At 47.8% G+C, this 143,105-nt stretch overlaps 1 protein-coding gene across 13 annotated transcripts; it reads left to right on the forward strand.

The window, feature by feature from the left end:
• Nucleotides 1-52,814: 52,814 nt before the first annotated feature.
• MVB12B (multivesicular body subunit 12B) lies at nucleotides 52,815-118,815 on the forward strand. 13 transcript variants are annotated; one of them, XM_080630792.1, is made up of 11 exons: nucleotides 52,866-52,919; nucleotides 58,375-58,492; nucleotides 59,544-59,666; nucleotides 64,720-64,827; nucleotides 67,570-67,666; nucleotides 70,636-70,765; nucleotides 71,083-71,205; nucleotides 84,202-84,299; nucleotides 105,304-105,359; nucleotides 106,332-106,391; nucleotides 115,181-115,321. In XM_080630792.1, exons 3-11 carry the CDS (start codon nucleotides 59,556-59,558, stop codon nucleotides 115,274-115,276), a joined length of 879 nt encoding a protein of 292 aa, XP_080486918.1. In that variant the 5' UTR covers nucleotides 52,866-52,919; nucleotides 58,375-58,492; nucleotides 59,544-59,555; the 3' UTR covers nucleotides 115,277-115,321. The 13 variants fall into 13 exon arrangements, 11 of the variants coding, with proteins under 11 accessions (XP_080486912.1, XP_080486918.1, XP_080486910.1 ...); XM_080630784.1 differs by having other exon boundaries at nucleotides 52,903-52,919; nucleotides 58,407-58,492; XR_013958146.1 differs by lacking the exons at nucleotides 52,866-52,919; nucleotides 58,375-58,492 and adding exons at nucleotides 53,209-53,316; nucleotides 110,386-111,634 and having other exon boundaries at nucleotides 115,181-115,298.
• The last annotated feature ends 24,290 nt before the right edge of the window (nucleotides 118,816-143,105 follow it).

Consider the following 143,105-nt stretch of genomic DNA (forward strand, 5'->3'; position numbering starts at 1 on the left):
TCCTTATCTGTAGTTTTTGCTTTCTTAGACTCCTTTAAATGTATTTTTATACAGCAGTGTTGACCTTTTCCGCCAGCCCCTGTGGAGCGAGGTTGTATCTTGTGTAAAAGTCATATCAAATGGGCCACAAAAAATCACTCTTGCCTGATTAAAATGAATAGTCTAGACGATGTGTGCATTTTCCTTCTGTGTCATTAGCTTTGTGAGAGAGCTTGCAGCAATCAGGGCTTTTATGGGAGAAATACAGCTACAGGTACTGTGAGCTGCCTTAACGGATACTAATTACAATCCTTGTAAGGATTGATTTGCAAAGAAAATTTCTATTGCCTCAAGGACAAACGTTTGTGCAAATCATATTATTGTGTATGGAGAAATTGGTAACACTTTATGAAATGGTTCATTTCTAAATACTTTACTATTTATTAAATTAAATGGTGGTATAACAATCCTTTTGCTATGTTAAAATACACCAAGTGTTCTGTTTCTGCATTATTTCTGTGCTATAAAGCAGACTGTTTAGATCTTGGTTGCTGTTACCTGTTAAGACTATTGTCGGTGTGTTTTGTAACGTGCTTATTAGACACCTGAGGCACCCATGCCATGCTGAAGGATATTGGAAAGGTTTCTCATTGCAGCACCTTCTTTCTTCATCTGGACCTGGAATTCTCGAATAAGATGGTTTTGAAGTTGCCTGTTTCCTGAAGCGCGGGGTTTGGCTGTGGCAAATAACATAAACCTTGTCTGTGGGTAAGTTGGGCTGCTTAACTGAAGGTGGTACATGCCCAAGCCCCATAGGGAGTGGGGTTGAATGCTTTGGGGACCAGGTTCAGCTGCTTTTGAAATGCACAGAGCGAGAATTCCCCAGCCAGGAGTGTGCATGCCTGTGGGAAGCGTGTTTGGATTTATCTTGGTGAGCTGCAGCACGGCGATGTGTGTGCTGAAGTGATCCTTGTGGTCCCTTGGCTCAGCCAGCACAGCTCAGATAACATGGGGGATGCCCAGCCCTCACTGGTGGGACCAGCAGGTCTCTAACCCACATGGCAGGAGCAAGGTGAAGGAGGAGGAGGCTATTTCTGGCTTGGTACTTCCTTCATCCCTGGATCTGACCCTCTCCAGAGAGGAGCTGGGACAGGCCTGCAGGTGGGAAGCATCTTGTATGGTCTCCTAACCATTGGGCTGGTTTGGGTGTTGTTGCTGTGTACAAGCCAAGCATACTCAAAGGTAGGGGGGTTTTCAATGTGCTCCTGACTCAGGTCTTCAAGAGCTGCTTTCCCATTTTCCTGTGGGACCACTATTTGTATTCCCATGGTGACTGGTTCTGTATAGAGACTCCCTACTGTCCACCTGACCATGCTCCCAACATGGAAATCACAAGGTTGTTCCATTCTTATTGTGGATTCTACCTGGAGAAACTAGAAGAGGAAGAAGCGGCACCTTGTGTACAAGGTGTGCGAGGTGGCTGTGCCTGCCCTGTGATATCTCCTGCAGTCCAGATGGTCACATCTGTCAGTAATCAAACATGTTAATGTTAACGGTGCTGTGTCAACGCTCCCAGGCTGACCGGTTCCATTCCTACTTTGAGAAGTTGACCTTGCCTTCTAAAGTTCTTGCCTGCTCTGGAAACCAAGTGGACAAGACATCTTTACCGAGCCAGAAATGTCTTTTGAATGTACCCTCTTTAATTTATGCTCCCTCTCACTTCACTGCCTGCAGCAGAACCCATTAATGGTGCAGTTTGTGACACAACTGAAGGCTTCTCTAATGGGCAGCTCTCCCGCAATCCCACTGTGCTCTGGCTTCAGAGGAATTTGCTTGGCGTTGTGGTGCTCAGCTTCTCCCCCTCCATTTCCCAGGCTCCAGAGACTAATCCTTCCTTCGGCTGGCTTTGCTGCTGCTATGGCAATATTTTCTCCCCCATAGTGGTAATCATGCAATGGTCTCTGAGAACAGCAGGAGAAGCGGTGCCTGTTAGATGCATAAAAGGTAAGATGAACTACATGTCATAAAACTTTTTAAAGTTCCTTTTTTGTGTTTGTGCGGGGGTTATTTTATATGGCTTTTGATATGAAGCTAAAATTGCACATCAAAAAGGATAATGCATCTTTAAGCTGTTACAATGACTTCTAAATTTTTCATTTAATGTCAGTGAGGAAAAAGCCCCCTCAGTTGGCTGAGTTACGTTGGTGAGATGGCTGTTTCATTCCATAAAGTGTCTGCAGTGGATTTGAACAGTAGGAAATCCAAGGGTGATAAATAGCTATTTCTAAGTAAATTTCATGCAATTGCCCTTTGGTTAAAGTCTTTCCTCTCAGCACTTTCCTGTGCACATAGCCCAACTAATAATATTCAGGAGCAAGTGCTTTCCAGTGTGACAACTGATTGCACTTTGAAGCAGTAAATGGCTGATTTCATAATTGGTATAATTTTTCACAAGTACCTGAATGTCATATACAGAAAGAATAAGCAACCTGGACTTAATACGGGAGCTTTTTCAATTCTCCTAAAAATCAATAATGTATTAAACCCCTCTAACTGATTAAAATAATGTGAACCCTGAGTAGGTTTTGTGAGGAAGGCAGGTTTCTTCAAGGGTGGCAGATTTATGGCAAAAGGGTTAATACATGGGGAGAATGGGGATATGTTACAGATGGAGACCGTTTTCCTAATTAAACTTTTATCAAGATTTTCCTGGTTTGAATTGTTTCACTTAGCGCAATGGAAAAGAGCGTTTCCTTTAGTGCTCAGGGCAGCACTGGTGTGCAAAGCTGAGAGCACTGTCCTGGCAGGAAAGATTTGGATTATAAATACAGCATCCATTGGGAAAGTGAATAAAATCCATGGAATTCAATGGAAAAATCCATGGAAAAATTCCAATGGATATCCATTGGAAATGCATTCTCCATTCCAAAACTCACATGCAGGCTCCAGAGGATCCCTCTGCCCTGTGACACAGGGTGATTCTCCAGTGGGTCTCTATACGGACCCTTGCTCTATACAAACCCGCCTCAGGAGAAGGCTGCTGCAGGATTTATCCCGGTGTGTGGGGCTAGCTTTTGTACAGGGGCCTCTTCGCATGGAAAAGTTCAATTAGTGTCACAGTGACATGGGTGTTGTTAACAGGGTTACAAAAAGTCTCTCTGCAGGGGGATGAGCAGAAGGTTACTATTTTCTCCTCCAGGATTTTAAGTTTCTTGATTCTTTAAGACTATTGAGGAAAAATGTTTGAAAACCCTTTATAAAGGTAAATTTGTATCAAAATGTTTGAAAACCCTTTATAAAGGTAAAGCAAAGATGCAGTTTGATGGATGTGCAGGTGGGGAGGAAGGGGCAGAGGGAAGGTGAGGGCTGCAGGTGCACAGCACCCAGGTTGTTTTATCACAGGTATAGCAGCACCCACTGACCATTGCTGTCAGTGCCATGTGGGGTCTATATTTGAAGGGTCAGAGCAGTGGGGTGCACATAAGAGGTGGGAAGATGAATTAAAGAGATCACTCGTGTTAAAGCCTGGGCAAGCTGCTAAAGCTGATGGTACTGTGTCAGTCCCCAGTGGGACAGGCATCCTGATGAGGAGGCACTGTGTCCCTCTCACTGAGAGACATGTTCCAGGTTGCCACTGTACTGGGCAGCCAGGTGAGAGCATATATCACTGCCAGACCTGACACAGCATCCCTGGCCCTCCTCAGGAAGAGCACTTTCCTTCCTAGGGTGGTCACATGCAGGTGAATTGAGGAATCTATTTAAACTTCACTTCTCAAGATCAAGATCAGACATCTTAAGCTCTGTATTACTCACTTTGTCTATTGTTTCTAACTCGTTTCCTATTTTCCAGCTGAGGGACTCTGCCAGAAGCACTCTTTGCCAGAGATTAAAACAATTTAGGAAGCAGACACCCAATTCCTTTCTTTGGATAGTAGGCAAATTGGGTATTTGTGAGAAGCAAGCAAATTTTATTACCAACAGATAGGTTGCTATTTAACTATCCTTAAGAATCGCCAGCATTTACAGACTTTTACTTGCAGTCCTGAGCCAAAAGAAAAACATGATGCACACTTTACAGAGGTCCTCTGACTGCTGCTGTATTCAGTCCTGTGTTTGCTGCCTGGAACCTCTGCGGGACCAAGGGCATCATGAGGAGTTGTATGGAATGGGAATAAAGATGCTGGGAAACGGATGCGGGAGGAAGAGTCCGAGGTTCTCCCATGCAGGGGCACAGTGCTCCACATTATGGGGGACCAGCCCTGGTGAGCTCCACATGGATGCTAATGGTGTAAGTGCTCGTGCTGGGGCTCAGCCTCTGTTGGTGTTGATGTGGTACCCTGCCCGCGCAGAGTTGGGGATGGTTTGGGTCACATAGTCACACGTGCTGGTGTCATGTTCATTTTGCAGCTAGCATTGCCATTACCAAACACCAAGTATTAAAATGTGAGCAGGATTGGGAAGAAAGAGGAGGGAAGAACTCAAATACCACAGGTCAGAGAGCGGCTGTGAAGCTTTTGAAGTAGCTCTGTTCTGTTTAAGTCTGGTTTCATCCCACCAGGAAAACTTTTTTGCTTTGAGTCTGCTGGTGCCATTGCACTGCTACACTGCAGTTTGGGCTGTGTGTGTATCCTCCAGTGTTTGCAATGAGGCCAAGGGACATGTGAAATAGCATTTATGTTATTAGCTGTGGCTCTCATTGATTTGTATCAAAATAGCTGTTTTAAATGTAATTACCACTAATTTGTGAAAGTGTGCCATTAGATATGTAAATTCATTGGCTAATGGATGCACGTGGCAGATTACAGTGCCTGGAATGATGAGAGATAAAGGCACTGGAACCATTTCTCACCTTGCTAAGCAGGTTCCTAGGGGATGGGTTTTGGTACCTGGGGGTCTCCCAAGTGCCTTTCCTTCACACAGGGTGTAGGCCACATGGGACCTGGAGACTTCTTCCCAAGCAAAGGTGCACATCTTGCATTTGTGTGCATTAATGATGGTGTGGGAAATTCTGCGGGCCAGGAAGACAAAGGGGGATGGCTTTTAAAGTTATACAAGGATCAGAAAAAAATCATGGAATCGTTCATCAGGATTGCTGTAGTTCTTGACCACATAGTCAATGATTTATTTAATCTTAATATATTCCACAAAGAGTCCCCATATTTCCATAAATATGTCATATCTACCTAATACATAGTAATGAACCTGCTCCAAGGGTAAATAAATAAGATCTAAGCTCAGCAAGCCAATGTTTATCAAAGGCAGATATACAGATATTGAGTCCTTTAAAGTACCATTCTTCACAGCAATCACAGCCAAGTTAGGCAATTTATAACATGTCAAGTCAATTAGAAATCCCAGTGGGCTCAATGTGAGCCCAGGCACGGAGGGGGATGGTTCTGAAGAAGTGGGTATGGCCATGTGTGTGCAAGCGGGTATGAGCATGCTGGTGCAGCACAGATGTGATGCATCACCTCAAACCCTGTGGGACAAACACAGCTCTTTCACAGACACTTTCCAGTTAGGTCAGAAAAGAGCTTTAAGATTGAATCCAATCATTAACCTGACACTGCCAAGTCCACCACTAATCCACATTCTTAAGTGTCACATCTACAGGTCTTTTAAATGCCTCCAGGGATGGTGGTTCCATCACTCCCCTGGGCATCCTGTTCCAGTGCCTTTCTGGGAAGAAATGATTCCTAATATCCAATCTAAACCTCCCTTGGCACAACATGAGGCCGCTTCCTTCTGTTATTTGGAAGAAGAGACCAATCCCACCTTCCAGGTACTGTATGGTAGTGTATGTACAGGTAGTGTATGGCAAGGTCCCCCTAAGAGGAGAGGCTGAATACTCCCATTCCATCAGCCACTCCTCACAGGGCTTGTGCTTCGGAGCCTTTGCCAGCTTCATTGCTCTTTGGGCACATGAAGTTTTGTTTCTGTGGCTGTTTTCATGTAGGTGTTTCATAGGGGGAACTTTCAGGTTTCATATATAGGAGGATTTGCTAATTTTGTGTTGAGAATTGTGTATTATGAAAAACTGAAATAGTTTCAAACAGGTAATTTTACTTGGACTCAATTTTTCTTACTCCATTATTTCATATGTAACAGTTCATAACGTGATGTAATACACTAGTCTAAAGGTTTTTATACAAATACATTGAAAATGTGGTTGCAAGGGGAAAGAGCTGACTTTTTTTATGGTTTGCACCTTTTTAATCTTATTTTCCAGAGCAAAGTGTTTCCTGTCTGTGTTGTAATTAGTTTGACAAAGTCAATAATAATAGAATATTCTGATTATGTCAATATGACATGTAATATTATGCACTTCTACTACTATTATGCATATTATGACATGACTTGACATGATATGACAGGTCACATTATGCGCTACTACTGATGTCATAAAATAATGTGAAATAATGAAAACAAATTTTGAAATGAAAAATTTTGGAATGAATTAATGACTTTCCCAGAGAGAAATTCCCAAGCAAATCCTTTTCGTTTCCATTTTTCAAAGTTTGTTTCACTTTTACCTGGAAGGCAAATGGCTTCTGAAGAGTTAGTGCTTCCCGTGAGGATGGAGCCCTGGGTTTCCATCAGGTTGTGAACACACAGAACACACAGCTCATCCCTCAGCATCCCTTGTGATCTCTGCATCCGTGAGCCTGGCATGTGGTGGCATGCCTGCTGCTGCATATGCACCATGTTTGTGTGCGATGCTTTAGGCTCCCATGAGCAGGGGGGTGTGTGATGGTTGCTGCTGCATTTGTGCTGTGGGATGGCAACCACAGCAGGTCATTTAGAGCAGGAAAATGTCAGTCCTGCTGGTCCCAATGTAGCAGATGTGAAAGATCAAATATTCACCGAGTGTTAAAAACACAAGGAAAGAAAATATGGGTTTTGCTTTATAAATTAAAGAATCTGGTCCTTGCAGTCACAGCGGTTGGGGCGTTAAAGGAGAAGTGAGTGCATGGTCCCCATCTCTGGGGTGCAGTGCTCTCCTGTTAGGGGGCATCTGCCTGGTGCCTTATCGGCTCTGCTGCTGCCTGCTCCAGGCATTCATGAAGGAGGTGGGTTACTCCACTTTTCCCCCCACATAAAGTATTTTATCCCTTATTTCAGGCTTTGCTGCCTGCTTGTGGCTTTGCTGACCCACAATAGGCAGCTTTTGTGTTGGATTTTAAAACTTCTCAGAGGAGCATCTAGAAAATGATGGAGAACAGGGATGCATCCTGGCGAAAGAGGTGATGCGGGTGATGAAGACACTGGCTGACACAAGACTGGCACATGTTTCAGTTGTGAGCTTCTCATGGGAGCTATACAGCATGCTGATCCTAATTTATATTCATTTTTACAGGGATAACAGTTTGGAAAACCTAACAGGCTGCTGGAGAGCTGGATGCCTGACTCTGTCCTCTGCTTGAGTCTGATATAACTGCAAAGGTGCAGATTCCCTGTGAGAATCACTGGGGAAACGTGGCACTTGCTGGCAGGTAGGAGTTCCAGTATCCTGGAGACTAAAGCAGGTATCAAACATGGGCACTGGCAACCGTAGGCTGTGCTCGCTGCTCTGCTGCCTGTGCACCAGTCAGATAACACAACGGCTGGGATCCAGATTCATTTTTAATGAAATACTTTTTGCAACAATCCTACAGCAGCCCCAAATGGTGGCAGATAAGAGGACTGCCAGGTGGAAGAGCTCCTCCTGCCTCGGCTGCTTCATGAACCCCCGCTGTAAGGGGAGCCCCCCAGCCTTGGCTATGAGGTGCAATAGTGATAGGGGCAGTGGGGAGGGATGCTGTGGGATGGGGTGAGGGCTGGTGGTGGCTACAGAGCAGCAGTGTCAGTGCTGGTGAGCAACATAAAGCTGAGGAAGGGAGAGTGGGGGTGCTGTGAGGACCCCACAAAAGCCAGAGGACAGGGCTGTTCCATGCTTCTCGCCCTATGCCTACTGTGGTCCTGCACCCAGGCTGGCACCCATGGGTCAGGGCAGAGGCTAAGAGGGTGCTTTGAGCACACTGCCTTCAAGAAGGGGCATCTCTGCCCTGGGTTTGTTTGCCTTCCCCAGTGCCATGCAGGACCCTGCCTTGACGGCCTGGAGGATGCTTGGATCCCAGGAGCTGGCCTGCAGGGACATTCCTCACCTGGCTGCAGTCGTGTTGGAGCCCTGCAGAGCCTGTCCTCCCTGTGCTGGGGTCTCTGCCCTTAGCCCATGGGATGGACAATGCTGCTGACAACTCTTCCCAGGAGCGAGGGACCCTGGTGATATAAGAAAGGTCATTCAGGGACCTCAACAGTGTCATCCTCAAATGGAAGTGTCATTTTTTATTATTCAGTGCTGATAGAGAGCTCAGAATAAAGGCAGCTGATGGCTGGGAGAGCTTCAGCCTTGTTGAAGCCATGCACCTTTGCTGCCTGTTCCTCCTGCCTCCTTGCCTGCACCATACCCTGCTCTGGGCATGGAAATGCAGTCTCAGAGTGGAAGTTATCTCACGTTGCAGACTTGTGCTGGAGCGTTGCTTCCATCTCCATGAAAGCAAATGAAAGGGGTGTGATCCAAATTGCATTTCCTCTCGCAGCCTGGAGTATGACGGCACATTAAAGCCGGTAATATTCCGCTGCTGCTCTTTTGCATGATTTTTTAATTAAAAAACTATGGAGTAAACAAACATTCTGCTCCGGAGTAGCCCTGCAGAGACCCATCGGTGAGCACATTTCCATCCCTGCACTTCTTCAACAAAGTTTATCTCTTAACCCCACCAAGCAAAACCATCCTCACCTCACCCACCCCAACAGTTAGTATTGGGTAAAAGTTTGAAGTGAAAGGCAGCTGGCAACCTTCTCCAGCCCGTGAAATGATATTAACATTTTATTATTCTAAGGTGAGCTTTTTGAAAGGGAATTTTAAATGTTACCCTGCTGTTCCTGAGCACAAAAACCTTTAATTTTATGCAAATGAACAGCGAGGAGCTGAGTGCTTAATGTAAACGAACACTTTCTTTGTAGGAGAGGTTGGAAGAGGGAAGAAGCGGGGAAAAAAATAATTCCCAGGGATTCTTTAATTGCTGTCTGAAATTATGTAAATCCCAGCGCTAGGCAGAACGCAATTATCCCGTGCCCCTCTCTGCCAGCGCTGCTAATGTCTAACAAAATATCGGTGGGTGACATTTAGTTGAGGTAATGCAAATGAGAATTAATTCTTTTTCCAAGACAAAGGGCAGCTAAAAGATCACCTCGTTCCTACACGGCAAAGGGGGGGCAGAGCCAGAGGGTTCTGCTGGTGAGGTGGCACCCGAGGGCACCCAAAATTTGGGCTTGTGGCACATAGGGACAGTGGGACCCAGGCCACAGCTTGAAATAGCTTCTGTGTCTGTGGAAGGAATTGAACCCTTCCTTTGGGGGAGGGGGGGCAGGTTGTTTGTTTGTTTTTCCTTTTAATTCATGGTCATTCTGACACAGGGGGCAGGGTGGGAACCGTGATTGAAGCCCCCTAATGGCTCTGCCCGCTGTTGGGTAAAGGCGGCCTGTGATTTATCGCCTACTTGTGCTGATAACTAGCAATAATTCTATTAAATATTCAGAGTGAGGCTTTCGCAACACAATTATCAAACAGGATTTGTTCGTGCAGAAATGCTTCACGAGCACAAAAAGGTGCTGCGGGGAAGGGGCTGCTTTGTAAAGGGGTTTCCCTTGCTGCCGCTTCAGTCGAGGTTGGGGTCGCCTCCACATGTGGAAGGTGTGGGAATGGTTCCCATTTTTGTAGCGTAAATCAAAGGAATCACACAGAAATTTTCCTTCTTTTCTCTTTGTTTTCCTTCCTGTTTCTTATTTTTGCCTTTTGCATTTCCCTTTGCTTCCAAGGCCACATCTGAGTCCTTGTGACTCTGCTCGCCTTTCAATAGGGAAAAGGAAACACCAGTGGGAGCTGGTGCAAGGCAGGGGCAGACCTGTGTGAAGAGTGATGAACTATACGGATGCGCAGAAGGCTCCGGATCAGGGTAAGAACTGCTCATGGAATTATGCTTTGAAATGTACACTCTCTGCAGGGATGCCCCGGGGATCATCCTTGCTGCAGGAGATGGGCTGAGTTGCACCATCTGCTTGGGATTTAGGACAGGCAGAGCTGTGAAAATATGAATTAAAAATACAGAGTAGCAGGAAGTAGCTTCCTCTTGCCCTGTCCCTTTGCAATTACACCAAGTAAAGCTGGATGGCTGGTGCCACCTGCATGCTGCATTGTTCCCTGTGATGGGGTAAGCAAGGACCCCCGGACCCCAAGACCTGCACCGCAGGCTCTGCTGCCCATCACCAGCGCGGATGCTCTGACAAGGTTCAGACATCCCCATTTTCTGTACTTGGCTCTTCCTGCACCAGCTTCTCAAGGTCTTGCTAAGGCAGAAGAGGGGCTGATGCCCATAAGGAGCCCCCGGATCTGCAGGTTTCCCTGTGCAAGCGTTGCCAGCAGCCTGTGACTCACTCCATGGTGCTGTTGATGAGTGTAGGAGCTCCGGTGCCGAAAGAGGAACGGATGTATCATCTGTTTCTCATTGCATTCTCTTCTTTTGAATTGCTGGAGCTAGTGCATTTCCCCTGATGCCCATACCATGACCACTGGCCTGCCCAGATCCTCCCCAAGCCATGCTTGGCACCCACTGGGGCTGCACACCAGTACACTCCTTTCGTGCTGATACCAACCAACAGGACTAAGGTGAGGTGGTGCAACTGCAGGCAGAAGCTCACCCCTTGACTGCAGGATAAGCTGCACAGACATAGGCTGTCCTTGTCCTCCCAAAATTTATAATCTTTATAATCTAAGATTTAGACTCTTCAAAGCTTTATGCCTGTCTTTAACCTGTAGCACATGCATAGTCTCAGTGGGATTTCTCATCTGCTAAGAGTTAAGCATGTACATAAATCTTTGCAGGCTGGGGGCCTCAGGCATTCCCACGCACACATGCACACACATTCCTGTGCACACGCGTAATGGAACAAGCACCCTGTGCGGGGCTGTCTGTGTCAGTGCATGGAGGCATGCCGAGCCCTCGATGCTTGCATCGGCCTCCTGAGTGTTTCTCTCCCAAGCGTTTTGGATGCCATGGGGGTGTTGAACTTCTGACATCACCTTTAGCAAATTCCCTCTCTGTGTCTGTGTCTCTGGGAAGCAGAGGGAGGATGTCAGCAAGCAGTGATTGTGCCGGAGGTGGGTGTGAGCAGGGAGCAGTCATGCACAGTGCAGGCAGCGTTTGGGTCAGAGCAGGAACAGAAGATAGCTCAGGAAAGCACTGGTGTGTCAGGTACCTGGCATGCAAAGGAAAGCATGGTGAAGGCTGACTGTGCAGCAAGTCTTCCCCTTGTCTCCTTGCCCCTGGACTGCTTCCTCACAGACATGGCCAGTGCAGCCCAGCCCAACTGGTCTAGTACAGCACAAATGCTGTTGTGAACATTTGCTACCAGGTTCCATCACATCAGTTTCCTTTTCCTGAGTGCAAGCTGGTCCAATGTGATCCAGAATTACAGTAATGTAAGAAACCAGGGCAGATTTCTCATGGACTAGTAGAACTGATAAAACAGCATGACAGCCACAGCAACAAATGTGTTTGTGGGGTGTTTTTGTATTTAGCAGTACAGTATTTGCAGGGGTCTGGTCTGTGAGACTTCACTGCTTTAATTTCCATGCAGTGGTTTTTGCCATCAAACAACAAAAAAGGACTACGCTTCACATTTAGAATCATCCTTGTGAAACCCTTTTTTGCACTCCTGTAATGTTGCTTTAAGTCAGATGATACAACCTTACGTGAAGCTCTTTCCACTTCAGATTTGGTGTTTGCGAAGTGAATGGATAAAGCCTCTTTAATTTGGGAGTACAAACTCCAAGCAAAGTCATCAGGTGAGAAGCACCATTTTGTAGGTGTCTTGTGTTCTGCAGCGTTCACTTTATTAAGGAGAAAACTGCATTCTGTTCCCTAAACCATCATCTGCCCGCTGCAGGAAGGGACGGTGTTAAGTAGCAGGCACGGTGAAGCTGGCAATGTGCTGCGGGGCCGCGCTTGCCCAGCGCCGTGCGGCTGCCTGCGCCCGCAGTGGCTCGGGTCAAGTGCTATTTGTCAAAGGCAGCCGTGGCCGCGGCCGCAGGCAAAGTGCTGATCACAGCACAGCACCCTCTGAACTGACCCGGGCTTTTAGCCTTTTCTGAGAAATATTTACAGAAAGGTCAGCAAATGCTTTGTGACAAGATGCCAGCGCATCCCTAACCCGCTCCCTGCCTCGCCCCGCGTGCCAGGATCAGAGCAAACCAGGACCTCAGGTCCCTCGTGCTGACGTTTCTTCCTTTACATCATGCAAACGCTGCTACAAGGCCTTGCACAGGCAGGGACCCGTTTCTGTCCGTAGCCACATCTGCTTCCAGAGGATGCTTTTGCATCAGTCAAATTATTTTCCTTGTGCCCCCACAGCATTGGGCTTGTGCTGCATGAAGAAAAGCCCTTCTTGCCATGCTCTGCTTGTCCTGACCGCAGCCTCTGCTGCCCTAGTCCCTCCCTGCTACACCACCACCTCTGAGAGTCAAGAGTTGGGAGCTGTGGTTGAAAAGGAACAGGACCTGTTAACTGCAAACTGCTGGTGAGGAGGAGGATGCTGCAGCGGGGTTACAAGCAGGATGGCTTCGTGCACTGCACCGTGGCAGCACCAGCTGCCTTTTCCTGATGGCACCAGGTACCCAGGGCTCCAGAGCTGACTGCATTTGCCCATCCTATTGCCAGTGATTTATTCCATCAAAGATGCTTTTTCTGTGCTCACTACAACCGTGTCCCGTCAACCTTAGCTACTGGGCACTTGCTGACCTGTCTGCTGGCTCTGTCTTTGCCTCCCCATCTCGGAGCCAGCAGAGTGAGCTGCTCATCCTGGCAGCACCCCATTGCTGCCCATTGTGAGGCAGGCAGACAGAGCAGCAGCAGGAACCAATCACTCTGAACAGATTTACCAGCTAGAAAGTTCCTTGCAAGAAAAATAGAGCAGTGAGGGGCACGTGGTCCTGAGGAAGAAACAGGCTTAACTCCCCTGAGCCCTCCCTGCCCTGACATGGCCTGGGTTTTTAAGCAGATCAGAGCAAAAACCTCCTGTAGCTGGGTAATTCCGCCTCTTTCCGATAAGCCGGTAACCCCATTAATAGAGAGTCTGGCATAGAGGGAGCTGTGCTGGGAAAGCGCTGCACCTCACCCTACACAGCAGATTAAAAAGGACTTAATCACAGAGCAGCCACAAAGTGCACTCCATGGCATTATTCCTCTGAAATAAAATTTTATATACAGCCTATCTGAGAGTGGCACAAAATAAATACTTTTAAAATCTATGCTTACTGCAGGGTTGGGGTTTCTTTAATTTTATATTGGTGGCTGAGTTCTGCTCTTGCTCCAAAGGATTAGAGGGATAATTCCATTACAATTTAGTAACAAGATTAAAAGAGCCAGTTATCCATTTATGGGGGTCTATGGAAACGAGCAGTGGCTTCTGGAGGTCTTGGGCTCTGGGTAGGTGTATCACTCACATCACAGACACATCCAAATCAGGTTAAGGCATAGGCAGGACGTGCCTGAGGTGAAAAGGTCTCTGGGGCCACCTATCCTGGCTTTACCATGAGAAGTATTGGGGATTCATAGGGTGAAAGGGTGCAGATGGGGCAACAGACCGGAGGAGAAAGGAAGGAGGAGCAATAAGGAGGGCTCTAGAAATAGGACTGTTCAAGCAGCTTCCCCAGGGCCGAAGCACTAGTGCTGCGAATGTCAGTGCCAAGGACCCGCTTCACATAACCACTGGCACTAGGGTCCCAAAGGCAGATGGAGATGCAGCACTGACCCGTGGGGTAGTTTCTCTCAGGGCCAGAGTGCATCCCCAAGAGGAAAAGGGCAGTGGGATGCTGGATTGGCTGTGATGGAGGTTGCTGGATCCCTTCAGCTCTGCAGAGCATGTGGGAAGCACATATCAGCCAGAGTCCTGGGGAGCGCCGAGATCTGGTACGCCAGGATCTTGGCATCTTTCCTATCTCCACAGCTGGAAGAGGAATTTGTGACAGCTTTCACGGCAAATTTAGTTTCTTCCTATTTAGAAGCAAATCCCTAAATTCTTGAACATATTTTTTCTCTCTGTGATGTTCTGCACTGATAAAGCCTTGGCTCTACAGGGCAGGAAAGCTTGAGGTCAGCAGTGGGAATTCCTGACTGGTGTTGAGTTATGCAGGATGCATGGTTTGTTTCTCATTCCTCCTATCTCATGTAGGTAGCAACAAGGAGACAGCATAGTAATTATACATCTGAGTGTCAGCTTTATACTGATGATCTCTTATGCAGTTATGGGGATATTTGAGCATTTAAGTTTAAAAAGTGCTTTTCAGGAGCATTACTAAATTTCTCTTGTGAGGATATTGGCTGAAAATGACCATGGCAGAAGATGCACACACAGGGGGTGTGGAGGAAGGGAGTTATTGAGCTGTTCTAATGAGCACGTGTGGGGAAGCATTTGCTCTGCAGACTGGAAATCCGACTGCCTGAAAGTCCATCCCCAAAAAATAATGTACCTGTCAGCTACATGCGTGGAACTAGCATGAAACATTCAGTGTTAGAAGCTAGCCATCACCAGCGTTGTTCTGTGTATCCTCTATACTGATTAACTGATTAATTGATATTTAATTGATTGCACTGTCAGAGCAGGACTTTAGCATGTGCTGATTGTCTTGCTGACTGTTCCTAACAAGTCTGAAGAGCGTTTAGTATAAATCCACAGGAACTGTGCGTGCAAAAAGGTACAGAAACTGCTTTGGTGGCAACAAAGGCCTGAGTTCATGGAGCACGGTCAGTGAGCAATGCAATCATTCACACACAGCGAGGTCCTTCTCCTTGCTTTTAAAGTAATTGTTATGGGGAATCTAAATGTAGCTGCTTAGGTGGGGTAAGAAGCGTCCTCGGCTCCATTGCCCCAGCAAGGTGCTGTGCTCTGCTCTATGCTCAGGAAGTACTCTCAAGTGTTCATGCCCTGATTTGTACCTGGAATATGCATTGTCCAAGTGCTGTCACTGTCAGAGGGACTGGTGCAGACCCAGGGTCAAACCCCACGGCCTCAGGGAGAGGGGACAGGTTTGGATGCAGGGATGGGGAGAGCCAGACGAGCAGTTCTGTGTGTGTGCATCACTTCTTTTGCTGTTTGTCAAGAGCTTCTTTAAAGGCCTCTCTTTCACTCTGCAGTTACAGCCTGTAGCAATCTGTCCTTTTCTCCTCAAACAAACCCTTTATAGCTTGTTCTTGGGAAATTTATTGGTTGTTGGGTGAAACATTAGGAAACATTACATCAAAAATGTAGAATGCTTTTCCCAGCCCGAATCAAGATCTGTGGCGAACACTGGCTGCTGAGATATGGCTCTGACAAGCCTTTTCTTCACAGAAACCAGGGATCCCAAGTGGTAACAGCCAGCACTGGGATGGGAACTGGCTCCCCTGCATCCCCCTTTAGCCAGCACCAGGGTGAGGAACTGGATTACCCCATTGGAACTGTAAAAGTACAGAATAAATACAACATGGACCAGGCTGGGGTTTAGCAGATGTAGGCTTTTGTGTGCTGGTGCGTGCCCCGGGGGAACAAAGCTGCCACGAGGGCAGCTCTAAACGAAGTACGAGGATGTGAAAGAACCCACTGGTTTGCCGAAGAGCCACCAGACGCTTGTAGCAGCGTTGTCTGGCTGGATTAGTTTAATGCCCACTTGAATCACTGACCTCCAGGTCTGAGCAGGACCCAGTCTGGAAACAGATGATTTTTCCCATGCGACGCGACAGCGGGGCCGTGGTCTCTTCCCGATGCGATTGTCCGCTCGCGGCTGGAAACGCACCGCTCCGGGCCGCTCCCAGGAGGGGCAGCCCAGCCCTGGGCGCTGCCGGAGCCGCCGCAGCCGCGGCAGGAGCGCAGCGCCGAACCAATGCTACCCCCTGGTGACCGCAGCCGCCGCGCTGCTCCGCGCCGCTTTGCCCCGCACCGCCCCGCGCTGCTCCGCGGGCTCACACCCGGTTTGTGACATGGCGCTCGGCGCAGAACTCGGAAGCGAGCAGCCTTCGCTGTGCCCTGCCGCTCAAATCACACACCCCAGGCTCTGCAGGTAACACGAGGAACTTCTGAATGAACTCTATAGTCACAGACAAGCCCTTCATTCGACAGGGCTTTTCCATCGAGGAGGTTTACATGGCGTGAACAAGGGTGTCAAAGCAGCTTCTGCAACCAGAGTTTGAGTTTGTTTTTGGTTTAATCTCTTACACACGAGAAGATGGATTGGAACTGGATGAGCTTGAAGGTCCCTTTCAACCCAAACCATTCTCTTATTCTGTGGTGGATTTTGAGGATAGAGATTACAGGTGAGCAGGTGTAATAAATGCTATACAGGAAGCATTTCCTTTTCAGTTGTGACATTTCATAGAATCGTGGAGTGGTTTGAGTTGGAAGGGACCTTAAAGCCCATCCAGTTCCAACCCCTGCCACAGGCAGGGACACCTTCCACTAGAGCAGCTTGCTCCAAGCCCCTGTGTCCAACCTGGCCTTGAACACTGCCAGGGATGGGGCAGCCACAGCTTCTCTGGGCACCCTGTGCCAGCGCCTCAGCACCCTCACAGGGAAGAGCTTCTGCCTAAGAGCTCATCTCAGTCTCCCGTCTTTCAGTTTACAGCCATTTCCCCTTGTTCTATCCCTACAGGCCCTTGTCAAAAGCCCCTCTCCAGGTTTCCTGCTGGCCCCTTTAGGCACTGAAAGCTGCTCCAGCATCTCCCCTGAGATGTGCGGGTACACATGCAGAGTAACACCAAGCAATGTTCCCATGGGCTTTTCCTTGCCATGACCAATGGATTCACTGGAAGAACCAGTGTCCCACCAGCCCCCAGAGCAGCTGCAGTGTCTGTCCTTGTGCTTCGTCCTCTGATGGGGCAAAGGGAGAGACCGAGCTGGAATCCCTGTGGCTGCAGTGGGCAGCAGCAGAAGCACCCACCAGGGACTGGCCAGGGGCACCTTTGGGTGCAGCAAGAGTGGGGCACAAGCCCCTGTACACACAGTGATTGGTGCTGGGGTACATCCAAGGCTGTGTCCAGAGAGAGGAGCTCCACCAGTCCCCTGCAGCAGGACCCATCTGAGGAACTTCTTAGGAGAGTTAATGGGACTTCACCCAAGTCTTCTCCACAGCAATCCCGCAGCCGGGTCCTGGTGCGCCGTGCAGCCTGGATCTCACATCTCTCTGCGTTATACTGCTCACTCTTTGCATCTTGTTAATGAAAAGCATGGATGTAATTTCAATTAAAGATAATTACATATTTAAACTTAACATTAAATTCTGCACTAAAACAAAATTACATGAAATCTCAGTGTGCAGCCGTGCTGCAAGGCGGCATGCGAGGCGAGCAGAGGAAGGAAATGCTATTATGCAAAGCGAGCTGATCCTTTCCACATGTATCTGCTGCCTGTGTGATGCTTCCCTGTCCAGCAAGTTAAATCTAATCTGTTCACACGTGCCACCTTCCAAGGTGATTCCTCTCACTGGGTTTTGCTGGGCAGCCATAACCATTGCTGTATTGTACCATAAGGACAGAAAAATCAAATACCCCATGAGCAAGAATACCCATCTAGAATGGGGATGGGGTCAGATTTGCCATTCCCAGGAGCAGTTGCCACCTCAGCCAAGCAGCCAGGTCCTGGTAGCCTCTGGCTCCCATGGGAGGAAGCTGAGAGATGCTGCAGTTGGATAAACTCTAGTGTTAACCCAGGCCCAGGGTCCTGAGTAAAGCTGGGAGAGTGTTTTGAATTAGTGATTAAGCGCACAGTTCTGGGACTAGTGCATTTTTCTGTGGAATGCAACAAATTTGTTGGCCTCAAAAGCGGTCTTCTGAAAATGGAAAACTTTTTTGATTATTCTTTGCATTTCCCCCCAAAATCCCAAACACGAAATTCCATTCTTCCAAAAAGAAATGCTTTTATTTTCTATCCCCAAACACACTGAAAATTGCCAGTTTGAGGTGGCATAAACTGCTTTTCACTCCCTTTACTCCCTGTTCAACCACCAAATTAAAAATGACACAATTATTTGCCCAGGTCAGTGGCTGGGCTCAAGCACCAACCTGGCACAGCTCAGGACCAGGGAAAGTCACTACCAGCCACCCATCTATGCTCTTTATCCCCCTGTCCCACAGCCACCGGCTGTGAGACCTTCACAAGGAGGAGCTGGCACTCACATGTTGGTGGCTCAGCTTGGAGGCCATATAGGGATACTTGTATTCCAAGCTTTATATATTTCCTAAGAATAGATGGCCAGAGGATGAGTGGGTTAAAGCTGTGCTAATTCTGGCCGGGTTAAAGCCATGCTGAGACCTGCATTGCACTTGCCCCTGTCCCTCCAGAGCAGTCTTGTGTTCAGGTCTGTCATGATTCCCTGCTGCAGCAAACCCAAGACACTGCGGCACCGTCAAATCTCTCCAGAGAGAGGCTTTTGTTTAATAAAACATGAAAATTATTCATTGTGTGATTTAATTTGATAGGAAATTCATGCTGCTCCTGTAATAATTATTATCGTTATTGATTATTGCAGTGTAGCTGAGCAGCTGCAGCCAAGGGCCAGAGCCCCACTGTGCATGTTATGCCAGGGGACAGACTTCACCCTCACAGACACACTTCTTACACTTCTTAATCTCAGCTGGTGTTGAAATCATGGGTTTGTGCTGTGTGATGGTCAGGGCTGCCAGCAGGCTTCATAATCAGGCAGTGCAGTCTGAGGGTGAGGAAATCAAGACATCAACTGAGCAGACGTGGTGCATTGAGGAACAGTGAGCTGTGTCACACTGGTGTTGCTGTCAATAAGCTTCAATGTGAATGTCACCTGCTCCTTTGCTCCTCTCCTCTGGCCATGGTTGTTTTCCAGCCCTAGAAGATGCCTGTTCCTCAGTGCGCACCAGGAATGGGGATGCTGCTGGGATGGATGGATTGGCAGGATGGACACAGCAAGCAGCAGCGCAGAGAGGCAGCACCGCACGCACCATGCACGGCACAGCCGCTTCATTCCAGCACTGGGGTTTCTCCTCCTCCATTAAATGATTGCAGTTATCAAGTGCTGACAAGTGGCATTAAAATTTATTAGCCAGCATAAAGTTTTATTTAAGGGATGGCTAGAGATTTAGTGGGCTCTGCGAGTCCTCACTTCGGCTGGCTGTGTCACCTTTAATAACTGCCTGCCTGCAGGATGTGCAAGGATGGGGATGGCCCTGGGTGCCCCAGCTCCTGCTTCCCATCCCATCCATTGCCCCCCATGGCACAGGCACCCCTGTGGCTCATATCCCACTGCCACCAGCCTGGAAATGAAGGCCCTGCCGCTGGTATGTGTCCGGCATTGGCGAGAGAGCTCCAGCAACACTTCCATTAATCAGTTTGGCACTCTTGAAATACACTACATGCGTGCTGGAGTTTAAATCCCGGACTCACTAATGGTTTACTACCCACTAAATCCCCCTTCATGTTATTTAACTTTTAAACCCAAGGAATATTCCAAATCAAAGAGGCTCTGTGTCATGCTTAGTCCATCTCAAAGAGCTTGGAATTAACATCCCTTCATGGCTCGACAGTGCCTGCCACACCGAGCCACTGCTTGGTCCTTATTAATATTTATGGAGCGGAGAGAAAGTTGCATAAATCTTGGTTGATACTTAATTAAACCCCACTTCTTTTGATTTCTTGTCTTTCAGCTTCACTTAGTGCAGACTGCACAGCCATTAGATGCTCATCCCACAAAGAGCAGCCTGGCATGCACAGTGGCACCCATGGGGCTAAATGGGATGTAGCGGCTGTGTCCTCACAATTCATCATCCCCGCATGCCCTTGTGCCACCAGCTGCCCTTTGCTGCTCTGGCCTGGCCGGCGTGGGTGCAGGTTGCAGACTGCAGAGACCCCATAGGCCACCACAAGCTTTGGCTGGCAAAGCACAACTCATCTCCAGCCCCTTTGCTTTGGTTTATCTGCGCCTCGTGTCTGATCTCGAGCGTGATTCATAAGAAAACAGTTAACACGCGGCTGACATATCTTTGATACGACGATCATACCGAGGAAGCAGCTTGACCCCCGAAGGCTCCCGCGAACGGCGGGATTGACACTTCACATTGACTTTGCTTCAGGCTTATCAACAAATCTCAGCCGGTTTTATTAAAGAGCTGCGTGTGGTGTGTGGGACGCGCCAGGCGCAGACAACTTCATCTAGCGGTGGCTCGCGAAGCAGCCAAGGGCTGGGCTCGCTCCTGTGTTCACTTTGCTGGTGAATTCAGCTTTACAGAAGCTCCTCGTGGGTCTTGGCGAAGGCTGGGAAGTGGTAGGAGCCCATAGCTCCTGCTGCTCAGCTCTCCAAACTGGTTTACTTGGTTTAGGATCTACTTTTTAGCTCAGTTTAATGTGTTTGTCGTGTATTTAGGGTTGGGCAGAGCTCCCCAGAATGAGAATCAGGGCAGCAAACAGCCAGCAGGATGCACTGCTCTGAGGCGTCATTTGGTAATTATGTCTCTTTTTTACTCATGCAAATTTGATCAATATTATTTATACATTCAAAGCCATTTATAAATAATATATACATTTATGCTAAGGTAATTGCCTCAACTAGATTATTTGTCCCAGTTTTTATTGTCTATCCAGATGCTGAATATTAAAAGTATGTTTTCTTGTATGCATTAGTAGCTCAGAGCTGGCTGTCTCATCCCAAGAACAGCACTTCTGTGGGTTTGGTGGGAGGGGGAAAAGAAGGAGGATGGCTTTGATAAGGACAGGGAGAAAGGAAAGATGATGGGAAGGAGGGAGGGAGATTGGAGCCAGTGTCCATGCCAATATGCCAGACCCATGATGACACTTTGACTGGGTTCTGTAGCCACCCCAAGGCCCTTCCTCATGGGTGGGCTCCTGACAGAAGGGACAAGGCTTCAGGAGTGACTCCGGGAAGTGGTCCCGGTATCACACATCCCATCTCACCTCCCACCTCTTCACTTACCAAAACTTGACATTGCAATGAAAAAAGATTAGGAGCATTGACAGGCCTGCAAAGGTGACAGCTACAAAGAAATATGGAGCAATCACATTGTCAGAGTGCCTATTAGGAACCTAAAAAACCTCAGCTCTCCTGCACAAGCAAAAGTGATTTATTGCACAGTACAGTTCATGAACTCATCAGTGGTTTTGCATGGAGAAGAGATGGATTTTCTTTCAGATGTTTATGGTGTGAGTAGACTTTCCTAAAAGTTATTGTTTGATTTTATAAATCAGCAGTGCTTGCGAGGCTGAGCTGGCTCTGCAGCCAAAACACAGCCAAAGCTCATCCCGAAGCCTCAGGAAGTGCCATGTATATCTAGGGTGGTGTTTCTTGGGAATTCCCAGCACAGCCTCAATGATCATTCATTCTGCCAGTGGTGCCAGCAACGACAACAAGGGTGCTGCTCATATCTCCCCCAAAACCAAACCCTGCATCCTTTTCTGACCTGCTTCCAGATCATGGTTCAGTCTCCCCATGCTCTGCCAGCCAGCACAGTGGAGCAGCGGCTGCCCGGTGCTGGGTGCTTGGTGCTGGGTGCTGTGACCAGCACTGGCTCTTGACCTACCTGGTGCAAGAAGGGGTTTTAAAGATGTGGATGCAAGCTCAGCTTTCTGACAGCCCTGTTCTTGTGTTAAGCATGTAAATGTTTCCTCTCCCACGCGGGATTACGCCTCGGATGCCCTGGGAACAGCTGTGGTTTATGTAGATTTTAAGGGTGAACTTTCATGCTCAGTGAAATTTTAAAAGCAGCTGATTTACACAGGAATCTATTTCTCGTGAGTGTCTATGTAGCTGTTTCTCTTCCTTAATGGTTTGTGACTGAAGAGCTGGGCTGTAAACAAGCAGCTCCAGTGCGGAGCAGCGCTGCTGGACCACCTGCGGGCAGAGAGGACATCAGGGTACCAGGGCTGGCTGATTCCTGCGTGCACCCATGCCGGGACAGGGCTGGTGTCAGGACACACTGATTAAGGTGAGGGCTGCTGGGCCATCGGCACTGTCTCAATAGCAAAAGGCACTTCTTCATCCTCAGTGGTCTGTAAGGGGCTGTATTAGCTGGGATACCCTGCTCTCCCGCTGGCAGAGGGGACGTCCCAGCATCCCATATGCATCACCCCAGTGACTTGCACAGCGCCTGGAATAAGGGACCTATGGGCTGACACTGTGATTTAATACTCTTTATAGCAAAGAGTTCATAAAACCTCGTGTCTGCAGTCAAGCTGCTCTGCTCCTCTATACACTCCTTCCAGGGGATGTGCCTCCCGCCTTTGGGGGCTGCAGGAGGTGACCTCAGGCACATGTCCCCTCACTGAGGACCCTGGCCACACATCCTGCTACAGCTCTGCCTTGATCCCATGGCCAGTGAGTCCCAACATGTCAAAGTGTGGGCAGCAATGTGTATCTATGTGCCCTGCTCACAAACCTCCGCATGCTCCAGCCCTGCTCCAGGGCCCTGGAGACCTGGTGAGGTTTGGCTGGCTGACCCAGACCCCGTGCCAGCAGCCTGCTCATGCAGTACTGCCAGCTCACCCCATTCACTGGCCCCAGCAATGCCATTTAAACCCAAGCACAGTGCACGGGTCCCCAGGCCCTCTCCAGCCCTGACCCTTTAAAGACATTCTCTCTTTTTCCTTTAAAAACACAAACTTTAAATGGCTCTGAATAAAATAAAGGAGAATAACTGAACTGTGAAGGGTGATGATTGTATTTCTTTCACTTGTAAGAGAGACCTTTATAACTCTCTTGGGAGGAAAAAAACAATAATGGTCCTTCATGGATGAAGTGCTCTAAATATGGTGTATATTTTTTAAAATACCAGTTCTACAGTTATTGAAACAAATTATTGTTAAATGCATTTACAGCATAATAACTGTGCTAATTTGCTGATAAAAAGCATCCAGCGTTAAACCCCCCATACATTATTTTGTCATTAGCATTTGTTAGCTCCTCGTAGGTATTTTCAGACAGAAGGCTTTGTTCTGTATTTAGCACACAGGCCCCGCGCTCCTCGCTCTCCCCTCCCGGTGGGAATTGCTTGTGCGCAGAACTGCAGCTTTTTTTTTTTGATAAAACTTCATGTTTAAAAACGGAAAATTTATTTCATTTCATTAATGGGCGAGAGAGGGAGGGAGGAAGAGGAGGGAGGAGGGTGCGAGATTCAGTGAGCAGTGCATCACGTGCCGTGTCAGCACCGGCAACAGCTGGACCCAGGGGTGAGCACAGCCACTGAGGCAGGAGTGGGGCACAAACCCCATGGGGACAGCCTGGCCCATGCTGTCCTGCAGTTTGGCACTGCCACCATCCACATGCAGGAGCATCGTGCTGTGGTGGGATCAGGGGTCCTGGCCAGCTCCCATCTGCCAAGGCAAAGGATAACCAGGGCTGACCCGGTGGACACCCTGCCTGCAGTGTCTGTGGGGTGGGTGACACAGTGACACGGATGCTCTGGGGATGGGGAATGGCCATGCCCTGACAACAGGCCGGGGGACAGGAGCAGGGTAGAGCTGCGTGTCCCAGAGCAGCCGGGCAGCATCCTGGGGCTTGGTTCCAGAGCCCATTCCATGAGCCTAGGGTGGTGAGTATGGGCCAGGGTGGTGAGCAAGGGATGGGGCAGTGGTGCAGGCTGGGCTGGTAGGTGTGACATGGGGCAGTGCCCAGAGGATAGAGCAGCAGGCAGGGGGTGGGTGGGATAGGCAGGGGATGGGCAGGGGATGTTGGTGTGGGCAGGGGATTACGGGATGGGCACATCCCGGCCTGGGAGCACCCGGCAGCCGCCGCCATCGGTCGGGGGTTTCTAGAGCCACCGTTGCCATAGCAACCCCGCTCCGATCATATCATCGCCAGGAAAAAAGCAGCTTTATTATCAACACAGATCTTCCCAAATTAACCCTCGCACGCCCGCTGGCTCCAGCCCCGCTGCTTGCCCAGGCCGGTGCCATGGGGCTCATGCCAGGCTCTAGGGGCTGGGATCTCTATGGGCAGAGCACTGGGACTACTGCACTTCCGAAAGGTGCCTTCTCCCATCACCCCGGGAGATGGTAGCGCCACGAGGCTCCTTCCCCAGCACAAGTATTCATTGCTGTCCATGTGGGCATCAAAACTTTAAGCCATCCGTTTCACTGGCATCAACACAAGCGCCAGCAGCATGAGGTGCATGTCACCTCGTGTGCATGGTGCAGGGGCAGCCATAGGGTGACAGATGGACCAGGTGGAGGGAGGATCAGGATGCTCAGGCTCAGCTCCCAGCCCACTTTCCCCTCCTTGCTCTGTTTAAAGCAGGAGATATATATTTCCCCCCTGAAATATTACTGCTAATTCTCCATACGGATGTTCCGTGACCCTTCCCGTGGCCTCCAGATACAGCTGTAACAGATAAATAATGATAATGAGCAGCAGGGATGGAGTCAGAGCATCAATGCCCGGCAGGGACCACTGGAGGAATGTGATGGAGGCGTTTGGAAGGGGCTTGGGGCTGGCGCTCTCCTGCACCCGCTTCACATCACCCCACTCTGCTTGCACAGGCAGCCCCGGATAACTGATGGGCTGCAGATTGAAGGCCTTAGACAAATCAATTAAGACAGCTACTGTATATTGATTAATACCTGTAGCCATAAAAATATAATTGATTACCTGAAGAAGAGCAGAGGTAATGTACAGAACAGGCAGAAAACCTGTCTGAAGAGTGATCAATACTTACATTCAGGAAACTCACCCAGGAGTATAATTGGACAAAGCAGAATTTGGGCCAAACCGAGCACTGGGAAAATAATTTTGCTAACAACAAGCCATCAGGAAGCTCGCAGGACCGGCACCATCCATCCCAGGTGAGTTTACAGCCACGCTCGCTGCAGCAATGGTTTTATTGTCATTCCCCTTGGTGAAGGATCTGCATCTTTGGGTTTGTGACCAGATTGAACACTCTGGCTGGACGGAGCATCCTTCCATTCAGGACAGCTCCAGGACTCCTCATGCCAGTTCCAGGGACATTTCCCAGCTGCTTCGGAGTCCTGGCAACGTTTCTGACTCCCAGGGATTCTGTGACCCCGACCGAGATGTTTGTTCCTCGCTCATCCATGTGGGAAGTGCACTCTGAGACCAAGCCCAGTCTGCAGAGGAGCAGCCGCCCACCATAGCCGGAGCCCATGCATGGACTGAACACTGCGCTCACAGCCTGAGCAGTGGGGTCTGTGCTGTAGGGCAGCTGTGGGGCACCCCCAGCGCTGCCTGAGCCTACAGGTAAGGCAGGTCCTGCAGCCACAGCGCTGGCCCAGCCGAGTGACCAAAGCCAGGAGCATCGCAGCAGTACAGGGAAAGCCTGTGCTGGAAAAATCCTTGCTGTGTGGGAAAGAGGGAGCACCCTCTGGAAGCACCATTTGGGGGGTGTTTGCTGTCCAGCCCTGGTGCCAGGCACACTCTGGCCAAACAGAGGACAGGACAATTAGCAAGACATGCAGTGAGATTACAAAATGCAATGAAATACTTAAAATCTGCCCTCTAGACTAAAGTAAATCAGACATGACTTTGACAAGGTGAAACCAAAGTGATGAAACCAATCCATTGTGCTTGGGGAATCGATCTCTCCTGCAGGGAGTAGAGAGGCCATCGATTCACAGCCTCAGCAGTCAGGAATGTCAAGCTGCCTGATCTAAATTTCTATATGCATCACTCCAGATTAAATGATGGAGGAGCCGCCGTGTACAGGCATCCACCTGCCTGGCCTCACTGACTGCCACTGGCATGAGCCTGATGGGTGCAGGAAACCTCAAGAGGTGACATGCAAGGCAGTGGTGGTGGCAATGGCAATGATTATGCTGGTGGCAGTGCCTCCCCTAGCAGCAACAGGCACATGCTCAGCTCTTCTTGGACCTCCACACTGCAGACCCCAAACACACCGCACTGAGTGGTGTGGGGATGCTGTGATGAGTGCAGGGAACCCAACTGCATGCCCAAGCATGGGGAGGATGCTGTGTTACAGACTTGCTGTGAAACCTGGTGTAGTAATTAAGATTTAATTCTTTAAAATTAAATATTTATCTGGAAACATGATCTTTAGCTGTGAGAAGCCTGGGCCTGAATCAGCACAAGAGGGACTTGGGCAGAGAGACATCCGCAGGCCAGGACAGGGGTCCAGCCCCATCACATGTGACACCACACTGGTGGGGCCAATGCCATCGGCCGCTTTGTCACTGTCGGACCCGGTGAGGCCATTAGTTTTGTCAGTGTGAGAATAAAGAGCTGTCCCTGGGGAGAGATGGAAAAACTCGATCCGGCTCCCAGCAGCCCTGAGGGGGTTGTGTTTTACCATTTCTTTATGACTTACCAGCTGGAACACGAGCAGGCTTAGCCGTTGCGAGTGGCAGCAGCATTTCTGCTTCCAGCTCCCACTGGGAGCCTGTGACAGAACATCAGGGACCGGCGCGGGAAGCTGAGAAGCCAGGGAACAGATTGAGGGAGGGAGGGAGGGAAGGTGGTGGCTTTCTGTCATGCCAAGTCCAAAACACTTCTGGTGCATGCCTGGCCAGTCCCACACCTCCCTCCCTTGCACTGGGCAAGGCTGTGCTGTGTATCCCAGGGTGTGCTGGATGGGCAGTGAAGGAAAAGGAAGGCATATTGGGAAAGCTCATCATTTTGGCAGCACCCTGCAGCAACATGGCTGTGCTCAGAGGGGTGTAACCAGTCCAGGGTTGAATCTCTTGAACTGCTCTTGGACTATCCCAATAAGGGATGTCAAACTGCTCCCAGTATCCAGTTGGAATGGCTGCTTTCATGTAACGGATGTGAACCTGTAGGCAAATAAATCCTGGTCTCTGGACTCCTAAAACCCCCAGAATTCCTCAGATTAAATATGGTTTTTCCTCAACTTATTTTTCATCCACCAAAAGACTAAATTGCTCTTTTTCAACAGTTATGTCCCATGACGTATTTAACCATTTCAGTATAATAACTCAACAGTAATAGAGATGATGAGCTAATACCCGAAGCGGCTGTGACCTCTGTCCCTGCTGATAGCAGAGCTGCAGTCATCGCTAGACCTCCTCCACGTCACCAAACATCCTGTGCTTTATTTCTGCCACTTCTGCTGCTCTGACACGCAGGTATGACACATCTCTGAGAACATCTGCCTGTGAAGAGTTGCTCAGCCCCATCCGGTCTCTGTGTCCTGGGATGGTGCCACACCAGATCAGGGATAGTCTGATGGCTTTCCCTGGGGCTAAGCAGGGGTATGGGATGCTGTGGGGCTGAGCATCAGTGGGGTCCCATGGGCTCAGCCCCTCAGGGCTCTGCAGAAGTGGCTGGAGTTGGGCTGGAAGGGACCTTAAAGCTCATCCAGTTCCACCCTCTTGCTGTGGGCAGGGACAGCTTCCTCTAGAGCAGATTACTCCAAGCCCCTGTGTCCAACCTGGCCTTGAGCACTGCCAGGGACGGGGCAGCCACAGCTTCTCTGGGCACCCTGTGCCAGCGCCTCAGCACCCTTATAGTAAAGAAGGGAACATCCTTTTTTTTCCCTTTTCCTGCAAAAAGCCAGGGTGGGATGGGGCAGTGGGAAGCCTGCAGGCAGCAGCCTGTAAGGAGGCTGTAAAGCCATTCACAGAGCCTGCAGCTCTTGGAGAGGAAGCCACGTGTGATGGACGGGGAAAGCAGGCTGGTATCAGTCAAATAATCCCTCTCATTAGTCTTGTGTAAAGCAGGAGATAAGGCAGTGAAAGGGACAGCTGCTCCTTGGGCTGTGCGGTGGGTGGGGGTTTCCTGCAGCAGATTTGTCAGTGCCAGAGGACTTTCCCATGGGAAGGGTGCTGGCAGCAGGCACAGGTACAGCTCCATTGGCAGCAGTGAGAGCCCAGGGCTCCCACCACTCATCCATCTGCACCAGGGCACCCAGAACACTGTGTTCGGCCCAAGGGAGCCCCAGGGAGAGACTCGGGGTGCCAGCGGGTGCTTGGAGTCCAGCCCCATGGGACTGTGCTGGCTCCTGCCTCTGATGCCCAGCAGCTCAAATACCCGTGAGCTGAGAGCTGCTCCTGCCCAGCATCTCTATGCCAACACCTGGCACTGCCTGGTGAGCATTAAAGACCCCACAAGCGACCCTGCCACCACTGGGCAAGGGTGAGCTGCAGTTGGAGGCTGCACTTGTTTGATGTAGGTATTTTATGTGTTCTTCCCATCTTTCTTAAAAGTGCTTTGAAAGAGACACCACCAAGCGAGGGTCGATGCTTACAGCACCTTCAGATGCAGATGCACTACCCCATGGTGATGCAGGCACATGGGCAGGTCCTTACATGTCCTGGCCACTTGCAAAATGGCATCCTTGAAGATGTTCATGGTTTGTTTTCACCGTCCTTTAGAAGTTGTTCACAGCAGTGTCTGCAGCAGGGCACAAAAGGAAGCCACCAGTGCAGCATGAAACCCAAGCAAACAGCATTAATACAGCCCTATTACAAATGTAAGGCTTATGTAGTTCAAGTTACCAGTTTGATAACAGCCTCTACATTATTCGCTTCTTTTAACATCACAAAATCCATTTGCAGCTGTTTATAGCAATTCTAAGCAAAACATACACTGACAAACACACCTGATATAAGCAATAGCCTTGGTACGTGGTAATTGTTTATGCAAAATAAACTGTCACTGACGCTGTTTGGCATTAGTCTACATCTATGTCGACAGTATTTTAGTAATGTTCCATTTTCTGTATGAATTACTATATTTGCAATTACGAGCTTCAAAATACCACCCAGCACCCACAGCAACTTCAGCTTCCCACTCCCTCCCATCACAAGATTTCTGTACTACATGAAAGCCAGTTTCCAAATTTCATGTTTGCAGTTACAGATTAAATAATATTTAACAGTATTGCACTTGAAAGATTTGCTTCCATGTCGCAAATAGATTCCCCATATTATTCTTTGCTGTAAGTAGTTGTTGTTATATCTTATTCATCTGGAAAATAATTTCAAACAGCCATGAAAATAGCGGATTTCTCTCTGTTAAAATGATAGTCAGAGCCTGGGCTGCTGACATATAGTAACATGATTCACTTGGACAGTTACTGACTGCACATCCAATTCATTTCTTCTCTAGAGCACCAAGTTATTATCTGAAATGCACAAGGTGTCTGGGGGTAACATATGATCAGCCAGGGACGCTTTTGACGGCTTGAAGAGCAATCAATAAAAATTGTCTCCAGCAGTTTTGTAGAGTATGGAAGTTGGTGGTGAAATGAAGTGATGGAGATTAACTAGTGGAAGTCAATGCCCTGGTGCTGTGAACCCTGATTTTTAATTAAAGATCCAAAGCCGCTTTTCACTTGAATACGGGTTTTTCCCCCCCCCCCCCCCATTCCAAATTCGGAGCTGAAGGATAACTTCCCTCCACGCCGCGTGTGCACCATGAAATAGCTGCTGCTGCCCCTGCAGCCCGGCAGGGCTGTTGTCATCAGATGCTGACGGTGGCGTTGCTCAGCCCTGAGCATTCCCATTCCCTGCAGTGAGGGTGATGCTTTGCCGTGGTGGATGGTCACAGTTGCTCACTCTTTGGAAAAGCATTTTAAGGATAATCTTGACAGTGATATTGACTAAATTAATATTGCTGCTCCCAGCTCTGCAACCCAGCTACACCTTTTATTGACAGTTGCTAGCTCATCCACAGCAAAAAGGACCTGTAAACTACTAGTCTTAGATGACAATCATTTAATTTAGGTCTTGTGTTTATGAGTCTGCCTGTGCTTTCACTGAGGTTAATGCAAGTTTTTCAATTAATATAAATAGTGTGGGACTGGGCTCTGTTCTCCCTGCAAAGAATGACATTTGGTTTGTGAATAAGCATCTTGTGCAAAGGCTGCTGGTTCCTTACTGCTTGTGTGCACAGCAAGGGGGATGTTGTATCACTGGCAATGTCAGCAGAGGCACCCCTCTGCTCCCAGGGACAACCCCAACCTGCCAGCCCCTGGGAAATCCATTTGCCACTTTAGTATTTCTTAGTGGAGTGGGCTTTAAAGCGCTCTGTTAATTTTGTTCCATTAAACACAGCACAAAGCTATATGGTTTTGATAGTGACGTAGTAATAAACACGTAAGGACTTGTTTACAAAGAAATAGTTATTGTTTGCTAAATAGTTGTAATGGAAAACAGGGAAGCTCCCTGCTGGGGTTTGGTACAGTGCTGCTGTGGATGCAGGGTGGGCAGCCCCAAAGCAGCATGCTCTTTGCTCCTCATGTACCAATTACTTAGGCACAAAAAAGGTTTTTGTAACAGCTCCAGTGCCCAAATACCAGATGATTGCATGCTTTAAAGCAAATCCTTCCTCCCGCCTATTCAAGTGTCTTTCCTATCAGTGCCATGTATAATGTTTGGATTTCTGTGGATGGCATCTTTCAAGCTCGCCTGGTGAGGCTGTGCTTCTGCAAACAATACATATCCATGTCAGCTCCTGCAACAGATGACACTTTCAATGATCCCTTCCCAGCAGGGAGAGGACTAAACCATCTCCAGGAGAAGGCCCAAGCTCCAGCCCCTGCGAGCTGTGCCTGGTCCAGCAAAGATGTTTACAGATGCTGTATAAAGTAGGCAGCAGCAGAGAAAAGGGGAATTGTGGTTTGAAGGTAGCAGCTTATGGAGACACCAGGCAGACGGGGTCCATGTGCCACTCCTCTTGTGCCCAAGCCCTAATGGAGATGGACAAGTCATCAAGAAACTCTGCTTAAGGAAATCTCTACTGGTTTCAGTGAAGAGGGAGTGGGAGCCCCGGCTGCCCTTGAGGACCATGAAGCCTGTGGGACTGTTCTTCAGCACTCTCCTGCCCCACAACTGCTGCACCCTCAGGTTGATCCAGAGACATCGGGAGATGTTTTGCATTAGAGCATCCAAACATCCTCCTTACTGAAGAGGCAGATCGTGCAGCTGCAGTGACTTCTTCACAGGATCACACAAAATCAGCGGTTGGCCTGGCCAGGCAGCTAGTCCTGGATCCCTGACAGAGGAAAAGAGGGGAAGAAATCAGTTTTGAAAATGAAATTAAAAGCCAGAAATCACTTCTGCCTTGAGCCCAACGTTATCATCATCAGGGCCGCTTGCAGCAGCAGCAGCCACATGGACCAGCTCCTGTCTGAAACCACCCTGGTGCTGCAGCCCAAACCCACTGGAGCAGCGAACGCTCACATCCTCCTGGAGCGATGGAGAGGCTCAGACACACGGATGCTCTGGAGCAGGCAGGTCGGCTGCTGGCTCTGCCGATGGATTTACAGGCTCACGTGTCAGCAGCAATTCTGGTGCAGCCTTCAGAGCCCTGGCCCAACCCTATGGCAGCGCTGAGCCACGCAGCATTAACCCCCCATTTCACATGCTTACTGCGATGCACCAGTAAGGGCTGGCTGCATGGGCTTGAGCTACCCCGCTTGGCTTAATAAGAAATGTATAAAAATAATAAAAATGGAAACTCATGGATATTATTTGTCAAGTGTGCGCCTAGCAACTCCCTGTTATTTCACATATCGTTCTAGTGGGAACATAAGTAAAACACATTAGCAGTAATTTAAAGTTGCTATGTGCATTGATTATTTATACCCTTACATAAAACTCCAGTCTCTCTGTGCAGCACACCAGCCTTGATAAACTGTGTATGTTAAATCACAATCTCCGAATATGTGGACAGAATCTCCAGGCGAATATTGTAGGGTTTTTTTAATATATATAGAGAGAGATAGATCCACTCCTTGGTAGTGACTTGTTTGGTTCAAGTGCATCTCTAAATCACACTATGCATATAAATAATAAATAAGGGAGGCTCATATCCTTAATATTATTCTCATGTCTTATTAAACTAATATTTCAAAAAACTTTTATTTTTCCTTTAGTTGCAGGTCACTGCTAAAGTTTAAAAAAAAACCCCACATTACAATCCAGCTCTGATGCTTCACAGGAAGAATGCAAGAGTCCCCGCTAAAGCACAGGCATGAATGATTATTCTAATTGCCTGGAGATGCCTTCTGAGAGATGGAATAATTAAGTGGTGAGATGATTGAGACCTTCGGCACCTTTGTCTTTGTTCCCCCTCAGGCCCCCCCCTCCTTCCAGGCATGGAGAAGAAAAGGACCATTTTCTGAAAGCATGTTTTATTTTTCACTTCATCACCAGGAACATTTTATTTGATTTCTTGCCATGAAAATCTCTCACTGCATCTGGGCAATTCCTTATGGCCCTTTGTGAGCAGCTTTCCTTATGGATAGGGGAGCAGCACCGCTGACATGGCTCAGGGACCCGGGCATGCTGTGAGACGGGCTGTGTCTGCCTGTGCACGCATGTGCATTGTGTGTGCATCGCATGTGCATTGCATGTGCATTGCAGCATATGGCACACTCAGCTCCCTGCATGCACACAGCGGGTGCCCTACGCTGGGACTTGCTCTGTGCCCTCGTGAGCCATTTAAGTGCACAAGGGTGTTCACCAGCCTTTGGGTGGCACATGTCTTCCCTGACTGCAGGTTCTTGACTGCTGATCTGTGAAATCCCACACTGTGTCTGCACGGCACCATTGGGTTGGCAGTAACTGTGATGCTGTGGATAAGCTGATGGCATCACTGAGGATGCTGAAATGGCAAATCTCCAGGCCAGGGCTCTCAAAGAGCCCCCAGGGCTGCGTGCGTATGGCAGCAGTGTGGGGCTACCACTGTGGGAATGGCTGGGAAGTGGCTGGGGTGGTTGGGCAGAGCATGCCAGGAGCAGGAGTGAGAACACCTGCAGCACTCAGAAGATGATTTCTTGGCTCAGGAGGCAGCTGGGGAGGCAGGCGACGGTGCTCAGCTGCAACTGAGCCGGCAGCAGCCACGGTGTGTGCTCGGGAGGTGATGCACGAGCACACCCACAGGGATGGGCACGGCGCTGCCAGTCAGAGCGGGAGTAAACACAATGCATCACAATTTAGTGGGAATTAACATCCCCAGCACCTGCTGGAGCAGGGGGCAGTCTGGAGTGATGGTCACCGGGGAGCCCATGGAGGAGGAGTCTCACGTTGGCTGTGGATGAGTCGGGTTTGGGGCTCAGCACATCCTATGCAGGTTGCGGTTGTGCCAGTACTCAGGAAGGTTGCACAACATAGCAGTGGGGTGCTGTTTTCCAGCTGTTGATGTCTCTATGGCAAGGGCAGGTTTGCAGGGTAAGGTAAAACACAGCGAAAGGTTAAGCTGAGGGAATATATGGAAAGAATGCCACAGCTTTGGGGCACTCAGGTGATGCTGCAGAGCAGGAACAGGATGGCTTGGCTCCCTCTGCAGGTACCTGGTGATGGGGTGAGACCGGTGATGGGTGACACCTTGGGGTATCTCTGCTCTTCTCCCAATGTGAATCACTCTGCAGGGTGAGGAGGGCTCTGGCTGAGCTGTGGGGGATGCTCTGGCTGGGCAGCCTCCATTGGGAAATGCCAGCCCATCAAAGCAAGATGTTTGGTAGGAACGTGTTGCCTTTGACAAAAATTTGTTTTGAAAGAAAAATTGGGGATGTGGGGGGAGGTTTTTCCTGATAAGGTCAAACATTCAGCTTCAACCTTTTCAGAGCAGGACATTTCAATTTTCCACTTCAGCCTGATGTTTCCTTTCAATTTTGTGCTGAAAATGTAAATAGAATGAAACTTTGGAATTAAAAGTTTAAATTTTCCTGAAGCAAGTTATTTTGCTGACCTGAAATTCAATGTTTCACACAGTTGTGTTCAGTGGAAGATTCCAGAATGGTCTCACCATTCAGGAATTGGCTCCTCTGCCAGCCTAGCTTTAATCTCTCGGATGGTGAGGTCTGGCTTTCCATTTTGCACTGGATTATCGCTTGGGAAAGGGTCTCCTATTTCCCATTGGGGTTGCTACTTTTACTGTAATGTAAGTAACAACATTTATACTACTATATGATAATATTATCTAGGGATGTGTGAGCCCAGTTCAGATTGTGTTCGTGTGACAGTAAACCTGGTAGGAGCTTCCAGAAGAGAGGGATGCAGACCAAGGTAGTGCTTCAGCCTTGGCTGCCTGCAGCTTGTCAGAGTGATGGTGCCTCAGTGCCGATAGTGATTTGCATAACCTTTTTAAAGGAGGTTTCTTGAGTACCGTCCCCCTGCTATAATTGCAGGGTATGGGATGCTGTCCCTAGAAAAGGACACATTAACTGCTCTGCCCACACGCAGCAGCAGCACAGCACAGGGTGCACCAGGAGGGACCCTGATCAGTGGGTGCAGAAGGTGAGAGGACAGCACATGGCTGGGTGCTATGGCCCATCCTGCACGTGCGGTTGGGGCAGTTCCAAACCATGGTTTGGAACCATGTGCTGTTACCAAAAGCAGTGCTGTTACCTGACAGTCCTTGAAATCACTTTGTTAGGTGCTCTGTGCTGACTCTGGTGACTTATTCCAGTGCTGGGGCTCCAGAGGGTGGACATCACTGTGGGTAACTGCACCCACCACGTGTGTCTCCTGAATCAGAGCAGTGTGCAGTGCCCCCATGGTCTTCAGGTTCTCTCTGCTGCTCACGACCATTCAATTGAAACTCTCTATTCATTATGGAGCCTTCAAAACTCAGTAAGTTTCTATTCTTAGCAGACAGAGCTGATTCTGATGGTCCCAGGATGAAAACCATTAACCCTGTCAGTCTTAACAATTTAACTGCTGTGCTGCAGTTGGACCACCATGTTTTCCTCATCCCACTGAGCTCATCCCAGCTCAGCTCCTCCCCATCCACTGAACATTGTGGACCCCATTCACAAAACCCACTCCTACTGGGGTGTCCCAGCACCCTTCAGGTTGACAAGCAGAAGGAGCCTAAACACTGCTCCAATGTCTCTGACACAGAGATCCTCTTCCAAGCCACAGACACATGGAGCAGATGAACACGGCTGCTCCAGTGTGTGAACAAATGGCAGCATCTGTCTGCCTGCTCCCCAAAACCCCACGGGCCGGTGGCCAAGGTGCCAAGTGCTTGGGTTCAGTTCCAAAGCAGTGCACAGTTATTGCACTGTGAGTGTCTGGTTCATGGAGGAGGTGAGGCAGGAAGGAGGGTGCTTGTGGGAGCCCTGGGCTGTGCCAGGACCTCCATGGCTCAATCTCAGTGCAGAGGCTGCTGGAATATCAGCAGTTTGCATCTGAAAAGCGTCTTACAGTTTTGTTCTATATAATAACAAGTTGCTTCCCTGGCTGGGATCCCCAAGGGCACAGCAATTGCCACTCTTGATCCTCTGTGAGGTTTCACACCCATAAAACCCTGCTGCAGGGCAAGAGATGGACACTGCCCACAGCTCCTGCATGGGGAGCTGGGGGTCACTCCACCGCACTGCTCAGACCCGCTCACCTCATCCTGCTCCAGCACGGCCGCTTGGTCCGGGCGGGATCACACATCTCAAGCACTAAGTGCTGCTGTTTCGGCTCCCCGGATGCTGTCCCCCTCCCCAGGCTGGCGCGGCTGTCGGCGCAGTGACATGAGAACAATACTTTATGTAAATAACTTCCAAGCGGAGTTACTCATTATCAATGCAGACAGTTCTGAAGGCGAAAGCAAACAGCGTTTGGCAGCGAGAACTTTAAATGAGAACGTCATTAAGGAATTCAGGCTGCGAACCACAGAGTGATTCCTGGTGCACCCGGCTGACTCCTCTGCCTTCCCCTTCCTTCCCTGTCCACTAAACACAAAAATGTCATTTGTTTTCATAACCCCAGAATCCAGGCTTTCTCTCTTGCCTTTTATTAACCAATTTATTAGCAGCACAAGAGCAGCCAGCTGGAGTTGGAGGGCAGCGCCCTATGAACCCTCTTTTTGCGAGCGCCCTAATTATTTATTGCTATCAAACATCAGCGTTTCTATAAATTAAACCTTCTCTTCCCAACGCTGCCCCGTGGGTTTAAATCAATACAGCGCCTCTCACATAATACACGATTATTAATAAGCAATGGTTTGAGATCATTCTGCATAACATTACTCCTTAGTCTGGCAGGTACTAAGGCAAGGGGGACTAAGGGGGGTGAGGCAGAGCAAGCCCTGGCGTGGGGGACGTGCCATCCTAAAGCAACAGTTCCTTGGGAACAAATCCAATCCCAATTCCTTGGGACTGGAAATGGTCAGAGAACAGCGTGTCTGGGCTATGGAACACAGCAGCACTCCAAAATGCATTTTCCTCTTCAATTGGAACAAATCTCAAACATTCACCATAAACAAGGAAAAAAACACCCCCATTTTAATTCAGAAGCATCTGAGCTGCCTTCTTGATAATATCAAATTGTTTCATTATGTACAAAAATATATTATCAAGTACAACATGCTATATATTATAATGCTAAATATTTAATATTATATGCAATTTTAAGCCAGAGTAATTCAAGTAAGAGCAGTGAGTATGTTTGGGTTTTAATATTTTACCTTATCAAATAAAAATTTTCAACCAAATATTAAAAGAAAGAAAAAATTGTTTAATCTTTCTCCTATCAGAGGTGTCATCAAATCTGACATCCCCATGAGTATTTCCATTACAATGGAAATGCTTTCCTTGATGGAAAACTGCTCTCCTTAAAGAAAAGGAAAAGAAAACCCAAGTGTTGCTGCTGGGTTCAGCTTTAGGGGAGCTCTGGGGTGACCCAGCCCAGGATTTGGGGTGCATTGGGGTTTAAGCACAACTTCTGTGCTGTTCTTTGCACTGAACAAGGTGGGTTTTACCTGTAGGGACAATAAACACAGGCAGGCAGAGCTCAGGGGGGACAGGATGGGATGGGACATCTTGGGATGCTCTGGGGGGACCCAGGAGGGGGGAACCCATGGTCTGACGCAGTGCTGGCAACAGGAACCTGTGCGTGCTCCTGCTTCTTCCTCCTTTACTGCTGTTAGATTTAATAGTTCACATAATAAACACAAATAGCATTCCAGTGTCATTCCCGTTAGGATGTGGCTCAAACACTGGTGATAGCAGAGGTTTGAGCGGTGCAGGTATTAGCCCTAAGCACACGGTCATATTTCACCCTTTCTATTTGCTGCTGACTGCAACCTTTCCGGGCACAGGAATGGCCCTGGATTCCCTTCCTCCCTGCTGTGAATCATCCCAGGGTTTGCTTTATCTCTCCTCGAAGAGCTAGTTTTGCCTTTGCCTCTCATCTGGCGTGTTACAGAGATCGAAATGCAAAATGTTTGAAGCAATGCTGCAGATGACCTCTAGAAAATGAGAAATCCCCAAAGCTGATTCTTTCTGCATTGCCAGAGCTGCAGTGCTGTGGGATGTGTTTCTGCTGGTGCTTTTCTGGTGGTCCTCAAGAAGAAGCACGCAATTTGCTCAACAAACCATCAACCTGGCACAGGGCAGGCAGCTTTATGGCTTCCCCAGGTAGCTTTGTCAGATGATAACCGTCACAAGATGGCTTTTCATTAGGATTGGTCACAATTTTTAGGTGAAATTCATCTTGCCCAACAACACATCCTTTTTGTCACGTCTCTGGATGTCGCGTCATCTATGGTTTAATGGGGATCTTCAAGCTGAGATTTCCGCACAGAGCAGGGAGGCAGGGGGATGCTTCCAAACGGTGCTGGGATGGGATGGGATCTGGGGGCATCGGGACAGGTCTGAGAGGGGGTCTGGGAAGGGTTTGGGGTGTCTGGGGGTTGAAGGGAGGACCCCGGGGACCGCGGCCGCGCAGCACCGGTCCCACAGCGCCGTCGGCGGCCCTCGACAGCACCCCCTGGTGGCCACTGCCCGCCACACGCGAGACAGGGCGGCACGGGGAGTAGGTCGCCAGCACCGCAATCCCGTGTTTCCCCCTTATTCCGCTTCCTGCCTCTCCTCCTCCTCCTCCACCGCTCCCTCGTCCTGTTCCCTCCGCTTTCCCATCACTCAAGTTAATTATCGGCCGTTTATGCCCGGGAGCTGCGTGCTCTGCCCAGCCACTGCCTGGGATGCTGCCAGTGTTTCCCTGTGCCCATCCTGTGAGTCCCATCTGCGGCAGGATGAGGCCGAAGAGGAAAGTGCCGCTTCGAAGCACGCAGAGATTCAGTCCCTGGAAGGAGCTGCGCAGTCTTTTCAAGGACATCTTATTTATTAGTGTAAATACTCCATGCAAATAGAAATGGAGCCTCTACAGCTCTGCTACAAGAGTTGTTCTCTCCAGCACAACGCGCAGCATGATTAGTGTTTGGGAACAGCCCTGCATTCAGAGAGCAGCTGAAAAAAACAACTTTTTCTTGTTAAAAATAATTATATCTTGTCAAGTTAGGTGGCATCTGCAAAATATCTGTTAATCTAAATTATATGATACTTCAAGAGCAGAGCTGGGAGCTGTACTGATGATGGGGGTTTTTTTCCCTCACACTTTCAGAACTGGAATTAACATGATCATACAGTCTGTGCTGCACTCAGGAAGGAGCTACAGGACCTGCAGAGCTATAGGAGCTACAGGATCTATAGGAGCCAGCCTGTCCTGAAGGTTGGCACCAGCCCTCGTGTGACACCTCTCTGAGCTCAAAGCCACGTTCCCCCTGCTCAGCCCTGGCCAAAGCTCCATGGCTGTGGCCTTTGCAAGCCATGGGCCCAGCTGGAGCAGAGCATCCCCCTCCAAGCTGCCCCTCAGCACCACAGCCCCTGCTGCTGACCCTGAAGCACTCTTGGCTTGAGGACCTCCCATTCTTGGCAGCCTCAGGAGTTTAAATACATCTCTCTTTGAGTTTTACAGACCAAGTAAGCGTGGGCAATGGCAAAATGTATTCCGCCTACTTTCTGCTGTGCAGCAAACCCCATTCTCTGCCTGGGACTTCTGGGCACTGTCTATGCATCTGCTGGTGAGTGTCTAAACATCAAGGAGGGCTCCAGACATGAGAAGAATCCTTCAGGGAGCCCCAGCTCTCTCCCCTTCTGCTTCTGCTGACTGAAGAGAGCCACCGTACGAGCAGAGGCAGGGTGCCTGCAACATAAAAGCTCTGGCTATAACAGGAGTGGATGGAAATACCTGGTGCTACATCATGAGCCCTGATGAGCTCGCGCACACGTGCCAGGGAAAGCAGGACTTGGGAAGGGCCAAACAGAGGAACGTGGCGACAAGCAGATTAAAAACACAAAGCCACGGAGAGCTGCTGGGACTGTGCTGTGGAGAGCATCACTGCTGCCCTGAGCAGGCTGCAGCTCATTGCCAGCGACCCTTCCACCGCAGCACAATGAGCCCTGGCACAGCCTCCAGCCTCCTGGCACCTCTGCTCTCCAGCTCTATCTGCACTCGCACATCTGTGCCACTGCTGCTGCATGCCAGCATGGGGGACAGCCAGCCCTGCAGCCCCGCAGCCGCCATCCTCTGGGCCCCGCTGTGCACAACACACTGCCTAGCAGCTGCGGCCAAAAGCTTTTCCCAGGAGGAGAGGACGGGAGAGCTTTCAGAGCATGCTATGCCTGGATGCGCCTGTCCTGGCACAGACAGGGGCTGTGCTGCTGTGTCCTGAGTCGGGAGCGGTGCTTTGGCTCCAGCGTACTGCTCATTATCCAAACCTGTGAGACAGTTGTTAGCTCGATAGCACTCATGGTATTGCACACCATAGCAGGGGTGCAAGATGCGGGTGCAGATGTACTCATCTGCTCCCGGTGCTCCAGTGCAGCAGCCCAGAGACAAGGTTGCTCTCCTGACTTTATGGTCATCAGCCACCAAGGAGCAGAAAGCAGAGCCAGCTGCTCCCTCCTTCATCACTGGAGATATCTGAGGGAGGTGTGGGATTTGGGTCCATCCTTTGAGGCTGCTCACCAGGGCAAGAGATACAGGTTGCCCAGAGAAGCTGTGGCTGCCCCATCCCTGGCAGTGTTCAAGGCCAGGTTGGACACAGGGGCTTGGAGCAACCTGCTCCAGTGGAAGGTGTCCCTGCCTGTGGCCGGAGTTGGAACTGGATGAGCTTTAAGATCCCTTCCAACCCAAACAATTCTGTGATTCTATGACGTCCATGGGATGGATGTGAGTCAGGGCTGGGCACCCCCAGCACCGTGCAACACCATTTCAGACAGAGCTGCCTGAGAGCATTTGTGTCACCCACACATGGCTGCCCAAGGCAAGAAGAATCAGGTCCCCAAGGAACAGGCACCAACGTTTTGGCTTCATCCACGACCGGGCAGTGCTGGCAGCAGCACGGTGCTGGGCTCAGCTCTGCATGGAGCTGCCAACAGCGAGGATGCTGTGCGGCCCCAAGCCCTGCCGTGGCCGGTGAGACGTTGGTGAGTGACAGCAAACACCAGCACCGCACCGAGAGGCAGAGCGGGCTGTGACAAACACTCACTAGAAAATAATAAAGTGGCAAAATAATTCTGCATCGGACACACTTACCAGAGCATAAAGAATCTGAAAAGGAGACAACATCTTGTATCATCTATCTTCCTTAAATACCCAAGCTGTGACAAAGTGGAAAGCAAAATTATGATGAATGATCGGACATATTTAGTCTGTACCTGTGCTCTTTAACTAGGCCTGGTGAAATGGGTGCTAATGAAAAGCAGAACACCTACCAAAAAGAGGAGATTTCATTGAAAACAAGTCTTTATTCCAAATTGGCACTTCGTTTTCATAAAGTGCATAATGAAGGTGCATATTGTGACATAAATTAAAACAGGCAAGTGATGGGTCAGCACTGCAAAACATTACACAAAGACAAATCACCAGTGAGCCCTCGACAATGGCTGTATCTCATTTACAATTTTTCGAGTACATTTTCAGATTGTGAGGGAACACGGCTAGGTTTTGTTCATAAACGGCATGCCATCATTTATTTTACTGCCTCATTTGAATATGATGAATACTGTAGCCCTTTATTTGTTCACAACAACCAAATAATTGTAGATCCGTGGGTTTCTGGGCAATTAATCACGTTTTTTTTCCTCCAACAATCCACTATAAACATGACATTGAACAATAAAGTACATTAACCTCTGCTTTGCACAAAAACTTTGCTTATTTAAACACTGCAAGGGTATGGGCGCCTGTTCTCCTTCAGGATGGATCCCGGCGTGCCTGATAGTGCCCATGGGACAGCACCTGCCGGCAGCTCATGGGATGCAGTGGTGGGGTGAGCATCCTGCTTCCCAAGGGATGGCAACCCCTGGGGACGTGCCCGTGTCACACCTACAGCACTGCCACAGTCGTGACGCTCCCTGCCATTGCCAAGTGATGCTGACAACACAGCATCCCCCTCGGCTCAGCTGGAGCAGCGCTGGGTGCGAGCAGGGCTGGCACAGAGCCGGGCACGTGCAGGGAGACGGCAGCTCCCCGGTGATGTACCAGGCACCGGCTGGTTCCTGAATGGCATCTGGTAAATGGAGCCGCGCTGGCAGCTTGGGAACACCGCACTCACTGACAAGGAGCTGATTCCTCCCGAGTGCGTGGTGCTGCGGCATCCTCCTGGCAATGGGCACATGGATGGCAAAGCTGACCTCAGCACCTGTGTCCATGTGCTTCCTTGGGAGCAGGACAGCCACAGGGATGGCAGCCCGTTTGGGATGCAGGGAACCATGTGAGGCTCTTCTGCCTGTGTGATGAAGGCTCTCCCTTCAGGCCATACGTTATTTATGGGCAGGTTCATTTCAGTGAATTTTCTGGCTCCAAAGAAACTGGAAAAAAACTTTGTGCATGGTTCAGACATCCTCTTTTTCCAAAAGAAAATCACAGATTTCCTTGAGATGAGAAGGCTCCATTGCCATGTCCATACATCCAGGTGTCTGTCGTCTGTTCTACTGGATTTCAGCTGACCCACCTCCTACCCCAGCAGTTGCATGAGGGGCTCACAGCAAACAGGGGATACTTGGAACCCATCCACTGTGTTAAACCCAAACATATTTTTCTTTCATGTTACTGTTATTTTTACCATTTTGAAAAATCCTTTTTGTGCTTTGTGTCTGGTTTTTGTTGGGCTTTTTTGTTAATTTACCACCAGGGATAGAGCCTGCCTGGAAAAAAAATGGGAGTGCAGCCACTGTTAAGCCATGAAAAGCAGTGACTGGACCGTTATCTAACACTGTTGTAAGGTTACTATTTATCTAGAGCAACTGAAGTTGGCACTCACATCTGGCGCCTGGTACTTAGTGCAATTATTTATGATTTCCACCAAGATTTAAAAGCTCATCGCCGGCCTTGTAATGCAGTAACTGATTGCACTGCTAATGTAATTAAGAAAAGATTATGATGTCCACGTGGCACACCAGATGGTGGCATTCATAGCAATCGGCACACACAACTGGCAGACAACTGCACAAGGGCAGCGAGGCACAGGCAGCTGGAGCGCTTCACTTTGTACCCTCTGCTTGCAGGCAAGGGAAGGGTTCACATCATTCCTTCCATGGTACCACTGCCTGGATGCCGTGCCCCTGTGCACCCTTGGACCAGGGTCCTAGCTGTGCAGAGCACCCATGAGCACTTCTGCACATGTACACGGAGGTCCCTCTTGTTAGGTCCACGCATCCTCTGCTAACGTGTGCCCACACCTTGCGCAAGCCCACCCTCGTTGTGCCTGGGAAACCATTTGGTAGGAGCAGCTCCAATGTGCTGCTCATCATTGCTTCCATCAAAGCTGTCTCCTGGGAAATGGTGACTCTTTCAGCTCCCCAGTGTGTTGGAGGGAATTAACCTGACTTTTTCTTGAGTGAGTGTGGGCAGCATCGTGATGCTGCTGCTGGACAGGGTATCCAGCCGTGGGAAGGCGTGAGCCTCTCTGCATGACATGCACTGTGCTGTGGCTACAGCCATGCTACGGAGTTCTTAGACAGAATTTATCAGGAGAGACTTTATAACAGTCTTCCAATACCTAAAGGGGCTGACAAGAAAGCTGGAGAGGGACTTTTGACAAGTGCCTGTAGTGACAGAACAAGGGAAATGGCTTTAAAATGGCAGAGGGGAGACTGAGATGAGCTCTTAGGCACAAGTTCTTCCCTGTGAGGGTGCTGAGGCGCTGGCACAGGGTGCCCAGAGAAGCTGTGGCTGCCCCATCCCTGGCAGTGTTCAAGGCCAGGCTGGGCACAGGGGCTTGGAGCAAGCTGCTCTAGTGGAAGGTGTCCCTGCCTGTGGCATGAGGCTGGAACTGGATGAGCTTTGAAGTCCCTTCCTACCCAAACCATTCTATGATTCTGTGTGCTAATTGGGACTGGCCCAACTCCATATCCCTGCAGGAGATCTGGGTTTGGTCCCCTGTTTCTCCTGCCCAAATACTCAGGCAGCAGGAAGGGCAGATACAGGCCAGGCTCGACACAAAAGTCTGAAATCTGCTCCCATCCATCCTCTTGGGACAGAAGCTCTTTTCCCACAACAAAGCTGCATTTAAGTCCTGCAGGACAGTTCTGCTGGGCTGCTCTGAAAGCTTGCTTTGGCCAAGGACCCTCCTCCAGGATTTTGCATTCCCCATGAGCAGGAGATGCTCGTCCCTGACATCGCTGGATCCATTATTCAGGATTAATGCCCATTTGCTTGTTGCACCTTCTGTTGTGGAAATAATGCTGCAGCTTTGACTTGCTTCCAGCAGGGCAATGGAGAAAGCAGAGTTAATATCATGTCAGAGCAGAGAGGAGAGAGGAGCATTTTTCCTTGGGAGCAGTAATGTATGCAAGGAGCTTGTGACACCTAAAGCCATTCAACATCGTGCGTTGCCTTCCTTGCTATTGCGTGTGAATTTAATAAAGTGGCTGTGACTCATTCGCTCTCGGTAGTGGAGCTGACATAAGTAAATACGCAGGCTGTAACCTCGCTGGAGGTTTTATACCATCTGTATTTACAATATGAATATTTCAGCAAATTTGACATTTTGGAGACTTCTGTCTCCCAGGTTTAGTGATGACGAGTATCTGGGTCAGGAGTGCTGCAGGTTCACAAGCAGCATCCTGTCAATAATTTAATGCTCCGAGTGCTAAGCAGCGCTAGCAGGACGCACGCCGGCACTGCAGGGTTTGTTGGCTCATTGAGCCAACACAGCTCTGAAGCAACATAAAAACAGTTTTTGATCTCTTGCTGCTGGCCTCCGCCTGAAAAGCATAAAGCAGGAGGCAACCCTGTGGCAGCTATTCTGCTAATGTCACCGTAATATGGATGCTGTTTTACTGTCACTTCCAAGATGGAAACAGCAATACACAGGGCAGGATAGGATGAGGCATTGCTCAGCCTATTCTCCTGCTGTCCAAATATGTGATTGTGCAGGCTTCCAGCCGCACAAACTCTCCCCCAGTTGCTGCCCAGACCTGACTGGAGCACAATGGGATTCCCATCTGCAAGGGCATCCCGAGGACTTCACAAGGTTTAGTCTCTGATTAGTTTAGGTGGGTTTTGCCAACATAGGGTCAGAATCTCCAGTCATTGTGTCACTGGAAAGGGCAGGCAGGGTGCCCTGAGCATGGCGATAATTGGGGTTCCTTCAGTGGGCTGTCACAGCAACACTCAACCTCCTCTGTCCCTCTGAGAACAGGCACAAGTCATCACACCTATGGGAAATGTCAGCATTTTCTGGAAAGCTCCACCCGGAGCCTAGGGCACTAATTGCCCTGATGGCTGTGATGAGCCCCATCTGGGTCAAGCACCCAAGGAGCCCATTTAAGCTCAGCTCTTGGGTACTTAGCTTTTGCCTGAGCTATGCTCTAGTAGACTTAGGCCTCACAGACTCTGTGGATCCAGCCCCTAACTGGCTTGGCTTTGGTCCTGCATTGCCCCCACGGGCATGACCTGATCTGTGGGTCAGCTTCCCAGCTTGGCCTGTCTCATCCCATGGACTTTCCAGATGGTTGGATGGGGACCCGACCCTGGCCGTGGCCATCCCTGCCTGCCTCCCTCTGGTGCCTATGGGGTCCCTGCCCTGCTGCCTCAGCAGGGCCCCAGCATCTCTGTGTGTGCATGTGCTTGCACAAGCACTTACTGCCCTGCTGCTGCCCTGGGGCACAGGGACCTGCTCCCAACCTGAGCCCTGGGAAGATGCTTTTTGGTGCCCGTTGCAGGCACTGGGCTGGCACAGCGCTGAGGCTGATGTACAGGCTCTTCCCCTCCTTGGTGAGCAGAGTAGCACTGACAGGAGAAAACAGAGCAGCCAAGAAATGAAATACAGGACAAGCTACTGTAATAAATCCTATGGTTACCCAAGAGACAGAGGCAGCAGAGCGTCCTGCAGCAAGGTCTTTGACAGAGAAAGAAGAAACTCTGAACAGGTCTTCCTGTTAAGCTCAGGTGAGGTTTTTTTCCTCTCTTATAAAACATTATTCTTAGAATATTTACACTAAACAAATGCACCACTTTCCATATGAAAGCTGTGGTTGGCACAAGCATCCTTTTGGCTAGAAAGGAGCTGGAAGAGCCCTTCTCTTTCCAATGTCAGCTCATTATTGTGTTGTTGATGCACATTATGCACCCTGAAAGCAAAGTTGCTCTGGCTCTGCATTGAGCCTCCCTTTGGTTAGCAAGAAAAGGATGATTTTGGCAGCAGGGGAGCGGTCCTGCTTCAGAAGTGTCTGTGCTCTCGGGATGTGCTTTGAGGGATCCACAGGCCTGTAATTCTGGAACAAAAACCTCAAAACTTACGTGGGAGTAAATGCAAAGCTGGAAAGAAAGCAAAGTGGGATGTCAAATTATGCATTCAAAGAATGGCTTCTCATTAGTGATGCTGGGTGATCTGTAGATTCTCCCACCACATGATACCCATCCTCTTGTACTTCCCAGCGTTGCAGAAATCCTTCTGAGGGAGCTGCCTGATGCGCTTCATTTTGGTTTTATCTGCCTCCTTGTAAGGATTAAGTGTGTTTTTCTCAAGGGATCCTATAGATATGATGCTTCTGGTACCGGTAAAGTTGGGAGGATGTTAAGCAGGTGTTGAGTGTGCAGCCTCTTCCCTGCAATCACTGTAGCTGCCTGCACAGGAGGCTTTGCCTGTGGTTGCATCAAGGTGCTTGGAACCTCCTGGGAGGGTCAGCTTCCACTGCTGGTCATGGTGGGTTTAGGTTTTAACATGAAGACCCCATTTCTGGTCCTGAGCCTCAGCTGTGTAATTCATCAGGGTGCTGTGATGCCCTTGGGGAGGTGACCTTGTGTTTGGGGACAGCCTGGCGAGGCTCTCACTGCTCCTGCTGGCTCTTCATTAAGGATATTTGGATTGCAATTTTTTCTGATCTCCCAGTAATGCTGTAATTGTCCAGTTATGACTGGCTTTGGCATCGTTATCCATACTGAGTCCTGTTAGACGGATGGGAAACTCACTGGGGTGCTAATGTGCACAAGCTGCAGTAGCCAAGGAGCCAAGCAACAGTGTCTAATGCTGCCAGCTGGCCTGGGAATTGTGACGAAGGGAGCTGATGTGCTCTTACCAGAGGGAATGGAGCCCTTGGTATTACCCGATGCTGCTATGGTTCTGCACACACTGTGATGGCGGGAAGCAGGGCAGGGAGGATGGCTTGGGGCTGAAATGGAGGCATTAATCCTCTGGTTGCAGCAGTTTAACCACTATGTGAACTGTTTCTTTTGGTTTAAAAGGAATGAAAGGTGCTGGCTGTGGCCCTCCTTCAGGGAGTCTGAAGACCAGATTTTTGGGATCCAAATGGAGACGGGACATAAAAAAAGCCTTGCAAAGGCAGCTGAACTGTGACCGACTTCCCATTGCTGCCTGCCAACTGGTCACCTATTAACTCATTCCCTGGCATTCCTTAGTGCAAACACCCAGTCATCTGAATGCTATTTGCTGCCAGCATGTTCCTAGGACAGCAGCTTTGCAGCCCTGACAGACACTGTGGATTTTTCCCTGCAAATATCCATAGGGAATGTCTTGGCACAGCAGCAAGCAGTGTGCCGGCCCAGGCCTGGGGCAGCACTAGGGGATGGCACTGGGACAGTGCCCACCCTGAAAGCAAGGCAAGCAGTAGCATTTCATCAGAGAAGATTTGCAAAGAAAACATTATTTCCTCAAATGTGTTCATCATTCAAAATTATTCAAGCAAAGGTTTCCATCTCGCTGTGGCTATTATTCATAATATGGGAATCCGGATGTGTGGCTCTCCTTGGTAATTAAGCTGCATGGAGGTTTTTTCTGCCCTCCATTTGGGTGGAACAGCACCCAAATCCCACCTCAGTCCTGCGATTGTTTCTGTGGAACAAACAGGGCTGGTCCTGGCTGCAGGGGCTTGAGGCAGGGATCATGGATTCAGACTTGTGCTGTTAAACGGTGCCAGTGTTTTGTGCACCTCAGGGCAGTGGCTCCCTGTGATCCAGACAAGTGATGGATGCTTTGGGCCCTGGTTTCCTTGTCCTGGGAGGTGGATGGGGAAAGTCCCTCCTCCTGGACCATCTCCTCAGTTGAGGAATTCCTTGAACCCCTTTAGGAGGAGCAAGCTAAATGCCTGTCCTGATGGGAGCAGTTACCGGGTCCTATGTAAATCACAGCTATCACTAGCAGTGTCATATATTAGTGTTCTGTACATCATAACTGAAATGGGGACTAAAATACAAATGTGAGGACTTACCAATACAGCATAGGTGTTATTTAGTAACAACTACAGGATAGGAAAGTAAACAGGAAATAAAAATACAGCGGCTTTTCCAGATCACTTTTTCTTTTCCAGAGTGGATCCCTGAAACAACAGCTCAGAGCAATTTTCTGCAGAGGCTATTTTGGTAAGTTTCCAGGCATTGCTCAGTCATGACCCGTGCGTGTGATGCTCCAGATAGTGAATACACTTGCAAACAACGTTTTCCTAAACATGTGTGGTGGGAATGGAGGAAGTCGGCTGCCAGCCAGAGCCAGCTCCCATGCAAGGTCCTGGAAACATGCTTGTGGGCACCAGCAGGATGTTGACCTGTGTAAGTTCCTCCCCTGTTCTGGGGTGTCTGATGGCCTCCTTGGGGAGAAGAGTCAGAAACCCAGGACCCTGCTTGCCTCTGCCCAATGCCCACCAGTCTCTGATCCCATCCACTTGTGATAATGATGCATCACTCGTGTACCCCACATCTGTGTGGTACCCTGGGAGGGACTTGCCCCACTGTGTGAGCCTGCCAAAGCTGGGACATGGGGGTGGCTCCACCACTCCAGCTGTGTGCGTCTGACTGCAGCAAGCACACACACAGGCTCATTCCTTTGGGGCTGTCATTGAGTCACTGACCCTGCAGACATTCCTCTAATTCAGGAGCTGGTTAAGCAGGTGCTTGAGCCTGAGCACTTGCTTTTAGTGCTTTGCTGACCTGGAGCTAAGTGAGGAGCTGATAACACTAAATACAGCTTTGTCCTTTTGTATGCAGGCTCCTGCATGAGCTGCAGCACCTCCTGGAACTCAGAGCTGCAACACAAGCATGAGGGACCATGCATGGGAGTGATAGCTGCAACAGAAGCAGGAGGGATTGAGCACTCTGCTGTAGAGCCATCCACACTTGAGGTCTAAGGTGGTGCTCCTGCCCCTAAGAGCACCTTGTCCACCAGGTAGGACAGAAACACTGATGAGGACGCATAGCTCAACGAGCAGGGCTGTTTATTCTCTGTACTGATATCCCAGCTGGAAAAGCCTTCTCTGACGCAAGCTGGAGCCCAGGGCAATGGGCAGCCCCTGCCTGTTCAAGGAGTCTGGGATCAGTGTGGGGGCTTTGACATGGGGTTTGCTATGATGTGAAATTTATGAACATTTCATAAATGTGTTTTACAGACAGCTCTTAGTATGTGCTGAGCAATACTCATTCTGTCAAGAAAAACTGGTTGCAGGGTTATATCCAGGCCACTTAAATATTATGATCCATAATATAATAAATAGTGGGGCTGAGTGTTGCGGCTTTGTGCTGTAAAGAGCCTTGTGTATGCTGCAATCCTGTATTGGCAAGGTAAAACCTGCCACTATTGTAGAAGTGGAGGTTTAGCTCTGCTGCTGTTGATCTGCTAGGGCAGTGCTGTGCCCCGGGAAATGGGGACTGCTGAGGACACAAGGATGGAGGATCACAGGGTTTCTGGCGAATCTTGCGTGGGTATTGCTAGAAACAAAACCACACAGAGCTTTCTCAGGGAGAGATGCATACGGGCAGCCACACCTTTTCCACTTAGAGGTACCTAAATTAAGGGAGATACAAGGCCCTTCTCATTCATTAGAAAAAACAAGATTTAGAATAGAAATCTAGAAGGGAAGGCATAGCTGCAAAGAGACATTCTGGTGCCCTAAGAGGTAGCTTAAAGAAACCTTAAAGCCAGACAGTAGCTGAGCCTCCACCTGCAGCAGCTCCAGCATGAAATTAAACTCTGGGCTGTTTTTTCTCTAAAGGCAGGCATGGAAACAATGGTATGTGCAGCAGTATTTCATTGCTACATGAAATGTGGCTACAGAGAGGAATTCCTGCAGCATAAAGGATTTTAAACAGCAAGGGCTTGAGCTGAGTCAGGATGAGGATGCAGGATTGTTTGTGGGTTGTCAACCTGCAAACTGGGATCCTATTTGGTGGTGAAGCCCGACCAGTGCTTGCAAGGAGTTCCTGCTCCCGCATGAAGCACAACTGGGACAGTGCCCTCTGCACCAGCCCTCAGTGCTGCACACCCCATCCTGGCACCAGTGCAGCACTCAGCATCTATGCTGTGCCTTACTCAATGACAAGGGCTGTCATTGAGTCACTGACCCCGCAGACATTCCTCTAATTCAGGAGCTGGTTAAGCAGGTGCTTGAGCCTGATCACTTGCTTTTAGTGCTTTGCTGACCTGGAGCATCACAGGTTATGCTTATAGTAAATGTGGACTCTGCAATTTATTCTGTGCTCTGCTGCTCTTCAGAGGTGTTATCTGGGAATGGACAGTTTTTACTGTTACAGGAAGCTTGAAATGTAAAGAGGGCGGTGGGGCTCAACTGCAATCTCTTATCTCAGTCCAGTCTCTCACCTAGGAGCAGATTTAGCAGCTCCCGTGTGGTACGTGGGAGACACCACTATACTGGCTCTGTTTTCTGCTCTGGAGAATGTGAATCCTGGTGTCCAGCCACTCAGCGATGAGGGAGCTGTGTTCATTCGGCCACAGCTCCAGCACTGTGGCCAAGAGTGACTGAAATTCCTCCTATTCAGTGTCCTGAAAACAAGACACTGGCTCACACTGGACAGTGTGTACATGACTGCCAAACTCATGAGAAAAGACATGCTCTGAGTAAATAAATGCATTTTTAAGAAGCTTTATGTAACATATTCAGAGGAAAACATTATACTTGCAAACACTTATGCATTTGAGTAACTTTAGATTGGTAGATTAACCAACTCCAGTTACTGATGTATTTAATACCAAGTGCGCAAGTATTTGCTGATTCAGAGCCTGTGCTTGTGCTCGGTGAACGATGATGATGGTGCCTTTCCCCAGCCAATGAACTCTGACAAGGTTTAAAGGTCTTTGCAGGCAGAAGGGCTGAGAGTTTGCCCTGAGCTGTGCAAGTCTATGAAGCTCGCTCAAGCAGCTTCTCTGAGGGTAAAACTGAAGCAGCAGCTAAACTGTGCTGGAAAGTGACTGTCTCCTTGGAAAAAGTGTTATTACAGATCATGCCACAGACACGTTGGGATATATGTTTGCAGTGAATCTTAGAATATTTGGTGGATACTAAGCAGCAATTAGTGTCTTCCTTTGGAATCAATTCATTTCCTACCGTCGTGGTAGCAGGGAGGATCTTATTGAAACTCTAGGATTTTTAATATTATTACACTAAAGACTCTCTCAGTATCAGCATCTCCGTGGGGGAGCATTAGCACACTGTAATGTGCAACAACTTCTCCAGTTCAGGAAATCTTGTTGTATTTCTAATAGGGCATGTGGGGCATATATTATGTATGGGACATATATTTCTCATTTCCACCAGGCATCATCTTTCCTTCTCTCTAAATTACTCTCCAAATCAAAAAAAAAATGCATTGTATTCCTTATTGCTCAAAATACATATATTTTTTTTTTTAATCTTTAGACCCAGAAGCCACTACCAGCCATCCGGGCTGTATGTGGTAGAAGCCAGAAAGCCTTGGTCAAGTGGTAGGGAACAGAGCTGTAGTTAAGAATACCCAGTTATCACCATGGCTCAACAAGCACCAGTCTAAAATGGTTTACTGGAGAGAACCACCAGCCAGAACAGGTTTGGCCTCAACCCAGAGCTGCATCCACTAGTAAATGGGATACCAGGATCCTGCTGTTGCAGAATGCTTTGCTTTATGGATGGGAGTACAAAACCACTAATGTGCATGTTGCTCTCCAGGCAAGCCTCTCAAACACACACTAATCAAAGCTTATAGTGTTTCTCTTGGTAGTAAGTCTGACCAAACCAGAATGAAGAGCAAGGAGCTGGAACAACAGAAGGGCTGCTTGTTCAACTGCTCCTCAGCTCAGCCTGGCTAAAGGGAGGTAGATAGAGTGTCCAACTAAGGTGGAAGAAGTAAACAGTCATCCAGGTGGGAAAAGAACAGGTTGAACAGAGCTCCTCAAATGATGAGCAAATCTGAACAAAAAGATGAGGGGGAGGAAATCAGTGAATTAGTGGTGTAAAGGCAGAATACCAGAAAAGGAATCACCCTGTAACCACAAAGAGGGACACTCCATTAAATGTACCTTCAGGTGGCACCTGATTTTGTTAGGGCAAAAGAGGACAACTGGAGGAAATTTGGGTGACATCTGGGTGAGCTCTTTCTTATCTTGTAAGTCAGAGGCCACAGTTCCAGCACAGAGGAACTGGCTCTGAGCAGGCAGCCTATCAGGGAAAACAGAGGAAACCAGCTCCAGAAGGGACCTAGGAGACTGTCTTGCCTGGTCTCTGCCCCTAGGGAATGACTGAGTGATGTCAGGTAAGTGCTTTCAAGGTGACCAGTAAGATAAAAACTCCCCAAGCTGTTTGACTATCTTTGCTATCCTGAAGTTTTTCACCGTATCTTTGTAGGATCTCTTGCTGTATTTCACACCCATCACCTCTTAGTCTGTCACAAAAGATTGAAGGCTACCGCCCTCCTCTTTAATTTTCCTACAAACTAAGGTGTTTTCCTCCCTCCTTTATTTCATTCTTCACCCCAGGATTTTTTATTTTCTTTTAGATTAACAGCTCTTTCAGTCCTGCATCGAAGACCATTAAAACAACCCCTACACCACTCTTGCTGCTCTCCAGATTATTGCTGACGACCTTCCTTCAGTAAGGTGCTCAAAACCAAATGCAGGGCAGCTGCAGGATTAGTTCCTGTGATGATGGCAACAGGCCATACTCCTGTTCCAGGTTGTGATTTGCATCATCTGCTGATTTAATAAGTGCGTTCTCAATTCCATCACTGCGATAACCTTGAGCAGAACCAGGCTGCTGCAGACTCTCAGATCAGGATGGCTTCTGTGCTGCAAGTGGACCCAGCCAGCCTGGCAAACCCTGACCTCTCTGCACTATGTATGTTTAGTTTGTTTTTCAGGCCATGGTAAGAGGAAGCCTCAAATACCTGACTGAAGTCAAGGCAGCTCTCAAAACTGCCTATCCCCCAACCCCAGGGACTGGGTTCTCAAGAATAAAACTAGCTTCGTTTGACACAATTCACCCCTCCCCAGTCCACGGCAGCTGATGCTTGTCTCCTACATGCGATTTATTCCAGAAGGAACGAGGTGCTGTTGACTAAATTCCAATTATCCAGCTCTTTCCCACCTTCCAGAGGCTCCCGGCTGGGGCGGGCCCGGGCGGGAGAAGCACCCGAGCATTCCTCACCCAGGCGGAGGGCAGCGGGTGAGCCCTTGTCCGCACGTGGGTTGGACTCTTGTGGCAGGAGCCGCTCTCCGAGCCCTGTGCCCCGGCTTGGGCAGAACCGGAGGTGGGCAGAGCTCCGGGGGCCGAGGGGTGGCAGTGGGGCCCCGGTGCTCCGCTGTGGGTGGGGCGGGCGCCAGTGCCGGCCGGCGGGGCCGGTTCCGCGGTGGGCCGGGCCCGCGCCGCGGCGGTGGGAGGCAGCTGCGCGGCCGCACGGTGAGTACCCCGGGGCCGGGCGGCGGGGGTCGCGGTGCGGGGCGGGCTCTGGGCCCTGCCCGCCGCGGTCCGGTCGCGGGTGGGCGGGAGTCTGCGCGGCGGCGGCGGCGGCAGCAGCGGCGGGGGGAGCCCGGGCTGCGCCGTGTTGCGCTACTGCGGCCCCGGAGCTCCCCGGGGCCCGGCACAACGCGCCCCGCCGGGTGAGGCTCCGCTCGGGGCCGGGCCGCGGCCTGCCCGCCGCTCCCCGCCCCGCTCCGCCCGGGCCCGCAGGCCGCTCCCCCGGCGCCGCCGCCGCTCCTCCCGCCGGGCCGCGCCGCGCCGGCCCCGCCGGGCGATGAGGAGCTGCTTCTGCCTGCGACGGGGGAGCCGTGACCCGCCGCCCGCCGCACGGGCAACAGTTAAGTGTCCCCGCACCCGCCGCGGACCCTCGGCGCGGCCCGGCCCGGTGCGGCCGCCCCGCTCTGGGTCGGGGGCCGGGCCCGGTGGGTGCTCGGGGATCCGGCTGGGGCTGCGCGTCCGAGAGCGGGCCCAGCCCGGTCTGGCCCTGCGGGGCACGGCGGCGGGAGCGCTCGCACGGCCGGAGCTCCGGGCGAAGTGGGCGGACTGGGACCTCCGCCCGGCCGGGGCGGCCGCAGGGCCCGGTGTGCTGGCCGGGATGCCCGGTTGCCCGCTGAGGAGGGGCAGGTGGGGGCTCCCCGGGCTCGGGCAGCGGCCTGCCGGTGCCTGCGTAATGAATAGGCTGAGGCTTTGTTGAGCTCTGGTCGTGTCCTGAGCTCCCTGGTGACCCCATGCAAGACCAAAGGGCTCTGCTGGCTCTGGCAGGGATCAGCAGTGGGGCAAAGCCCTGGTGACCTTGACCTGCTCTGGAGTTACTGCAGATGTCATTAGCGACTGGTTGGAGACAATAACAAAACCCCTGCCTTTTGTGTGGTCTTTAGCTGCGAGCGTTTACAGCATGGGTTTACATGACTACCCATTTTTCTCACCTGTTCGCATGTTTCTGGGTATCTGGAGGTGATAACGTGGGCTCTCTCTTTACAGCACTGGTCAGAGCAGCAGTACCGGGTTTCCTATGTGTCATGAACTCACCTCTTGCATTACTGAGACTCCTGAGCTTCCACTGTGGTTTCTGGGAAGGTTCTCAAAGACCTACCAAGCTTCAGTGTTTTCTGTGCTTTCTCACAGCGTGGTCACAGTAATGTAAGAAGAGGCCTTCAGCTGAAACAAGACCGGCTGGGCCTCAGCAGGTGTTCAGCTGGTTGGGCTGAAACTTCGGTTTCTCCATCTTGTGTTTTATTTTAACTGCATGAGAACATGCTAACGTATACGTTAGTGTGTCATGTAGCGGGTTGGTGGTGTCACCCTTGTGATTTTTGGCTGAGATAGCCTTACCTGCTACATTTTCTCATCATGCTGGGATGAAGGCTTAGTTTGAGCTTCTGGAGGTGTGAAATAAAACACACAATGCTTCAGTCTTGGACTGCGTGCTGCTCTGACAAAATGAATCCCAGGCCCAAGGGTTGTTGTAGCCCCCAGGGACTGCATAGCTCATACATGTGCCAAGATAGAAGTAACTGATCTGAATGTTGCTTAAATTTTGCTGGGTTGGTTGTGTATGGAAACCTATTTTGGTTTGAAATAGGATGCTCTTCACAGATGTGTGTCCATAGTTAGATGTGCTGTGAAGCAATCAAGATCTCAGTTTTGCTCATTCCATGACTTAAGTTCCTGTTTCCATCCAGGTCAGTTAAACTGTAGAGAGCTTGCAGCTGAGACAGGGCAGCTGTCTTGAAGATGGGAGCCTGGGTGCGGGGATGATTCCAGACATACCTTTATTTGGGGAGAAACATGAAACTGAAATTCTGCCTGCTTGTGATGGAGGCCCCCAGGGCCCTGACCCCTTGTCCTGCCATGGTCTCCTGTTTTCTGATTGAAACTGTGTCCTATTCCGTGAGCAGAAATAGAAAATTGGCTCGGCTGTCTCCTGTTCCCGGACGCAGTGGGAGGACTGGGCATGCAGAGGAGAATGGCAATGTAACTTCTAAACGATGTGTGTCGTGCCAGCAGTACCTACTGCCTTTATAAGATGATGGAGTGATAGCCCAAGCATGCGAGTGAGGGTTTTAGCAACGTGTCTGCTTTGGTTTGATGGGGTTATTTCCCGCAGGGTGCAGGAACTCAGTGAAGTAGTTGGTAATTTTTTTCCAGTTTTGGCTTAGCTCATACTTTTCTGCCTGTAGGAAGAACAAGTCAGTGTCAAAGTGCAGGGCTTGTAGTAGAAGGAAGAAACAATAAGCCCATTCTCTCCAAGTCCCTTGCTATTTAACTTCAGAACTTGACCCGCTTTGCTGGCAGCGTGATGCTTCTGTAGCAAATACATCATCAGGCCTGATTTGATCATGTACCCACCAGCTCTTGAACTTGCCTAACTTGTTGAAAAGGAACGCCGGGGGGGTAAAGTGTTCTACAAACTCAATAATACATTCATTTCTGAAAATGTATTCCTTTGTTATAGATAGTCCCAGCCAAAGCACAGCAGCATGTGTGGTCAGTCACCTCAGTGGAATACTTGAAACGGACAGTGGAACCAGCAGAAAACTATGCCTAAGATAAACACATAAAAGCAGAGATGAGCTAGCAAGAAAATGGGTGAGAGCAAGTGAGACGGATGCAAACAGTCTTGGGAGTGCTGTGAGAAGGGGAGGTGTGTGTGTGACTGCAGGCATGGGCTGCAAGACAGCACCCTCTGGGGTGATGAGCTGCCCTCAGCTTTGCTGTCTCCAGAGGGTACAAGGCTCGGGGTGCTGAGGCAGCTACGAGGAGCTGTGCTGCCAGTTGGCACAGGGCTTTGTACTGCCAGGCATCACGGGCCCTGTGTTACATGTCTCCTAGGGAGCAGACACGCTGTGCCTGTTGGAAATAGGTACTTCACAGCAGGAGGACTCAGAGTGGAGCACTGGTGAGCATTGTGTGGTGACAGGTTAAAGCGAGACCTTGGCTGGGCTGCACATGTGTGGCTTCCTGACTAAATGTCACTGCCTGCTGCATGCACTTCCTCTGCTCTTCTCCCCTGCCTGTACCTGGTAGCTTGCTCTGAAGGCTGTCAGCTTCTGCAGTGGGGGAATGGCAGGATGAGGGAGAAGGATGGGGTCTGTGCCTCATGCCTGCAGAGGTTGGGGCTGGTCTGGGTCTGGCCACACCTGGGTTGGTGCCACACAGAGCAAGTGGTGCCCCAGACTCTGGGCAGGAAGAGGCAAGGCAATAAAGCAGGGCCTTGGCTGAGGCAGAGGCTCTGAAGGTCTCTCCTACAGCTGGGCATCAAGATCTCCAGTCTCCTGCTTTGTCTCCTGCTTTGCAGCATAGCCAGTTCAAGGGGGACAGAAGGCATTTGGGATAAAGCCAGCAGTGTGGTGGCTGCGTGTCAAGCCATATGTTCTCTGTATCTTGTCCTGCAGCCATCCCACTCAGCTCTACCATGCATTGCTCAGGGCTGGTGCTGGCAGGATGCGCAGTGACTTTCTCTGGTGGAGCCACATCCTTTCCCTGCTGGCTTTGTTTGAGTGGCCCCACAGACTTCTTCCTGCATCAGGGCTTGCATCCGGTTTCCCTTTGCTGGACGTGGCCCTGCAGCTGGGAATGACTTCCAGGGAGCATGCTCCCAACTGGTGGGAAAAATGTTCTAATTGTTTTGGGCTGCTCCCAGAATAACCCCACAGTGAGCAGAGTGGCACAGGGCCCTTCAGCAGAGCTCAACTGAACACAGGATGGAGACAGGCCATCTCCTGGTCAGCTGGTTTGAGTTCTCGGCCACCATGATGTTAGTTGGGTGTATAGGTCAAACTTGTGTTGTTTGAAGAGAGCTTCATTAAAATAACAAGCTGTCTAATAGGAGTATTTCTAGAATCCTGCTCCTTAATTTAATCTTTTCTCTCACTGTTTGCTTTTTGGTTTTAAGTTCAAAGGCATGATAGAAAAGAAACCAAACTTTGCAGGCGCCCTGGGGGAGAAGGGCAATGTAACTAATCGTCTGTACGATTGCCCAGCCATAGACTCCCCTCTGACCTGTGCAGAGTTCACAAAAACATTTACCCGAGTGTGCAAACCGATTGCTGCTGCTCCGTATCTGTTCCAGATGCATCCTCCATGCCACCCGCACAGCAGGAAGCTGCCGCAGAGCCTTGCTGTGCTGTGGTGGCCAGACACAGGCCCAGCTGTCTTTGAGTGCTGCAGAGCAGGGTGCTCTGCACTGCCTGGAGACCTGGAGGTTTGTTTTGTGTGCACATGCTCTCTGCCTGCCCATCCTCTTTGGCCATGGGCACAGCTGAGGCCTGAGCATGGGGCAGAAGAGGGTGCCAGGCTCACTGGGCACAGCAGTGGTGGCTGTGGGGAGCTCAGCCCTCGCTGCAGTGGGGTGCTGCTCCAGGTGCTGCACCAGTGCTGCATTGTGTCTTGCCCCACGGCTTCCACCTCCTGCCCTCTCAAGGCAGAAAGCCCCATTCTCCGTGCTTGGCTGCTGCTGCTGCCATAGAGGGGCTTTGTGTGAGCCAGCACAAAGTGAGGATTGATGCTAATTTCTCCTCCTTCTGCTGCGCCGAGCAGGACCGCAGACGGCTCCCACAAACGTCCCCCCTTCCTCCTGCCGAGGCCAGGGTGCTTTTGGGCTGTGGGTAAAGGCACCCACCCTGCTCCTGCAGTGGTGCCAGGGACTCCCAGGGCCCCATCCTCAGCCCTTCCCAGGCCAACACTGCTGCTGCTCAGGATCCTACCTGGCCAGTGTTCAGCTGTATAAGCCTCAGCCTTGCCATCAGTGCTGTGGAAGAGGAGGGAGTACCAGATGCTCTGTGCATGCCTGGGCACTCCCAGAGCTTGAGAGAGGGGACATAGCCCCCCTGCTTCCCACCCTGAGATGTCAATGCCATCCCACCTGCTCCTGCTCCCCTTGCTTCTGCAGAGCAAGCCATTGCTTGGTCAGGGTGGGTTTGGTGGAAGCTGGAGGAGCAGATCTGCTTCCTTGCAGCCATGCTGGAACCTGCCTTGTGGTGTTCTTAGTGTGCTGGGGAATATCATCGCTTACCTGGATTTCAGTTCAAAATGGCTTAAGAGAAGCTCCTATCAGCATTCATTATCTCCCAGCTCCTCCCAATGTGTAATAACAAGTCATCACATTATTGAGAGTGACTTGGAAAAGGTTCAGAAAATGTGTGTCTGTATGAAGAACAGCTTGTAAGTTCTTTGTTAAGTTCACATTATGTTTGCTCGGTGCTTCACGTTTTAGGCAGTGGGTTCTGGATTATTTGCAAGGCATCTGGACGGGCCGGTGGAGCAGCACAGGCAGAGCTTTCCACTGGGTTTGGTTCATCAGCAATAGTGGTTTTGCCATTACCAGTTCCTAGCTTCTGTTTTGGACTCCTCAGGTAGTCTGGCTGTTCATGTGACATTATTATTATTTACCTAGGGCCCAGACTTGCTCTTTCTTATTGCCTGCAGCACGATGTTTGTTCTGACTGGGCACTGTGAAGTGTAAACCCAGGTCCCACTGGCACCAGCACTCACCTCTGCCTTTTCTAGAAGCAGTAAGTAACCAGCTGTCTACATGGCCTCGAAATGCTGGGGTTTAATTGCTCTGAGGAGGGAATTGAATTAGGTAGCTCTGGTTCACGGCTTGTCTGGCTGCGCAGCAGTGACGCTTGTTTACACAAAGCACTGCCCTTTTATCTTGGGGTGCGTGGGGGGCGGTTTCCTGGGGCATTCCTGCCTGAAAGCTGGAGAAGACTTGCCCTGACTGGCTGCCTCTGCAGGAGACCACGTGCTGAGGCAGTGGCACCTTTCCCCATCCTCCTCAACAAGTTGTTTCAGCAGCTCTCTTGTCTTCTCCTCCTGCTTCCTGCAACAGCATCTCTCCAGAATTGGTTGGTGTTACCTGCTTTTTTCCCCTGTTGCGTATCTCCTTCCTGTGAAGTACTTGGTGATGTCTCCCTTCTCCTGGAAGATGCTCAGGCCTCTTCAAGGCCTCTTTCTGCTTTGCATCAGACCACCCCATGCTGCTTCATCTGTGTTCCCTGGTATTGAGGCTCTCTGCAGCAAGTGCAGTTTTGCGTACAGCGCCAGATACATCTGTGCTGCTACATGATAATGGTCTGGTTCAGGAGGGTGTGTGGGACTGAAGACTTGTGGGGGAACCCCCAGTGTGTGTAACACGTGTAGTGGATGGGGACCCTCCCAATCAAGCCATTAGGAGCAGATTTCTTGCTGCTTGAAATAGCAGAGCTGCTTCATCTGGGGTGAAATTTGCCCTCTGTTTGGAAGGGAAGGGAATGAACTTGGGTTTTCCCATCATTGCTAGATGGAGACCAGCCCATGCTAAGCATCCTGGAAGCAACGAAATTAATCTCAGAAGAGGCTGCAGGCCCAAATTCGAAACCTGTTGGGCATTGCACAAATGTACCCTCTTATCAAAAGCAAATGAAAGTGCAGAAGGTGTGTCTGGCCTAATCCCTTGTTTAACTTGGCAGTCTGTGGTGTGTCAGCACAGGCACTGTGACATGCATGCAGGCTCTCGGTGCTCTCTGTCTTCTGCTGGGGTGTTCTGCTGAGCAGCCCTTTAATTCTTTTGCTTTCTTTCAGGATCAGTCCATAATGCCTGAAGTGCGAGACCTCTCCGATGCCTTGCCCGACTTGCCGATGGATCCTATCACGGGTGTCGGTGTGGTTGCATCCCGGAACCGAGCACCTACAGATTATGATGTAGTAAGTAGAGCTATTTCAGCTGCCATTGCTAATGCTTTGGTTCTACACTAATGAGGCTTTACTTTACTGGGAACAGCATCTCTTCCAGAGAGGGCTTGCCTTCAGATGTGTCCTTTAAGAAGTAATTTGAGTAAGGGTGGTAATGAGAGCCTCGATATGCTGACTTTTCCAAACTGTTGTTTGGAAACTGTAACCAAAGAAAAAAAACAAAAGAAAAAAACTTGCCGATGGATCCTATCACGGGTGTCGGTGTGGTTGCATCCCGGAACCGAGCACCTACAGATTATGATGTAGTAAGTAGAGCTATTTCAGCTGCCATTGCTAATGCTTTGGTTCTACACTAATGAGGCTTTACTTTACTGGGAACAGCATCTCTTCCAGAGAGGGCTTGCCTTCAGATGTGTCCTTTAAGAAGTAATTTGAGGTCCAGCTGCCCGCCTCTCAGCCCACAGCACTTACTGCTTTCCCTTGGTGGAGGTTTGTGGGTTCAATCGTGCTACTTCATCTGTGCCACTCCAGAGGAGCAGAATTACCTGGAGGACGGGTTTTCAGAAGCAGCTGGCCACTGTGGCATGCAAATTTAATAATCCTAGTAACATTCATCCTGAAGGAGTCTTAAGTATTGCACAAATTATATCTCTGGGTAAATGGATCCCACATCAGCTGTTTAATCCCACATATCAGCACTGCACAGTGATGATGAGAAGCTTCAGAATGAGAAGCAAAGAGTTTCACATCCAGCTGAAATTGGAGGGATAGTTTTGATGGACAGAATGCAAACCTCTAAACTAAGTTTTGGCAGGATGTTGGGCAGCAGCAAAAGGCAGCTGGATACAGCAGAGATGAGTATGTGAATGCATAAAGGGAGGTCACTGTTTAACAGCTGCTTGTTCCGTGGGTTAGTTGCTGTGTAACAAACAGCATGATTTTTCTCTGCATAGGTTAGTGTTCCAGACAGTGAAATACCATAAAATACTGCAGTCATTCTGCTCACTGTTGTGTGTATCCTGCTCCGACTGTGCTACATCCACCTTGGGTTTCCAGAGTGGCACGGCTTGTGTGGTTGGGAGTGGAATCCAGTTGACTTGAGGCTTTGCTCAACCTTTTCAAGTCTGGATCATTGCATACCCAGTTCAGTGTGAGAAAGAAGAAGATGGATCAGGCTGAAGTAAGGGCACAAGGGAGGGAATTGTGAAAAGGCTGCTTAAAGACCTGGAAGGTTTTTTGCATTTACTGCATTTTTCTGAGTGCTCATTACCTGTGTGAGCCAGGCTGTGTAATTAGCTGCTTACCCAGATAAAGGAGCATGGGACAATGTGAGAGTTGTGATAACAGAATTGCATTCTGCTTAAATGACTGGGCAGAGAGCTTGCTCACCCCAGATAGCCTGTCTGTGGTTTAATAGGGAGCTCCAGCTCTAGCGCAGTTTAAACTAAGCAAGATAAAAGAGTCTTCCTGTGGCTTAATCCAATTACAGTGGTGTTGTAATAATGCTTGCGAATGTGGGTCGCTCTCTCCTAGGGGGTACAGAGACGAGGCTGCCTTTCTTCTGGTTCTTCTGCCTTCCTCTCTGTTTACAAGGAGCTCTCCTTTGACCTTGGGGCCAGCAGTCTCTGCTGCAGGCTATGGGGAAGTGCCTGCTGTCTGCAGCTGTCTTACCCTAAGCACACCTTTCGCACACTTCAGCTGTGTATGGCACATCAGCAGTCCAGCTCCAGCCATGGTCAGTGTCTTTTCCACTGTAGCCGCTCAGGGTGCCACGCTGATGTAACAGGGTGTCCTGGTGCCCAGACCCAAAGGATAGTGGCATGCAGGGCTACTTTTCTTGCCTGGATGTCTGGTAAGGCGGCTCCTCTGCATGAGTCTGGGCTCTAGACCACTGTGTGGTATGCGAGGTTGTTACTTTTCTGTGACCTCTGTGGAACTCAAGTCTGCTGTACCTGAAGGCATGAAGCTGAGTATGCAGAAGTGCCCTTCTCAGTGCGGTAGAGGAAGTCATGTTCTGAGACGTGGGCAATGTGAGGACTTGGGCAGTCTTGGGCTGTGTTTCCTCTTCTGTTTACCTAATGAGACACCAACAGCTGATTGTTACTTCAGGATGTAAAGCTTTGATGGAGGCGGCTGTGGCAGCTCTATCCTGAAAGTACTCCTGAAATCCCTGTTTCTCTCGGGATGTTGTAGTCCTCATAGGGATCTGATTGCTTTGCGTTTTGCTACAGCATCCTGCAGCGTTCAGTTCCACAGGTGGATTCAGAGTTGCATGGGAAAGTATTTCCTCTTATTAGTGATGGATTTGAGATCGTGTAGTTTCACTAATAGTTTTGAGTTTTATGATGGTGAAGTATCCAGTTCTCTCTGAGACCGTGATGTTATTTATAGGCTTTGCCAACTTCCTCTTTGTTCATGTCCTTTCTCCAACAACCAACCATTGGCATACTCTTTTCCTTCCTTTTGCCCTTGCTTCTATTTAAAACAAACCAAGCAAAGGCATGGGTGCTTTCAGCCCAGGTGTAGGTTAAATGCCCTGGGGATGTCCCTGTCTGTTTCCCAGGTTCACATGGAGACCAGGTCCAAGCATCCTGCCCAGCTGGAGGTGGCAGTGTGGCAGAGCCCAGGGGACCAGACCCAGGAGAAACTTGGCAAATGGGTCAGAGATCTTTTCCGTCACTAATTTAATTAGAAACCTCCATTGCCTTTGTTTAGAAAACAACTTGTCTTGACTAGCCAGGTATTTTAACAGCTGAAATACCAAAGACTTGATTTTGCTAAAATGTACAGTGTGTTTGAAGTTAGATTCCTGAAAATCTGCCCAAACTGGCAAGACTGAGCGTATGGGTGGGGAGGAAAGGGAGGAGAGGTGGGAGCCTTCGGTAGGAGAGAGGTGTGGTTCCCGTGCAGGCTGAATGTCGGCTCCATGTGGGGTTTGTTCTGGGGCGAGAGCCTAAGCATGCTGCTCACCCAGGGCCTTGTTGGAGCAGGGATGGTTCTGCACCACTGGTGTTTGTAGCACATGCTTGAGGAATGTCTTCATCAGCTCATAAGAAGGACCATTCCTTGTGCCTGGGGCACTGGGTCCCGGTGCTGAGTGCCATGTCCTCCATCCCACACGTTCCTTGTCTCTTAGCCAAGCAGAGCACTTGATGAGCTGGGGCTGCACAGGATAGACAGGTCTGCCTTGGCCTTTCCAGGCCAGCTCCCCTCCTGTGTTGCCCCACCGAGGGCATTCTGCCATTGCGAAGCAACACTGCTCAAGCACAGTTCTGCTTCAGGAGGTGGTGGGGATCCTCCTTGCCTGCAGGAGCCCAGCAGATGATGTAAGATGTTTCCTGTTTATATTGCACTGTTTTCTTTCCCCATGAGTTTTCTGACAAGTTAATGCATGCTTATGTTCTCCGGGCTTGGAAGAAGACTTCAGCGGGATGATGCACAAGCAGGGCGCTCGGGGTTAATGTCGCCTGTGACTTCTATTTCAGCAGAAGCAGAAATGGTTTCTAAAAACAGTTTCTAAACAGGGCTGGAGTCCAAGTGAAGGGTCCCTGCATGCCAATGGTTTTTCCAAGCAGTCTGTTGTCTGAATGTGTTTTCACCAGGCCAGACTTAACCATAGGGGCAGGAGATGTGCATGGATTTTGTTATGTTCCTAAAGTAGCACTTTAGGAAACAGTTGAATTCAGGGAATAATAAAGCAGCAAAAAATCCCACCAAAATCCTGTTTTCAGATTTTACTGTTTAAAAATGATGCCTGTTTCTTTGAAGAAACCTGACTGCAAAAGCTGTGTCGTGCAAGGGCTTGAGCTGAAGAGGGGCTTGTGAAACAGCAGTTGCTGAAATGCGAAGAGCAGCCAATGCACTTTGCTCCCTTTGATCAGACAATAAACAGGCTTTTCTCTCCTGTACTTGGGATAATTGGAGGGTCTTGTCAGCACGCATCTCTTGCTTCCTGTGCCCTGCACGGAGTCTCTCCTCAGCAAAACATGGGTGCAAACAGTGACAACAAATGTCAGCTCTTTGTTATCTGGCTGCTCTGGGGCCAAGGTCTTACTCAATAAGATTAGACTTGGAAGAGCTGCAGTGGAGCAGTTTGCCCCCATCTGAGAAGCATTAGGCAGAAGTTCAGCTGTGCTTCTGGAGTCTTCTGTTGGGAGCCATCAGTCAGGCATTAATCTGGTGGGGTGATCTTATTTCTGCTACCCTTGTGTGTGCTGCTTTGTGTTCTCTCTTGTTTGACAACAAACCTTCAGTGGCAGGGACCCTTACCAGCTTTGTGGTGCAGGGTGAGTGCCCAGCTGCTAATAGAGCAGAGTCCTTTCCTTGGACATGATGCTGCCTCATGCTCACTCATTGAATCAGCTCAAAGGTGAAATCTTCTGCCTTTCTCTTCTTGCACGTGCCCATGTGTCATGGTTTCAGGACACCATGTGATTTGAGGGTCAGACAGATGGACAGACAGACCCATAGTCTATTTCCTTGGCCCTCCGTGTGTGTGCCACTGATTCAACTGGGCATAGAGTTGCATTGGAAAGGGATGTTTTCAGGGTGCATGCTCAAACACAGCACTGCTGTTGAAGTCCACGAGTGACCAGGGCTTTCCCCAGCTGCTGGGAGCAGCCTTTTTGCCTGGAACCAGAATTCTTCTGCCTCTTCTGCGAATATAATACTGAAATTGGGCAGTTTCTGTGCTTTGTCTACATGGACCCTCCTCCCAGCTTGCCCCGATGTGCCCTTGCCTGTAGGGTGGTAATGAGAGCCTCGATATGCTGACTTTTCCAAACTGTTGTTTGGAAACTGTAACCAAAGTTGCTCTTTCCTCATTAGAATAGCCTTTGTCAGAGTATCTTTAATCAATGGGCTCCCAAGAGACAGCGTTTTTAGAACTTCTTTTTATACCTCCTCTTGGAAGTTCTTTGCACTGCACCTTGTGCAGAAACTAATGAGATGCTGTGAGAGTTCGGGCTACCGTTAATTAGAAGAGGTCTGAGGAAGAAGTACTGCACATATATTAACTTTATCTTGGCTCACATGTCTCCTCTCCCCCTCTGTCTCTTCTTTCCAGGTTGCACAAACAGCAGATGGCTTGGATGCTGACCTCTGGAAAGATGGCTTATTTAAATCCAAGGTCACACGATACCTGTGCTTCACGAGATCGTTTTCAAAAGAAAATGTAAGTCCGTTTTCATCTTGTCTGTATGATTTGCATCTGTGCCTGGCATGCTCTTACCCATAAGACAATTCATTTTATGGAGCCAATTATAATTCAGGCAGGCATTTCACTGAGTTTGGGTGAGTCAGGAGGCAAACTGCAATGGCAGGATATTTGCATCTTGTCTGTTCTTCATGGAGAGAAATTGCTGGCAAAATCTGCAATAAAAGCTGCAGAAAAGGGAACGCTTGCATTTCAGCAACCCCCTCACTTCAGCGTTTCCTGCTTTAGCACTGGGTGCTGCATGCTTATGATGCTGATGAACTGCTAACTCTACCTAGAGAAGCAAATGCTGCAGGGAACGTTGATGAAGGAAATACTAGTTTCTGAATCCTGGGGCATCATAGATACTTTCTTGCAGGATTAGCTTCCCTTTCTTTGTTGTTTTTGGCGCAGATCCTTGCAAATCTGCCCATGTTGTACACACTGTGTTCTTGTGATCTTCTAGTGTGGCTATTAAGCATCAGTTAATTTCTGATTAGCAGTGGTCGTCTGCCCACATCTTCTGTGGAGGAGAGGTGACCATGTGCAATGAGATCCCGATGCCTCTACAGTGGTTTTGGTTGAAGCTAGTGTGAAAACTTCCCGTTTTCTGGAGGAACTATTTAATTCCACAATGAATGCACTCCATCTAGTGGGTAATCCTGCTTTTTGTCGTGTTTTGGATATTCACAGTGACTCAGTTGTCAGGGTATGGAGATACCATTTTGTACCTGTGCTTTCAGTGACAACAGGAACAGAAAAGCGACTGCGACCTCAGAGGTTGATCATAGGTCCTGACAGGAGGGTTGAGGGCTGCCAATTTCCAGCGTTTGACCTTTATTCCATCCGCTTCCCTGCCTGCCTCTACGTTAAAATAAAGCTCCAGAGCTATGGGGAATATTGCTTCCTGGGGTGGATGGACAATAATTGTGCTTGTCATCCTGGAGTACCTGCACTAACAGGAATAATAGCCCCACAACAGGCAGGGAGGGCATTAAACAGAAAGATTTGTGGTGATTTGAGTATTCAGTTTATCTGTGGCTACCTTGAATGTGAGGTTGTCAGAAATCATTACAGGATAGTAGCAACTGCTGGCTACCAGAGAGTGTAAATACCCTCAGTAGGTGCCTGTTGGGCTTTTGGCATGAATCCTCTGCTCGGCACGGATTGGGAGTACATTCTTCATATTGATGAGAAGTGAATTAAAGTGAGTGTATGGGGAAGACTGCCGGTCCCAGCTGCCCCTCAGTACCTGGTTTATAACGGAGACAGTCTGTAGTGTCTTTTTATCAGAACCATCATTCTTAACAGCTTACAGTATTTGACAGATAAGGACATTGCTGGTATTCGAGTGTCATGGTGAGGAGGCCCCGAATGGTTCATCTTGCAAACGGGGAGGCTTTCTGCCCTTTTCTCCTGTGTTTGTGGCAAAGCATTGATGCTGACTCCCAGTGTTTCAGCAACTAACAAACTTAACAGAGGTCATCTCTTCTACCTGTTTGCTGTTGATGGAGGAATAATCAGCTGAAAGTTGCACATTGATGTAACGCAGCCAGACAGTTTGGATAAATAAAACATGAAAGATGAATCAGCAGCGACCACTTCATCTACCATTTGCAGTGCCAGGACCATGTTAACTGACACACTCAGGCTTCACAGCATCCAGCATTGCTGGCTCTGAGATGCCCTGGCCAAAGTGGGGATGGATGCATGCGGGTGGCCTTCCTCATGAGGAGTTGACAGTGAAACACAGAACCTCCAAAAAATAAACTCAGACCTGATCTCCCGTTATTTCAGAGGCTGCAAATTTAAATATGTTTTAAAATAGCTCAGTGTGATAATCACAGGAGAGGTTTGCCTGAAATACTCCGCCAGATAGAAACTAAAGGAGATGCTTATCAACCAGTAACAGTAAAAAAACTGACATGGTTTGATGGCTTAGGATGAAATTTTAATTGTTCTGTATTGCATTTCTGCTTATAAAGGCTGTGCAGTAACTAAAGTGTGTTTTTCTTCCATACGTGAATCCAGATTATTGGCAGCAGTGCTGGCTTTAATGAGAACTGCAAAGAAAATCTGGTCTCTAAACAATTGTGGAGGCTGTCATTCTGAATTGTGTTTCGAGCTCTTCACGCCTTGATTAATAGGATGAGGCATCAGTTCAGAATTCATATGGACTCCAAATGAAGTTCTCTGTTCCAAATGGCCTGCTCTTCTGGAGTGTGCCTGTGTTTGGAGCTAGAACCATGTCTGTTCAGTACTAATTAGCTAATGCATGTAATAACTTTGGCTGTGTCTGCTTGAACCATCTTCCTGTAATGCTTTCTGCTGTTACTGTCACAGAAATGTCATGTTGCTATTGTAGGTATAGAGTGTGTGAGAACTAGGGTGACCTGCTTAGTGGATGAGGTAGCAGAGGTAATACTTTGAACTGCTGTGTTTCCAAAGGGAAGAATTTGGTTGTGCTTCTGAGGATCCTGGAGTATGGCAGTGGATGAGGTGTAAGAATCTATAAATGCTGACAGTTGTCCAGTATCTCCTAGTCAATTGTCACACGGTTCCTGCAGAGGAGACAGTTGCAAATGTTGGCTTGCAACTTACCATTTTTAAAGTTGGTGGTCAGATGCAATGACAGTGTCTTGGGGTTCAGCAGGAGAGAAAAGCTGGGTTTGACTTTGGTGACATTGTCATAGTTAACTGTTGTTTTTTCTCTCTCCAAAGAGTCATTTAGGCAACGTCTTGGTTGATATGAAGCTCATTGATATCAAGGACACTTTACCCGTGGGCTTCATTCCCATCCAAGAGACCTCTGATACACGTAAGTTGGCATCTGTTTTTCGGTCCCATGCTTTGGGACCAGCCACTCCACCAGTGCCTGTGTGGGCAGCAGTGTCCCAGGCAGAGGGATGCTCTCAGCATTGCTGTGCTCTGGAGTTACGTGTGCATGTTTGGGGCAGCTCTGGACTGCAGTGGAGCAGCCTTCCATTTTCCTGTACTCTTCCAGGTTTCTTAACACTGCTTCCTGGCTGTCACCAGCGAGCCTGCTAGAGCAGGAAGGAGTAGTACATGTTCTCATTTTGTGAGGGTGGGCTAGGCCTAGTGGGAGCAGAGCTGCTGTCCCGAAGGATGTTCACAAATGCATACCAAAAGGAAGGGCATGTGCTTGTGGTTCAGGATTCGTGCACGACAGCTTTACATGACTGAAGGCAAATGTCCTGTCAGGTAGTGCTGAGGATGGTAGGGTATGTTTGCACTTGCTGAGAGAAGGCATAAATGGAATGCCCAGGGAAAATACCGTCTTCATTTCTACAAGGCAGAAATCACTTTGCTGCAGTGTTTAAGCCAGCAGTTCCCAAACAGTGTATTTGGATCCTCGTGGCAGCGGCAGCTGGAGCAACGTCTGGTGGTAGCACTCTGCTCTGCGGCAGCATCAGATATTTTGGGCCTCCAGCGTGGAGGATGGGGATGAGCCCCACTGGAGCTGAGTGTGGAAGGGCTGCAGAACAGCATGTGCTGATGCTGAGTGTACAGGTACTGCTCAGGAGCAGTGCTGGTACCATGCTCGTCAGTAATGAAATCCAGCCTAGTTATGAGTAGAAACGAGTTCTTGCTTTGCAGGGATTCATTCATCTGGGTCTGTAGCAGATGAGGGTGGTTTTTCAGTCACTATCGACCTGGTTCTGATTTGAACCCATGACCTAGAAGTAAAAGGCTCTGCAGCCCGTTTCCCATTCTCCTGGCTCATCCCCTTTCCCTGGAGAATTCCTGGGCACATGCAGGTTGGGGAAGAGTCACAGGTTTATCCTGCTCACTCTTGGGAGTGCTGGACACTTACCATGAGCTGCTGTAACTTTTGTGAAAGTCCTGGTGAAAAGGTGGAAGGGGACTTTATAATTAATTTAAATGCATTACACTGCAACCCAGACAATCTTCAAAGCAGAGGCCCTGTCTGTATTAATGAAGCAGTGCATATCCCTGCCTCCATTAGCATGAATGAACACATTCCAATTGACGGTTTATAATATGTTTACTTAAAATTAACTCTAGTTAAGCATGTGTAATTAATGAATCCAGCTCCTAAACCAAGTTTGCTACAGACTGCAGACTCTCGCCAAGTATAAAAGAGACCAAAGACAAAAGCAAACAGTCATCGTTGTACTTCTGTGAAAGTCAAATGAGAGACACTGATTCTCTTCAGAGTTACATGTTTCTGTGCTCTTACTCTGACAGTTGACTTGTAGTAAATACATTATATACATTACTCCTTACTAGGTTCTGAGGAAATTTCCAGGTGTGAAAGTCTTAATCCCTGGGCTCCTAAAATCAGTTTTAGGCACTTCAAATAAAAGCCCCAGTTTTTCAGAGCAGGAGAGACTAGACTTTAGGGATCCAGGTATTTAGCATCTCTAAAAAGCAGCATGGGAAGTGAAAAGCTGCATGCACAGATGCTGTATGGTGACACACCTCTCAGTGGCTGTACATTTGTTGGTGCTGGTGTGACAGCAGATTTCAGAGACTGGGATGGATTGCTTTCTCCAAGGTGTGGATTACAAGACAGGAGGAGCCTACAGAGACAGGGCTGCTTGCCATCTGTTGAAGTGAGAGCATATTTTTAAGCTGGAGGATATTTATTCATGTTAAACTGAAGGGTTTTTATTTTGCAGGCACTTGTTTGTAGTTGTTGGTTGGTTCCAGATTTTCATTCAGTGTGTGCACTTTAGATTTTCAGCTTATCCACAGACTTCTGTTGTGTCTTTTAAGTGCCTGCATTCACAAATAGAAACCTCACCTTGCTCACATTGAGACTCTCAAGGGTGAGATAAAGCAGTGGTTTCCAAGTCACCACAGAGCTGTCTGTGTGCCAGTGCCACCCATTGTCATGCGACTGACCCTTAGCTGGATGTGGATTGTATCTGTGTGCAGACAGCATGCATATACATGAATTCATTATACAGATAAGCCTTAACTCTGATGGCTTGAGTTTTTCTTGATGGATAACATGGAAACAAGTGAAATTGCTCTGTGATGCTTGGCAGGAAAGGGCCATGCAGCAGATTCATCCACCCTCTGAACACAGGTCAGTGCAGCACAGTTGCTCCGTAGGAGGTCCTAGCAATTACTGCTTTGTAAATCTGGTTTATCCCTATGAAGATTCCAGGGCAGAGTATCATTTCAGTGCTTGCTGACTGAGTCAGGAGGAGTCACTGACACATAGCATGTGTGAGACTTGGGCAGACAGCTTTTACTGCTGGCCACTCCGCATGGCGGTCTGTTTTCCTGCCTGCTGCTCCTCTTTGGTTGGCTGTTTGGAAGCACTTGGCAGAATAAAATGACCGGTTGTGTCAGCAGCTTCCAGGTATGTTCCTAGAGGCAGTCCTTGTGGGAGGAATATTTAGACACGACTATGCAGGCCAGTAAGGCAAACATTACTATGGAAAGAGAAAGTGAATGTGAGAAGTATGTGGAAGTGGAAGAATAACCTGCCATTTCTGTTCTGTGGTGCCATGGCATACATGATGTCTTATCTTCTCTGCAGAGGGTAGCAGGGAGTATTGGTTTATCACAGTGCCTAATAACAAATCTCACACAGTGTACAGACTGCTCCTGATAGAAGATCTCTCCAGTCACTGAATGGCACTACACTGTCTGGTTTGCTGACATATGTCTGTTCTTTGGCTCTAGTTCCTGCCATAATTATCTCCCTAATATCTGGAGAGACAATAAATAACATTTCTACTCTAATCTTGCATAAAAAAAAACACCCCATGTCCTGGGTTGTTTTTGCAGAAGAAATAGCTTTCAGGAAGAAGAGGCTGTGCATTAAATTCATCCCTCGAGATTCTACAGAGGCAGCGATCTGTGATATCCGAATCTTGGGTAGATCTAAACAGGCCCCTCCTCAGTACACCTTCATAGGGTAAGTATCCCTCACTCCAGGAGCTGTTCTCCTAAATTCAGTTGTACCAAGACTAAGCACCCTGTTTTCCTGTAATTACTAAGTAGTAATTTGTAAGAGCTGAAGCTTGTTATTAGAAGAGTTTACATAAGCACAAGTGTTACTGGATTTGATGTAGGCATTAACTAACACCTTCCCCCCCACCACCTTTTTTTCCCCCGATTAGGCTGGTTCTCACTAAACAAGGTGTTCATGGAACATGTCAGTGCTTCATACTTATGCATACTTATGTGTGTCATTTGCTTGTGGCATTAATGTCTTCTGTGTTGATTGCACAGGGAGTTGAACAACATGGGCATTTGGTACCGGATGGGCAGAGTTCCACGCAACCATGAGCCTGCGCAGCCTGAAACTCCTCCTTCCCAAGCACCATCTTCAACACCCGCTCCTAACCTGCCAAGGTAAGTTTTCTGCTTTCCAGCCCCTTCTGCTTGATGTTGCGTGTATTGTTACTAACCTTGCCGGATGGAATCAAGAACAGGGTTCCACATCAATATGAATGGTTACATGATATGATCTGATAATGAGGGAATGTGTCATTGTTTCAAGTATTTGCCCGATGGAAGTTCCTTTGGCTGTCATTGTACAAAGACATATAAGTGAAGAAGTCAGAAGAAAGAAAAAGCCTGCAGAGGAAGGGAAATGGCCAACTACACCTTTTCTTTGCTTTAACCTGTGTGGAATGTTACAGTTTCCAACAAGTATGTGTGGGTCATCTGTAGAGGGTAGCCCAGAGAGTAGCCAAGCTAATTTCTCTCCTTGACCAAAGGGAGGGAGAAGCATTCATACAGATTTTAACGTATAGGGAAACAATTCTGCTCATTCTCCAGGATCAGTGCGCTCACAGTTTGAAGTATTGGCCATGTTTTGTCTTTTTGTGGACCCAGCTACAGTGCTGCAGACTTGCAGCTGCCACTGAGCGTGCAGAGCAGGCTGCTCATCTGACAGGAGCCACGCTTCTGGCCAGATGCTGGCACAGTGTTTGTCCAGGTTGTTTTCCCTGTGTGTGTGTTTGTGTATAAATGTATGCACTTGTGTGTATACTTGCATATAACTGTAGTCCTGTATTGACAGCTTACTTGCTGAATTTCTCAGGACAAAATAGTGTTTTTAAGCAACAAACCAACCCAGACAGAGGTTAAACTGAGTGCTTTATGCTCCTGGCATTTGCTATGAAAGCACAGCATCTAGAGTGAGATGGGCTCTTCCTGATGAGGCTCACTCACTGAACTCTGGGGCTGGGTTATTGCCAGGGGATAGCACATTCTCTATGGTCCCTTTGGGCTTTTGCTTAATTAAGTGAACATGTATTTTTGCACTAAGCATTTGGTATACTGCAGATACGTTTACAGTATTACGATAACTGTTGAGAGCTGAAATTACAAAGGAGACTGCAGAGGGGAATTCCTAGGGGATTGGTTTCTATGTAAAAGTCACTGTATCATATAGGTGATACCTGTGTCCTTCAGAGTCTTGATTTACAGGTCATTTCAGAGAGTGATGCTTAAACTGCTCTGAACTGTTCTCGGAAAAGCTGTTGCGTATCTTTGAAGGCAGGTGCGTACATTTGAGCCTTCACCCATGACCCAGACTTACATCTGCTGTCTTGTGGTGGCTCTTCAAACTCTCCAAAGCATTTGGTCATTTCTTTCACTGAGAGTTTTACTCATGCTGTGGCATGCTGCTAGCTGTCCTGTACTGTCAGGTGTGCTGCAGGCAGGGATGCTGTCTTGCCTCTGAGAGATGAAAAGCCAACAGTCTTTTGGAGATTTCAGGCTGTCCCACTGGGAGCTGATAACATTGTTTTGAAGCTCCACTGGACATAAAGCTACATGCTGGCACAGGCCATGCGAGATCAGGGAAAAAGATGTCTTGATTTTAGAGCACAGATCTTCATTTTCTGTCTGCAAGAAATTCCTGTCTGGGCAGATTTCCACAATAAAGAGAAAAAATTATCATAGCAAGAGAATGTCAATGGCAGTCCTTAATCACTAAGTGTGGAAGGGTCACTTTATGGCTGAGCAGGGAAGGCTGTTGAGCAGTGTCAGAGCTATTGGGAACAGGGCCAAAATTAGAGCTCAGAGCATCAGCGACAGCCTGAAAAGAAGTGTTTACAAGGCTTATATATTTTATAACCTCTTGTTGTACAGTTTATGGTTTACAATGGCTGCAAGGAAATTGGATCAGTTTTGTTTTACTTGCCAAATAAAGCAAATGTCAAAATAGTCAATATAAAATGTATTCTAATTTGGCTGAGTTAAACCAGCCAGTATGCAGTGGAATAATTGAATGTTACATTAATGTCTCCTAGTAAAAACCACCTGTCTGTAGCCAGCTCCACTCTCATGCCCCATGCATGATTTACAGGTAACTTTTACACCACCAGCCTGATCATTCAAAGCATCTTTCATGTCTGGTTTTTTTTTCACTCTGATTATTTATTATCCAATATATTTTTTAAGAAATAGAAATGTATATAAAAGTGTATCCTACAAATATTTCATTATTATGGGGAACACATACGATTTGGAAGCCTTTCCTAATACTTTATCAGAAATGTGGTAAGTTACTCAACACTTAATGTTGGTGGAAGATTGTAGTCACAAGTAACCTCTTATTTTTACGTCACCATAGAGAGATGAGATTATACTAGTAGACAGTTTGTTATTTTATTCCATGTGGATATATCCTGACTGGAACAGCAGGGAGATATTCTGATGCTGCTGTGAGCGTTAAGAGGAAATCCATGAACAGTGCTGAATAGGCTGGTCAAATATTTAAGCTATTCAGTTGCTGTCTGGCATTATAAAATAATTTTAAATCAAGAGGGCATGCTTGGGTGCTTCAGAACAATTGCTAGCATGGGATATAAACTATACCAGTAAAACACACCAGTGAGCTTCTGCACAGCAAAACCTTCCTAAATGGAAGCACTTTTTACTGTGGGAGATGTTTATTTCTGTTCCAGCTGTGTTTCCTCCTCTGATCCATGATGTAAGTTACTGATGGCGGTGGATGGCAGCACATCAGAGTTTTGTCATGTGTCAGAGGTTTGACCTCCACAGCTTGCTGCACATCGGCAATGCTGCTTCCATCGCTTGTGCCGCGGGGTTATGGCTCGCAGTCAGAACTGCACAAGGGGAGGCTTTGTCTGATATCCGTGCTGGACTGCATATGTTATTTTTCAGCCATTTCTTCTCCTTGGTGTTTCCTACTGCAGGCATCTGACTTAATGGTCTCTAACGGCAGCCCTTGCACATTCCAGTGAGGGTGGCATGCTGTGCTGTGGAGCACAACCGTGCCATTGTGCAAGGCATCAAGCTGCTTTACTGTCTTTTCTCTCCAAATTCTGCGACAGCTTCTTGGCAGTAATGGCAGCCTGGAGAAATGCACTTGCAGTTTCCCATCCTAGAAGGCTGCTGCTAAAGAACTGCTTTTGAGTCATCAGTGGGAGTTTACTGTAACTTTCCTCAGAATCTCTGCTCTGTATTCAAGGCTTGCACTCACTGGTGCTGCACGGTGACATCCCTTTGGGGAGCAGGAAGGTAATCCCCCCCACAAAAGAGGTGCTAGTAATGGGTAGCTCACCTGGCCTTTTGCTTTTGCTTTACACAGCCTGTGGATTAGCAGTCACCAGCGCGTGGGCTGGGGACCTGGAGAAAAATGCATGTTACAAGCATATCAGCAGTGTCTTGGGGCTCAGCCCTCCATGCCTCAAGCTCTCTTAGAGTAGGATTTGTGTGTGATGTTCTCTTCCCTAGTCCAGTTCCAGCCTTTTGGGAGCAAGTCTCTCACTTTTGTGAATACACACAGAGCCAACCTTGAGCCACTTTGCCTTGTGGCTGCCTGCGGGATGGCTCCATCACAGCCATGGTGCTCTATGAGCCCACGTAGCTTATGTGGTTTTACATCCCTTCCCAAGGTGCCGCAGGAGTCTCCACCACCGTTGCTCAAACAGCCCTCTCACAATTTGTCAGCTGCAAGCAAGATGTCAGTCAGTGCTGCTGAAGTGTGTTTTACAGTGACAGACATAATTGCACTTAACTTTTTGCTTGGATGTTATCAATCTGTGACGGATACTTTGGGAAATGGAGCACTCTGATTGCAGATAATGTGTCACAGGCGTTTAATCTTCCTCGCAGGGAGACTGGGATTCAGTCACAACTTTTACTTGTTGATGTCAGGTTTTGAAAATGTAGATTCGTGCTGACCCTGGGAATTGTTCAGTCATTTACTTTGCAGGGCTGTCATCTGAAAGGTTAATGGCTTACCAGGGAGAGGGAAGATCTTGCTGCAATCCGCTTGCATTCGTATCATGTGCTAGCATGGCTGGGCGCTCGGTGTTCAGGTTCAAAAGGGCAGAACTCCTCCAGTTGCCTTCTCGGGATGCCTGTAGCATGTCTCTGTGGCTGTTCTAGTTGAGAACCACAAGGGAGAGGACAGGACCCTCCTGAGGCAGGGGTAATCCTGAGCTGCAGGTCTCAGTGGGGCTTACGGTGCCTGCTGCCACCCAGGAGGCAGAGCCATGAGTGGGTCACTCGTGCTCTGGACTGACCATAAAGGTGTGTGGGTGAGCAAAACAGTTTTGACCCTGAATGCTGCATCTCCAAGCAAGCCTGGTGACCAGGAGAGGTGGCAGAGCTGTTCAAATGGCTGGCCTGGCCAGGAAAGGCCAGCAGTGTTGGAGATGCTGTTCCCTGGTTGAGAACCCCAGGCGTCTCAGTTGGGTTTCTCACACTAGGTGCTCCTGGCACAGCCAGGCACAAGCCATCATGGGCACTGGCAGAAGTGCCCATGAAGAAGAAGAAGAGACACCAGATCTGAGGACCCAGCATGCATCTTCTTGTGCTTGTAATTCCTCCCTGATCCACATGGCTAAAAAGCTACAGAAGTGCTGCAGCTCAAACCTCTTGCATTTTTGGGTCTGAGCAGGGCTGGCAGCATCCCTTTCTGTGCAATCAGTCTGTGCCACCAAGTGCTCAGGCCTCGAAATCCTGATCTGGCAGAAGCATTGCACCAGGGAAGTGCTGCTCTGGTTTTGATAACCAGATAACAATTGTCCTACTTAAACCCCTTGAAATAAGAGCAGGGTGTGTAAATTTTCTTCTCGTGCTCCCAATTACCTTTCAAATAGTTAAACTACTCCTCCTTAGAAAAGGGAAATGCTTTGCTCCTGTTTTCTGTTCCCAGTGGAGCTTAATGTTAAGGAATGTAAGAATTTCCTTTCTAGGCAGGGAAGTCTGATTTTTCAAATTGATTTATTAATGGTGTTTGAACTTAGTCGTGTAAGCCTGGAAAGTGATCAGTGTGTGGCTTTCTGGTGGAGGCTGATGATGTGCAATAGGTGGCAGCTAATAAAGCAGCAGCAAGCCTGCGTTGTGGAGACCTGAAGTTGGCCTGATGGTGAGCCAGCCTCATTCTGTGCAGTGGGTTAATTGAAGGGAAGTAGGGAGCCTTTTACCTTCCCTATTATTTTAAGTAGCAACAATACTATTTAAAAATAATAATCTTTATTTTTTTTTCTTTAAGACATTTAAAATAACTTTTTAAGGAGAGTCTGTAGAGGAAAAGGCTCCAGGGTTTGAACGATTTTCTGCTCTGGTATGAAACAAAGCCCCAGGACTCAGAGAGCTGCCATGGACTGGAGGCAGACACCACTGGTAGCCTGATGGCCAGGAGGCCCTAACAGAGTGATGGGGGTCTGCCTTAAAGTCCCTCATCAGAACCAAATGCTATCAGATAGTGAGCATTTTGGGATGGATGTTTCTGGCTTGACTGGAAAGTGCTCTGAAAAATATTGCCGGTGGGATCTCTGACGTCTGATCCTTTCTACAGAATGCTTCCTTCTTGATGGAGTTGTATTTTCTAATCTGTTTCATTGAAAGAGCTCTAAAGTAAAACTACCTTCTGATTTACAACTAATAAAACCTATTCTCTGGCTTGAATGCTCAAATCACTTCTATCCTGAAATACAGCACAGTATTCTTATCTTTAAATTACGAATCCTACAAGAGGCTAAGGATGGCACAAGGGCTGGGCTCACATCCCAGTAGCTATGGATAAAAAACCCAATGAGATTGAAACAATAACCTGAATTTAGGGGGAAGTGTTTCCAGACTTTTTCCAGCAGGTATGGTAAGAAGCAAAATGTAAGGATGAAATGTCAGTGATGCATATACGCTGTGCACATCTGAACATGAGGGTTGGTTTGAGCGGGTAAAGGTGCTGGCACACATTTATCCAGAGTCTGTTTCCCATAAGGAATTTGTTATGAAACTGCACTGACCGTATGGCTTGCATCCAACTCAGCTGGATGAAGACGTGCAAAAATTGGTCACATTCCAGTACGTTTTAGTGGTAGAAAATGATGATTAGGAAAAAATGTTTAAACAATACGAGTGGTTTCCAGGCACAAGAATCCTTTGCAGCAGCCGAGAGAGACATTAACTGTAGTTAGAAGAAGTCTGATGGATTCAGCTGATTTTGAGGATGCGTTGAAAAATTTGGGGAGTGCTCTGAGTGAAGAGGCTTCGATCTCCTAGGAGCCATTTTTCTTTATAGAGCCCTGTTCCTGGTATAGTAATATTCCTGGAGGCATGTTTTCTTTAGGGTATAGAGTAGGGTCATTAAGTAGAAGCCGAAGGTATTCATTCAAAGAAGCTATACACTGAGTTGTTAAATAAGCCCTGCGGGGGAATTGAGCGTTTTTTCCCTAAAACTTCTGTGTTGTCTGCTATTTAATATGATCTCTGCCACTGTTGATTTGTAATCTGTGCTTTCACCCTGAAGTGCATGTGGTTGTGTTCAGATATTTCCTTCTTTAAATCAATCACTTTCACCGTTTTCCAAAACACTTCTTGAGTTTATTGCTTTTAGTAAAGTGTTCGGACTGTCATTATTTATTACTGGCAAAGTGCTGACAACGTGCTCTTCCCAAATGAGTCTTTATGTGGAATATTTGTTTAACAGGTTCTGCAGGGGTGGTGCTGCTGCTCCCTGGTGCTGTGGGTCTGCTGGGGTGCAGTCCCCCTCTGGCAAGGGGCTTGCCTTTGAGAGATGCTGCTGGGGGACCTGTGAACCTGGGCTTTGTTGTGCTGATTAATTTGACACAATTTAAAATCCTAACTGAGGAGGCTTACACCGTGTGTAATTTATCTTTTTGGAGTATTTCTGCTGTTTGGCAATTTTTCCCTACTGCTTCATTATCTGAAAACTCCTGACTCTGGAGAGTAGCTAGTGAAGGATGTGGAAAGCTATGCTCTTCCCACTGCAGCCTCCAGAGACGCGGCGCTGCTCATCTAAGACAACCACTTCATAAGCACCTCATGCTTACAGTATGAGGTCTTAGTTCTTTGATGCAGTCCTCTGCCTATAACAATTTAATGGGCTGCAGCTCAGACTTTCAAGCAGTGTAAATTAAACTACTTGGGTCTTTTCTATTGTTTGGCAGCTGTTCTATCCTGGTTACTTAAGTCCTCTGATCTAAATTAATCCCCGTATAGAGGAAGCTGCAGGAGCTTCATTCTGCATTAAGCCTTACAGTTTGGGTTGCTGGTCTGCAGTAGATCATGCTCCCTTGTTAGCATCGCCGGGGCTTGTTCTGTTCAGCTGGTGATGGCTTTAGTTTTGACAGAATAGCACAGCAGCATTTTCCCCTGTCTCGGAGGCATGGTTGTGCCAGGAGGGGATGCACAGAGGCTGCTGTGGGCAGGCCTCTTCCCTTTTCTGCAGCTGGGAAAATGAAACGGGTAAATCTAAAAGTGGAAAGAATCACTTGCTCCCTTTTTCATTCTGTTTGGGCTTTTATAAAAATCTGAATCTGGCAGCACCAGCTCTCATTGATTTTTAGGAAACAGGATATTTTAGTAGCTTGGAATGAGATGAAATGCTTGCAAAGCCCATATGTTGCTTGTTTTAGGGAAAGGGTCAGGAAGGTTTTAGAAAGTATTTAAATATTTGGTTTACACGATTAGAATAGATTGTCTGGAATGAAGTCCATTACCCGAGGTGATTCTTGCCTCACAGTTTTGTTTTTCATTGCAGTTCTTTGGGGTATGAGGTAGGTGTTCTGGCATCGCCGTGCCTGAGCACAGGAAAAGTTAAGGACTGAATAAATACTGTAGGTGTTTGGATTCTGGACACCGCTGGAGCTACAGATACCTGCTCTGGCATTGTCTGCAAGCTGCAGTTTGGAAAATGCATTCTGGTAAAGGGAGCAGTTGCCGAGAGGTCCTGTGATGTCTGTCAGTGGAACTCCAGCGGTGTGTTTCTTAGAAATGGGCCTTTTCCTCCCTCTGTAGGCAAAGCTTTCAAGTTGGATTACATTCCTTGGAGCTACAGCCTGATACTAACTTCTTGTAGGGGTGTTTTCAGCTTTCCACAGCTTGGAATTTAATTGTTCTGTCCTCAGTGTTTCACAAGGCATGGTCTTCGCATAATCATGGAAGACACAATTCTTTTTGTTTGAAGGTAATGCCTATGAGACTGCAGTTTTGGCAGCACTATTCTTGAGTTCATTTAAATTGCAATCATTGCAATGATAATCAAAGAACAGGACAACTCCAGTCTGCAGTATGGTTTCTAAGGCATTTGATAACGTGGGGCAGTTGAAAGTTTTTGCCTTATTTCTCTACCACGCTCATCCAGTCCTGTTGGAAAGCAAAACCTTAGCGTTGTTCTTTTGCTGTGCTTGGTTGATGTTTTTATATGAATTATGAAGCATCCTTTGATATCTGGCATTTCCCCTTAAGATCCTCTGTTACTTTTTATGAGTACTTGCCCTCTAACTTCAAAAGCAGTTCATCACCTTCCTGCAGACAGTTATTAATAACTGGTTTGGAACTGTTGGGCATTCCTGGGCCTGTTTTATACGAGTTTCTCTCCAAAAACAGTCAGAAAGCGGCCATAATGTGTGCAGACCTCAAATTGCCTTTGCTAGCATGTGAAGGGTCTCTCATCACGTGCCTCTTCGGTTGCTGTCCTATGTAGACTTGTTTCATAGATTTAATGACTAAAAGAAAAACTGAAGCTAAGAGAGTAATTAAATCTGCCCAGTCCTGAACTGTGCTGTTCCAGTTGTTTCATCCTAAATTGCCTGCAAATTATAGTATGCTGGGGAGAACTATTTTTTTTGTGTTTAACCCATACTGGAACAGTGTGGATTGGACTTCAGCATTGGAAAGCATGGGCTGAAGCCCTGATAGTGGCCTCATTAGGGCTGTACCATCCATCTTTCCCACAGCACCAAATCCACTTCACTGCTTTCTTTCAGTGAAGAGGAAGAAAAGTATGTTTTGTGACAGTTCAAAAGGAAAATAATTGGCATGGGGATAGTTAATGTGAGTTGCCATTCCTTAACATCAGAGATTCCACTAAAGTACTAATAATTACTGTTAATATCTTTCAGTGGAAACTTTCAGAGTAAACGAGCACTGGTTGGAGCAGTATTTAACGGCATGCTGCTGGCATGATAAGAATGCAAATAAGTGTTATTAGCCTAATGATTTTGCTGTCACCATGGCTGTGCAGCAGTAGTGTTGTGAATATGTCATGCAGTACCCGTGAATTTGGAAAGTGTGTCAAAACACAACTTCAATTAGTTTGCTCTAATTATGGCTCTAGAGAGTTCATAACTGTATCACTCCTCATTAAAAGAGATTTTCTTATATGGATTAATACAGCACATAAAGGGATGTTTGAGCGATCTGAAGCAGAGCTGTGCAGAGGGACGTTGCCCACGGTGTGGTGGGAGGTGCAGGGGGTCTGACCCCATCACACGAGCTCCTGGTGCAGAGCACGGATGGGAAGCCTCCCAGGCAGGACCAGGCGGCTGTGTTGCAGTGTCCTCAGCACATGAACCTGGTAGATGATTCTGGATACGTTCTTCAGTTGAAAACAAAACCCAACTGAAAAACCATAGGAGCCCTGGTAGGAACCACACTTGATGCTACACTGGAGATCTGGCCTGAAAGCTTTGCTCTGATAAAGATCGAGGAGCAAAGGCAGTCAGAGTCTGGAATCTCAGAATGAGCCCTGCAGGATGCCAAATGTCCACGTGCCTTTCCCAGGGATTTGTAGTGTCTTAAATATCATCTTTTGGTATTGCCTGAGCATATCCTTGCTTTGCAGAGCAGGGAAGAGATTCTTGTGCTCACAGGTGAGTAGTTGGCGAAGGGTTAAAGTAGTAATTGTTTAAGTCTTTTAGGCTTTCCTCCCAGTTCCATGATAATTTGATGAAGAACTTCACCCTAATTAAATATTCAAATTAGGAATAAGTGTCAATATGGCTTCCCATTGCCTGGAATGATGATTAATTGTATTCAAAACTCTAGTGGCCGCTGTAATCTAAACCAAACCGTTGTTCTTGATTATTTGTGCAACACATTTACCATGTTTTTGTTTTAAAATTTAAACTAGTAATTGATTTGCCATATGCTGCAGAGCTGCACATACTTTCACGATATGTGTTTAGGAACTTGGGGACTTTGTAATTGGGATTTTCTTGCTTTTCAATGGCAGCCTCTCTGGTTTTTTGTCTTCTACAGCGCAAAATGATTTGGCTTTCACAACACATAAGGAAAATGCATTATGCAATCAACTTAGCAGGTTTAAGTTATATTGATCCTGGCCAAAGTTTGCATTAATTTAAAATAAATTAGACTTTGTTTCCTGGTTTTTCCCTACAATGTCATGCTTTTTAAAAAGGGAAGGGGAGAGCTGATCTCCTTCCAGCAGTCACTGCCCTCCGTCTTGTGGTCTTGCAGCTAAATGTTCTTGGAGAGACCTGGCTCTTCTTGGAGCAGCTCCATGGGAGTGATGAAATGCCCATTTGTCCTACCTTGGAAATGGAAAGTGGCCATGGATGGGGGGCCCTTGTTTCCAAACGCCCTCATAAGCCCATGTTCAGACCCTGGTGCTGGCAGGCCAGTGTTGGCAGCAGCTGAATGGGCAGTTCTGCTTGCAATAGGTTGCAGGAGTTGAGAGCACAGTTTTACTGCACCCACTCACCTCTTAACAGTGATATGTCTGAAGTGGAGAGCAAACGGGATACCCTGTGGAGTCGGGCAGCGATAAGTCATCTTCTGCTGCCGTATTCAGCAGTGTGTGGTCAGTGTCCCTCGGATGGCGAGCGATTCATTTTAATTACACACATGGAACGTGTGCTCTGCTTCAGCATATGGCACTTGTGAAACCTGGTGCTTGTGTGAGCTGCCAGGCACGCTGGTACTGGCTGGGGACTTGGTTCACAAAGTCTTTTGCAAGCTAAGGGTTCAGAGCTGAGAGAGCTGCCGCACCATAGAGCTGATGGCTCCTCCGCAGTGCTTCCACGTCACCCACTGTGAACCCTGTGGAATGGTCCTGTGACTAGAGGGATGCTCATCACCTCCCTCACAGCCTGTGCTGGTCCAGAGGGAAGAGGGTCAGCCCCACCTGCAGCAGGAGCTGGTGGAAACCTCTAAAATACTCTGCTCGGGAATGTGCCTTTCAAGTGGATCTGCTTTGTTTACTTCCCAAACAATTCCTGCTGTTTTGTTTGGGGTGAAGAAAGTCCCCCGGACAAGCAAGAGAAATCCAAAAGTCTTTCCGTTAGCTGTTTTGGTGCCTTGGAAAGTATTTTTGGATACTGCTATTAAAAAACAAATGAAAAGCGTGTAATGCCTACAGGCAGTGGTCTTCTGTTTTAAAGTGTGTTCATGACAAACCTGCCTCTGCTCACAGCGAGTCTCATATGGATTGTGTTTTAAACAGCAAACTGTTAGCCAAATGCAAAACTATTTTCACACCATCTTTTTTTGGTTAGAAGGAGCTTTGGGAAGCACTGGCAAATTCAAACTCGTATTTGCTTTTTCTTATTTTATCCGTGCTGTTCACCATCAGTTGCATCAAGGGCTAAAAATACTTAGTTCTTCACAAAATGTGTCCTGGTTTTTAAAGGCAGATGATTTCCAGATGATTTGCTCAATAGATAAAACCTGCTAGCTAAGAATGTGGATTTGATGGAGGATATGCAGGGCCCTGTTTCACAGATACAGTGTGTTTGAGAGGACACAAAGGCCACCTTGTTTTCCTGGCAGGAGAATGATGCTAAGGGCCTTGCCATGTCCCATAGCTCTCCTCATGTGAAATTGAATCTGCTGTCCCTTGAGGAAGAGGGACCATCTTCATTACATGTGGCAATGTGGTCCAGAAGATTAATGATAATGTATAAAAATTCACTGGGATCAGCATTAGAAAAGTACGTATTTGAATTAAAAGAGAAAAGCCCAAATCTCTCATCAAAGCATAGAAACCTGTGGGCTATCAGCAACTGTTGACTAGCAAAAAGTTTGCTTTCATGGCAGTCTTCTCACAGCTCCGTTGCTGGCTTGGCAGCCACACTGGCTGTACAGGGAGAGCAGTGTGATGGCAGAGGGAGAGCTGTGTCTGCTGCACTGAGCAGCCTCACTGGTGCTATACCAAGCCCCAGAGCTCCCGAGTGCCTGATGAGAGCAGGGCATCACCTCTGCCCTCCCACCCCACAGGGGGGGAAGGTCGCCCACCTTATATTCCAGCCTGTGTCCAGGCTTGCTGGGTGCTGGATTTTCCCCTTAATAAGCCTGAGCCACTAAAAATAGTTTCAGCTTCACTTCCATGAGCTGCATTTTTTTCCTATTTATAGGAAAGTTTACTGGAAGATGTAAAAATATCTCCCTGCTGCAGGAATGCTGGGCAGAGCACTGCCGGGGAGGTGGTGAGGGAAGTTTGGCTTCCCTTTCCTCTGGGGCTGGTGTAGGGGAGCTCAGCTCATCACCCCCTGCCTTGGGGAGCATGAGAGCCTGCAGCTAGCATGGAGTAGGTCTAGAGCAGGCCTTGGTCATCAAGAGAGTTTCGAAGATCCTATTTACAAATGTACTCAGAAGTTTTTGGCACTTGCTGTTAGTGCTTTCTGCCTTGAAGGAGACAGTTCAGTCCTGCAGGGTTTTCGGGCACTCTCTATGCCTTCTGTTGAGACTTGTGTTTGCAGAGGGGAGGCCATGCAATCTGTCCCTGGGTGCCGGCTCACAAGGAACTGCCATGTCCTGCTGGAGAGTGGATTGCTGCCTCTGTAGTGCTTCAGTTAGTCAGCTGAGTCTGGTGTTTGATGGGGCAAAGCAGGCTTGTGGTGGGGTGTATTCAGTCTTGCTCACAGCTGGACAGAGGAGGAGGTAAAGCAGCTCAACCACACTTGGTTATAATGGCTATATCGCCATCTCAGTCACCCCCTGGTGTTTAGTGCCCACTCCGGTTTTTGGAAGCAGTGTTAAGGGTGATGTTTGTTGCTTAACCTGACTGAAATCATCAGGGAAGAGTGAGCTGACAGCAGCAGCATTTTCTGCTCTTTAATAACATCCTGCCCATTTCCCATCTCTCTCCCTCAGGCATATCTCGCTGACGCTCCCTGCCAGCTTTCGAGGGAAAAGTCACAGCACTCGCCTGGACTTGGAGCACCAGCACTCGAATTTGTACGCCATATCAGGTAAGCTGCTCCACTGTGTGAGCAGGAGTGGAACCAGGAGCACAAATAGGCGGGTGTGTGGTACCCAGGAAACTTACACCCAGCTTTTGTCAGTGCTGTTTAAGCGTTGAGGGCAGAGGGACTCCAGAATGTGCTCAAACACATTACTGACCACTGGGGAAATCACAGCCTTAGGGGGGATGCTGCTGCCTGTGGAGGTGCTCAGTGAGAGCTCTGGTGGAAAGCAATACTGGTACCAATGTTGCTCCTCATGTTGGTCATGATCATCACAGGTGAGTCACAAGAGACCATGTGTCTGCCTATTTCACAGGAAGCTTTGTCTTTCCTAGCAAGGATGAGTTTCCTACACAGTCTGCTCTGCTACAGTCAACATGTACTTTAAAAACAGATGGGATCTTCTTCCCATTTCTATATTCTGAACGCTGCGCTGCATAGGTTTGTTTCCCTGGTATTAGGGCAAATTTGAACATAGATGTTCGGATTTGGATGGATGTCTGTGTTATTTTTAAGAAGCATGTGCTTGCAGATGCACGCTTGGTCTCTAGCTGCACCTTTCTCTCTGTTCACCATTCCAGGCTAGTACACAAGTGCTAGAGCTAGTGATAGTTTCCAGATGTCAATGTGGAAAATAACTGCCTGTTGTTATTTTTAACTAGTACTAGTCTGCAGGGAAAACGTGGGTTTAAATAGAGTGGTGAGGAACAAACCCATTCCTTTACCCTTGCAGGCAACTTATTACTGTGCTTCAGGACCATGCAGTGGGTTCAGTTTGGAGCTGAGGCCTCTGTGAGTAGTCCCTGACAGCTCTGCTCTTCTGGAGGAGGCCCTCCCTTTAGGTGCTGGCTTTCTAGAAGGAGGAGTAAGCTAAAATAGCCCAATTTACAAGGCCCAGGAAGAAATGCCTTTGGGAATGAGAGTCAGGGATGCTTTACAGAGATTGTACCTCATGGAGTCTGTCACTGCTGGATGTGCCGAGCACTGTGTGGTCTGGAAGCTATTCATAAACCACAGCAGAAGGACTTTTGGTTCTGTAAGCTGAAGACAAGCATTAGGTGCAGCTGTGGCGCAGCAGCACATTTCACCTGCCTCCTCTCCTATGGGGCCAGCTCAGAGGCTGGGTCTCAGCTGAGCAGCACTGGGGTGCAAGAGTTTTGCTTAAAATTCTTTTTTTGGAGTAATATTACACCTGAACAAATTGTGCCTAAGTGTGATTCTACCCTGCCTAGCACACAGTTTTCTCTTTGTTATGTCCTTTTTGCAAGAGGAGAAAAATACTGGCTTTAAACCTGACTCTGTGAAAACCTTATGAAAGTGCAGTCCCTTCGTCTGGCTGAAGTTGATTTTCAGGACAGTTTGGATACCCAGGAAAAGCAGCAGCGGATTCAGTGGGCTGTACAATAAATAGGTAGTGCTGGTGCATAATCAGGGAAGAGAAGACGGCAAAAATGTGCCATTCACAGGTTCTTGCTATTAATAGTGAGTGACACTTCTAACATGGGAACATGGCATTAATTCATGTACCATAATCAAAGGGTTATTTAAAAGGTAATCTCTGACTGAAACTGCAGCTTCGGGTTCCTAAATAGATGGAATATAACAATTGCATAATTCTTGTCAGTACTCGTTTTTCTTGTTACTCCTCTGCTCTAATAGATTTAGAAATGTAAGAGAAGGCATGTTCTTGTGTTCACATGAGACAGTCCTGCATGGAGGATAGAAAGCATCCAACAGTGAGGCACAACTCTGCAGGAGTATTGCTGAGAGTGACCCTGCTATAAGACTTCCCATGGGCTGCCTCTGCTTGCAGTGCCGCCTGGGACGATGACCTAGTTTGCAAAAAACCTGAATACTTTACCAGGTAATTATAGGCACAGCACAACACAGGCCTGCAAAACCAGGCATGGCATTAGGCCTTCATGTTCATGGTCAAAGTATATAACTCTCTCTTTTTCCGCCTCAACTGCACGTTCTCCTCCGGACACGTTACACAAGTTGTTGTGCATACATGAGCCATAATGGCTATTACAGCTGCGAACTGTTTCTGAAGAAAGGGCCTTGTCATATGAAACATCCTGTGCGTTGGCAGGGATCTTCGTGCATAACTCCTGACCGCTGCTGCCTTCTCAGCAGCTGTGATGAGGTGCTGTGACAATCCCCTTTGTGCGCTTCAACATTGCGGAGGTAGATGAGCCTCCAGGCGCGCTGTGGAAACCATTCCGAAGTTTCCTGTTAGGTGGGGTGTAGTTTGCAGCCGGTCCGTTTTATCTGTGCCGCAGTGCGAGCGCCTTGCCGCAATGCCATGGCAACGGGAAACTGATTAACGCGCTTCCACTGGCGTCCCTAATTGCTCTGCCGGGATGCGGTTTGCCGGCATGCTGCAGGGCCCATGGGGACGCCGGGGACATGTGGAAGGTGAGCAGGGGAGGTGACACAGGGCTGCCAAGGGCACCAGACTCCTCTCTGGTCCCGCCTCGTGCTGGACAGGCCTGCGGGCTCCCTCTCTTGGCTCTTAGCAAAATGGAAGGCTTTCTGGTGCAGGGAAACAAAAGCCGTGATGAACTGTCTGCTAGCTTCCAGTTTTGGTATCACTGCAATCTGATTTCTCGTGGTGGGGATGGGATGGGCTCTTTAGGGAGGGAGATCTGTAAAGAAGGATATGGACACCAAAGATTTTCTCAGTAGTCAATGAAAGCAACACTTCCAGCTTGGGTTCAGCCTGTTTATGAAAGGTGAAATAGATACTGGCTGTTGAGCCTACTCTATATCTCAAAACACATTTTGGCAGAAATTGCAATATCCCCACTGGAGCTGTCCTGTTACTCTTTGGGGCATGTAATGCACTTTATCACCATGCTAGAGTTGAGAAAAAATGATCCTGAAAGTAGTAATTGCAATTTTTAACCAGCCTTTTGTCATTTCCAGTTTTGGCAATGAGGCATTGGGGTGATCAGAAAGTTAGGGAGACTCCTCTTGGCACAGTGAATTAATGAAAAGCTCTTTGATAGGGTGCATTTAGGAAAGTATTGCTCAAACCTTGCAATGGGAACCTGCCACGTGCTGTTGCAGCACTGCCAGCATCATCCTCCTGGCCTGGCAGACTCCCCGGTCCTACCCTGTGCCATGGACCCAAGACCAAAAGGCAAAATTACTTCTAAGTTGATCTGCAGAAGGTCTCTGGGTGCTGCTGGGAGCGTGGTGCTGAGGAGCTGACAGGTTTAATACGCATGTTCGAACGGGCAGCTGCTGGAAGAAGAATGCCTTGTGCCAGACAGACCTGTCGACAGGCACTGCTCAGTATTTCACAGCATAGTCTTTCTTCATGGCCTTCAGCTTAATTAAGATGTTGTTGTGACTGCATACTGCCTTCATTTCAGACTTAAGCATCTTCTGGCTGCATATTGCTTTGGCTTATCAGAGCCACAAGGACAGTGAGGGAGAGAGGGAGCCCTCTCAGGCAGCCACAGATAATAACGCACAGGGAAAAATCCTGAATGAAGTGAAAAATTATTTATAATAATGGTACTCAAATGGAAGGGAAATAAGTCACTCTAAGGGTATATAAATTTTTATGATAGTGTATAAACAGCCATAGCTTGCCTTGTCTCCCATCTATCCCTGCAGAGAATGAGGGCAACATCTAGCATAAAGAAAAATATAATAAGAAAACGAAGAAATGAATGGGAAGAGCTGGAGGATTGATCACTCGGTGTATTTGTATATCCTGATGTAAAAGGTGCTGCTGACAGGTGGCCAGGTTTCTTCCGTATAAAACCATGTGTGTGCTGTCAGGGCGGTGTGAGCAGCCTTGTTTCGATTGATGAATTGCCTGCTTTCTTGATTAAACCTTCCGTCACTTAAGAAACAAAAAGCCTGTGTTTGGATGGCAGAGTGGGACATGTCAAAAAAATCTGTCTGCTTTACCTTTGTGCAGATGTTGGGCACAGACTGTAACATGTATTATTAAAATGAATGTGGCATTTACTGTGCATTATTTCTTTCCTGGGAGAAGGGACCTGTAAATTATATGCTAATAATAAGCTTTAACCCTTTCAGAAACCAAGAGATTTAGGAGTGCAGGTATTCCTGCAGGCCTCACTAATTGGATGGGCTCTAACACCACTGTAGCTCTTTTTGAAGTTAATAAACAGTGTGTTTCAGACCAGTATGCTGATGCCTCTTGGGGATCCTGCCTCCCATAAGTTTTCTGCCATGGAAGTGCCACTGAAACGTAAACCTTTTGAATTACAAAGTCTTCCATCAAAAGCCCCCTCCAGGTTCTTATTACAGGGGAGATCTGTCTCCTGCCTGGGGCCAAGCAGGACCTCCTCAGCAGGAGGCACAGCCCACACCAGCACCAGCTTTAACCTTTGATTGCACTTCCAGATTCCCTTCAGGCTGCCAGTTTGAGACATGCTCAACCTGCTCGTCTCAGGAAGAGAGTTAAGGATGGAAAAAAGGCTTAAACCACCTTGCAGAGCTCATGTGGTGTTGTGAGCTGGTTTAAAAATGAGATACTGACGGTCTCGGCTATGGTTTCTGGGGACACTCAGGCTGGTCCAAGCTGTGGGCTTTGGTGGCTGAAGTCAGGTGGGCAAAGCCATTGCTGGCTCTAGTGTGTGACTCTGCATGATGCTGAGCAGGGTTGTATGGTTTGAGGCATTTTCCCCCCTGAAATTTTACTGTAGCCATCTTCAGCATCATATTGCAGATAGACCTGTTTGATTGTAGCATACAAGTTTATGTCATTTAAATATAGGCCAGTCAATACTCATACCTTCTCTTGACCTGTTGTTAGGCTGTCAAAACAGAAATCACATTGCATGGAGTCTGTCAGATAGTACTGCACAACCCCATCAGGATGTGTGCACAAAGTAGTTAAAGCCTCTTTGTACCAGTTTTCTGCATGAAACAAGTGGATGAACTTCCAGATACTACTACAGCTGTCACCATAGAGCCAGACTGAGCTTCAGTCATTTAAACCTATCTCCAACTTCAGTCATTTAAACCTATCTCTGAGGATTTTTGTTCTAGCAGAAACTGGGAGATAACAAGGTGATCAGAGTTACCCTTGAATGGGACTGAGTTTCATTTTTTGAACATTTAATGAACACTTAAATATGGAAATTGTGCTGAAAAAGCAACAGAGCAAAAGCAGAACGTGCTTTGATGGATGTTGTTTTGATAGCATTTGCAAATAATACTTGCCAGCGGGCAGCCCAAAATAATTAAAACATTTGTGCAAGGAATAGTTAAAGGAAGAAATAGTTGATGTTGATGCTGATGCATCATCCATAAGTTCAGGACCTGAAGTCATGTTAATCCATAGAAATAAACCAGTATCTGGAAGCATATATTATTTGTACTATATAAAAGTTAATCCTTTCTTTACATTCAAACTGTCTGTGATTATGGCTACAATTTTGTTGATACTGAAGGCAAAGGTTTTCATTCTCTTTCAAAGGAAAAAGGCCATGTCCTTTGGGTAGGAGCTTAGATGTCACATCCAGAAATGAGAAAATACCGATAAAGTGACGTTCCTGTTTGTGAACAAGGCTGTAATAGTTGCCATTCGTTTGCTTAGGAGTGGCGGGCTTTCAAAGCAGTTATTTGATGTAGCAGTGCATTTGTATGTATTTCTTATCTTTAAAGTACTATTTTATACTGGTTTGTGATGGTCTTTAACCACCTTATCAACACAGTTACTTGTGTGAAGTGTTTTTCCCAGAGAAACTGGGCTGTGCACCAAGGAAGGGAAGCACAGCCAGCTGCCAGCTTGGTGTTGGCTCGCACTTTACCATAAATAAGGATGCTTTCGTGGGCAGCTTTTGCAGGTGTTGCTTTCTCCCCATCTCTAATTTGTTTATGTTGGAATCATGCACCAATGTTACCTTAAATTTACCTTAAATGTAACTATTTACTAAAATATTTGTTTATTTTTATGTTTTATAGATGAATATTTCATTTATTTGGCTTGTTAAGACACTTTCCAGAAAGGTCAAACACACTTTGTGGTCTGATTGGGTAGCAGGACCGTTTGTTGTGGTATCTGTTGGGCTTATTCAGCCTGGAGAAGAGAGACATTATAGCGGTTCCCAGTACCTAAAGAGGCTACATGAAAGCTGGAGAGGGCCTTTCTGCAAGGGCCTGTAGGGCCAGGACAAGGAGGAATGGCTTTAACCTGCCAGAGGGGAGATTGAGATGAGCTCTTAGGCAAAAGCTCTTCCCTGTGATAGTGCTGGCACAGGGTGCCCAGAGAAGCTGTGGCTGCCCCATCCCTGGCAGTGTTCAAGGCCAGGTTGGACACAGGGGCTTGGAGCAAGCTGCTCTAGTGGAAGGTGTCCCTGCCTGTGGCAGGGGTTGGAGCTGGATGAGCTATAAGGTCCCTTCATATCCAAGCCATTCTGTGGTCTGATGGATGGCAGGTAGTGACGTGGAGCAGGCAAGTCGAAGCAGTTGCCATTGTGAAGCGGCACAGTCAGGCTGTGGTTGTAGAAGGGAATGTTTGCAAGTGTAGTTTCCAGGCAGAGGTGGCTCTGCCAGGTCACCCAGGCAGGATTCCCTGGCAGGAGGCTGTTCTGCAGTGGCAGGAGACCCTGGGCCAGGTATTTGCAGGGCTGGGGGCTCAGTCCGGTGGTGAAGGCAAGGTGAGCCAGGGCCCCTCCACCGCACAGCACTGGGAGGAGGGGATGCTCCTCTAGGAAACGCAGGGAGGTTTGATGTTCATTCCACACAGGTTTATAATCCAGATCTCTGGAGGCAGCAGAGAGTGGAAACTGATGTTAATGATCTGGAAAAACATCAAAGCAGTGGATTCCTGAAGAGGAAACCCAAGTTGCTTTTCTGTATTGGATAATGCAGAGCTTGGCAGGGGGGAGCTGTAATTTGTCTGGGTAGCTTTGTTGGAAGCATTTATTTCACACCCTGCTCTTATGGCAGCAGTTTGCTTCCAGATCCCTCTTTCCTTTCTGGAGCTCAGTCGATTTGTTCAGTGTGGCTGAGTTTGGCTGCGGAGCGTGGCTTGAGCCCTGCAGTAGCTGGGCTGGCTGGGGTGGGTGCTGGCAGCAATTGATTTGGGAATGCCTCGTTGCATATATTCCACCCTCCTTTTTATTTTAGTCCTTTTCTTTTTAATCCTTGTTTTAAAAATCCATTTTTTTTCTTTTTCAATGACAAAAGTTTCTTTCAGAGGTCTTTCGAGATTAAGAAATGGAAGAAAAATTAAAGACTTCGTTACATTTCATTGCCCGCACATCAGCTTCTTTCTTGTGGCAAAATGTCAGGTTATCTATGCCACAACTGCCACTTACTTCTCTCCAAAGTACGTTTTCTTTTCAAAGATACTGTATCTTATATCTGGGTGTAATGAGGACAGACGTTTTAATCAGGGGTTAGTCATTTATTTTTGCAAACTGTTGTTTTGCTTCATCATTTTTGCAGGTAATTAAATGGTTCACTTGGCACAGTGTGCCTGCTTTATTAAAACAGGTAATTCTGAAAAAAAGGAAGATGCTATTTTGTGGATCAGTGCACAAGAATTGCTTTTATCTTCATCTTCCAGCATAGTTTCTGGTGGTTTTGTGATACCCTCTTGTATTCAAGTGTATGTTGAAGTGTTTCAATACACCCTGCTCTCTAGAGGGGGAGGCCCTGTGCTCCATTTTACTATCGATCCCGATTCCCACGTGTATGCTCTTTGCTTAAGAATAGAAGCGGAACTAAATTTATGTTTTGTGACACTGAATTTTAATCAGGATGGTCCAAAACCAGACAAGTTGTGACACCAGCTTTATTCTGCATTGAAACCTCTTTACTGAGGCTGAGATTAAAGTCAGCTTGTTCTTTACCTATTGCAGTTTCCAGTCTTTGGACTTAGAGACCCGGATAATCTTTGAAATATAAAAGGCTCTATTAATATCCAGCAGTTCAGGGAGACGGAAGTCTTAAGTAAAATGCAGCAGCTGCGTATTTCAGAAAGGGAAATTCAAGTGTTACTTAATACTATATTTAATGAGATTCAGAAAGGTGTATTTCTTGTTAAACTAGCTCATCCGTGGTACACGGGTTCTTTGCGTGCTCACTGCAGTGTGCCACCCCGCATTATCAGTGCTGTGCTTGGTCCCAGTGATGAAAGATGAAGCCATGAGTTCTCCCCCCTGGGTAATTTCTCAGACGTGTGATTTTCTGATAAACCTGGTGTCGTCCGAAGTGGCATTCTTTATCTTCATCATCTCATTCTTTGCATACTGGTGCAAAGCCCAGGCCGGCACGGACAGCCCTGCTATAATGTACCACACATACAGGCTTTTTGTCAGATCGCACGTCGCCTTCCAAGGAGGCTGCTTGTTGATCTCTGTTGAGAGGATTATCCTGCTACCCCGAAGCCTTGAATTATGTATGAGCAGGTGTACCCATGGCATGGGCGGTGGCGAAGGCTTTGACACCAGCAGCTCTGAGCCGGGCGCATTGGAAAGCCGCCTGATGCTGGAGCAAGGATGTATGGAGATGAAGGGTGGTGCTGGAGGAGACGCTGCCGATGATGTGGAGCCAGGGCAGGGCAAGGTGCAGCTCTGCCCTCGCTCCATGTGCTCAACGGCAGTTGTTGGAGCAGGGCTGCTGGATGAGGATGCGCTGGTGGGACTTGCACTGCTGCTTGCGGAGCACAACCTCTGAGGCGGGCTGTGCTGTATTTGTTTTGCTTTTCTGGGTGCCATAGTTTAATTCTTTTTTTAAATAGGAAGCTGCGCTGTGGTTTGGATATTTAAACAGTTATTAACCGAATGACAATTAACAGATTGCATAGACAGATTTTCTTTTCAAAACCTCTGAAATTGAGTACAGTTTGCAAAACTATCACGGCATAGTAATGACAATGAATTTTGATTTCCCGGAACTGATATTAGACTCCTTATTAAACTATGTGCATCTGCTTTTAATTTACTCCAAATAATTGGAAAATGCAATGAAGCTTTCCAATTAAAGCACGGCTTTATGCTGTTTAATAATACCCCCATAATATTATAGCTTATGAAGTGACAGGTGAGTTGGTGTATGAATAAAACATAAAGGCAGCAATAAGGGACAGAAAACCGGAGACAGTTGTTGGGGATTTTAAATGCTGGATGTAATTTGCATATATTAATCTCTTCTTTTCAGCCTTATCAGGCGTTCTTCAGTATTTGAAGTTAAAATAGCATTGACAGGCGGGAGTACGCTTAGTTTTTTCAAGGATTTATTACTTGTATAATTTCTGATCTTTAATAAGCAGATATGACTGATCCTCATAGTTCTATAGAAATCGGTTAATTGTTCCAGATGGCGTGTACTGATTATGCAAAATTACTTTTCACACCATTTTTTTTTTTCTGATGGAGTTTGGAGTAAAATTAAATTTTTTATAGCCTTCTTATCATGCTGTTTTACAGTGGTTTTTGCACAGAAGTTGAATTTAATCTACTATATTACATTGACCAGCAGAGTTATTCTAATGTAGCATTCTGTGATTTGACAAAGAATAATAGAACACATTGCTCATTGTTCGTTACTGTGCTGCTAATAAAAAGGAGTTCTAGTGCAGAAAACCAGGCTGTTATTTATGAAGAATGCTTAATTTGCACAGTTAAAAATGCAAAATTGTTACAATGAGATGTTCTCTCTTTTGGATCGAAGACTTGGGCAGAACAAATGAAAATAGTCTTGTTGCTACAGATTTCATCTAATAAGGAAGGATTTTTTTTAATGACTGATGTGGGCTAGGCTGTGTTTTATTGGGAGGAGCAGTCATCCAGGCAGCACGCTCCGACTCCGATCAAGAGGTGTCACTGCTGTTTTCCCTGATTATCGTCATCCAGATATCTCAATGGCGTAATTTCATAATTGAAAACATTTATAAAGGTTATTGGGCTTCATTTATCTAATGAAAAGCTGTTTATACCAAATAAACCACACATAAAGCCCTCTTGCTAATGAGTTTATTGCGATTCATTTTGGCGGTGACTCAGTGGTTGGAGGAGGCATCCTGCTGCCTTGCTGTCCTGGTTGTGCCATGGTGGGTCCCGGTGGCAGGTCCCCATCCTGTGGGTATGCCATGGGCAGGGGTTCCCAGTGCTGCCCTTGGTCTTGCCGTGGGTTTGTCCAGGAGTAATGGTAGGCCCTGATTTTGGTGTTGTGTGCTGTGCTGTGCCATGTCATGGGCTTCTTTGAAAAGCAAACCAGCAAATGTTTAAAGAATGACCTTTTGGTTAATGGAATTTATAATCTCCAATTCAATTAGAAATGTGGGGATACAGTAAATGGGGGAGTGCTTATTTTTAACTCAATAGAAAAAAGACAAGTAATTAACTCAGTCATTAGAAAGCTTGAAATTTCTCCCATCTCCTGTGGAACTAGGAAATTGTTTTGTGTATACTCTTATATATATACGAATAATATATATGGAGACAACTAATGGCATAAATCAGAAATGATTAGAAAATGTTTGTTCTAATGAAGTAATAATTTGGTAGTAATGCTTTTCATCAGTGTAGCTTAAGGCTACATTAAGTGGACAGACTTTATATGGATTCTCTAATTTTAATCTTCAAAATGCTATCTAATGTCTCATTAAGACTTGCATATAATGTATCTTAAGTACAGTCATTAAATATAGTTTAGGGAGATTTATGTTCAGATATTGCTTAAAGATGTTTTAATAGGCCCATTTACTCTGATGATATTAATGAGCTCTTAACACATATTAAGCTTCTAAAACTAGTGGTATTCCTCTCGCAGTGAGCAAAACAACTTAGGAATTGTAAATGAATTGGATGCTCCAACAAGGCCGTTTTTCAAGCACGTCTTCAGACGCCTTCTCCAACCCATTTAGCTCCATCAGCACTGGGCTGTGTCCCAGCTCTGCTGCGCCATGTTCCCAGAACATGTAATACCTCGGCCTCACTGATGTCATTTGGACCTGCTCGTTGTATGTTGTCTCATGGGCATTCAAGGGTGTAGCAGGGGTTGTTGTTGCTCATATAATTGTGTGTGTAGTAAAGAACTGCAGGTTGAGAATAAGCCAGACCTGTGTAAATACCTGCAACGTTACACAGATTTGGTTGTGTATCTACTGAAATAAACATACTTTAAGGAAAGAGCCAAATGAAGCCACGCTTTTAGATAAATTCTGCTTTTTGATCATCTAAAGTTAAGATGCAAGAATTATAATTATGATAATAAAAACTGTTCATTCCCCTATTGTCACTTTAGTTCCAACTTGGAAAGTTATTGCAAACAAAATTCTCTGGTTTCATCACTCAGCTCTTCTTAAAAAATCCTTCTGAGTTCAGAGACTTTTATAATTAGTAAATTGGTTTGTTAGAAGGAGATAATGGCAAATTTCTTCTTTTCATAATTGGACATTTCTTCCCTGTAGGGTAATGTATGCGCGGCACTTACATACACAATAAGCTGTGCTTTTGAAAAGCCATAACTAGCTAATAAGTGCTGTGGTGTCATCAGAGAGTAATGGTTTGCTGATTAGCATAATTAATGACAAATGGTGGTGCAGAGCGGGCGGATAGGTTTCGCAGCTGATGGATGCGCTGCAGCCGCTGCCAAGCCCTGCCAAGGCAGCCAGGCTGGTGCTGGTGTTGGGCTCAGTATTCACCTCCAACCTGTGCTAGCACCCACCGCTGCTCCCAGCACCTCAGGGAGCCCTATGGAACCAACATGTGCCTGCTTTTGGGTGCTCCGCTGTGCTGGAGGATGCTGGAGCTGGGCTTGACATTGCTCCAGACCTTGCCGGGAGCCTTGATCCTTGCACTGATGGTAGAGCAGCAGCACCTGGCCGTGCATGGTCTTGGTCCTCGTCTTGGTTTTGGTCCTGGTCCTCCAAGTGCAGGAGGGATGTGCCAGGCAGGTGTCCACACTACAAAGTGGATGCATTTGTCTGTGACTTGATTAATCGGGGCTAATTTGCATTTGCAAATGAGACTGATAAAAATGGAGTTACCTTTTCACCTTTAAGGGGGAGGAGGGATTATTTCTAGATATTCTCTCTTTTTTTTTTAAGTGATAAGCAACTCTTTTACCAATAAGGATGAAAATGCTTAATTTGCATTAGCAAAAGAAGCTAATTATTATATAGTTAATTAGCATCTGGAAATGAGGATTATCTTAATTACAAAGCACAATTTCCTTAATAGCTACAAAACTGTAAGTTTGATCTGTGTGGAGATTGGTGACTATTATTATGTAATTAGTGATCATATTAATGGTGCCGTGTATTTAGATATAATTTGCATATGCAAATGAAATTTACCTGATAGAAATATGTGGCTCCGGTAATGATTCTGAGCACTTAAAACTTAAATTGCATTAGGAGATCTGGATCCTGTGCTGCTGTGCAGTGGCACAGCAGATCTCCTCCTCCTCTTAGAGCCTGTGGCTCTGCAGGGCCATGGCTCCATGGTCTGGCTGTTGGGAGAATGAGGAAACCTTTCCCTGTCCTTTTGGCTCCCTAGACCATGGTGTTAGGATCAGCCTCCTGCAGATGGATGGAATCCCATGCAGCACAGCCATCACCCTTGCCATCCTGCCATCCTCCCCTGCAGTGACAACCTTTGGCTTTGGGTCCTTGTGGAGGCTTTTCTGGCTAGATAAGAGTTACATCTGAGAGCACGTGTTCTGTTCATCAGTGAGCGGGAGGCTGGAGTCCCATGTCCTTTGGCATGCTCATGGTGTGTTTCTGCTTTCCATTCACTGGAGTATGCAGAGCAGGATGCTTTCAGGTCAGCTGATCTGTCTTCTGTCCTCTTATTAGAAGTAGAAAGCTGTCTGTATGTTTAAAAGAAACCCTAAAGTACCTTAAAACAAAACCATGTTAAGAGAGGGTGCTGTGCATGCTTATCTCCCCAGGGAGCCCTGTGGGACAGATGTTGGTTGCTCAGTGCACAGCTGGACGCTGCACGGTGCTGTTGCTGCTGGGCAGGGTCACAGCCATCATTGCAAGTGTGACCACTGCCACTGCCTGGTGATCTGGCCCCTGTCCAGAGAGGTTTTCCAGTTAGGGAGCCCCATACCCTTGCAGTGACAACCTCCCTGTCCTGGTAGTACAAAATCACGCCTCTGTAGATTTGTTAGTAAGGACAAATCAAAGCTTCCAGGGCCAGCTATTGTAACAAAATGCAGCGTGTTTCTTTAACATTCCCTGCTCCTAATCTGCAGTACTGAAGTGACTGAAATGCAAAAAATACCAATGCTGGAAGGAAGCGGCCGTTACCCAACAGGATGTTTCTCTCATCAGGAGGGAGAAATTTACAGCCGCCGGCCAGGGAACACTGCAGCTATTGTGGGTGCTTCCTGAGATGCTTTCTGCAACTGCCTGCTCCAGCCCGAGCCTTGCCTGCGCCTCCCTGCCTCTCTGCAGCAGACAGACGGTCCATGTTTAATGACTTCCAAGGAGTCTGTCTGTCATTACAGCCAGAGCTGAAAGTAATTGGAAAGCGTCTGTGTTTCTCTTCAGTGCAAGCTGGAGGGGTGAGTGCCTCCACCTCACCTCCCTGTCCTCAAGCAGGACCTGTCCCAGCTCTGCACAGCCCCGCGCGAGGGCCCTGTTCTGTATCTGCTCTGGTCTAATTAATTAAGGGTTGTTGCTTGGAAGTAGCACATGCTTAGGTGTGATCTTTGAAGTTTAGTGTGGTGCGGAGACTTCAAAGGGGGCATTTTATTAAAAAATAATAAAATCAAGAGCTCCTAAACACTTGCAATTTGAAGAGCTTTGTTTGAAGTCTCTCCATGTTCGCTGGTGCTGATACAGCCGCAGTGCTGAGGTACTACTTAGCCGTCACCATGCAGTACTTAACCTTCACTTTATTTAAAGAAGAAAATAATCAAAACCAGGAGTATTCTCTCAAGTGTTTTCGTGGCTTGATCTAGCAGTAAAGAACTAATTGTGCTGTGTCGTGAGCTATGCAGGAAACGGACAGAATCAAGGCTGACAATCAAATTAGCAAAAATGAAAATGTAGTCCAGGTCTGTTTTCTTAATCAAAGAGCTTTCAGGACGAACAGGAAAGCTGTAAACCTTTCCCATCACGGAGGTTTCCTTCCACAGCCCGGGAGGCCCCTGCTCTCCCGCTCACCTCGCTGAGCATCATGTGGTTTGGTGCTGCTGCTGTTGTACTGCCTGGACACCAGGCATGGGCCATCGTGTTCCCATCTGGGCTATGGTACTGCTTCCTTGCTTCTCACAATGACTCCCTGGTGCGAGCTCCCACTGGGAGCTGGAGGACAAGCAGCTACCCCCAGAGCCATTGCGGTGCTTTTGGGTGCTCTCCTGAGCTTGGGTTCGTGCCTTGGTGTGGTGGAGCTGGAGAGGGGAAGCTGAGCCCTGCACCTGGAGGCACCTCTGGGCTGGGTGTGCAGGCACAGCCCACAGTGCAGGTTGTTTCAGAGGAGCATTGAACCATCCTGGCAGCTCTGGTCTCTCCTCATCAGCGTGTTTGACTAATGAGGTGCCGCACAGGGCTGGCAACCTGCTGATCCCCTCGGCACAGCCGGCATCGGTGGCCTCTGCAGGAGCAGCACAGATGGTGAGCCCAAGCAGCAGTGCAAACTGCAGCATGTCCTGGAGACATGCTTACCCTTATTCTATACCTTCCCCTGCCCCTCATCCAAGGGCCCACCTACTGCAGGGCTGCTCTGGGTAGGCTGAAAAGGGACTGGAGAGGAGCCAGAGGAAATGGGGTCACTGTCTAATATTTGGGTACTTTATTAAATGAAGTGTGTGCATTTTGGGTGCGGTGTCTGCAGCCTGGGGCGGTTGCAGTGTTTCCCATTGCAGCCAGCTTGGCAGGAGCTCACGGGAGGGTTTGCTTTTGTTTTCCCCCTGAGGTTTTGCTATCATTAGTGATTTGGAAATGCAGAGTGGTGGTGTTCCATCTGGGACTCGGTGCACAGTAGCACAGAGAGCACACACACATGTTTACTATTCAGACTGCTATTTAAATTACTATGTACAGAAACAGTGAAGTAGGAAGCTTAGCTGTACATTATGAAGAGTGTGGTTTATTTTGAAAAGCTTGCATCCTTCTCTTGATGTGTTGCAGACTGTTGTAAAACATTTTTTTCCATACTTCTGAATGACTTTTCGCCCGTGTACTGAGATCACACAACACGCCTGGGTTCATGCAGGTGTCCTGTGCCATCCTCCATGCCTGGGTGCAAAGGCTCCAGTGTGCAGAGATGCTGCCAGGGCACTTGCTGGGAAGCAGAGAGGTGTGAACGGGAGTCAGAGCCTTGTGCATGCTGTAAGGTGTTAGGGTGGCTGTGGCAGACAGGCAGGGGCCCGGCAGGGTGCGAAGGGGGATGATGGATCTCCTGGTCCCTGCCTGACCAACCTGCCCTGGCCAGGTAGCTGTGCGAGGCCTGGTGTGCTGGTTGGGCAGGAAGAGCCATGCCACTGGCAGGAGCAGCCTCACTGGGCAGGCAGGCATTGGACCTGGCAGCCTTCATGCCCTGCAAGGGCTTGAGAAGTCCCTGTTCTGTTCCTTGGAAAGCATCAGCCTAGTGCCATCCCGCCTGGTTAACAGTTGTGACTGCAGAGCAGGTCTTCCCCAGGGAAGAGCTGTCTCCACCAGCTGTATCCAAGTCACAGCCTCACCCTGCACAGGGCACTTGCTGCTGATGGCAAGAGCCCTCCTCATCTTGGGGATGGGAGCACACATGGGCTGTGCTTTTTTGCATACGTGGAAATGTTGTTCAGAGAGGCCCCAAGGCTGTGCTATATGCTGGTGGATGCCCTCGATGTCCACACAGGACAGGGGCTCACATCGGTCTGCAGTCTGACCACAGCTTCCCTGGGCCCGCTCCAAGCACCGCTGCCCAGCCTCTGCCAGGTTCATACCCGCTTCCAAGTGCTTCTGGTGTTACTGAGCTAAAAATTAAGTTTTCTCAAAGCAGGTGAGCTGTGCTGGGTTTATGGTATTGCTGTGAGCTGGTTTATGAGATATTCATCTCAGTAAAACATAAACACTGTACTTGTGTTTCAGGTCTGGGGAAAATCTGAGGACTTGTGCAGTATTGCAGAAAGCTCTTTCTAAAACCTAAGATCATTTAAATTTTCAAGGTGGCAATAGTACGTTCACTGTTGGGTTTTTTTGTTGGTTTGGATTAGCGGTGCTCAGCTTTCGAAGTCAGGAAGGAAAGTGTTTTGGGGGGGATTTATTAATTTAAATATTTTTAATATCAGCGGTTGAAAATTCAAGTGTAAAAGGCCATGCAAAAATAGCAGTAAAGGAATCCAAAGTTATAAAAGCTTATGGTGAGAATTTAGATGCAGAAGTAGCTGTTATTTCCTGGGGAGTTCAGGTATATAAACTCTTCCATGGCTGTGTATCCCCACAATAGTGGTGTGAAGAATTAGCGCTCGCTGCGGTATGCAAACTGAACCCGCCAAGCACTGAGGCAGCTATTCATCTATACCCAGGAGCTAAATATGACAATGTTAGCATTTTTCATTTCCCTGACGTTACCATTAATAAAGCAATGATCCAAAAGAAGCTTTGCTGAGTCTGTTCTTTATGCTTCCATCACTCACGACTAGATAATTTCACACAGGATCGTTTTTAAATTAAATGACGATAAAAGCGCTCTGCTGTCCTGTGTTCGCTAGTTCATAGAAGTCTATCAAGTCATTAATGTGTCATGACAAACTGCTAGTTGGATACAAGAGTAATTAATTATTTGCATAAATAACAGGTTGAACTTCGTGCTTTGAACCGCAATGACATGTGCGTCACATCATGGACATCTTGGAACCTCTTGCAGAGAGTTCATGGGAGGGGTGGAAGCCGAGCCAGCGTGTGCGCTGTCGCATCCTCACCCGCTTCAAACGGGCAGGAGCTTGGCTTGAGTTTTGATGCTTTTTGTGTTCCTGCATTCTTCATTAACGGCTGCTTCAAGAAAGCATCTGATCACTGGAGATTTCAATGAACAATTATACAGATTTTCATAATCACCATTAATCACCACATATTTTTCAAGATAATTACAGCAATTATTATTTAGATTCCTCTTTTATGTCCGCATTGTAGAAAAGAACAAGTGCTTATTACGCTGGGTAGTGTAGAGAACTATGGTCTGAACTTCTTTGTCATCCAGAAACTCATTATGTTAGCTGATGCTGCCTGTGAAAGTTCGTCAGCGTGTTTAAATTAGGGTAGCATTGGCAGGTCTGATTATTTAAATCTGGTAGCTTTGCTAAAAATATAGTTATTCAAGAAAGATGAATTACTAATTTGACAACTGAGATTTAGTTGGAGTCTACAGCACAGAAGGCAGCATCTATCGTGTGCTTAAAGGAGGGTGACAGTACTTTTTCAGATTAAAAAGAGAATTTCTGAGCCAGCTAACAAGCTGTATTTTTAGAGCACAGTTTTGTGGCCTGCCCTTTAAAGGCTGAGAGTAAGTCTTAGTAAATTATAATGAAGAAGTAGGCACCAGTTAAAAGTTGATTGTGCTTTTCAGTGGTCCTGCACTAATGAAGGAGGTGGCTCTATTTTCCTTTCATGTACCCTTCACTTGGAGGGGTCCAGCCTCCTCCTGGCTACTGTCAGGTCTTCATGGGACTCCATCCTTCAAGGCTTGGTTTAGGAGTGAGCTTGTCTTCCTGCTGGTCCTGCTGGTGTGCTCACAGTGGTACAAGGCAAGATCAGCTTTGCCTACTTGTGCAGGGAGGCTTTATGTGAAACGTGCAAGGTGCAGATGTTTCACAGGACTTTAAAAGTGTTTTGAAGTCACCACCTTTTGAAGACGTTAAACCTACATGGGTTGATGTGTATTTACTTGTGTGGTGATGTGAGTAATGTTACCAGTGGTCGTGTTGCAAAAGTAGGGCCTTGTGAAACAAAGGGGGCCATAAATTTTTCACCTTTTTTGTTCTGAATCGGTACACGTTGCCTTTGGAAGGAGCTGTACTTAGTCATTAACCAGCACCAAATTCTTTTATCTGTTTGTGTTGCTGTCTGTTGGTCTCGAAGGTAACACAAATTGACATCTTACAGTTGAATAGCTCTTGGCCAGACTAACACCAGAACTGCAGCTCCAGGCCAGAGACTGGCTGGTAAGTCTTGATGCTGCCCATGGAAATAGTAACACCGGGCAGAATCTCAGCACAGCACTCTGCTCATCAGAGACTGCCAGGAATGCTTCAAAAGCAACGGCGGGGGGAGGAAAAAGGGAGGAATCAGAGGCTGCTGCTGCTGTTTATTTACAGCACAACATCAGAACAAGGAACATGGAATTAAAAGCCTCCTACGGTTCTGGTTTCCATTTAATTTTGTTATGAAATTAACTGGCTGCTGTACACGGCAGTTGTGCACTGTCTCATGGTGCACATCAGGAGCGATGGCACTCAGCCCCTGGTGCTGGACACCCCAGCAGACTGCTGCACAGCGATGGGAGCTCTTTCCTGCTTGTTGCTGGAGATGCCTGGCCCTGGAGGCTGACTCCCTGTGGTTACTTCCATCCCTTTTCTGTGAGTCTCAGTGGGCTGGTGTGCGGTGGAGGAGTGCTTTTAAGGGCTCAACCTGCACAAGCGGTGAGTTTGAGCTTGCATATGTGCAGCCCTGTCATGGCTTGTGTGGCGTGGCCATGCTCCACTTGGGAAGCATGGAAAGGTGGGTTCTGTGCAGGGAGATGTGCTGCTGAACCAACTGTAGTGGAGCCAGAGTGCAGGGAAGGACCAGTGCTGCAATGTGGCCTTGGGAGAGCACTCAGCCCCATTACGGTGTAGCGTGCAGGGGTGCCCCTGTGAAATCACTGCAAAAACGCATTGCTGCAGCTGGCATTTTGTTCAGGGCAGCGTGGCGTGTGGTACCCTCATGAAGCATAGCACAACACAGTCTTATCCACGGGCTGTAAAAGCTAACGTTGAGATGGTTCATTGTTGTGCTGGAGCAAATTGTCACTGCATTTGTTATTCCTCTTGGACTCAGATTTATATTCCTAAAAGGAAGTTGGGTGCCTCACCCTTGATGTCCTCATGAATAAGCAGCAGTAGCTTTCAGTCTCTCGTTCTGTGACCTGTACTCCGGGACAGTGTGCAACACCAAGGTGAGGTGGAGGACACAGGGGTGTCCTTCCTTGGATGCATTTGCTTTGCCCAGGGCCATGTTTCAGTGTGGAAAGCTGGAGCCCACCCAAGACGCAGGGTGAAGGGGCAAAGGCTGCCAGTGCTGGGAGGCAGCCACTGTGCAGCCTGGTGCTTTATTTCTGTACAGTTTCCTGAATTGGTGGGTATTTAAATCCTCGTGACTCCCAGTGCCTGGCTGTGAAAAGAGCTGTTGAATGAGCGTGTTGTTTTCTGATTTCTGCCTTTAATGTATTTTACCAGCAGGCTGGTGACGGGCCTGACACGCAGCTCCTGTGCACGTTCCTGCGCTTTGGGAGCGCAGCATTAATAACACACTTCCATGCATCATGCCATTTTAAAGCATGATCGTTATGATAAAGGGCATATACTTAATTACAGGCCTGCTTAATTACAGCTCTGTTGAAGCTCGTTTGTTTAGGAGAGTGCTAATTGCGCTGCTGAGCCTTTGGCACACCCTGCTTTCATCTGCTGCTTTGCTGTGCAGTTCTGAGCTCTGGGAGCGCTGGAGTGCGCGAGGACCGAAGGACGGGTGGACGGGCAATGCTCATCATGGCTTAGTCTTTAAATTACTTTACCAAAGCCAGCGTGTGACTGATCAAAGCAGGTTTCTGTCGGGATAACAAATGCAGATGGGCTTCCAGGTTCAAAACTTCCTGGATCTGGTGATGCTGCTTTTCATCTGTTTCCTTTTGGTTCACGCAGCGCTGTGGCTGCCACATAGCACCTTTGATAATGAAATTACTCCAGTGGAGAATTGGGGGCTTTTTTAAAGTCAAAAATATAAAAAGCAAATGTAAAATGCTATGTATTCTTAAATAACCCTTGTTAAATCACTGACACGGTAACTCACTGGTGCTAATGGAAGTTGCAAACAGCAGGCAGAGGAACGCTGAGTTTGTGGGTGCAGATGCTTTGTGAAAGAAAACCCTATTTGAGGATTACGTGAGGGCATTTCAAGGCTTAAATTTGCTCTAGTTTGAAGTTTTTATTTTTTTCAGAGCTGAAATTTAAGGGCTTAAAATGTTAAATGTGTGCCTGAAATAAAGTGGGTGTATTTGGGGCTGCACTCTGCCTTAGAGATGTGCCCTTTTCCGTCTGGTGTGGAAATTGCTGAGTTACATGTTTGGAAAGTAAGTGTCTCCTTTGTACTGACACATCTTGTGGGAGGCTTTCTGTGAAGTTTCTGAGGTGGTGGTAGCAAGACAGACACTGAGCCATTGCTCCATCTAAGAGGATAGTGCCGCTAAGGTTGTGCTGCAGAGAGAGCTTGGCCCAGTGACACGAGGCTGTGCCATGAGCTGTCATGTCCCTGTGTCTGTCCTCACACTCCACTGGTTTCCATTCTCCTGCTGTGATTTGCAAGTGTTTGAGCTCTGCTGCTCCCTGTTGAGTTTGTGCCGGTTGGCCCTAGGTGTTTGTAGTACTTACTGCTTGGAGGGGTACAAGGCACCTGAACTGGGCATGTTCCTTGTCTTCTTGCTCAGACATCACTGAGTTCATTCAGATGGTTCTGTGTGGTAGTAGTAAATAACTGTGAGTCCTCTTAAAATGTTTGTGTTTGTTTTCAGTTTCAAATACTGTCTGCTTTGGCAGCTGAACCAAATTGAAAGACTCAAAATTGAGACCATGAAATTGTGTATGGATAGAGCAGGGAGGATTCACTGGGTTCCTGATTTGGTAGGGACTAACGCAGCTGTGTCTCAAACAGAGAGAAACCACTGGCAGGTTAGAGCGAGCAAAAGGCTGGCAATAGCTTCTACGAGCTATCAGTCATGTGTCAATGCCATGAATACTTGATCTGTCACTGGAAATGTGTGAAGTTGCATGTCTGAAGTCAGCTGGAAATGTGACCGTCTGCTCGTTTTGTCCCTTTCAGCAATGGATGGAGTGCCTTTCATGATTTCGGACAAGTTTGCCTGTGCTCCTGAAGGGGTGAGTTGCCTTTGTTGTTCTTTCAGTGTCTAAAATGCATCTTTTCATGGAGAGCAATCACAAAACATCAACACAAATTACCTGCTTCTGTGAGCTTTGCCTTTGTGGGGCCCAATACATAAATGCTTGAAATGACCCAGTGTTACACTTAACAATACTTTCCCATGGGGTGGGAATGGCTTTTGCCAGATCACTCCTAAGAGTGAATTATCCCAGGAGTTAAAGGTTTCATAGAATCATACAATTACAGAATGGTTTGGGTTGGAAGGGACCTTAAAGATCTAGTTCCAAAGGCTCAGCATCCCATTGCAAGTTCCCTAACCTACCCAATTCTAAAACAGTATCTCTTTAAAAATCAATTTACAAGAAGCTGCTAGGGCAAACACTGAGCCATCAACTGTATCTGAGTTTTCACATCTGTACTCCCACTTTGTGCTTTCTTCTTCCTGCTGACACAACCTGCATGTGCAGCCGGACATGGTTTTCACAACCATTGCTTTCTGAAAGGGTTGTTTATGAGCCGTTATTCCCACAAAGCTGGAGTCCCTGCTGCGAGGACAAATGCAGAGAGATTAGGTCGTGCTAATCCTCCCCTCAGATCCTTTAGACACCATTGCCACCATATGGTCAGTTTGGTCGGGGCTTCCCACAGTCGGCACTGCTCACACCTGCGTGCTGAGGCCATGTGAAGTCCATAGGGTGTTACAGAGTGCTGGTAACAGGCATTCTGCAGGAGGGAGATGGGTAAAGATCTGCCTGTGCAAAGTGACACCAATATGAGTGTCAGCTGTCCCTGCTTAGGGAGAAAGGCGTTAGAGCTGCTATCCCTAACCCACTCTTGTAGGGGACTGAGAAACAGGATTATGCATGTGTTTACAGATGGTGCCTCTGAATCCCTGGGTGATAGAGTATTTGCTGACTTAGAACCAAAAAAACCCCAAAATTTAACATTTGTTTCTTTTTCTCTGCCAGATGCAGCCAGTTGATCTCTTGGGCATCACAATCAAAACCCTTGCAGAAATCGAAAAGGAGGTAGGTAGTGAGTCAGGCACTAAGCAAAAGCATCATGAGAGCTGTGCTCACTTTGTTGTAAGATCCCTTCCCTTATGGAAAAATTCCCTCTTGTCTTTCCTAAGTCACTGCTGGTGGATAAAGTCAATGCAGAGTCAAACAGTAAGTTCAGAATTAGGGATGTCCTCCATGATCCTGGTGAAGACACTTCAGGTGTTGAATCTAATGGCAAAGTCTGCTGCCCTCTGTTTAACTCCAGATGTCTGTCTTACTTAACCTTTCTTTCTCATTTATTAACAAAGTGTGCTACAAGCTGCTTGTGTTAGGTTGCTTCTTGCATCTCAGGGAAGCAAATGAACTTGACTAAGCAATGTCAGGTAAACTGAGTCATCACTTTGCAGTTTGATGCTGCTGGTAACTTGTTACCAGGAAAACCAGGCTGGGCTTTCAGTGAGCCCAAGTATTCCAGGAGCTTGGGGAGGAGACAGCCATCAAATCAAAGGTGGTCTCGTATTCCCAAGGGAGCATTTTGGCACATGTATGACTTGGAATGCACTGTGCTGAGGAGCCGCCTGTTGTGCAAGGGCTGCTTCTCAGCTGAAGTTTTGGACCAGGAGGAAACTTGTCACAGCAGCCCGTGCTTCTTCAGGCATCATCAGTCACAAACATCATCTCTTGTGCTGACCAGCTGGGTTAAGCAAAGTAAGAAGATGGCAAAGCAAAACTTCCAGACTCCTCATGACTTCTCTACTTTGTGATTACAGTTGTGAGTCCAGTTTCCTAAATCCATCCTTTTCTGCCTGGAAGTTTTGTCTGAGTACCAGAAGGTGGTTGGTTGCCAGGGGCTTCCCAGGCACCTGGCGGGCCAAGGGAGCAGTGACAGTGCTCTGAAGGCACTGCCCAACAAGGCCTATCTGCCCAAAGCACCCAGTGCCTCAGGCACTGTGGTGCTGCCATGTTGCACATGTGCCATGCTTCTGTTTGGGACTGCCTGCATCTGTGACAAGGGCCCTGCATGCTCGGAGCTAGAGGTGCTCAAGGCTGGTAGCCCCTGTGCATGCTGGATGCCTTCCCAACACTTGGCAAAAGCTGGCTGTGGGGCAGTGGGTCCCTTTGGCCCAAGGGGAAGCAAAGTGGAACTTGATTTCCTTCCGCAGCCCTCCGTGTGTTGCCTGGTGTAAGAGGGGTCTCCGTAGCTTGGTATGCTGCCTAGTGGGGTGGGCTGTGCAGCCCTGTCCCCTGCCCCATGCAGACCTGCAAGGACACTGGCACCAGAGTCATTTGGATGGCCTTGGGAGGAGAGGTCGATACCTGCCTGCTCTCCCCACACCCTCCTGTTCCGTCAAGGCTGCATGTGTTTCAGAGTAATGAAAAGTATAATTATGCAGCCCGTATTCCTTGATGAAGCATCTTGTCTGCACATAGATAGCTGCGCATATAAATATTGTGAATTTCCGCATGGCTTTATTTCCCTTGCAAGCAATAGCACCATTACAGCAAATCTTCTGGATTTCCAAAGCAGCAAGAACATTTTCCCTGGAGCTAGATGCCTTGCAAAAAAAAGTATTCCCAAAGAATTCCAAGAGTTATTGTTCTCTGTCGCCACATTTGCAGATGTATGCACCCATCCTCCAAGCTGCGAGGCGAGCTGAATGGAAGGACTCCAGCCTTTCAGGAAAACTGATGGAAACGGGCTCAAATCCTGTACTGTACATGCAGGCTGTTCCTGAAGTCAGGATCTTGTGTGCAGGGATTGCACTGCTGTGCCCTGAGGAGCATGTGAAGTGATGGTGTGCAAGGTGGTGAAGCCCAGTGGGTGATGTCAGGTTTAAGCTGCAGGCATCGTTTGCTTATGGCTTTTCTGGTGGATGCAGGATGAGAGGAGCAGAGCTCTGGCAGTGCTGCTGCTGCCTCCTCTGCTTGTCCTGGCATGGGGAATGTCACCCGGCAGGTGAGGCAGCCTCTGTATGGTGCAGAGCAGTGCAGGCAGCAGTGAAGGCACTGGGACTGTTCATGGCTCTGTTGGCAGCAGATGCTGCTGTGCCATGTGGCTGTGGGTACCGTTGGCAGCCATCGGGCTGCTGTGGGCCTCCTGTGCTCATGGTGTGTGCCCCATCTTCGTCTTAGCCTGGCATTGAGCGAAAGTGTGGAGAGGGGCTAGTGAGTAGAGTGAGCATCTAATATGAATCATTCCTTTTAAACTGACAAGGGAGGCAGTTCATTTAACCACTTAATCGCTACAAGTTTTCATGGGCTGCTCTTTGCAAATATATTTAATGAAGAAGTTGTAAATCTAAGAGAGCTTAAAATTTTAATTTTATACAGAAATATTTTTCCTTGTTCTCATGTTTGTAGTCAGTTCTCCAGAGTGTAGTCACATGAAATGTTCTTTAAATGAACATATTTGCTAACTGGCATGATTTCAGTTTTTAAAACATTGGTTCCAGCAATTAGGCATTTTTTTCAGTTCCCAAATGACTAGAGAAATTCGTCTTGATTATAATTGCTCTTAGCCACGCATATCTAATTTGTGTCTTTTTAAGTGTTAATTAGTAAACAGTTTGAGCTGACATCTTTATGTGTTTGTGTGTTGAAAAATGAGGCTTATTGCTTATTTAGCTCGGGGCTGGTGCTGCTCGCTGCGACATCCTGACGTTGAGGTGCACTTAATGAAGACGCGTTAGCCAGTTGAATGGCGGCCGGGAGGAGGATGACTCGGGGCCAAGGATGCACCGGGATGCGCTCCACCGGCCGCCGCTCCGGGTCCCGGTCCCTCCGGTGCCGTCGCTTCGGGTCCCGGTGCCTCCGGGTCCCGCCGCGGTCCCCGCGCGCCCTCTGCCGGCCCCGTGCCTCCCTGCAGGCCCCGCTGGTGCCCCCCGGAACGGGCGCTGTGGTGACTTTGGGCTCCCCGTTCCCGGCATCCCGGTGGTGATGGAGGAGGGAGCGCTGATGGCCTCGCTCGCTCCACAGCGGGCTCGGAAACCCAGGATGGATTCAGCATTGGAGCTGGGAAGGCCAGTGCCACGTCTGCTGGGAGCCAGTGGAGGTGCTGGTCCAGCTCAGCATGAAGCCCTCGCACAGTGCCTGGGGCTCTTAGCACCACAGCCCTGACACAGCCAGCCCAGCCATCACTGTGGCTTCACCCCATGCACAGGGCCGGGATCAGACACTGGCAAAGTCAGAGTTTTTGGGGCTGTACCACTGTCAGCATGTCCCGTGCCCTAGGCTGGCTGGTGAGGAGCTGTGACAAATGGGCCTGGTCCAAGGGAACATCTTGGTGACATCCCAGGAGCCACAGACAGGACAGGGAGACACAGGGAAGGACTGTTCATAGCTAGAGCAGTGCGTGTACAGGCCTGTGTGCCCAAGCCGCCCCAAGGCATCACTCCGAGCAGCCAACATGGGACAGCCACTGCAGCGTCATCCTCTCCTGGGGATGCTATGGAGTGGTGAGGGACCACGGCAGCGTCCAGGGTGACCAGGGGCTGTCGGGGTACAGCCCAACACGTGCCACGAGATGGCACTGCTACGGCGTGTGCTGCAGCAGCCAGGCCTGCACGGCTGCGTCCATCCGCTGCAGGGACAGCTGTGAAGAGCAGGGATATATATATATGGGAATTTTCACCCACCTCGCCAAACCTGCAGTGTTAATTGTGGTACCAGCTTGTGTGAGCAAGAATGACAAAGGGGAGCCTTTCTGACTAGCTGCTTTATGTGCAGGATGCATGTGGTCATGTTTGTATTAATGCTGGTGTTTAGGGTGTTGTGTTAATGCTGGGGTTTAGGGGAGGGAATGGAGCCAGTTACCACCGTGGAGTCAGGTAATGCTGGCATGCTCACCCAGCATGGCCCTGCCTGGGGAGATCACAGCTCTGGGTGCTGCCAGGCCCAGTTCTTACCTCGTTCTTCTGCTTGTTGTGTTGTCCTGGCATGGGCTGGGGAGCGTGGCCGCACACGCTGGCCCAGGCTGCCTTCGAGCAGCGCTCCACAGTTCCCCCTCTTGCTTTGCCCACAGTATGACTACAGCTTCCGGACGGAGCAGAGCGCGGCAGCCCGGCTGCCACCCAGCCCCACGAGGTGCCCACCGGTCCCGCAGTCCTGAGCAGGGCGGCCGGCGCTGGAGCGGGATGTGCGTGCATACTACTGAGCAGGATGCGGCACTGGGGCCATCCCAAACCTCCACTCACCCAGCCATCGCCGCCCTCCCTGTGCTGCACCACCTCCTCCTGCACACACTGCTCCACGCCTTGGGACTGCGCAACCCTTTGGCAGCTGCCCTCACCCTCCTTCGCTGCTGCGGGCTCCTCTCCACGTGAGTACGTGATGGGAGCCTGAGGCAGCCCCTCAGTCATCCCCTCTTCATACCCGTTGCTGCAGGACAGTGTTAAAAACCACAGCTGTAACAAACTGCTGCGAACAGTGAGGTGTGAGCTCGTGGACCATCAAGAAACGCTCAGCAGCGAGCCCTAAAAGTAAGGAAGAACAAACGATATAGCTGGTTAATCCATGAGCCCACGAGCATCCTGCCCAAGCTGACGTGAAGCTGATGGGCTCTCGACACCTTGCAGCAGGAAGCAGTGAGCCACAGCAGATGCCCTGTCTGCCTCAGGCAAGGTCTGGGCACACAGCAGCTCCACCATGGCCAGGATCAACCCCAGGACGTGATCACTTGGCTCTGTTATAGCTGGCAGAGCTGGGGTTGCTTGCTCAGACTTGCCTTGGGCTCTGTCCCCTGGCAAGGTGAAGGAGTGCAGAGAGCACAAGCTGCACTGCTGTTCCTGAGGGGAAGCACCTCTGCTTTGCGCAGGGTGTCCATATGTCTGTCCAAACCAAGAGTGACAAACATCCTGTCTTTCTTTCTGGGCTGGATGCTGGCAGTGCCCAGCTGACCCCTGGCCATGCTTCCTGCAGAGCTGGAGCTCTGCTGACAACTTGGATGCTGTCACCTGCATGTCACTTGGGACGGCTTTCTAATACTTGCCCCACTAGCTGCTAAAACAAAAGAGATGTGCCTGTTCCCTCGTGTGCTCATGGGGAAGCACTGAACTCTGACGTAGTGCAGGATGAGAGTGGGATGCATTAAACCCTGACCTCAGCCTCCTTGTGATCGCTGACCTTAGCTCGCTCCTGAGTCAAATGCATGTCTTGGAGAAGTCTGTTACTGTAATAAGTTATTTAGAAGTGCCCATCTGACTCCGTGCTGCTTTCTCAAGTCTCTGCTGTAGAACAAAGCTACATCATGGCAGCAAAATGGCATTTTTTAAGTAAGTGTTCAAACATACTTGTTTTTTATATTGTAAAATACTGATTACCTAACCCTGTTGAAATGCAATTGCCATAGTAACAAATAACAGTGTTGTTGCTCTCAGTCTGGGTCGTACGTATGCCCTGACCTGCTTTGCACTGCTTTTGATTGATCTTGCTTTTTCTAGCTGGCCAGAATGGTGACTAACTCTGATGGTGACTAGGTTTTGTACTGTCAGCTTGTATGTTTTATTTGTACATATGTAAAATATTTCTTGTCCAAAGATTCATTTCTGGGTTTAAGGCACCATGCTGTATTGCTGGAATAATGAGCACAAAATCCTTACCGTTCTCACAGACTCATTTCAAGTCTTTGCTTCAACTTCTTCCGATCAGGTAAATTCTTTTCTGAAACTGCCTCTGTAAGGCAAGGCTTTGCCATTGGGAAGCAGAGGCTCATGTGATTGCAGGTGTCTTCTTGTATTTGAGCAAAAGACTCAAAGCTATCCCATTTGCACCAGCTCCGGAGCTTTGGTGACCCCCTGGAAGTGCTCTTTTACTTGCAGGTTGCAGCACCACTTTCAGTCCTTATTTATCCTGCAGGAAAGAAAAGCCAGACCTCACTGCCAAGCTTCACAAAGGCTAGATTGATGATGCCGACACCGACAAATGAACATACCATGGCAGCCTGGTCATTCGGCTCAGGTTCACTTGAAGTTCAAATCCACTCCATGCTGTAGTACTATGCCCATCTCATCCATCTTTTGTCTTCCTATTTTTCTGCTTGTAATTTGTTCTGTAGTTTTCTGTGGCACCCATTTAGAGCTTCTCCTGTGGCTTAGTGGCCATTGCAGATAGGTAGAAGCCCTCTGCAGCAATGCATTCCTTGTGGCTTTGGGCTGAAGGAGCTGCAGAGACATTCCCTGTTCCTGGTGGTGCAGGAGCAAGGACTGCAAGTAGGTGCAGGGCAGCCAGTGCAGAGTCTGCAGAGCTCCAGGGGCAGTTCCTGCCATTGGGAAATGGGAAGAGGGCTGCCAGGAGCTTTTCCTCAAGCCACATCTTCCCACACCAAGGGCAGGGCTGACCATGGAGCAGCTGGAGCACTCCAGGAGGAGCAGGTTTGAATAGCTGCTGAGCCCTGCAATCAGTGGGGACATCTCAGAATAATGGGTCCATAGCCTCAAGTCCCTTACTGTGAGATTCAGCTTACAAAGCATCAGTAGCTAAAATCGGTGCTTTAATGTTTATAGCAAATTATGTTTGCTCAGCCTTCCTAGAGATGGTGAGCTCAGCTTTCTCTTCAGTACCTACAAGAAACACTGGATGGCTCAAAACACTGACGGGATGTGCAGCTGGGACAAGCACCTAAGAAATCTTCAGGATACATTTGAATAGTTGGTTCTCACTCTTCCCTTTCTTACACTGGGATAGCTGAGCTGCTTCAGAGGTGCATCTGCAAAGATACTTGAGAGATTAGTTTGATCTTCACAGTGTGTTTCTGCACTGTGGCACTGCAAAAATACCCTGTACTGCAAGCAGGAATAGTACAAAAGCAGTTTTTGTGGTACAAATGCAGTAGAGGTATTTAGAGCAAAGAGCTACAGCTTCTGAGAGCCAGCCGAGCTCTCAGACTGGCTACTGAAGGCTGGGCATTTCCAAAAGGAGAGGGCTTTAGAGCCAGTGTTTGGAAGCCCAGCGAGACATGCAGTGCAGGATGGCTGCTGTGTGTGTCATCTGCTCAGTCCAGTCATTACAGGAAGCTTTTTTATTGCACCTCTGAATTTCCGAGATCTTGGGCATCAGGTCAGTGTTTCCACAGGCAGGTTTTATTTGCTGTTCCATTAAGTTTTGTACTCACAGCAACTCACTGCAAGGCTGGTCCTTGTATCCTCACAACAAGTCCTCCCTGTTGGCATGTGCCATAGCCAGTACCAGCATCTCTCTGCATCTTTCTCCCTCCCTGTCCAAAAGGTGCTGTGGTAGCATCAGCCCAGGCAGTAACTACTCAAAGAGCCTGATGTTGGTGTCTGGCTGTGGAGAAACCTTCTGGAGCATAAGGGAATGCATGAGTCAGTGGAAAGCAGCAGAAGTGGATTTGCAGAGCTTTACCAGATGTGCTTGGCTACCTTGCCTCTATTTCTAGAACAGAACTACTCTCTAGGTAGCTTAATCTTGTGGCTGATGGAGAAATTAGTTTGCCAAATTATCGTGTATCTGCAACAGAGACAGAAAAGCAGCAGTGAGGGGTTTGCTTGCTGTAAAATACCCCTTCTGATGTGAATTAGTAGTGACACGCTGCCTCCTGGATTTCTCACGGCAAAGAGCAGGTCACGTATTGAGATGACTCGTGGGCCATCCAGGCCAGGCTGTGCTGTCTGATGTGTTAACAATGGAAAGGCAAGAAATAAGTCCAGAAAATAATGTAGAGTGTGAACTTTGTGATAAAATTCAAGTGTGAGCAGTCGTAGCAGGTGCCTTCCCTGGGGGAGCATCTCAATAGCTGTAGTTCCATAGGAATAAACTTTGTCAAGCTTTTTTCCTGTGACTGTCACCGAGTTTGCCCGCGGTGTGTTTGTAGGGGAGGATCCCCCGTGAGCCTCCTGTGTAGTGAGAGGTTGTTGTTGGTCTGTAGCATTGGGCTTGTTTGGTTTCACACCCGTCCCTGTCCCCCCAGTTCCCTGAGCTTTCCGAGTGAACCCACATCCCACAGAGCCCGGAGAAGAGCCTGACATGTGCCACGTGGACACTGGTGGCAGGGACATGTGTCCACAGGTCTGGGCACCTTCAGTGCAGCCCTAAAGATCAACCTGGGGGAAGGACAACGGGATGTGGCGCCTTTGGGGTCTGTCCCATGTTGGACTTTGCCTCCCCGTTACCCTCAGGCGACATGGGCTCTGTCCCCAGCCGCTCTCCCAAAGCATCCCTAGGAGAATGGCCGGGGTGGCCATGGGTGCATCCCATGGGTGCTGGCAGAGCAGCTCCCTGGAAAGCCCATCCCGCTCTTCCCGATGGCGTCTTGCTGTATTCACATAATTACCTCAGCCTTCGAGCCTTGACACAGGCGGGAATTGCCGGCAGCAGAGCGGCCTCGGTGTTGATTATCCCGAGCCGTCCCACTCCGACAGCAGCAGGGAGGGTGCTCCCCTGCGCATGGAAAAGCTCAGTAAGGTGCTGCTCAATTCGTTCCATACAGGGAAACCAAACAGTTTGGATATTCTGATTGTTTATTGTGAAATCGTTTCCTAACAGCAACAGGTTTAAATGTCATCCTGCAAATGGAACAGAGAAACCTTTTATGCAGTTGCAAAGTGTTTTTCTAAGATGCTATGCATTTTGTTGGGTTATTGGAAGTGAATTTACTGTGCATTAATCTTATGAATGTTACTACGTTTTATATTTATTTTAGATGACCCTCCTGTATTTTACAAAGGGAAGTTTCATTGTGTGATAACTTAGTCTGTATTCTTAATATAATTTGTTAAATAAAACTCGTTTTAATCAGTTTATCCTCTGTGCTTTGTGTCTTAAATTTGGAGTTTAAGAAGTTTAAAACCCTTCTTGCACAGTTTTGGTGGGATGTGAGGACCGAGACCAGAGATGCCTTTTCCTCTGCTCTCAAGCTGCCCAGGAAGGCCAAGGATGCTGCAAAAGATAGGCCCTGATTCCAGGCACTGGAGGAATAAAGAAATGAGAGCAGAAGCATCACAAGAGTTGGACGAGGGGCTGTGAAGCTTCAGCTTCCTGGTGAACAGCAGTGATCGCTTGTGGCCCTGGCTGGTCTCTTGGCTGACGGAAGCAGCTACAGTCTGTCCATGGATCTGAGGGGTCAGCTTCAGAGGTGACAGCATCATTCCCCTGTAGGTAATGTGTGGGTTTTGTCCTTGGAAATGAGATGTAGAAGGCCTTGGAAAGTCTGTCCAAAATGTCTCTCTCAGAAGGTGTGCTGCAAAGTCAAAACACAGAACTCAAAATAGCTCAACTTCAGCGTTTTCTGGAGCCAGGGTCCACACGTGGCATCTGCGCAGGCCATGTCCCAAATACATCTCTCAGTAAGTATGTCACTATAGTAAATGACAGCAGCATCAGTGAAACACCTTGTTTATCCTCTATGAAGTGTAGCAACTTTAGTCACTCATAATTATATCAGCTGCAAGATTTGCATTGCATGTAATTAGGAGGAAGTCAAGTTAAAGTCATGGAGTTGGCCTCAAAGCTTGGGAATGCTGTTGCAGGTTTGACTTGTCAGCATCAGCTTTCTGCGTTAATTGTTTTTAACGTGTGTGCACTGGTGCATGGCTGCTCCTTCCCCGGCCCTTCTGTACCAGCATGCTGCCCCATGCCAGGGATGCTTGTGCCACTGCAGCTCGGGGTGGCTCTTGCTGGGGGTAGCAATAGACCACTACAGCCACATGCAGTAGATCACAGCAGCATGCAGTGGGTGACAGCAGCATGCACCTTGCACCGAGTTTCACAACATCTCCCCATAGCAGGCAGGGCTTTCCCCACCCCAGCAGCACTGTGGCTTGGAGCTGATGGGACAGAGGCTGTGCATGGATGGGGAGGGAGCGTTGCTGCAGGCTGAGAGTGGCTCTGCCTAGCTCAGGACTCCATGGTCTTATGTTTTACAAATATTATAAAGTGGGATTCTGCAGAAATAAACAGGGGGTTTATAATCAACTCTGAAATACAGCCGTGTTTTAAGAGAGGCAGTTAAGGGTGGAAGTGTGAGTTGCAGGGGAGGTGTGCTTTTATGACTGATGTGTCCTGCGTGGCCCTGCTTTGCTGGCACTCGGCCGAGCACTGAGTGCTCTAAGGGCACCACAGGGATGCTGCTGGGACAGGCTTCAGCTCGAGCGATGGGAGCTGGTGCCTGCTGTTCATGCAGTGCCAGAGGGTGAAGTTCCTTTGGCCAGTGGGGAGATGCCTCTTTATGGGCAGGACAGGGCAAAACCTGGTGCAGGGACTGTGCTGGTGGCAGAGCCCTTCCCATGGGGTCCTGCTGCAATGGCTGTCCAGCTGGTGTCATTGCAGACAGGTACCCACATGGCCAGTGGCAGTAAGCCCTGGTAGGGGAAACAGACTTCTGAGCTAGAGAGAGGCCAATAGCACAGCATTAAAACTGAACATTGTTTTTCTTTGTGCTAACTTATTCTTCTGAACTTGACCCAAGCTGGTGGTGCACAATGCGACCTCTGGCATCTTCTCTCACCCCAGCCAATATTTCTGTCTCACTTATTTTGAGTGGTCTTTGAATTAAAGGAGATTAATACCCAAGTGCCCGACATTCTCTTCAGGCACATGTTTTTATAACCTCCTTTTCAAAGTGAGTACCACTTGTTCCACCAAAAACTAAGGAACTGCATCTTGGAGCTGCTGTGGGAGCCGTCACCGGCACCTGATTGAATATCCCGGCCAGGGAGGAAACGGCGCAGGGGGGACATAAACCAGAGTGGGCCTGTCCTGCACACCAGCTCGCAGGCATGTGAGCTGCCTCGGAGCCATCGCCGAGCGAGTAATGCCTGTGGACATCAAAGCCACTTCTGCCTATTTAGCTGCTGCCACTGGACATGGGCTCGGATCTGTGGCATGGGAAATGGCATGAGGCTGTGCATCTGCTGCCTGGGAATACAGCCTAGCTTCCAGGCATGCCTGCCAGGGAAGGGCCTCATCCCCAGCCCTTGCTTTGCTTTTCACATTTCCTAAGTCAGCTGCTCAGACTTCTGGGGTAATTGTTGAATGTTTAAAATATATTAATTCTTCACCAAATCTCTGTGCTGTTTCTGCAGTTTTTCTCCCGAAACAGCCATAATCTAAAGAGCTGCTTTTAGTGGTGATGAGCTGGAAAGGGGTCTCCATCATGAGGAGCAACAGCAATGCTCAAAGCCTGCAGAAGCAAAGGCATCCTCCCCCCTCTTCCCTGCCTACCCCTATCTGCCCCTCCAGATATTGTGTGATGCTTTCGCTGGAGGTGTGTTTCTCACAGACCGAAGCTGGAGCATGGAACTACTGTTCAAAAGCACAGATTGGTGAAGATGATGAAAACAGGCAGAAAGAAAACCAAGAGCCTCACCTGCCGCATTCCTCGGTGCTATCAGAGGCCAAACCAGTGCCTGAACAGCGTTTCCTTTGTTATGATAACATAGATCCATCCAGTGAACCATCCCTCGGCCCTCACCTGGATGTCTCTGGGTGTTTCACTTCCTCCTCCTGCATTTGTTCCTTGTTGGACAAACTAAATTCGTCTGCAAAAGGTTTTTTGGTGCCAAGCAGCCGTTTGTCCCCAGCGAGGTGTCTGGTTGGGCATTCCTGCCCCAGGGAAATCCTCCTGTTGTCAAAGGGGGAAGCAGCAGGCGCAAGGGCTGGCAGGAGCCAGCCGCGGTCCCTGCGGTGTTGAAGGGTTGTGTTGGGCTTTGTGTGCCTGTGGCTTGGTGGTGGTGTTTGTTTTCTTTTCCCCTCTCCCTCCTACAGCTTTAAAAATTAACTTGCCTGGGGAGTTTCTCAAACTCCTTTCCTTGCTCTGGAATGATGGATAAGCCATGTAACTGATTGTCATGGCCTGGAGAGGATAAACATCTTCTGCAGTTTAAAATGAAGCCTCCCCGCTTCTTGGTTAATAAGTGTTGAAAGAAGCATAAATAGAAGTAACACAGGATTTCCATGACTAACAAGATGACCACATCAGTGAATGTTGTTTGGGGTTAAAAATGACTCAGCTTTTGCTTCCCTAGGGTAAGATGTTTTATCCCAGCGGAGGAAAGGCTGCCAATGGTACTTTGAAGGTCTGGCAAATGGCGTAGCCGGGATTGCGAACTGGGAAGTGTTTGAATGCAGAGTTAAAAAGAAGGGAGTCCTAAACTCCGCTCCATGTGTGCGGATTTCTTGAAGATAAAGGAGCCCACAGCTTTATCCCGCTTGTGCTGACTCTTTTCTTTTCAAAAGCCGGTTCAGATGTTTTCACTTTTCTGCTTGCTTTGTTGAAAGATGTAAAAATTGAAGACAACCACAGAGTAAACATCTCAAAACTTTCTGTTCTGGAAATTAGTGACATTTCAAAATCCATCAAATTCCATTTCTGCGCTTTCCCCCAATGAAGATGTTTGGGGGTTGGTTTTTCTTCACTGACAAACTTTCCAGGCCGGTTTTTGTTTATCGATCACCTTTCTTTTCTTTTTCAAAGCAAATAGATTTATTATTCGGTAGAAACACGAGATAAGTAGATGTCTTGTCAAAATAAAGCAGGTTTTCTTTATTAGAGTGAAATAGTAATGAACTCATCTGCTTCCAATATTTATAAAGAGTAGGGAAGGCCATTAATTCTACTGCTTGTGAATAAAACCATCTGTGATTTCTTTCCATTTGATGTGTTTTGGTTTTAATATACATTTTTCACAAATAAGTGCAGGGATTTTTTGTGAAAATGTCACATTCAGAATCTCATAAAGCAGGAACGCAAAGAGGGGGAAACGAAATGTTTTGTTAGCTAAGTAATTTCTCACCTTGCACAGAGAATAAAATTCATGCCAACTTTAACACATTAGGCGACAGAATTACATGTTCAGCTCTAATGCAATCCGTGACATGTAACAAGGCAAATAGAGTATGTTTGGAAGTTTGTTTTCCTTTGGGAATCACACAGTACATTTAACCTAATCTGTCCTGACACTTGAATTATAACATTATGAGCTTCTTCAGGGAAGCAAAACGGTAGATGCCTCTTTTTAAAGGAAAGCAGAAGTTAATACAATGGGTGACGTGTCAAGGAGAAAAAGCCCGATCAAACCCAGTGCAATTCCCTGGAGGAAACGGGGTTCTAGGCTGGGTTTTTTCCCCCCAGAAATGCTGCAACTCTCATGACAAACTTCTACTGAGGACGAAATTTGACCTCTAGAATTCCACTCGATTCAACCAAAACCCAAGCGGGACCACTTTGTAGTTGGACTTGTGAGTGTTGGATCTGAAATTAAACTCAGTATTCATCCAGCTGCTCTGCCAGATACTATTTTACAGCCTTCCCACCAACTCGTACGATGGAGACCATCCTGTATCGTAGCTTTCTATGCCTGTACATTCAAAGGAGCTCTCTGCCCCTCGCCAATATGGGATGCTGGTAAAAGACGTCCAAACCAAACTCCAGGTAATCCTCTTTTATGGGAATGGGCCTTTAAACACTGTATGCTCAGCTGACAGGTTAGCTACAGCTATGTGTTTTAAGGCCTCAATTTAACACCCATTGTTCAACAGGACCAAAGCAAATCCTGAGGGGTTCCTCCAAAACGAACACGGGTGAGTGAAGAAACCTGGAATCAAATAACACAAGTTCTCATCCACAGTCCGGAATTCCTGGTGCTTCGGAGCAGGGAAGGTACTATCCCGGGGAGGGATAATCAATGCTGGGCAGTTTCACACACAATTGGTTTTGGCCAGTGCAGTGTGAAGCGTCAATTACATTGATCAGTCACAGAGTGATCGTAAACTGACTCGTGAAGAAAACGCTGCTGTGAAGCCCCATGGGTCACCTCTGTCCTCGAGGAACTGGTACCTTTTTTTTCCTATAAATTTGTAGTTTAGAGGATATTTTAAAAAAAGGAGTTGAATTTTAAGTAAATTTCACTGTTGGTTCTCACTGAAAAAATCAACAAACTGGTTCATCCAGCATTGGGGAAATGGAGGAGGGAGAGAAGAGGTGGAGAGGACTTTGCCCCAGAGCCCAGTGCCCTCTGAGGCTGCAGAGCCCCTGCTGAGTGCCACAGCCCTGCCTGGCTCAGGGTTCATGCTCCCTGGCATTGCCTGGTCCTGGCTGCAGCAAGGACAAGAAGAGGCTGTGCTCTTCTCTTCGAGAGCTTTCACACCTACATCAAACTGGTGAGTCTGCCCAAGGTTTGCCTATGGTTTATAGCTTTATAATTTAAACTAATCCAGTGTGGAACAATAACGATACAAATCGTCTAGAAAAGTTTTTTTTACCAAACTGACCAAATTTTGCCAAGCAAAAAACCAAAATCTTATTTTCAACTTTAAAACATTTTACTGGTTTCCAAGAGCAGGGATGTGTGTTTGATTAGGCCGGGTTTGGGTGGGTTTGTGGCAGGTTTTATGTTCCTGGCCTTGGGGTGCCCAGGCCATGGGATGGTGCTGGACATGCAGAGCTGCTGAGCATCAGCTGAAGAGGCTGAGGGGGGAAACACTTCCTTGTTGATGGGCCCATAATCCTCCATGGGTCTCCTCTCCTTGGAGAGCACTGGAAGTGCAGGGTTTAAATGGTAACAAGGAAAATCTATATGGATATTAGGAAAACTTCCTAAAGGGGAAACAGGTGAGGCCTGGGAGGGCCGTGTGGTCCCAAGTCTAAGTCTTTGCTAAGCACTTACAGGAGTAGTCAGGGTACAAGTGAGGCTCTGTGGGGAGGGGAGTGCAGCGATGCCCTGCCTCTGGGAGCACACTAGTGGGCTGTTCCCACGGTCATGGCAAAGGGTTGGGATTTGGGATGCGTGGGATTGCGGGAAGCTGGGGGATGTTGCCTATGGAGTCACTGAAGTGTCAAGAAAACAGGGAGCCCGAGAAGGTCATTTCAGGTCATTTCCCTGCCAGGGAAGTGCTCCCAGCAAGAGTGTCTGAACGTAGTCGTTCTTCAAAAACTAGACAAGAAGGCCATTATTGCTGTTCCTGCAGTGTGTCCTGTAGGGCTTGGTCAGGATGTGTGGTGCAGGCACTGGAGGATGTAGCATGAGTGCTATGGCAAGATGCGCTGGGCGGGGACCTAATGACAGCACACCAAGACTTGCTGCTGCATTGGACTCATTTCTTCACTATAAGGGTGCTGAGGTGCTGGCACGGAGAAGCTGTGGCTGCCCCATCCCTGGCAGTGTTCAAGGCCAGGTTGGACACAGGGGCTTGGAGCAAGCTGCTCTAGTGGAAGGTGTCCCTGCCCGTGGCAGGGGGTTGGAGCTGGATGAGCTTTAGGGTCCTTTCCAACTGTGATTCTAGAACAACGCTTTTCTTACCTCCCCATGTCACAAACAGCCCGAGCTGCCTGTGACCTGACAGCACAGAGCCCACTGCACTGTAACCCCATCTCCCTCCGACTGCACTGGGAGCAGAAGGGCTGAGCCACATGGCTTGCGATGAACAAGAGAAGCAGCGGCTGGGCTCCACCACACGCACTTCTTTATTTCATAGTGACTGATGAGTTCATCACTGAGTGGGGCAAAACCATCGCTGGGGCCACACTGCTGGCAAAACCCAAGGACAAGCTCTGGGGATACGTGAGGGTCAGTTTGTTTCATTGGGGGTAATGGAGGTGGTTTCCTGCGACTGATTTTTAACTGAATTACACAGAGGTTTCCTGCTCTTCCCACCTATACATAGACTTTTCCCACAGTCTCCCAGCACTGACCTGTCGCAGGCGGCAGAAGCCAGACGATGGACTCAAAGCCCTTAATGCAAACTCCTTTTGCCTGTTCTAACTCTAAATTCCTCTTTCTGCCCAAATGCCTCCTTCTATGAAACTTTTAGGAACTTAATTATCGTTGAGACTTGTACCTCTCTGCGAAATCTGGTTCAAATCAGTAAAGAAAAGAGTTCAAAGTTATTGGGCAGGACAGGCAGACAGACAAGCGCACAGGGATCACAGGAACCTTGTTTTCATAGGAAACTAGATTAAAAAAATCCCACAGCAGTTACCAGCCCTTTTGGTGGTTCCCCCCCCCCGGGTCTCACACGGGGTGATGCTCGGGGCTGGGGGGCCCATGGAGCAGGCGCTGCAATCCCGGTTTATGCTCTTGGTACAAGGGGAGGGAGACAAAACCTGCCTCCCCTGGCCAGGGCTTGCTTGGGCGGTGACTGTGGCTGTGTCTGGTTTTCCCAGCTGGATGCAGATTCATGACATCCCCGCTCTCTTTGGCATGCAAACCTGCACCTAATTTCTTCTGAAAGGGCCCTGAGGAAGTCAGCAGATGTTATTATTAAAGCATTGAGTATCAGCAGCTCCTGAGATATTGTCAGTCCGTTAATGAGCTGATCAAACTGGGGAAGGCAAGGGCTTTCCCAACTTCTTATTAAGGAAAATAAGACCTCCAAGGTTAAAAGACTTCTTTTAAACTGCACCAGGTTTATAGGTTGCAAAATGTTCTTTAATCAGTTTATTCTTAGAAGGCCCCAACTGTCCAGGCGCAGGAGTGGGCATTATCTTAAATGGTCCCTGTGAGGAAACAGAACAGCTCTATCTTGGTAGGGTTTGCTGACATTTTTGCTTGCTAAGTTGTCTTCTTGACCAGCCAAATACGTGCAGTTTCTGTAATTCTTTTGTTTATGGCTGCCCCAAGCCTCCTGCTGATTTGTGAGTTATTATCTTTTCTGTTTAAAAATTCAACCAATTTTCCCATCACTAGATTGTATTCTCAGTTTGGCAAATCTTCAATTTCCCAAGGCTGCAGGAGACACAAGATGCACAACTGAGCAGGAAAGGACCCTGAATCCAAAGTCTCCCTGCACCTCTCCTGTGCACTGCTGAGCCTATTTCTGTACCTGGGGATGCACTACTCTCCTAAGAGCAGTATCTAATGGAGAACCCAGTTTGTTGGCGGTTTTGTGTAATCCCATATTATCTGGCAGTTTCCTTGGGGTTTTTCAGCTGCAGGGATGTTCAGAATGTGGACAACAGTGCCAATGAGATTAGAGTAAATCAGCAACAGCTAGAAGTTAAGAGAACCAGTTACAGGTTCTACAGTTCAGCAGAGGAGCATGGCATGCCTCAACCAGTGCCTTACCACTGATATCACAGGAGGCAGGTCCAAGACCTGACTAGGGTAAACTGAGACAACCCTTGTCTGGGAGAGCTTCATTATATCCAAAATGCAGTTGGGTAAACAGCTACAGGGGAATGCTCAGAATAAGAGAATACAGAGAAGGCTCCTTTTAAACCTCTCCATCTGGTCCTTGATGCAAGTATGAAAGAAAACAAGGCAGCAAGTCCCTACCGAAGTGTTCAGCAGCCTTGATCTGCCCTGCCAAGGGGAACTCACCCTGTCCATGCCCACAGGAGAGGCTCCGTAGTCCGGATGCTCATCAACACTTCCTTCTCGCTATGGGTCACTGAGCTTCACATCCATGTCGTGATTTATTTTAGCACGGACATATTTATACCATCTGATAAGCAGTGAGCGCTATAAATATGCCTGTGCACTCACTTTTGCTATGCACCAGTGAGGAAGGGGCATGTTGTGATAAATTGACCCTGAAATATAGTGTATGTGCGTGGTTTTAAGGAGGGGAAAGGACTGGGTCAGTTTGGTGTCTTTCAGTTGTGGTTCAATTAGTTATTTTTAAAGATGTCTGCTGAACTGTGGCTTCCAGGGACCATTTCTGACATCACCTATATTTTTAATCCTAACGTGTGTCACTTGGCGAAACTTTATGGGCACTAATAAACAAACAGGCCCTGAACTGTGTCTCTGTGTCAAGGCTGCGCTATTCTTCTCCTGCTTTCCCAGCCCTCTGCACCTTCCCTGGTGAAGGCAGGAGTCTTTGTTGGCAGCCTGTGCTCTCCAGGCCATGGCACAGGCAGAGCCACCCATGTGCGGTAATGATGAGCATCACAGCAGGCAGCATCATGGCAGCAGCACCAGTCCTGCTCATCCAAACTCAGGCTGCCCTCAATGGGAACTCAGCCGAAGAGGTGCAGGCGAATGGCCCTGGAGCCTCTGTGCTGGTGGCATCCCAGCATCCCAGCCCAGTTTCCTCCTGCTGCACACAGTGGGAGAAGCCCTTGGGCACTGCATCCCGGCTCGGCCAGACCCATTCCTCTGCTGTAGAAGAGGAGAAGCCGGGTTAGGGCTCACGCTGCAGACCCTCTGCCTCCTCAGCAGGGAGAGCGGTGTCCTATGGGCAGCAAAGACCAGAGCCCAGCAGCATTGCTCTGTCCCCTGCTCCAAGACCTTCAGGTAACCCACAGCCAGCCTTTCGAGCCAAGAACACTGCACACATGTTTGCGGTCAGCAAGTGCCCTTTCTCCATCCTGGGTCATTTCTGATGGCCTCAGATGATAACGTGTAATGGAGAAACAATAAACGTGAGGCAAGTCGGTGGGAAAACAACCCCAGCAACCCAGAGCCGGGTCTGTTTGTGGAGGAGGACGAGGGGCAATGGCGCACTGCCCCCAGGAGTCCCACTGAACCAGTGTGACCGTGCACAATGGACATGAATCAGGTGCGAGCCTGCGGCTCTGACTGGCACTGATTGGACACACCTGAAGGGGAGCTCCGCTCCTTGGGAAGCCATTACGAGTTATCTCCTTCAGGTGTGGAGCCAATTAGCCGCCATTTTCAGTCTCAGAGGGGCTGTGCTAGAGTTGCTGCTGCCTGCGTCTTCTCCCAAACTGTGAGTATCAGCTCTATTTTTTCATCTTTCAGAGGAAGTTTATGGTTATGTTGGAATTCTTTGGGAAGAGGCAAAGCCTGTGCTGGTTTGGGTTGGGTTGTTGTGTTAAATCTCAAGAAAAACTCTTCTATGTTAAAGAATGTGTGTTGGCCTCTGGAGAAGCGGTTGAAGCCCTTTCCCTGTTCTAGTGCCCAGAGTCTTGAGTGTTTCTAAGCTTGAATTTCTTGTCTATTTGAGTGTTTAAAGGTTGTTTTCCTTTTGGTTTCACAAAACTTGAACTGGAGATGGTGGGTGCTGCAGGCTGTGGGAGGAGAAGCTGGGTCAGCCCCGGCTGCACTGGCCTGGGCTGTAAGAACACTTACAGTGCCCATGGCTGGTAACCGGGTACCCAGGAAGGTTTGTAAACAAGTGTTAAAAGGAGAAGCCTGGTTTCCCAAGGCATTTTGGATGGTTGGCTGTCTGTACTCAGGGCAGAGGGAGAAACCTCGGTGGGTGAATTGGGTAAAGTGAGCTTTGGTGCTTCATGTGTGTGAGAAAATGGCCGCCTTTTCCCTGCCACACAATCGGTTGGTTCGTGCTTGAATTGCGTTTGAATAATGATGTTTGTGGGGGTCCCTGACCGAGTCGTGGAACTCTTCAGATACGTGTTTTCATTTTATTTCCTGGAAATGTCTTCCAACTCCAGTGATGTTCCTGCTGTGCCATGGAAGAGCCACACGAGATGGCTGGTGAGCTGTGTGCTCATGGAAGGCGCATGTTGGTCGTTCCTATCTCGTGCTGTGCAAAGCAAGCTGAGGAAGGTGGCTCTTCACACAGTGTGTCATTATACTGTGGAACGTGTCACCACAGGTTGTGATGACAGCTGGGAGGCAAGAAGCTTATGGAGGGCTGCTAGATGCAGAACCCATCTGTGTCTTGGGAAACTCCTTGGTCATGGAGGATCATCCATGGGATGTAGTGCTCTGCTTTGGCCAGTGTCAGAGAGTCTTGGTTGGACAACTCTTGCTTTGACCTCTTGTGGTTGCTTTCATGGTTTCTATTAGCAGGTCACAGATCCTAGGTGGAGACTTTGCATCATTAAAGATTTGGAGAAGTAGGAATATTGTTATTGCTATGAGTAGAGAAATGTCCTCCCTGCAGCTGGCTGGAAATCAGACCTGGAAATGTGTCAAGGCCATCTTCCTGCCTTGGTGTTGCCTGTGCAGAGGATGTGGTGGCTTTGGGAGTGAAAGCACCCTTGGGGCAGAAGGGAAGAGCGGGTGATGGTAACGGAGCTGGGCCTCTTGGCTTTGGCAGCAGGATAGGTGCTACCATGCATGCCCTTCCAAATGGTGCAGTGGTGAGGGCTGCAGGCATGAATTCATTTACAAGCTTTTTCACCCAAAATAAATCTGAAAGGATTAAAGCAGCGAATCTGCACTCTTCTGGTAAAACCAGCCCTTACTGATGGTTGTGTGTATGTTGGTTAGGTCACCAAAACCTTAGAAAACATGAAAGCACTCCACATACCCAGAAAGGACACCAGACAGAGGCCTATTTCTGTGTTCACAGAGCTCTTCTGGAAGAAGGAATTTCATGATTTTTAAAATAAATAAATGTATCAAGATACAGATCATTTTTTTTCTTATCATAACACCAAAAGGAAACTGGTGCAACTTTTGGCAAATTAGAAACAGGCTTGAGTATTAGACTTTACATTGATGGTACTCAGGTATTAATCCATTAAAGTAATCAAAAGAGCTTAAATAAGAATCTGAAGGCTGCAATATATATGTCAATGAACAAGCTGTAAAACTTCCTGAAAAGGTGATTTCAAAGCCATATTGCCCAAGCTTGGCAAATTGCATATTTAATTATTTTGTCAGTCCCTCTTTCTACTCTAATCTTTTGGTGAAATACCTTTAGACATATGAAATCAGTTAAGATAATTAGGGTATGATGGAATTAGGTGTTACTTGATTTTTAAGAAAGATACCATCCTCTGCCTTGGTATAAAACGTGTGCAGACCCCAAAAGCTAGACTGTATTGTAATGTTTTCTTTTCTATAAAGATCAAAGGTCTCCAGCCCCTTTCAAGATGTTTGCAGAATTTGTTTCCTAATTATCCCACATTTACTTATTTGTGTGCTGGGACATCAGAGTTAACTCTTTGATTGTAAAGATGAGATGGGACCTTCATCCAGATGACTGCAGGCCAGCAAAAGCCTTGCATCTCTAAATTGGTTTTTAGATTACCTGGCTTCTCTAATGCCGATGTTCTGGTGCGGTTTAAGACATGGCAGATGAGGTGTTGTGTTTGCTTTCTTTTAATACCCCAGTCCTCTACAGCACAGATTTGTTTTTCCTCAGTAAGAGTTTACACCTTCATTAATATCCTTTACAAGTTTACATGCTCTTCATAAGCAATAGTAAACTATTTAGTCTTTGATTTGTCTGGGAGTTGGAACTGTTTTCACCAGACCCTTATGATCTTTCCATGATGTGGTGCCTGAGTTTCTTCAGGAGAAATTTCTATAAAACTTTTGAAATTAGAATTTTTTGGCTCACTTCATTGACTTTATTTTCCCCCCATCTCGAGAGATGTAAAAGACTGACAGGACGCACCAGAAATGTGAAAACAGGCTGTAAGGTTTACAGTTTCAGTTGTGAAGTTACAAAAATAAAGTTGATTAGAATAGCATGAAATCTATAAAATAAAAAGTAAAATGTTTATAGGGGAAGTCTAATATGAAACATTTTTAAACAATGTGTTTTATTTACTTTTTATACATTTCCTTTCTCATATTCTTTTGAACTTTTCTGAATCTTCTCATATGTTTCCTAATTACATTTGCCTCTATGACTCCTGTCTCTATTTTTTCCTCGGTACTGAGGGGGGCTGCCTTTTCCTTGGTTTGTGTTCTTGGTCAGTTTGTTATTTTCCCTTTGGAAAATAAAGATGCTGCGTCAAGCTTTTCCTAGGGAGTATTTGTAATGGCAATCAGTGGGATTCAGCAATCACAGCTCTGTGAGATGTGGAGCTGAGATTTGGAGCGAAGGAAGCGCACCCATCTGCTTACAGCCCCGATGGGCAAAGCCTGGGGCCTGGCAGCATCTATAAATCCTCTCTCTTTGAAGATGATCATTCCTACTATTTGACCCCTTTAAAAAGCAGCTCTTCAGAGCCGCAGGAAGCGCGAGTTGCTGCTCTCGGCCCCGTCACACACGGTGCAGCCACCTCTGCCCTTCTCGCCGGGCTGGGGCTGGCTCCGTTGCTTTGCTCCGTGACAGCCATGGTCTGTTCTAGTGCCAGTGGTTTAGAATGAAATCCGGGGGGGGTGCGTGGGGGGGAAGGAGGTGGGTTTGAGCCAGCAACCAGCAGGAATAGGGGGTTTCCTCCCTAGGAATCACAGTAAATGCCGCATAGCGCTCCCGGGGTGCGGCTGCCTGCTCTTCTCACTGTGGCTTGATGCGGGAGAGGAGCTGCACGGCACAGCCTGGAGATGCCTCCAGGGCTGCTCAAATGGAGGGAAATACTCTTAGGATCATTTTGGGAGCAAAAATTGCCCAAATGCTGCCTACTGACAATATAAGCTTTCTTTTCCTTTTATCATTAAGTCCTACTGGCCTATCTCTGGTTCAGTGTACCACACTGAACACACAGCCTCAGCAGGGCTCAGTCCTGGGAGTCATTTCTCACCCATCCCAGTTGCGGAGAGCAGGTCCCCCCAGCACCCCTTGCTCCACCACTCATCCCTTCCCAGGACAGATTGGGACTGCCAGCACAGTGATGTACATCTCAGCTGCCCCTTTCCCAGCCCCATCGCCAGCACTGGTGGGTTTTCCTGGCTAAAAGCCCCATATAGCCACCTCTTGTTGGCTTTCCCCACTTGGCCTGGCTGAGCCTGAAACGGGAGAGCAGTGCCCCATTACGCATCGAGGTATAGAGTGAATGGCCCTCAAGCCCCTTCATGCAGCCCCATCCCCAGCATCTCCTGCTCTAGGAGACCCCCAAAGCCTCTGAGCACCCCAGCAGCATCCCCCCATTTGCTTACCCACCACCCCCTGCACACCAGGACCTCCTGCCTCTGCAGCCCGGTGCAATATGTTCTAATGAGCCCTCGTAGATGCTGTGCGTGTAATTCATCAGCTTTCTCGGGCATGTGGTGTTCCGCAGGGGTCAGAGCCGAGGACCTGGCTCTAGCAGAGCCCTCTGTGTGTGCATAGCCCCTGCCAGCTTAATGGGGCTGCGGATGAGTGACTTATGTGTTTAAATGCTTTCCTGATTTCTGCAGTGCTATTTATTTCTTTGCCATCTTAGCTCAGGTGTGAGGTTACTTATTGTTTCTTTGTTTTTCCTCTGCCTTTTAAACTCCAGGAGATTTTCTTCAGAATTCACCATTTCAGTATTTGCTCTTAAATAATTTTTACTTCTTTTTTTTTCCCCTTATTATTTATTCACTTTAAATTTGTCTCTTTTAATCACTTCACTCGGAATAGTTTTCTTATAACTCAGCTATGAGTAAATTTACCTTCCCCTCAAAAAGTCAGAATTCATTTTAGTATATTCATTTGTTGTTATTCTTGACTTCAATAACATCGCAGCTGAGTTTTTACGTTCTGTACCCAGTTCAGGAAGGTGTTGGTGAAAAGGAGGTATTTTTTTTAATTAAACACACACCTAAAATATTTCTCAGATTCTTGCAGGCTTTTGCTGAGCTTAAATGCTTCGGTCATTAATAAATGTTTCAGGTGATGCGTTGGACTATGGAGGGCATGTCCTTCTGTCTGGGCTAGTCAAAATATTTAAGTTCTTAATCTTGTATATGTTTTCCAAAATGTCCACATTTGAAATGAAAAAAAAAAGCATCTGGGGTGTTTTAGTAATAATCCTGTTACAGGTCAAAAGGCTCTCCTATGCCCTGGGGTGAAAAACTGAACTAAACTTGGATTGTAAGTGTCTCGGGAGCCCTTGGGAAAGTTTGTCCTATGTTTCACCAAGGGGTGCATCGAGTGACTGTACCAGTGCCCTTTGCAAGCGGCTTCTGATAGCCTGTAGCCTTGGCAGTTTCAGACTGAGGCATTTGATCCCATCTCATTTCAAAGATTTCTAATCTGAGCTATTTGAGATCCCCAGAACCATTTATTTGGCTTCTAGTGCAATTTTGCCTTGACGTCCTGTCACTGAGAAATTGTATTTAGAAAGGATAAAAATAGAGGGGGGAGAGAAAGGAAATAAGCAGAGATTTTACTGAAGAACAGGGTGAGCTCTAGACTTTGAAGAATTTTTGAGTTTAGTTACAAAGGTACAAAATCTGTTGTATTGCCTCAAATGGCGATAAGAAACACAAACTCCCTGGTTTTCTGTGACTCTTGTCCATCTCATTCACATCCCTCTAGGATAGGAGGGGGAGCAATTCCATGCTCACAGGTATTGCGAGTGTTCCAGTGGAACACTGAGAATTGGCAAAGCGATTGTTTGAGCCAGAAAGAGCTTCAATATAGGTACACGCTGCTGCTAGATGTCTTGAAACACAGTTTTCATTCTGGTTAATTACTGTGACAGATAAAATAGCCCTTTTCAATAAGCATCCCTGGAAACTAATTGGTGCATCTTTGTTCAAATAGGTTTTGAAAAACAATGTCTCAAAATTAAACACTTTAGTCAAAGCTATCCTCATTGAAATATCTGAGGTATGTTATTACCTGTGAGAATTACATTAAACTTTCTTTATACTTAATTCTGAACAGTTTAATAAAACATATTAATTCCATTAAGAGCCTTACGCAGACAACTTCCTACAAACAAAAAGGAAAATCTGCCATGCATTATTTCCCCTACCCTTTAGAGTGTGTTTGATCGTAATTTATGCTGCAATTTTAGCTGAAGCAGCAATAAATATCTTTGAATATATATTAAACTCACTTAGCATTGATTTGTTAAGCTGGCTAAACACAACTGTAAAAATCCAAGCATTTACCTTGCTGTGATTAGAGGCAGCAGAAGGTGAGTCTCGGTGATGTGCAGTCAGAAGAAGCCCGTGGAGGATTAGGGTGTGTTAAGTCTCTCCTCAGACAGGTGCACAAACACTTCCCCCTTTTAGGTGCTACCTGCTCTTTACTGGACGTTTATTACAAGTCAATGCAATTTCACAAAGCACCTGCATGCAATAAAAACCTATTACATGTGTGAGGCCTTAAGGAAATTAACGGTTCCTCCCTAGGGATGCATATTTTGTTAAGATGTTTATTACAGATGAAGTGGTCCTGGGGTAAAACATTAACAAGTTGTAGAGTGATAAAAGGAATTTTATCATTTCTCAGTGACATAAATAGGAAGAAACCTTTAACTAAATCTATAAAATTCCTGTTTCCTAATGAATTTGCTTTAACTATTTATTAACTGGATGAACTTGTTCAGGCTGAGACTTGTTTTCTTCTTCCTCACCTCCCTCCTCTTCCCCCCTAGAAAACCCAAGCAGAAGCAGTCCAGGGTACTGTTTGTGAACTGGTATGAGCTCTGGTACCTACAGAAAAAGCTTTGCCTCCGTATCAGTTTAAAAAAAATCATTACTTTTCCTTTGGAGTTTAAGGCAGAGCCATAAAACTCGGCTCACTTGTGTAATACTGATTTTAGAATGAAATACCACCTTAAAACCTGTATTATTATAATAATGCCAACTCACACCACTTAAATTTTGTGTTATATTTCAGGGTTCAGTCCAACAATTTCTTTTTGGTTACCATTACAAATACAAATTCTCCTTTTTTAACACCATATTAACAAAGTTTGTTGTGCACCATTATTAGAGATGAAAGCGTAGAATACTGGCTTTGGACTAAGAATGCTCAATCTAATTGAATTATATGAATGTAGTTAAACGTCTACTTCAGAAAGGCTATATTCACTTTCAAGATTAGTTACTCCAAGAGTTAATGGGCTATTTAAACAACATAGTCCAAGAGCCAAACACAGGTGGGCTGTGTTAATAACTTTATTTAAACCGTTTTTTCCCCTTTTGAGAGGCACAAGCCATCCATTAATGCATTCATTAGAGTTTATGGCATAGTTCTGCTTTTCTCCTAATGACACTATCCAGACTCAAACTTGCTCAGCTAATTTAGCCCAGCTGCCCTTTGCCTCTCAGCAACAGGTCTCTTGTTCTTTGCTCATACATGCTGAAGTGTCACAATGATTAGTTTTTGCGCATTGCTGCTCTTTGCAACGTTGTTTTGTGTATTCTCTGCATGAGAATTTACTTTTCCTTCAGATTTTTTACTGGGAAGTTTGCATGGAGCAGCGGATGGAAAGGGCATGGCAGCACGGAGGCATCACCGCGCTCACTGCAGCCCTTGCATTCCAATGTGATTGAACATAGTGGTTTATTACTTTGCTCTGACCAAACAAGCTCACAGGTTTAATATCCAGCTCTGCTGAAGGTATTTGTGGCAGTTTCTCACAACTGCAGCATCTAAGCTTTGCCCTGACTTTCCAGTTTGAAATCCCATCCAAAAATGCCTTTTACTGATGTCATTGCAGTTGTAAAATATGTAACTGAGGACAGAAGTGCCTGTTTCTTCCAGTAGCTACAATGGAGGTAACCTGTATGTGTTTAGTAATGAATTCCCCAGGTACTAATGAACATCACAATGAATAAGAATGACCAATGCGTCACTCGGATATTAACAGCCAGGCTGGATTAGACTCTGCACCATCAGCTGCTGACATTTGCAGGGTTTGTTTTGGAATATTTTATTCACTGAATTTGTAAAAATTACTAATAATTTAACCCAAAATCAGTTTGGGTTTGCATGTCTGATGTTCCTTGGGGTTCTGCTTCAGCTGTTGGCTTTCAGTGTGAAATACCATCCCTGCCTTTTACAAACACGGAGGGGTGTCCCGACCATTTTAAGGTACTGCACCAGCCCTGTCTCACTTAGGGGATCACAGCACTACTGAGCCCAAACAACCACAGGGATGAAAGTTCATAGGTGCTTACTAGCAGATATATTTGCCAGGAACATGGGCTTAGAACATTTCTGTACCTGTATCTAGAGATAAATAACATAACTTTAGTGGGAGTACTGTATGCTGCAGACAGAACATATGTTTCTACTTTCTCCTATATCAGCTGTATTAATTATTTCTACTGATTCCCACTGCAGCATCTCTACACTTGCAAACCACAGTGGCAGAGAATTTCTCTTTATTAATCTGTAAAGCAGCATGCATGCTTCTAGCATGGTATAAATAACAGTAATTGCGTATGTTGTCTATTAGGTTGCTTTATGCAGTACCTGTTCCTGAGTGATGCTGCTGGGCGGGTTCTGCCCAGTCTCTGCTGCAGGTTCAGTTTGACACCTGCAGCTGGGGCTGCATGGGCTGGAGGTAACATCTGGCTCAATAGACATCTTGTTACCCCACTGCCAGAGAGCTGCTAGGCTTTCTTAGTGTTCCTAGTGTTCCTCTGACCAGGGGTATCACTGAGGGAAGGACACTAACACTTGTGCTTTGGCGGATGAGAAGAGGAGGAGACTTGGTTTGTGTCTAACTTTGTCCATGATAACTAAAGCTAAAGGCCAGTGTGGAAGAGCAGAGACCAGAGAAATGTGTGCCGGGTGCCCTCAACTGCTATGTCCAGTGCTCACCAACCTCTGGGTGTGAAATGAGGCATGAAAGAATACCATGACCCTCAATAGCTGTATGCTGGTGCTCCCGTCTGTGTCACTCGTTTCCAGGCAGCCCCATGCCCAGGGATCAAGGTCTTGGCAGCTGTGCTAAATGCAGAGTACTTTATTGTTTTCATTCCTCTGTCCATCCCAAGAGAGGAATCTCAAAATTCTGTCTCAAATCTCAGTTTTGAGAGGAATCTCAAATTGTCCATCTCAAAAATATTTTCATTTGTGATGAGAGGTGCTCTGGGACCCTTCAGTGAGCCAGGGTGCTAATACGAAATCCAGCAGGACATGCTTCTCAAGGGCAGCTGCTTCCCAAGGAGAGCTGTTTGGGTGCAGGCTCTGTAGCTCAGCAGCCTTTAGGAGCCAGACATTTCAGCCTCCAGCACAGGGCATCCATCCCTCCTGGCCCCAGTGGGCTGGGACCCCCATGCTGCTCAGTGTATCCATCAGTGGATCTCCTGCATCCGGGCAGTTCTCTAGCACTGACCACAGCCAGGCCAATGTGGGACCTGTAAAAGCTTAAAGCCCTCCTATAAATTGTGAGCTGATTCCTAACATGATACAGGGTGATTCTCCGTGTGATAACACACGTCTTGCGGTTCATAAGGGAGCTTCTTCCGAGGCTGCGAGAGCAGTGAAGGGAGGAGGAGTGAGGCAAGATTTGGATGTGCATAAATCTCCCTGTGTGCCGCTCGTATATCATAACCTGTAAAGCTGCCAGGGAAGGGAACTGCACCTTAAACACGAATGAATGGAACATTTTCCATACAACTTTGGTTTGGGTGGTTTTAGTTTTGTCATTGATTTACTATGATTTTTTACTTGTGATGTGGGAGAATAGTTTTGTGCTGCTCATAACTTACCACAGCCTCTCCTCATCCCAATGTGTGAGGGGGGAAAATGTGGGTAGAACTTCAATTCGCCTTTCCATGGGAGCTAAGGGCAGGGCGGGAGATTCCCTTTGCGCTTCCCGCATCCTCCTGTGCTGGCGGTCGTGTGGAGGGGATGTCCTGGGGATCCGGTTCCGCACGACCGGGGGGGAGCGGTGACAGCTCCGCCAGGGTGCATGTCGCGGATCGGCCGCTAGGTGGCAGAGGCGGGACGGCTGCGGCGGGGCCGTGGGGGGGCTTCGGGAGAAGGAGGAGCCGCGAAGTGCGGTGATGGGCGGGGGGGAATGCAGGAAAGGACACGGAACATCCGCTCCCATTGCACAGCCCCGGCCTGGTGGGATCCTCGGAAGGAGCCCCGGCTGTTGCGATAGCCCCCAATAACGAACGCAGCGCGCCACGGCGATCTGGTACCCGCGCGTTCCTCTGCAGTCTGCTCGGCAGGGCTCTGGACGCGTTCTCTGACCGCCTGTCGGGTGAACTGCCCGAGCGCTCCTCGGAGCCGCGCTGATGCTGCTCTGATGGAACAAGCCACCTGAACGCAGTCGTGGCCCGGGTTTGTCTCCCAGTTATGAGTGTATCCATGTGCCGGGATCCCCGTTTCTACCGATGAGCCAGAGGCTGGGGAGTTTTGCTTCTTTTCCAAACATGCGAGGACAGGTGATGCTGTCAGCTAGAGGATACAGGAGAGAGGTACAAGTTACCAAGCCTCAGTGATCGAGCCCTTAATGACAGCTCAAGCAGCTGCTTCTCAAGCTGCCTTTACAATAGCAGTGCAAGTACTCTTCAAAATCAGAAATTGCTTTATAATTAGCACCAGGGACAGTTGTTCAGCTGGAGTCATGGCTTTATCCTGCAGCTGCATCCTTTGTAACCTATAAGCTGGGGTGACCTTTCCAAGCTCCCCATCTTCCATTGCACAGGGCTCTGAACATCTCTCCTTGTTAGCCACATCTGTCCTGAAAAGTTAACTGTGGTCCTTTGTAACACTTGCAGAATGAGCTCTGGCAAGTTAAAGATACAAAGAAACGAGAAATAAAAACATATTGTGGGTTTCTTCAGCTGTGAGACAGTGTGGTCTAGAGCAGAGGCACTTGACACTGGAGGGTCTGTTCATCACTAAATCCTGTTTGTAAATGTTTGTTATCCCCTGATCAAAGAGTGTGTGAAGTCAAAACACTATTTAGTAGTGCCATTATAGTATTTTAATATTTAATGTGTCTACTGGCACTGCTGAAGGCACATGTGGGGTGCTGGGTGGTTGGAGGGGAGTGATACCAAGCAGACATCACCTCTGCTACTAGTACCTGCCCAGTGCTCAGGCTGACTGGTGAGGAAGGAGGGCAGTGAACACAGCGTGAGTCTTGATAGGCTCACAGATGGATTTATGCCTTTTAGAAAATGTTGATGAATGAAATTCAGCACTGCTCTTTGCTAGACGTTCTGCAGGCAGTCATGCCCATGTTAGTCAATACTGCTGAAGTCAGATGTCCTGTCTGGTATGCTTGCCTGGCAGCAGGCCCCTGCTCACCCTTGCTGGCACAGCTGCCTTTTGGCTTCGTGAAGGGAGCAGGCAGGTTCTGCAGTGCAGGACACCAGCATTCAGGGACTCCAGGAACCTGATGGGGTCTCCAGCAGTGAGAAACGAGCAGCCAGGCAAGGTCACCTTAGGAAGTGCTCATCTCCTCACCTGCTGCAGGAAGTCACCCATTTCCTCACTGCAGCCAAGGGCACAGAACTGGGCTCTTGCGGCAGGGGATCTGTTCGAGCTTTATCCCAGCAAGGGCAGAGACATGTCCACTGCCCCTACAGCCCACCGTGCGAGGCTACACCAGAGCTCATGCGGGTAGGGCATAGGCAGGACTGGAATTCTCCTGATTGTGGGCATTTGTCTCAGCAGCAGATATAAAGCCATCCTGAAGTATACCACTGGAGCCCTTCAGCAGCACTGTTTGAGGCCAAAGCATTGGATAACAATCATAGATAATTATTCATTATTATATTAGCCTCTGTGCAAGCGCTGCATGTTGCAGGCTGAGCATCATTACGAGGGATTACCAGTAATCCTTTTCCCTTTTTCATGGTTGCTTCATTTGATGACTTTTGGCAGACTTTTATGTAGGCACTTGTGTTCCCTCTGGTTTTCTGCAATACTCTAATGATTAATTAACACTCTCGGCAGCTCCAAAAGTGAAATCTCACTCTGCAGAAAGGGGAGTTGGGTCCAACAGGCACCTACAATATATCTGCATGAAATGGAGCAGGATGTTGAAGTTGTAACATCTTGTGACCCTAACGCTTTCATCTGCAGGAGCAGTGAAAGAGTTAATGCATTAGTTAAAAAGACTTTTAGCATGGGCCTGAACTGAGGCTGACAATCCATTATTCATAACTCCTCAGAAACCTGTAGCCTAATTCTTTTCTCTTTCTTTTGTGATTTACAGAATATTACAACAACTGTAAGCACTTTGCAGTTGGGTTTTTATTGCGTACTCCAAAGTGAAGAATTATGGTTCAGGATTTGCAATGAGTGAATACGTTCTGGTGTTTGTACATCCTTTTCATCTGCTGTGCCCCTGTCTGTAGCTCAGAGCAAGGAATCTACCGAAGCAGCTTTCTCATTGTGCTTGTGAGAGGTGAAGTAGGAGGTGCTGCCCTCTCCCTGAGCAAACCAGCTCTGGGTGCAAATGGAAGCTCCATGCACATCCCAGCATGCTGGATAGGACCCACAGGACCCTCAGCAATGGGGGGACCAAGGGGAAGCCCTGTAGTGGGTGCAGCACAGGGTTTCCTCTGTTGTACCCATTTTGCCCTGGACCCTAAGCACTGTATCAGCCCCAAGCAGTGGTTCAGCCTTGAGTGTGGTCACCACTTGAGTAGCTTGGGGTGAATGTCTTGTTCTCACTGAGGCACAGGCACAGGGAGGAGCAAATGTGGGGAGTAGTTGGAGCCCCAAAAGCTCCCTCTCCTGCAGCAGCCTGCGCAGGGTGTGCTGCTGCATTCAGCCCCATGCTGGGGTCTAGCAGAACAGCAGCCCATCTCCTCTGTGAGAAACTCCTTGAGAAAGTTACTGCAGCTACAATTCAGAAACACCTCCTTCCAAGGCCTTGAGGCACATGGAGGATTACTGTACAGACGAACATGTAGTTAAGGGGTGGTCTGTCATCCAAAAAGCATTTGGGTGCCTTTGTTGCAGGTCTCCTGCAACAAGGACAACTGCATCAAGAGATAATTTTTCATTATGGACAAGAGAATTATGAGGTACAAACGAGTGTGCACAAGAAGATTAATAAATTACTTGAGATTAGCTCCAGTGAGGAGCAGATCTGCTGTGTGCAGCCTTATCCTGGCAGGACAGACAGGATCCTGCGCAGTGTTTGTCACAGATCAGAAACACCAGCCCTTTGACAGATGCCACGTAGATCTTCATTTCCAAATTCACCCATCTGAGAAACATCTGTGCGCTTAGGCTGGCAAATCTCAAGGAATGCTCTGCCAAGCAGTCCGCTTCCGCTTTTATAGCTCCGTAATCCTCGCCTGGGACTCCTCCTCTGAAAAGAACTGAAGTGTGTGCAGCTCTGCAGGGAAACGGCGTAGGTCCAGGAGAAGTCTGTGAGGAAAAGATTCATGGCATGATCAAAAAGCACCCAGGCCTTTTACAGACAGGGCTCAATAGGTGCTTTAAACAGTTATAAATAACAGCGAGGAGAAGGGGAACAGATTAAAGAGCCGAGGTCTGCGCTGTGCTAGACTCGGCACAGGCATGATGTCTGCTCGCGGCTCTTGCGCAGCAGGATGGCCCCAATGTGTTGGTAGGGGTCATGCACATGCAGAAGCATCACCCAGCGCTGTAGCTGTCCCTGTTTGTCGTGCCAAATCACAGGGGGGTTCAGGGCTTGGCTTAGGCATCTCCTGTTCAGAAACCATGGGATTTTCCCAGGAAATCCACCACAAAGTGAGTTTTCAGTGGTTTTCTGATCCCAGCAATGAAACAACTGCTTTGTAAGCAGAGCTGCTGGTAAGCTGTTGATGAGCCTGGTCTCAAGATTAAACACGCACCTGAAGTGCTGAAACCATGGGGAACTCCATCTTACATGTGTTAGATCCTAGTTAGCCCAGTTTGGGATATCACAAAGCGGAACATCCCACTGCCCAAGACTTTTGGAGCTCTGAGGGTCTGCTGGTGCCTGTAGCCCACTATACCATTGTTTGCAATGATGATTTATAAACAATCTGTTTGCAGATTGCTCTTTTATTCTTTTGGGGAGGAATGTCCCTCTTGTGATGATAAATAGAAAGGTAAATGGTGGGAGAAAATGAGAGCAAAGAAATAGGGTGGGAATTGCAGCTTTTTACCCTTAAGGGAGGTCACTCCTCCACTCGTCAAGCTGTGAGAAATGCACAGAGACAGTGGGCAAACTCGATGGAAAGGAAGAGGGGTGCTGTAGCCAGACAGAAGGAGCTGAGCTGTCTCCTGACTGCTCTGGTAATGGCATTTTCCATGCAGGAGGGATTTGGAGGTCTCAGCAGCTGTTTTGTTAACACTAGAAGCACATGTCTGTGGAGGTACTGCAGTTTTTACTGATGCAAGGGGTTTGGGGAGCATGGTGACCTGCCTGCTACAATGCTAGCAGGTAGGAGCAAGACAGAGCTGCCTAACAGGAGGGGAGCAGCTGAATGCACAGGGAACAGGGGTCCTTTTCCCAGTGCAGGGGTGATTCCCTGTGCATCTGTCCTCATGTGTAATGAAATGTACTTACAGAGAGAACTGAACAAGACAAGCATTGAGTTGTCCTCAAGTTTCCATCACTGCTTTTTGTTAGAGAGGTAATTATGCAGCTTTGCAGGATGCACAAACAGACACAAAGGTGTCAGCAGAACACCTACCATCAGCCTAAGATGTGTGTAATCAAAAACTACGTGAGAATAAAGGGCATAGGTGAGAGATGGAGGCTTTGCTGTGCTTGCCATGGGAGTCACTTATTTAGCCACAGGCACGTTTTCCAAGCTGCCTCTAATTTTGGGACTCTGGAAGTCTTGGTCCCTAATTTCCAATGGTGCCAGCAGCACCAAGACAGTTGCTGGAAGCAGCAAACGTTCCCAGTCAAAAGAACAAGGGCAGCCCTTGACATCCACCTCTGTACTGCTCTGTCAGAGCAGACACTGACCCCTTGCCTGCCCAGTCCCTCTGGCAGCGTGCTCATACAGCCCTGGGAGTCATAAGGATGGTGCCCATGGGGAAGAGATGTGAGAAAAGGCACAGATATCACTTGCTATGAGCTCTGGAGCAGGTCTGTGATCATTCCCCGTGTCCCTCCTTTTCTCCCTGCCCTTCACAGCCTGTGGGTGAATTCCATCTCTTCCTGTGTCTCTTTGCGTGTGTGCCTCCACCCCTTTCGGAGTCACCGGCTCCGGTGCTAGTTATAAAACAAGGCCTGTTTCCCCAGGGGGTTTTGAATTTGGAGCAATTCTGGGAAGTCTCTGGATTTTCCATGCATAATCTGCAGCAGTCACTAGGGGCGTTCTTTATGCTTTTGTTTTTTGTTCTGAGAGAAACCTTTGGAGAAGTATTAATAGCCTGGGGGCTGCCCCAATTTTTTGCATTTGTGCAGGCAAAAGAATATTGATGGGGAGGGGCAGAGATACTCACAGCACCCTCAGGGCTAAAGATCTTTCATAGGAAATTGTTGTCTTCAGGCAGATGAAAGCAGATCCCTTTCATTTTGCATAAGTGCACGCAAAGGGAAGAAAGAAAATCACTGTTCAGGTGTGCTAATATTATCCCCTTGGATTCAGGCTCTGTCTTGGTGGAGCTTGCTCTCAGCTAGTCTAGAAATGAGATGTTAGAATAGCAGAAGTGATGTGGATTTAAAGTACCCCTCAAAAATGGGTCCCAGCAGGTTGATGGCATGGCCAGGCTTCCGGATGTCCCCATAGGGAGAAGTGAGGACACAGTGGCCTCACCTAATCCCCTGCCCACATCTGTGCATCTACTGTATGTTCTCTTATTCTCCTAAGGAAGGTAGTGTGTTTTCTTAACATTTGAGGGCATGATTTATAAACAACCATTAATGTGCCTTTTAACCTCTTCTTTTTTTTTTTTTTTTCATTGTTTAAATTTCAGATTTTTTGGATGCAAACTCCTTAAATCAGTTCAGTATGCTCGGAAGGGCTTTGCTAGAATTCAAGTTGAATTGCTTCCAAATGGAAACACTTACAACACAAAAAAAACCCACGTCAGTGATTTTAATTGACTCTCCGCTATGCATGTACTCTTAAATAATTGAAGCGTTTCCAATCCTTATAGATGCCTTGATTTGGCAGTGATTTGGGTATAGGCATTTAAAAAAGGCAGAATATAGTAGTAGTATACTTAGGGCTTCACAAGGGATTCACTCAGGATTTAATTGGGATTCCTGTAAAGCTATGCAGAACTTTGGCACTGAAACTGGAGGCCAGGTGAGCTCTTGGTGAATCTGTGTGAGTTTTGGTGTGACCCGAGTGACTTTGAGGTTTTGGATGGAAACCAGGCAAAATTCACTGATTTCACCTGATCCTTCATTTCAATTTTAGGGTTTATTTTTAGCTTGATACATAAAACCAAGTCTGAGGGCTCTGGATTTCACTGTTTGGGAGCCTTTTCGAATGAGGCAGGTTGAAAACCAGTCATTTGAGGCTGCTCCTCCTTGGATGAACTTTGCTAGCTCAAGCTGCCCTGGAGTTGGCTTCTGCCTTAGGTCACAGCAGGCTGGTAATGTATTTAGTCACTGTGATGTGCCAGCTCAGTGCAAGTTCGAGCTCTGGTTGCGAGCAAGAAAACAGAAAATTCACATATAAACACCATAAAACTGCAAGAATTACCCTCATCAAGTTTTACTGAAGTGAATTCCTCTTAATCCATGTAATATAAAATTTCATAGGTGTGATTTTTACAGTTGTAATACTACTGGAATAAGAGAGACAAGGTTTCTTGTACATAAGATGCTTTCTTGTGCAATAAAGGTTCCTATCTAGTGCTATCAGCAGGGTAGGTGCTGTTCTCCTTGTCTGGGATTTGTGTGCTGGCTCCCTGCTTCTAAATCGCCTTTTTCCCTCTTTCCATCCCATGACACAGGCATGGGATTGTCACCCAGTGCTAAGGACTTGAAGGACCACACTGGGGTGTGGAGAGGGTGGCAGGGTTCAGACCACTCAGTTCATAGGCACCCAGACAGGAAAGGATGCTCCATAGCAGAGGATGTTTTGTGCTTAGAATAAAACCACCTCAGATGATTGTTCAGACTAACCCCCCATCTAACCATTTGCTATAACAAACAAAATTGTTTTTTTAAAAGCATCCTGTTACATTCAAGTAATTCTAGTGTAGTAATATAAATTTTGTCATAGGGTTTTATTACTCTAAGATTTGTATTAAGGATTAATCTCTCATTTTCAAAATCAATTTTACAGTATCTTTACTTGTTTTCTTGTTTTGAATACTTAGTGGGGAAGAAAAACTTACAGAAAGGAAGTGGAAGGAGAACTGTCTCATTTCTTTACCTTTTCCATGAGGAAAACTGGGAGAGGAAGTAATTTTTTTGCTGTTTTCTTTTAAAAATCAAAAAATAGCAGCTACTCTTGCACCTATTTTCTGTTGTTTAAGGCTATTTGACTGGATGCGTGACAATGCAAAATGTAAATGCAGCATTTGAGCAGTGCTGCTGTTCATTTCAAGGAGTGTTTTGTGAAAATCGGGATGCTTTCTCTCAGGAAGTGTAACGTCATGAGGCAGTGTTTCAACAACAACAACGAAAAGGAAAATGAACTGTTTAACCAAGGTTTCAACAACTTTTACCTGGCATGTGGAGCGAGGAGACCAAACACACCAAATGCACTGAAGTAAGACAAAACTTAGTAGTAGTAGTAAGAGTAACAAAGGTTTTCTACTGATAACAAAAGACAGTGCAAACACTGCTTTCTGTGGTAGTTTTAAGTCTAGATGAGGCACAGGTTCATCTTAACACAATCATTACTTATCTAAATCAGTGCAGAAATCAGTGAGAGCTGAAGCTAGGTTTTCCAAATCATTTTCTGAGCATAAAACATAGGAAAATATAGAGACTGAGGGTTTTTTCTCTTCTGCACAATAAAATTCCTGCATCAGATTTTAAACTATGAAACTTCATAGACTTAGATTCATTGTTCATGTTTGAACCCCAACTGAAATAGCTTAAAACCCTCTTTCTTATCAGACAGGATGGTTTCTAACATCCCTTGTCTCTCAGCTCACAGCAGCTGCCCTGTCGCTGTCGTGGTGCAGTGTGACCAAAGAACAGGTCCCTTTTCAGCCACGAATCCATGCTGGGTGGTTGCAGTGAGCAGACCCAAACCTGCACTTTCCTGATAGCTTGAGCCTTTCAGTTTAAACACCAGCAGGATGCAAAATGCATATGAATTGTTTTTCTGCTTGTGTTTGGTCAAGGACTATCTGATGTTCTTATTTTCCCCAAAGAAGGAAGCTTTAGTTCAGTATTACAAACACTGTGAGCACGCTACAGAAATGCCAGAAACATTCAAAACACATGTATGATCC

This window comes from Psittacula echo (assembly GCF_963264785.1).
Source record: "Psittacula echo genome assembly, chromosome: 16".
Lineage (NCBI taxonomy): Eukaryota > Metazoa > Chordata > Aves > Psittaciformes > Psittacidae > Psittacula > Psittacula echo.

Excerpts from the sequence above, each read along its gene's own strand:
- MVB12B (XM_080630783.1), top strand. The coding sequence starts at position 53,254 with ATGAGGAGCTGCTTCTGCCTGCGACGGGGGAGCCGTGACCCGCCGCCC. Across the intron at positions 70,766-71,082 it reads CCTCAGTACACCTTCATAGG|GGAGTTGAACAACATGGGCA; the intron begins GTAAGTATCCCT and ends TTGATTGCACAG. Across the intron at positions 106,392-115,180 it reads TTGCAGAAATCGAAAAGGAG|TTTTGGTGGGATGTGAGGAC; the intron begins GTAGGTAGTGAG and ends CTTCTTGCACAG.